This window comes from Bos javanicus, chromosome 6 (genome assembly GCF_032452875.1).
Source record: "Bos javanicus breed banteng chromosome 6, ARS-OSU_banteng_1.0, whole genome shotgun sequence".
Taxonomy (NCBI): domain Eukaryota; kingdom Metazoa; phylum Chordata; class Mammalia; order Artiodactyla; family Bovidae; genus Bos; species Bos javanicus.
The window spans coordinates 61,179,986-61,309,324 of record NC_083873.1 but is presented as its reverse complement, the minus strand read 5'-3'; the positions used below and the strand labels follow the sequence as shown (position 1 = coordinate 61,309,324).

The 129,339-nt window shown below is 38.9% G+C and overlaps 2 protein-coding genes and 1 pseudogene across 2 annotated transcripts; 1 reads left to right on the top strand and 2 right to left on the bottom strand.

The window, feature by feature from the left end:
* Positions 1–29,568: 29,568 nt before the first annotated feature.
* SLC30A9 (solute carrier family 30 member 9) lies at positions 29,569–117,877 on the bottom strand. The gene is made up of 18 exons (XM_061420026.1): positions 117,623–117,877; positions 105,214–105,366; positions 91,402–91,464; positions 88,865–88,964; positions 86,667–86,759; positions 85,845–85,927; positions 79,102–79,160; positions 75,193–75,260; positions 72,724–72,826; positions 61,633–61,688; positions 59,318–59,453; positions 55,865–55,904; positions 55,006–55,077; positions 54,348–54,455; positions 51,480–51,645; positions 43,501–43,630; positions 40,636–40,749; positions 29,569–32,718 (listed from the first exon to the last, which is right to left on the bottom strand). Exons 1-18 carry the CDS (start codon positions 117,732–117,734, stop codon positions 32,674–32,676), a joined length of 1,701 nt encoding a protein of 566 aa, XP_061276010.1. The 5' UTR covers positions 117,735–117,877; the 3' UTR covers positions 29,569–32,673.
* On the bottom strand, positions 82,629–84,136 carry LOC133249486 (E3 ubiquitin-protein ligase RNF126-like). The gene has a single exon (XM_061420027.1). It carries the CDS (start codon positions 83,875–83,877, stop codon positions 82,936–82,938), a length of 942 nt encoding a protein of 313 aa, XP_061276011.1. The 5' UTR covers positions 83,878–84,136; the 3' UTR covers positions 82,629–82,935.
* Positions 117,878–120,573: 2,696 nt separating the features above from the next.
* LOC133249488 (small ribosomal subunit protein eS12-like) lies at positions 120,574–122,178 on the top strand (annotated as a pseudogene).
* The last annotated feature ends 7,161 nt before the right edge of the window (positions 122,179–129,339 follow it).

Sequence of the window (129,339 nt, the reverse complement as noted above, 5' to 3'; positions counted from 1 at the left end):
TGAGACTGAATGTATCATTCATAAGTTAGACCAAGTAAAAACTAATACATTTTTTCATTTAGGGAAAAGGTTTTATTTTTGCATTGCAAGGTGAGTGTCCTAAACAGCAGTTTTGGATGGAAAAGCAATTTAGTCCAAATAATTTGAGTTTGAATTGGAATATAAATTAAAATGAAATTTAAATTATTTTGCTATTCTAAAGCATTGAAACAGGATTATTAAGTCACTTTGGTTTTTAATATTTTGTAGCAGGTCACACAGTAAAAGCTACAAATCAAACAAATGTTAGGAACAAATTCAGCAAGGTTGCAGGAAACAAGATCAGTATATGAAAATCAACTCTTCTATGCACTAGCAACACTCTGAAATTTAAAAAACAATTTTATTTTCAATCATATCAGAAACAAACCCTTAGGAATGAGTTTTTAAAAATAAGTGCCAGACTTGTACTCTGCAAACTACAGTACATTAGTGGAAGAAATTTTAGAAGTTCTGAATAACTGGGAAGATACTGCATGATAGTAAAGTGGAGGAATCAATATTGTTAAGATGGCAGTACTTCCCAGATTGATCTACGAGTCCATTGTAGTTCCTAACCAAATTTCAGGTGACCTCTGCAGAAATTGACCACTTTATCCTAAAGTTCTTATGGAAATGCAGACAATGTTTACATTTGTGGTCAGTTGATTTTTAACAAGGGTGCTAAGATAATAAGGAAAGAATAGCCTTTATGACAGATTATCCTGAGTCAATAGGATATCCACATCCAAAAGAATGAAGTTGGACCCCTACTTTTATACCATGTGCAAAAGGTAATTCAAAATAAATGGAAGAGCTAAAACTACAAAACTCTTGGGAGAAAACAGGAATAAATCTTGGGTTAAGCAATAGTTTTCCTCAATACGACACCAGAAAGTATAACTGATAAAGATAAATTGTACTTCATCAAAGTTAAAACTTTTACATTTCCAAAAGCAACATAAAGAACAAAAAGCCCATAGAATAGAGGAAATACTTAACAAATTATATATCTGATAAAAGACTTGTAGCCAAAATATATAGATCTTTTACAACACAATAATACAACCTTATTAATTAAAGCACAAATAACCTATTTAAAAGTGGGCAAGGGTTCTAAATATACATATCTCCAATGAAGATATATACAAATGGCCGATAAGCACGTGAAAAGGTGCTTAACACCACTTGTCATTAGGAAAATGCAAATTAAACCACAGTGAAATAGCAATGAAAAAGGTAATGTGATAACGTATCAGAATATGGAAAGATGAAATACTCATACACTGCTGGTAAGAATGTAAATGGTGAAAGTCACTTTGAAAAACAATTTGGCAGTTCCTTAAAAAGCTCAATGTCGTTTGACCCATCAATTCCACTAGTGGGTATATACCCAAGAGAACTGAAAAAATATGTCTAAACAAAAACTTGTACATAAATATTCATAAGAGCTTTACTTACAATACCAAAAAGTGAAATCAATTTACATTCATCAGGTGATGAATGGACAAATAAAATGTGATATATCTACAAAACAGAGTGGTGTTCAGTTACCAAAAAGGAGGAAACTACATACTACATCAGTTCAGTCACTCAGTCGTGTCCGACTCTTTGCAACCCCATGAACCGCAGCACGCCAGGCCTCCCTGTCCATTGCCAACTCCCGGAGTTCACTCAGACTCACGTCCATCGAGTCAGTGATGGCCATCCAGCCGTCTCATCCTCTGTCGTCTCCTTCTCCTGCCCTCAATCTTTCCCAGCATCAGATCAGGGTCTTTTCAAATGAGTCAGCTCTTGGCATCAGGGGGCCTAAGTATTGGGAGTTTCAGCTTCAGCATCAGTCCTTCCAATGAACACCCAGAACTGATCTTTAGGACGGACTGGTTGGATCTCCTTGCAGTCCAAGGGACTCTCAAGAGGCTTCTACCAACACCACAGTTCAAAAGCATCAACTCTTCAGCGCTCAGCTTTCTTCACAGTCCAACTCTCACATCCATACATGACCACTGGAAAAACCATAGCCTTGACTAGATGGACCTTTGTTGGCAAAGTAATGTCTCTGCTTTTGAATATGCTGTCTAGGTTGGTCATAACTTTCCTTCCAAGGAGTAAGCGTCTTTTAATTTCATGGCTGCAATCACCATCGGCAGTGATTTTGGAGCCCCAAAAATAAAGTCTGCCACTGTTTCCACTGTTTCCCCATCTATTTGCCATGAAGTGATGGGAACGGATGCCATGATCTTAGTTTTCTGAATGTTGAGCTTTAAGCCAACTTTTTCACTCTCCTCTTTCACTTTCATCAAGAAGCTCTTTAGTTCACTTTCTGACAAGGGTGGTGTCATCTGCATATCTGAGGTTATTGATATTTCTCCCGGCAATCTTGATTCCAGCTTGTGCTTCATCCAGCCCAGCCTTTCTCATGATGTACTCTGCATATAAGTTAAATAAGCAGGGTGACAATATACAGCCTTGACGTACTCCTTTTCCTATTTGGAACCAGTCTATTGTTCCATGTCCAGTTCTAACTGTTGCTTCCTGACCTGCATATAGGTTTCTCAAGAGGCAGATCAGGTGGTCTGGTACTCCCATCTCTTTCAGAATTTTTCAGTTTATTGTGATCCACACAGTCAAAGGCTTTGACATAGTCAATAAAGCAGAAATAGATGTTTTTCTGGAACTCTCTTGCTTTTTTGATGATTCAGCGGCTGTTGGCAATTTGATCTCTGGTTCCTCTCCCTTTTCTAAAACCAGCTTGAACATCTATCTGGAAAGTCACGGTTCACGTATTGCTGAAGCCTGGCTTGGAGAATTTTGAGCATTACTTTACTAGCATGTGAGATAAGTGCAATTATGCGGTAGTTTGAGCATTCTTTGGCATTGCCTTTCTTTGGGATTGGAATGAAAACTGACCTTTTCCAGTCCTGTGCTCACTGCTGAGTTTTCCAAATTTGCTAGCATATTGAGTGCAGCACTTTCACAGCATCATCTTTCAGGATTTGAAATAGCTCAACTGGAACTCCATCACCTCCACTAGCTTTGTTCGTAGTGATGCTTCTTAAGGCCCACTTGACTTCACATTCCAGGATGTCTGGCTCTAGGTCAGTGATCACACCATCATGATTATCTGGGTCATGAAGATCTGTTTTGTACAGTTCTGTGTATTCTTGCCACCTCTTCTTAATATCTTCTGCTTCTCTTAGGTCCATACCATTTTTGTCCTTTGTTGTGCCCATCTTTGCATGAAATGTTCCGTTGGTATCTCTCATTTTCTTGAAGAGATCTTTAGTCTCGCATTCTCTTGTTTTCCTCTATTTCTTTGCCTTGATCGCTGAGGAAGGCTTTCTTATCTCTCCTTGCTATTCTTTGGAACTCTGCATTCAAATGGGTATATCTTTCCTTTTCTCCTTTGCTTTTCACTTCCCTTCTTTTCACAGCTATTTGTAAGGCCTCCTCAGACAGCCATTTTGCTTTTTTGCATTTCTTTTTCTTGGGGATGGTCTTGATTCCTGTCTCCTGTACAATGTCACGAACCTCCATCCATAGTTCATCAGGCACTCTGTCTATCAGATCTAGTCCCTTAAATGTATTTCTCTCTTCCACTGTATAGTCATAAGGGATTTGATTTAGGTCATACCTGAATGGTCTAGTGGTTTTCTCCACTTTCTTCAATTTCAGTCTGAATTTGGCAGTCAGGAGTTCATGATCTGAGTCACAGTCAGCTCCTGGTCTTTTTGCTGACTGTATAGACCTTCTCCATCTTTGGCTGCAAAGAATATAATCAGTCTGATTTCGGTGTTGACCAGCTGGTGATGTCCATGTGTAGAGTCTTCTCTTATGTTGTTGGAAGAGGGTGTTTGCTATGACCAGTGCATTGTCTTGCCAGAACTCTATACCATGGATGAACCCTTTTTAAGTTGATTATACATTCATACAATATATTTACTGAGAGCCTGATTGCCTGGCACTATACAGGTACTGTGTCCCAGGAATGGAATAAATACAGCTGATGGCTAAGTAACTATTTGGAGAAAAACGACCAACACCTGTTATGAGAAAATTCTAAGTTCCACTGAGCAACTCATTTTTGAATATATTTTTTAAAAACCGCATCAGTCATACAAAGAGAAAATACATGTCTGTCTCTGTCACACTAAGATAATTCAATCTGAGCATCTCAGCCAAAGTACATGCCAGTTCAGGGAATTATTCACATATAATTTAATGTACTCCCAAACCCTGGTTGACTCTTTCTCATAATTCCTCCCTCCTCTTAAAGCTGTTTTTTAGGCCTCACATAAGACACCATCTTAGTGATACATACCTGGTGTTTGAACCAGCCTGTCAGGAAATAGATGGCACAGTCGATTTGAGAAGAATTTGATAAAGACACAGTCCAAAGGTTTGAGCAGGTTAGCCTGAAACTACAGTGGGGAGGGGCATCTAGCCCTTGCGTTGGCAGGGTGCTGTCGTCAGCCTGAAGAAGTGAGGTGAGCAGCGGTGGGGCTGGAATTGGGAGTGCCTGCTAGGAGATGTGGTCTCCGTGCGAGGAGACGTGGTCAGACTCCACAAAGCTTGCAGGGAAGGAGCCGGAAGAATCACCACCTGAGCCCCCTCTTTCTCTCTCCCGATGCTCCCCTCTGGCCGAAAGCACCTGGAAAGCAAAGAGCAGTGGAACAGGTGGGAGCCCATGCAGGTCAGCCCCCGGGCGCAGAGCCAAGGTGGAGACGGAGTCAGGGGAAGAAGTTGGTCACAACTGATACAGGAATGAGCTGGAGAATTCAAAGGATCTGTTTGGTTCCCCTTCCCTGAAATCCTGAGAGATGACTTCTTTACATAAATGACATTTTAGTTCTTAATAATTTGAATAGTTACCATATCAAGCCAGTAGTTTAATGCTTTCTCTCATTGTCGTGAATCTTCTTACGGCCTGTGAGGAAAACTTAATAGGATCCCTTGCTCAACAGATGAGTGAACTAATCTTAGAGGCATGGACCCAAGGTCACAGAGCTAGTGGTGGTGGCATGCTGAGGGCAAGGTGCTCATCCAGGCAGTCCAGCTCCAGGTGAGAAACCCAGCTTTCACCCATGCCAGTAAAACTGACCTCTGAAGACCTTCAAGGCTGAAAAAAGAATGGCAACAATAACGCTGATAAAATAGTGGACGTAGAAGTCATTCAGTCGTGTCCAACTCTGCGACCATGTGGACTATGCAGTCCATGGAATTCTCCAAGCCAGAATACTGGAATGGGTAGCCTTTCCCTTCTCCAGGGGATCTTCCCAACGCACGGGATCAAACCCAGGTCTCCCACATTGCAGGCAGATTCTTCACCAGCTGAGCCACAAGGGAAGCCCGTAACTACCTCTTAAGTCTACCCAGCTTTGACTGATCAAGTTATAATTCTTCTGTTCATATGGCCTGAGAAAACTGCTCAAAATCCTAAAAACAAAAAATGCCCCAGTGAATATTGGTGGAATTCCTGGGTCCCAGGTGAGTCTTGTTTCTGATTCAGTCCTAAAGATCCATAGAGATCTTAATGCCTCTGTTAGCAGTCCTCCGTGTTCAGTGATCCTGATGTTTAAAACATATGCTTGCTTCTATAAATGAATGAGTGAAGAGATGATTGATAGATAATAGATAAGGTAGAGTAAGATACATCAAAATAGACTATCTCGAACTTGTTCTGATCCATTGTCAAATTTTAATAAATTAGGTTAAAACATGGGATTGAAATACAACTTTCATTCTCACCTAACAAAAATGTTATGGGCCACAGTGGTTATGATTCCAGGCTTTCACTGTCAAGGGCCGGGATCAATCCTTGGTCAGGAAACCAAGATCCTACAAGTTGTGTGACACAGCCAAAAAAAAAAAAAAAAAAAGTCATGGACCAGATTAGTTTTTATTTTTCTTTTAACTTCTTTACTACTAAAAAATAAAAATTCATCAAGGCACAGTGTATATAAGAATATCACTAATGAAAATGAAATACAGTGAACAATAAACTGTGTGGTTGGATACACACACAGAGAGACCAGAAAATGTATAAATACAGGCTGCTTTTAAAGGCTAAGGTGCACTTCCCAGCAGTAAGTGAGATTTAAAACATTTTTCAGTGTCTGCCAGATTCTAGGAAGAAACGCAGGCCTGTCAAGATGTGAGGAACAGGGGTAGGGAAATGTCTTCTAGCCTGTCTCCTTCTTGGTCCGAATGACAATGATTGTTTTCTCCTTCCTGGCAACACAGAAGCATTTTCAATTCAATTTTTAAAACATAATAATTATGTTTGATTGTGACTTGTGTTATGTTTTCTATTAACACATTGTACTAAATAATTACCCTTTCATTTCTTATGTAATTTCGGGTACTTTTTTTCTGTGACTTCAGAAGAATGTCAAAGTAAAAACTAGTGACATGTGAAATATATGTTAGCTTTAAAATTAGTAAAGATTAGATAATTCTGTCACATTTCCCTTTAAGGATGCTTAATGAGGAAAATCTCATGAATCTACTATGAACCATAAACATATGTTTAATGAAGAAGTGAATAATCCTAATGAAATGTATAAAGGAAGACATTTCTTTGAAGGGTCATTAATAATTGAGAAGTTATGAATAAAACAAATTTAAATACTGTCTAATTCAGCAGGCAATTACTATCACATAGAAAAGTGAGGCCCAGAACATTCTACTAGTAACCTGTTACATTCATGCAGCTATTTGCTAGCAGTGCCTATATGAATATCAAAACTCTTAAGACCCTAGAGCCGTAAAATTTTTACAGCTACTTGTCCAAATTTCTTATCGGCTCTTCCCTTTTTCCCCACGGCTGCCAGGAAGCCCGATGTTAAGTTATATCTCAAGTGCAGCTTCCCTTAGCTCACCTTTTCCAGTCTGCTTATTCTCCACCACTACCGGCCATCAGTTTCTATTCTCGTCTTTGCATTTATCTTTGAAAGTTTATTGTAGCAGTGCTTTATTATTATGAGCTATTTTTACCTGGAAATGGAGGAAGTAGGGATGGTAAGTATGTTAGAATGCTTCCTAGAACATATATTGTCATGTTCAAAAGCTAACCCCAGAAATTAGAAATCTTCACCCCCTTTCTGCCAGCTGCCCCACCCACCCCCCCAGCACTAACAAAAACAATGCAGACTGCTTGTCCCAACTCACCTATCTGGAATCTATTGTCTCAGCCCTTGTGGTCACATCCCTGCCAGGGTTCTCTCCCCTCTTTGTCTGCAATGAGGTTAAGAACCTGGTGGATGACAGAGAAAGACAAATATCATATGATACCTTTTATATATGAAATCTAAAAAAAAAAGGTACAGATGAACTTATTTACAAAACAGAAATAGAGTCACAGGTGTAGAAAACAAACCTACAGTTATGGGGGAAGAAGGGAGGGAGGGGTGAATTGAGAGGCTGAGATTGACATATACACACTGCTGCTGCTGCTGCTGCTAAGTCACTTCAGTCGTGTCCGACTCTGTGTGACCCCAGAGACAGCAGCCACCAGGCTCCCCTGTCGGTAAATTGGGAGGTTGAGATTGACATATACACACTGCTGTCCAAAAAATAGATAACTCACAAAGACCTACTGTATACCACAGGGAACTCTACTCAATACTCTAATGCCCAATACGGGAAAAGAATCTAAAAAAGTGGATATATGTATATGCGCAACTGATTCACTTTGCTGTACAGTGTAAACTAATACAGCTTTTAAATTAACTAAACTTCAATAATTTAAATTGAATCTGGTGGATAAGGAAAAATGAGGAACTTGTCCAGAGGTAAAGACATGTGATGTCCAGGGGACCTGCCCCCTCCTCTCTGGGGCCCTAGTTAGTTAGGAGACTTTGAGCAGAAGCCCCTCTGAACAAGGATCTGTTGTCTGACACAAGTGGGAAGTGGAAGTACCTTAGGGAGTGAGGAGCAGTGGGGGTTTTAAGCTATCAAGGTCTCAAAATTGTCTTGTTACTGCAACATAACTTAGTCTATCTGGACTCACACACACACTACAAGAGTTTAACTGTTAGGGTAAAGACCACTCTGAAAATCATAAAAACTTGGGACTCTCTCCCTAGATACACTCAGAATTTCCAGGCAATTCCAAGGGATTCTTACGCTAAGTTTTATCCATGGTCCCCATGTTAAGAACTCCTCCTAATCTAGAGCCTTCTCCTCAGCTCTGAATCGCTTTTTCCCTGGCAGCTTATCCCACAGCTTTTTTGTTTCTTCCTAGTAGGTGCTGGCTACATTGAAAGGCTTTGCAGTAAAATATGTTGCTGTAAAATATTAAAAGTACTATGCCCAAATTATTAGGCTAGAAAGAGGACATCAGAAAGACAAATGGACGAACCTGTTCCAAACTTGAAGTCTCACTCTTAAGAAAGCACTGCCCTGGGACTTGCCGCACAGTGCTGTGACTACTGAAGCCCACGCACCCAGAGCCTGTGCTGTGTCTCAAGAGAAACCACCTCGACGAGAAGCCCACGCACCGCAACGAGGAGCAGCCCCCGCTCACCACAACTAGAGAGACGCCGACGTGCAGCCAAGAAGCCCTAGCACAGCCAAAAATATTAATATTAATTAATCAATAATAATAAACATCACCTGCACAAAATGAGCAAATGTTATTTTTTTCAAAAAAGCATTGTGCTACAATCCTTATTGAAACAAAGCAGCTTTGCTCCCCAAATACCCTAAAATGAATGCATATACCTTCTCAAAATGATGCCCAGCCTTAATCTGGTGGGTTCTTTAATATTAATACTAAAAACTTTATGGTATACTAATAAAAATATTTATTAGGAAACATTTTCTAAGGATGGTTATTCTGTGCTAGAAACAATCCTTCCCACTTTGTTAAGCAGACAAGCTGCCAATTTATATTGCAAGCAGGCAGGCACTGCAGACTCAGCCACCCACATTATTCCCCCATGTTCCTGCCTCCCCTCCCTCCCCTTCACTCTAATCAGAAAAGCAAATGCAGTTGTTTGAGTGCCTTTACTCTACACCATGATATCTGTTCAGCGAGCAGATGTTCCTTACTGCCTAGGTACTAAGTGTCTAACCAGGAAAATACTTGGGGAGAATGTTTAAAATCGGGTCACTTAAATTTGTTCCCAAAATAAAGCAATTTTTACATACAAGTCATCAGACAATGACCCAGTGTTTTTGTAAAATGTCTTTAAAATCAGTTTCCTTTTTTCCTTTTTTTATTGGAATATAATTGCTTTCCAATGCTGTGTTATTTTCTGCTGTACAATCAAGTGAATCGGCTGTATGTTTCCAAATGTCCCCTCACTCTTGAACCTCCCTCCCACCCCTCATAGCCCCCTCGTAGGTCATCAGAGAGCACCAAGCTGAGCTGCCTGGGCTATAGCGCTGAGCCCCACAGGCTAGCTGTTTCACGTGTGATAGTGGATATTCAGCAATGCTCCTCTCCCAATTTGTCCCTCCCTCCTCTTCCCCTACTGTGTCCACATGTCTGTTCGACACATCTGCGCCTCTGTTCCTGGCCTGCAAATATGTTATCTATATCATTTTTCCAGAGAAGGCAATGGCACCCCACTCCAGTACTCTTGCCTGGAAAATCCCACGGATGGAGGAGCCTGGTGGGCTGCAGTCCATGGGGTCTCGAAGAGTCGGACACGACTGAGCGACTTCACTTCCCTTTTCACTTTCATGCATTGGAGAAGGAAATGGCAACCCACTCCAGTGTTCTTGCCTGGAGAATCCCAGGGACGGGGGAGCCTGCTGGGCTGCCATCTATGGGGTCGCACAGAGTCGGACACGACTGAAGCGACTTAGCAGCAGCAGCAGCATACCATTTTTCTAGATTCCATATATATGCATTAATATACATTATTTTTCTCTTTCTGGCTTACTTCACTCTGTATGACAGACTCTAGGTTCATCCACCTCTCTATAAATGATCCAATTTCATGCCTTTTTATGGCTGAGTAATATTCCATTGTGTGTATGTACCACATCTTTATCCATTTATCTGTCGATGGATATCTAGGTTACTTCCATGTCCTGGCTACAGTAAATAGCACTACAGTGAACACTGAGGTACATGTGTCTTTTGAATTGTGGTTTTCTCCATATATATGCCCAGTAGTGCAATGGCACCCCACTCCAATACTCTTGCCTGGAAAATCCCATGGATGGAGGAACCTGGTGGGCTGCAGTCCATGGGGTCGCTAAGAGTTGGACACGACTGAGCGACTTCACTTTCACTTTTATGCATTGGAGAAGGAAATGGCAACCCAATCTAGTGTTCTTGCCTGGAGAATCCCAGGGACGGGGGAGCCTGGTGGGCTGCTGTCTCTGGAGTCACACAGAGTTGGACACGACTAAAGTGACTTAGCAGCAGCAGCAGTGGGATTGTTGGGTCATATTATTTTTTGTCTCTTCCTGCTCCAGTTCTTATCCAACAACTAACAAAAATTAGTTTTATTTCCATCTTCCTTTTGAGCTATCTGAACACAAACCCTCAATTTTGCTTTACTTTTTTCTTTTTTAAGCATTTATTGAGTCTTCAGTATGTGTAGGCACTGTGCAAGTGGTCGGTCCTGGGCCTGTCCTTGGGTCTCCAGTTCCCTATCACCAGGGAAAGATGGGATCTGAAGGAAAGAGTATTGTGGTCTTTTCAGAGTGATATGGTGCAGCTTTCACACCGACTGCAGCCGGTCACTGGGCTCCAACCGGTGGACTCTGGTTGGAGAGAATCAGAAATAGCCCCAGTGTGATCTGGTCTTGTTGAGACAAGGAAGCGGGCTACTCCCAAAATCACTCCTGCTCAGCTTCCCCCCAGAACACAGCTCAGAATGAACACGGCAGGGTCTAGGTGAGCCCCTTACACTCTATCAGCTACAGCTGATTTTACTGCTCTTTTAAACGCATCCACAGCCATTTTTTAAATGCACTGCTGGAAGTGAAGAGTTTTATTCTAAAGTCCTGTAGTTAAAGCCTGCGTTGTAATGAAAAATTCCTAGCTAATCTTCACTCTTAAAAAACCATCATTCTTTTAGCAGATTGGAAGGAAAATGCTGAATAACTTTGAAAATAATTGCAAGTGACAGCACTTCACATTCAAGAGAATAGAAATATATTCTGTTAGAAATACATCACGTGGCTCCAAGCATGCTGAGGTTGAAATAATTTTTTTGTTAATAAATTATCTTACTTCTAGCTTGGTAGCTAGGATAGTATTAGTATAGTAGTAGTATTACTAAAATATCAACTTTTAGCTTGGTGGCTAGAATAGTAATAGTATAGTAGTAGTATTACAAATAATAGTAGTATTTGTAATAGTTTCAAAGTCTTCAATATATTTGTAAAAGAAGAAAATGCCTATTCCATTGATGACCCTGCAAATAGGTCATCCTATTATCCAATCATGATAACCTGTTGCTCTCATATCATTTATGACATTATTGTGTATATTTGTGTGATTCTCTGTATAAAGTTTGCATGCCTCATCAGACTTCTAATTCTATAATATCAGGAGACATAGTTTGTTCATCTTTTAATATCTTTTACCTACCACAGAATCTTGCATATTTTATGAAGTGCCAAAACATGTTTAATGTGTTAGTGTACTATGCTCATATGTGTGTATTATACATAGATGATGAGCACAGCAAGAAGTTCGTAGAGATTTGAAGAGGTTTGTGAGAAGAGACTTCGGTCATCCTCACCATGGGCAGTGCAGCAGGGCCAGGCAACACTGACACCATCTCATCCCACTCCCTCAGTTGTAGAGAACCTAGGCATATCCCGACCTGCGCTGGAGAGTGAAGACAGACAGGAAACCCCCAAGAAATAATTCTATATAACGTCACTGTAATTTGAAAAGTGAGAATATATTTTAGTTATATAGGCATGCAGAAATGTAAATGTCAATTATATGCACAAATGTTGGAAGACATAGGTTTCGTTGTCCAAATTATTCTGTACACATAGTACCTAGAAGGGATTTCTGGGTGGCACAGTGGTAAAGAACCCTCCTGCCAATGCAAGAGATGCAAGAGACGGGGGGTTTGATCCCTGGGTCGAGAAGATCCCCTGGAGAAGGAAAAGGCAGCCCACTCCAGTATCCTTACCTGGAAAATTCCAGGGACAGGGGAGCGAGCATGAGGGGTTGCAAAGAGTTGGACATGACTGAGCATGCCACACAGTAGCAGCAGGAGCTAGAATGCACACACACACACACACACACCCTGCTACTACTACTACTACAGTACCTTGGCATTAAATAAAGGGCAGAGATCTTGGAAGACAGGGGACCTGAATTGAAATCCCAGCCCCAGGACATCCTGGCTATGTCACTTTGGGCAAGTTATTTAAAGCTAAACGTTAGGTTGCTTATCTGTAAAATACCTTTGCTTATTTGTAAAATATCTGTACAATACCACTTTGAATTAACACAAGAATTAACATCTTACTATTTGATTTTTGCCTCATCTTTTCTTTATTCCTTGTTTAGGATTTACTGAATATTTATTATGTTTCCATTTTATCTCCACTGTTGGCTTATTAGCTGTACCTCTTTGTATGAGGGTTAGCTAATAATGTGTTTTAGCATTGCTAAAACATACTGTCCTTTAGCCTTGCTCAGGCTGCCTGGAAATATAAGTGTAACACTTCATTAAGAGTGTAAGAGTCTTCTATGTCTCTATTCCTGTCCTTTTGTGCTACTGCTGTCATATATTTTAATTCTACATTTTATGGGTTTTGAAACTCAATTCCATTTTGGTCAAAGAATATACTTTGCATGATTCAAATCCCTTTAATTTCATCAACACATGTTTTATGGTGAAGCAGAAGGTCTTTATTGGTAAATAACCTGAGTGAACTTCAAAAGAATGTGCATTTCTGTTTCAGGATGAAAGGTACTACAAATGTCAAATAGGTCCAGGTAGCTGACAGTGTTGTTCACATCTTCTCTATACTTATATATAGAGGACTTTCATCTGTGTCTATTGATTATTGTGAGAGGAGCATTGTGTGCATTTATCTATTTCTCTTCCAGTTCTATCAGTTTTTGCCTCATATATTTTGAAACTCTGTTAGATAATGAGGCTGATTTCTTTAACAAAGAAACCGGAATTTATATCTTAAGGTAAACATTATTCTTCAAATCAGTAATTACCTTGAAAGAACTTGAACTCATTATATAATGACAATATTCATGTTGTTTGTGAGGCTTCTCCTACAAAATGAAATAATGAGCCACAAACGCAAAATAGATTTCATTATACTGCTCCTTATTTATCATCCCCAAACAATGATAACTAGCTTACCCATCCACATTCATAAGTCTTAGATCCAAGTGGTTTTGACAGCTTCACCCGAAATTCCATTTATCCTCAAAAGGTGAAGATATCTATCACTTCATCAGCCTAATTTTACAAACGAGTTACAAATACTAAACTCCCAAGCAGGTGTTCCAAACATATCCTAAAGATGGCAGCATTGTTAGAATAAGACAAGAGTCTCACAAGGGACTATTTTTAAAGGAACATTGACTTGCGCTTTCAGTTCAGTTCAGTTCAGTCGCTCAGTCGTGTCCGACTCTTTGCGACCCCATGAATCGCAGCACACCAGGCCTCCCTGTCCATCACCAACTCCCGGAGTTCACTCAGACCCATGTCCATCGAGTCAGTGATGCCATCCAGCCATCTCATCCTCTGTCATCCCCTTCTCCTCCTTCCCCCAATCCCTCCCAACATCAGAGTCTTTTCCAGTGAGTCAACTCTTCGCATGAGGTGGCCAAAGTACTGGAGTTTCAGCTTCAGCATCAGTCCTTCCAAAGAACACCCAGGGCTGATCTCCTTTAGAATGGACTGGATGGATCTCCTTGCAGTCCAAGGGACTGTCAAGAGTCTTCTCCAACACCACAGTTCAAAACCATCAATTCTTCGGGCCTCAGCTTTCTTCACAGTCCAACTCTCACATCCATACATGACCACAGGAAAAACCATAGCCTTAACTAGATGAACCTTTGTTGGCAAAGTAATGTCTCTGCTTTTTAATATGCTGTCTAGGTTGGTCATAACTTTCCTTCCAAGGAGTAAGCTTCTTTTCGTTTCATGGCTGCAATCACAATCTGCAGTGATTTTGGAGACCCCAAAAATAAAGTTTGACACTGTTTGCACTGTTTCCCCATCTATTTCCATGAAGTAACGTGACCAGATGCCATGATCTTAGTTTTCTGAATGGTGAGCTTTAAGCCAACTTTTTCACTCTCCTCTTTCACTTTCATCAAGAGGCTCTTTAGTTCCTCTTCACTTTCTGCCCTAAGGGTGGTGTCCTCTGCATATCTGAAGTTATTGATATTTCTCCCGGCAATCTTGATTCCGCCTTGTGCTTCTTCCAGCCCAGCATTTCTCATGATGTACTCTGCATAGAAGTCAAATAAGCAGGGTGACAATATACAGCCTTGAAGTACTCCTTTTCCTATTTGGAAACAGTCTGTTGTTCCATGTCCAATTCTAACTGTTGCTTCCTGACCTGCATATTGGTTTCTCTTGCGCTTTAATGTTTATTAAAAATATGTTGACATTGTTTTATGATCATACTTTGGATACAATTCCAGATTAACTCCCAACAATTAATTATGTAAGAAGGCATATGTATTAATTATGTAAGAATTATGTAAGAATATATATGTATTAATTATGTAAGAATGCATATGTAAGAGTTCCAAAGAATAGCAAGGAGAGATAAGAAAGCCTTCCTCAGCGATCAATGCAAAGAATTATTGGAAAACAATAGAATGGCAAAGAGTAGAGATCTCTTCAAGAAAATTAGAGATACCAAGGGAAAATTTCATGCAAAGATGGGCTCAGTAAAGGACAGAAATGGTATGGACCTAATAGAAGCAGAAGATATTAAGAAGAAGTGGCAAGAATACACAGACGAACTATATAGAAAAGATCTTATGACCCAGATAACCACGATGGTGTGATCACTCACCTAGAGCCAGACATCCTAGAATGTGAAGTCAAGTGGGCCTTAGAAAGCATCACTATGAACAAAGCTAGTGGAGGTGATGGAATTCTAGTTCAGCTAATTCAAATCCTGACAGATGACGCTGTGAAAGTGCTGCACTCAATATGCCAGCAAATTTGGAAAACTCAGCAGTGGCCACAGGACTGGAAAAAGTCAGTTTTCATTCCAATCCTAAAGAAAGGCAATGCCAAAGAATGCTCAAACTACCACACAATGGCACTCATCTCACGTGCTAGTAAAGTAATGCTCAAAATTCTCCAAGCCAGGCTTCAGCAATACGTGAACCGTGAACTTCCAGATGTTCAAGCTGGTTTTAGAAAAGGCAGAGGAACTGGAGATCAAATTGCCAACATCCGCTGGATCATTGAAAAAGCAAGAGAGTTCCAGAAAAACATCAATTTTTGCTTTATTGACTATGCCAAAGCCTTTGACTGTGTGGATCACAATAAACTATGGAAAATTCAGAAAGAGAGGGGAATTCCAGACCACCTGACCTGCCTCTTGACCTGTATACAGGTCAGAAAGCAACAGTTAGAACTGGACATGGAACAACAGACTGGTTCCAAATAGGAAAAGGAGTACGTCAAGGCTGTATATTGTCACCCTGCTTATTTGACTTCTATGCAGAGTACATCATGAGAAACGCTAGGCTGGATGAAGCACAAGCTGGAATCAAGATTGCTGGGATAAATATCAATAACCTCAGATATGCAGATGATACTACCCTTATGGCAGAAAGTGAAGAAGAACTAAAGAGCCTTTTGATGACAGTGAAAGAGGAGAGTGAAAAAGTTGGCTTAAAGCTCACCATTCAGAAAATGAAGATCATGGCATCTGGTCACATCACTTCATGGCAAATAGATGGGGAAGCAGTGGAAACAGTGGCTGACTTTATTTTTCTGGGCTCCAAAACCACTGCAGATGGTGATCACAGCCATAAAATTAAAAGAGACTTACTCCTTGTAAGGAAAGTTATGACTAACCTAGACAGCATATTCAAAAGCAGAGATATTACTTTGCCAACAAAGGTCCATCTAGTCAAGGCTGTGGTTTTTCCAAGAGTCATGTATGGATGTGAGAGTTGGATTATAAAGAAAGCTGAGTGCTGAAGAATTGATGTTTTTGAACTCTGGTGTTGGAGAAGACTCTTGAGAGTTCCTTGGTCTGCAAGGAGATCTAACCAGTCCATCCTGGAGGAGATCAGTCCTGGTTGTTCATTGGAGGAACTGATGTTGAAGCTGAAACTCCAATACTTGAGCCACCTGATACCAAGAGCTGACTCATTTGAAAAGATCAATGCAGGAAAGATTGAGGGCAGGAGGAGAAGGGACGACAGAGGATGAGATGGTTGGATGGCATCACCAACTCAATGGACATGGGTTTGGGTGGACTCTGGGAGTTGGTGATGGACAGGAAGGCCGGGAGTACTGCAGTTCATGGGGTCGCAAAGAGTCGGACACGACTGAGTGACTGAACTGAACTGATTCTGCCATTAGAAAAGAAATCCTGCCATTTGCAGCAACATGGATGAACCATGTTCAAGGGCATTATGCTAAGTGGAATAAGTCAGACAGAGAAACACAAATACTATATGCTATCACTTCTAAGTGGAGTCTTAAAAAAAAAAACAAAACCAGAGAGCAGATTGGTGTAGGGGCTGTGAAATGGATGAAATTGGTGAAGGGAGTCAAAAAGTACAATCCTTCCAGTTATAAAAAATGTCAGGAGGATGTAACATGCAGCACAGTGACTATAGTAGAAAGAAGTGTTAGTCGCTCAGTCATGTCCGACTCTTTGAGACCCCATGGACTATACCGGCCAGGCTCCTCTGTCCATGGGATTCTCCAGGCAAGAATACTGGAGTGGCTTGCCATTCCTTTCACCAGGGAATCTTCCCAACCCAGGCATTGAACCCAGGTCTCCCGCATTGTGGGCAGATTCTTTGCCATCTGAGCCACAAGTCGCTAGGGAAGCCCAAGAATACTGGAGTGGGTTGCAATACCCTTTTCCAGGGGATCTTCCTGACCAGGGATCGAACCCCAGTGTCTACATTGCAGGCAGATTCTTTAACATCTGAGCCACCAGGGAAGCCCCAGAGAGGACACTGTGGCTGCATGGCCCGGGAATCAAACCCGTGCCTCTTGCCTGGCAGGCAAGAATTCTACTACTGAACCACCCATGCACCGGTTAACAATTGCGTGTTTGAAAATTGCTAAGAGTAGTTCTTAAAAGTTCTCATTACAAGAAAAAAAGTTTGTAACTATGACTGGTGATGGATGTTAACTAAACTTGCGGTGATCATTTTCAGTGCATAAGCATAGTGACCCATAATCCTGTGCACCTGAAACTTATATGATGTAATATGTCAGTTATACCTCAATAAAATTAAGTAAGTAAATAACCTGTAAGAAAATTGAAGCGCCTTAGTCTGAAAACACTGCCAAGCTTGAGAGGTGCTCCTACTGCAGCACTAAGCCCATCTTCAGGACACAGCAAGGCCTTGGGCTTCAGAGATGTGAAGGTGGAGCTGAGAGGCCTGGGAGGAGCCTTGCAGGCTGGGGCAGGAAAGAAGTCCCAGGCGACAAAGGAAAGAGCTGTGACATCCATTTCATCCCTTCTGGAGGTCTGAACTGTTCCCCATTTGGAATAAACTGAGAATGTTTATACCAAATACAACTGCCTGTAAAATTTTAAACTGCTTCAATCTGAGTTTAACAGCCACCTCTCCCTTCACCTCTTACTAAATCATCTTAAAGCTACATCTAGAATTCAATAGGAAAAATTACAATAAAAATGGGTTTTAGGGTTTTCACAGATTTATTCAATATTTCTACTGAGAACAAATAAATCACAATTCAGAACTCCAGCAAGAAACAATACCTTGAAGCTACACTTATGAGGAAACAAGTTAAATCTACTGAACCACCAGAGACACTCTATCTACCATTGCAAAATAAGCATGAGAGTCTCATCCTTTATGCCTCTCCAGATCCAGCAGAGATGTAGCAGAGTGGAATTCACTCAGTACTGATGGCTAGAGACAGTCTGCGTGAACACTCGAGGAACAGGTTCTCAGGAATGAAAATGCACTCTGATATTCCTGTTAGCATGAGGTTGCATGAGCCCAATTAGAGCTATCAGTTGAAGATCAATACCATATTTTTGTACACATTCCTTTCCTCTTTCCTGAAACACACCACCCCGTGCTCTCTGTCTGACCTCCAAAGGCACAGCCTGGAGGAGGCTTTCCCATCCCTACTGCCCAGGTAGGAATGAGGTGGACAGTGCCTAGTGACACAGGGTGGTCACAAAACATCTGTTGAGTGAATGCAAAAGTTGAAGGCTCGGTTTTTTAAATTTCTCTTTCAGTTTTCCAATTTTATAAGACAATTTCTCTAGGCTTCTCTGACAGAGAAGTATCTGTTTTTACAATAACCCATAGTGAGCTCCAAGACCATGACAGATTATATAAATGAAGAATTAAGCACATGGCCTTCTTGAGTTTGAAATACAACTGTTTTTTAAAATTTATTTTTAAATTGGAGGATAATTGTGTTACAATGTGGTGTTGGTTTCTGCTGTACAACAATGCAAATCAGTCAGAACTATATTTATACCCCCTCCTTCTTGAACCTCCCACCCACCCATCTCACCCTCTAGGTCATCAGAAAGCACCAGGCTGGGCATCCTGTGTTATATAGCACAATATACCCCTATTTTTAGGGCTGGAAGTTCCTATGGGAAAGTTGAAATCTAATGGTATTAAACTCAAGTTTTAAAAATAATTGAAAGAAACCATCTTATCTTCAGCCTTTTCCCTTTAAAATTGTTGGTTCTTATTTCTTTTTGAAAGGGAGTATTAAAGTTAGAATTCTAATTCAGAAATTCTAACATCTTAGTTTTACGATACTCTATGATGTTTTCAATTATATCAGGACAGTTGAAGAATTGTCAGTCCTTTTCAATTATCTTTTTGTTATACTCTATAACATCTTATGGAAAACCTGAACAAGCTTTTTGATCAACCCAATGAAAGACACATTCATCACTGGAAACCTCTAAATGACAAAAAAAGAGAAAAGTCATATTGAACATTGTTACTGCTTAGTGTATGTATTAGGTTGGTGCAAGTTTTGCATTGTTGAAATTTGCCATTTGATATTGGAATACATTCTTAAATAAATATGGTTATGTTATACAACATTTTAATGCACATTTCTTGTTTTATGTTTTCTGCTAGTGAATTATTACTTGCTATTTATTTTACATGTGTTTTAGTTATGGAAATGATGCTAGACAGAAGCAAACTTGAGCAATATTCTTATTCCAGTTCAAAATGTGTCATAAAGCAGCCGAGACAACTTGCAACATCAAGAACTCATTTGGCCCAGGAACCGCTAATGAATGTATAGTGCAGTGGTGGTTCAAGATGTTTTGAAAACAAGATTAGAACCTTGAAGATGAGGAGCTCAATGGCCAGCCATTGGAAGTTGACAACGACCAATCGAGAGCCATCATTGAAGCTGATCCACTTACATGAGAAGTTACCCAAGAACTCAACATCAACCATTTTACGGTCGTTTGGTATTTGAAGCAAATTAGAAAGCTGAAAAAGCTCTTAAAATGGGTACCTCATGTTCAGTTCAGTTCAGTTCACTCACTCAGTCATCTCTGACTCCTTGCAACCCCATGAACCACAGCAGACCAGGCCTCCCTGTCCATCACCAACTCCCAGGGTCTACCCAAACTCATGTCCATTGAGTCGGTGATGCCATCCAACCAGCTCATCCTCTGTCGTCCCCTTCTCCTCCCACCCTCAAACTTTCCCAGAATCAGGGTCTTTTTAAAAGAGTCAGCTCTTCATAACAGGTGGCCAAAGTATTGGAGATTCAGCTTCAACATCAGTCCTTCCAATGAACACCCAGAACTGATCTCCTTTAGGATGGACTGGTTGGATCTCCTTGCTGTCCAAGGGACTCTCAAGAGTCTTCTCCAACACCACAGTTCAAAAGCATCAATTCTTCGGTGCTGTCTAGGTTGGTCATAACGTTCCTTCCAAGGAGTAAGTGTCTTTTAATTTCATGGCTGCGATCACTATCTGCAGTGATTTTGGAGCCCCCAAAAATAAAGTCTGTCATTGTTTCCACTCTTTCCCCATCTATTTGCCATAAAGTGATGGGACCAGATGCCATGATCTTAGTTTTCTGAATGTCGAGCCTTTAAGCCAAATTTTTCACTCTCCACTTTCACTTTCACCAAGAGGCTTTTGAGTTCCTCTTCACTTTCTGCCATAAGGGTGGTGTCATCTGCATATCTGAGGTTATTGATATTTCTCCCGGCAATCTTGATTCCAGCTTGTGCTTCATCCAGCCCAGCCTTTCTCATGATGTACTATGCATATAAGTTAAATAAGCAGTGGGTGACAATATACAGCCTTGACATACTCCTTTTCCTATTTGGAACCAGTCTGTTGTTCCATGTCCAGTTGTAACTGTTGTTTCCTGACCTGCATACAAGTTTCTCAAGAGGCAGGTCAGGTGGTCTGCTATTCCCATCTCTTTCAGAATTTTCCACAGTTTATTGTGATCCACACAGTCAAAGGCTTTGGCATAGTCTATAAAGCAGAAAGATGTTTTTCTGGAACTCTCTTGCTTTTTCCATGATCCAGCAGATGTTGGCAATTTGATCTCCAGTTCCTCTGCCTTTTCTAAAACCAGCTTGAACATCTGGAAGTTCATGGTTCGCGTATTGCTGAAGCCTGGCTTGGAGAATTTTGAGCATTACTTTACTAGCGTGTGAGATGAGTGCAATTGTGCAGTAGTTTGAGTATTCTTTGGAATTGCCTTTCTTTGGGATTGGAATGAAAACTGACCTTTTCCAGTCCTGTGACCACTGCTGAGTTTTCCAAATTTGCTGGCATAATGAGTGCAGCACTTTCACAGCGTCATCTCTCAGGATTTGAAATAGCTCAACTGGAATTCCATCACCTCCACTAGCTTTGTTTGTAGTGATGCTTTCTAAGGCCCACTTGACTTCACATTCCAGGATGTCTGGCTCTAGGTCAGTGATCACACCATCGTGATTATCTGGGCCGTGAAGATCTTTTTTGTACAGTTCTTCTGTGTATTCTTGCCACCTCTTCTTAATATCTTCTGCTTCTGGTAGATCCATACCATTTTTGTCCTTTATTGAGCCCATCTTTGCATGAAAAGTTCCCTTGGTATCTCTAATTTTCTTGAAGAGATCTCTAGTCTTTCCCATTCTCTTGTTTTCCTCTATTTCTTTGCATTGATCGCTGAGGAAGGCTTTCTTATCTCTCCTTGCTGTTCTTTGGAACTCTGCATTCAAATGGGTATATCTTTCCTCTCTCCTTAGCTTTTCGCATCTCTTCTTTCATAACTGTTTGTAAGACCTCTTCAGACAACCATTTTGCCTTTTTGCATTTCATTTTCTTGGGGATGATCTTGTTTCCTGTCTTCTGCGCAATGTCATGAACCTCTGTCCATAGTTCTTCAGGCACTCTGTCTATCAGATCTAATCTCTTTAATCTATTTGTCACTTCTGCTGTATAATCGTAAGGGATTTGATTTAGGTCATACCTGAATGTCTAGTGGTTTTCCCTACTTTCTTCAATTTACATCTGAATTTGGTAATAAGGAGTTCATCATCTGAGCCACAGTCAGCTACCAGTCTTGTTTTTGCTGACTGTATAGAGCTTCTCCATCTTTGGCTGCAAGAATATAATCAATCTGATTTCTATATTGACCATCTGGTGATGTCCATGTGTAGAATCTTTTCTTGTGTTGTTGGAAGAGGGTGTTTGCTATGACCAGCGTGTTCTTTTGGCAAAACTCTTAGTCTTTGCCCTGCTTCATTCTGTACTCCAAGGCCAAATTTGCCTGTTACTCCAGGTGTTTCTTGATTTCCTACTTTTCAGTCCCCTATAATGAAAAGGACATCTTTTGGGGGTGTTAGTTCTAGAAGTTCTTGTAGGTCTTTATAGAACTGTTCAACTTCAACTCTTCAGCATTACTGGTTGGGGCATAGGCTTGGATTACCATGATATTGAATGGTTTGCCTTGGAAATGAACAGAGATCATTCTGTCATTTTTGAGATTGCTTCCAAGTACTGAATTTTGGACTCTCTTGTTGACTATGATGGCTACTGCTTTTTTTCTAAGGGATTCTTGCCCATAGTAGTAGATATAATGGTAAATTCACCCATTCCAGTCCATTTTCATTCACTGATTCCTAAGTTGTCAATGTTCACTCCTGCCATCTTCTGTTGGGCCACTTCCAATTTTCCTTGATTCTTGGACATAACCTTCCAGGTTCCTATGCAATATTGCTCTTTACAGCATTGGACTTTACTTCCATCGCCAGTCGGAGTGTTGTTTTTGCTTTGGCTCCATCCCTTCGTTCTTTCTGGAGTTAGTTCTCCACTGATCTCCAATAGCATATTTGGCATCTACTGACCTGGGGAGTTCATCTTTCAGTGTCCTATCTTTTTGCCTTTTCATACTGTTCATGGGGTTCTCAAGGCAAGAATACTGAAGTGGTTTGCAATTCCCTTCTCCAGTTTTGTCAGAACTCTTCACCATGACCCGTCTGTCTTGGGTGGCCCTACACAGCATGGCTCATAGTTTCATTGAGTTAGACAAGGCTGTGGCCCATGTAATCAGACTGGTTAGTTTTGTGTGATTGTGGTTTTCATTCTGTCCACTCTCTGATGAAGAAGGATAAGAGGCTTATGGAAGCTTCCTGATGGGAGAGACTGACTGAGGGGGAAACTGGGTCTTGTTCTGATGGGCGGGGCCATGCTCTTTAATCCAATTTTCTGTTGAAGGGTGGGGCTGTGTTCTCTCCCTGTTAATTGATCTGAGGCCAAACTATGGTAGAGGTAATGAAGATAATGGTGACCTCCTTCAAAAGGTCCCATGCAGGCAACCCTACACTCAGTGCCCCCAACCCTGCAGCAAGCCACCACTGACCCATGCCTCCACCAGAGACTCCTGGACACTCACAGGCAAGTCTGGATCAGTGGCTTGCGGGGTCACTGCTGCTTTCTCCTGGGTCCTAGTGTGCACAAGGTTCTGTTTGTGCCCTCCAAGAGTCCATTTCCCAGTCCTGTGTAAGGTCTGGTGGCTCTGTGATGGGGTTAATGGTGACCTCCTCCAAGAGGACTTGTGCCACACCCAGGTCTTCTGCACCCACAGCCCCTTCCCCCGCAGCTGTCCACTGATGACCCGTACCTCCTCAGGAGATACCAAACACAGTTCTGTCTCAGCCTCTGTAGGGTCTTTGGGTCCTGATGCACATAGGTATATTTGAGTCCTCTGAAAATTTCTGGCGGGTATGGGGTTTGATTCTAAACACAATCTTTCCCCTTCTACTATCTTAGTGGAGCTTCTCCTTTGCCCCTGGACATGGGATATCTCCTCAAAGTCGCTCCAGTGCCGCCTAGCCACTGCTCCAGCACCTATCGTCTTGCTGGAGCTTCTCTGCCCTGGGGTGTAGGGATCTCCTCACAGTTGCTGCAGTGCCATGCAGCTGCGCTGCGTTGGTCATTTAACTAGACTGTGCGTCTATTTTTTTTTTAATTTTTATACCTCTAGAGATAGCACCATACATGAAATATTAACTTGTCAACATATATTTATTGAATGCCTACGATGCCAATCTAGGTGTCAATCTAGTTTCTGGAGATCCAGCTCTCATGGATGTTACATGTTAGTAGAGATAGACATTAAACAAAATAAAATTGTAGTATGCAGGTAATAAATGCTATTGTCAAAAATAAAACAAGGACAAATTAGAGGTGTGGGGAGAGAAATGGAGAGGGTTTGCTACTTTATAAAGGGTGGTGAGGAAAGGCCTCACCTTTAATCTATGCTTTTTTTATATATTTATTTGGCTGCACCAAGGCTTACTTGCCACTTGCGGAATCTTTGATCTTTGCTGCAGCATGGGCAAACTCGAAGCTGTGGCATGTGGGATCTAGTTCCCTGACCAGGGATTGAACCCCGGCCCCTACATTGGGAGCACAGAGTCTTAGCCAATGGACCACCAGGGAAGTCCCTGTTAAGGTGGCCTTTGAACAGATATCTGAAGAAGCAAAGCAACATACTGTGCAGGCATGTGGTGGAAAGAGTATTTCAGGCAGTACAAAGGCCCTAGGTGGAGAGCATACGTACAGCCGTAGGATGTATAAAAAGCAGAAAGGAGGCCAGTCTAGCTGGAACGGGGGGAAGAAAATAGAAAATGAGGTCTGAGAGATGGTGGAGAAACTCATCATGGAGGACTTGTAAGCTTCATCCGAACAGACTTTGTTAGTCTGTATGAGATGAGAAACTACAGGGAGGGCTTCAAGAAGTGACATGATCTAATATCTTTTCAAAAAAGCACAAGCTGCTGTGTTGAAGCAATGTGAGGGCTAGGATTAGGAGGAAATCACTGAAGAGTCTATTTTGAAAATTCAAGCAAGATATGATGATGGCTGACATGAAGATAATTGAGATGCTGAGAACTAGATTCTAAGTATATTTTGGAGCTAGAGCCCATAGATCTTGCTAAGGGGTTGAATGTTCATTGTATGAAAAATAAAGAGGAGCCAGGCATAAAGCCAAAGTTTAGGGCAACTGAAAGGATGAAGATGTCACTTAATGAGAAGGAAAAGACTGCAAGAGAATTGTTTTGAAGGTGAGACGAAGAAACTGGGAGTTTTCTTTTTTGATATGTTGAATTTGAGATATTAGTGATCTCCCAAATCTCAGTAATGCTCACATTGCAATGGTTATGGGTTGGTTGTCTTTCTGTTCCATGTGCCTTTTTTATTCAGGAAGCCAGATTAAAATAAAACAGCCCCTATCTGGAACATGCCATTCTCAAGAAAGAGGGAAAACAGCTATGGTAGAATCATGCAATAGCTCTTAAAACATCTGCTCAACTAACACAACACTTTAAATCAACTAATCTGCTCAGACATGGCATATACCACTCATGCTCACAATATATTAGCCAAAGCCTGTTGCATGACAAAGCCTGATGTTAATGGAAAGTACTGTAGGTCTTATGGCCATGGGATAATTATTCAACAGGGACGTGTGATGTTCTTTCATAAAGGCAGTGAATAATCAGGACCAATCACCTAATTTACCCAAGTGGAAAGTCAAGCTGGCAAGTGGGTGTATGAACCTAGGGTTCAAGATATAAAATTCAGATTTCAATAAACAGTGGTTTTTGAAGGCATAGAATTGAGTCACCAGTGAATGAGTGTGGCCGGAGAAGAGATGTAACCCTGGGACATGCCAATTGTTGGAGGTAAGGGAAGTGAGGAATAACTTGCAGAAGAGACTGGAAAAGAGGCCACTGAGGTAGGAGGAGAACTCAAGAGAGTGGGGTTCAGAAAGTCAAAGATTCAGCATCACATGTTGCTGGGTAGGTCAAGTCAAATGATCACTTAAGACTGACCATCGTATTTAGTAGTATGGAGGTTTAGGAAGGGGTTAGCAGGAAGAATGAAAATGGGAAAAAAGAAGAGCAGCAAATATAGATGACTCCTTTGAGCTTTTTTCCTGTAAAGGGAAACAGAAAATTGGGAAAGTAGTTGAAGGATTTTTTTGTTTTTAGGAATTCATGAGTATGTGTGTGATTGATGTTTGTTTTAGTTCATTTTCTATGATGGGAGACATAAGAGCATTTTGATAAAAATCCAGAAATTTTGTGAAGATTTCATACATTGTCAAACTTAGCAAGACTGGCCAAAAGTTTGCACCGACTAGCCGGGTTGTGAATGCAAAGGAAAAGTCCTTGAAGGAAATCTTAAGTGCTACTCCAATGAACAGATGAATGATAAGAAAACAAAAGTCTTATTGCTTATATGGAGAGAGTTTAGTAGTCTGGCTGGAAGACAAACAAGCCACAACATTCCTTAAGCCTATTCCAATGCAAGGCCCTACCTAACTCTCTCCAGCTCTGTGAAGGCTGGGAGAGATGAGGCAGCTGCAGAAGAAAAGTTTGAAGCTAGCAAAGGTTGGTTCATGAAGTTTAAGATAAGGAGCCATTTCCATAATATAAAAGTGCTAATATAGAACTTTATATTAGCAAGTGTAATGGAGAAGCTGCAAGTGCTAATGCAGAAGCTGCCACAAGTTATCTAGAAGATCTAGCTCAGATAATAAATGAAGGTGGCTACACTATGTAACAGATTTTCAGTGTTGACAAAGCCTTATATTGGAAGATGCCCTCTAGGACTTTCATAGCTAAAGAGAAGTCAATGCCTGGCTTCAAAGCTTAAAGGGGCAAACTGATTCTTTTGTTAGGAGCTAAGGCAGCTGATGACTTGAAGCCAATGCTCTTTTACCATTCCCCAAATCCTAGGGCCCTTAAAAGTTAGGCTCAATTTACTCTACCTGTGCTCTATGAGTGGAAGAGCAAAGCCTTCAGAAGACAACATATCTGTTGTTGTCACACACAGCTCAAAAAAAAAAAAAATTTCCTTTCAAAATATTGCTCTTGTTCTATGATCCAATGGATTTTGGCAATTTGATCTCTGGTTCTTCCGCCTTTTCTAAATCCAGCTTTTATATCTGAAAGTTCTCAGTTCATGTATTGCTGATGCCTAGTTTGAAGGATTTTGACCATTACTTTTCTAGCATATGAAATGAGCACAATTGTGCAGTAGTTTTGAGCATTCTTTGGCATTGCATTTCTTTGCGAATGGAATGAAAACTGACTTTTTCCAGTCCTATGGCCACTGCTGAGTTTTCCAAATTTGATGGCATGTTGAACACAGCATTTTAACAGCATTGTTTTTAGGATTTGAAATAGCTCAGTTGAATTCCATCACCTCCATTAGCTTTGTTCGAAGTAATACTTCCTGAGGCCCACCTGACTTCACACTCCAGAATGTCTGGATCTTGGTAAGTGATCACACCATTGTGGTTATCTGGGTCAGTAAGATCTTTTTTATACAGTTCTGTATATTTTTGCCACCTCATCTTAATTTCTTCTGCTTGTTAGGCTCTTACAGTTTCTGTCCTTTATCGAGCCCATCTTTACATGAAGTGTTTCCTTGGTGTCTCTAATTTTAAGACCTCTGGTCTTGCCTATTGTTTTCCTCTATTTCTTTGCACTGTTCACTTAAGAAGGCTTTCTTCTCTCTTTGGAACACTACATACCTTTCCCTTTCACTTCTCTTCTCTCAGCTATTTGTAAGGCCTCCTCAGACAACCATTTTGCCTTCTTGCATTTCTTTTTCTTTGGGATGATTTTGGTTACCTCCTCCTGTACAATGTTACGAACCTCCGTCCATAGTTCTTCAGGCACTCTATCAGATCTTATCTCTTAAATCTATTTGTAACGTCCACTGTATAATCGTTAAGGGATTTGATTTAGGTCATACCTAAATGGCCTAGTAGTTTTCCCTACTTTCTTCAATTTCAGTCTGAATATTGCAATGAGCTCATGATCTGAGCCACAGTCAGATACAGGACTTGTTTTTGCTGACTGTATGGAGCTTCTCCATTATTGACAATGTACCTGATCACCCCAGAGCTCTGATGGAGATGTACCACAAAACTACTATTTTCATGCTTGCTAACACAATATCCATTCTGCAGCCCATGGACCAAGACTTTCAAATCTAATTATTTAAGAAATATATTTCATAAAGCTGTAGTGATTCCTCTGATGGATCTGGGTAAAGTCGATTGAAAACCTGGAAAGGATTCACCATTGTAGATGTTATTAAGAACAGAAGTGGTTCACAAAAAGAGGACAAATTATCAACATTAACAGCAGGTTGGAAGATATTGCTTCCAACCCTCATAACTTTGAGGCGTTCAAGAACTTCAGTGGAGGGAGTAACTGCAGATGCAGTGTAAACAGCAAGGAAACTGGAATTTGAAGTGGTGCCTAAAGATGTGACTGAATTACTTCAATCTCATGATAAAACTGTTAATAGATGAGGAATTGCTTTTTATGAATGAGCAAAGAAAGTGGTTTCTTGGGGTGGACTGACTCCTGGTGAAGATGCTGTGAAGAATATTGAAATGACAACAAAGTGCTGAAAATATAATATAAATTTAATTGATAAAGCAGGGCAGGGTTTGGGAAGATTAACTTCAATTTTCTACTGTATAGAAAATTGGAGGAGAATCTACAAAGTTCTACTGTGGGTAAAATGCTATCAAATGACATAGAAACTGTTCAAGAAAGCAAGTCCAATGATGTAAGGAAACCATTATCTTAAGAAATTGCCACAGCAACTCCCAATCTTCAGCAACTGCCACTACCCTGGTCAGTCAGCAGCCATCAACATGAAGACAAGACTCTCCATCAGCGTGAGGCCTCTCAAATGGCCCAGAGGATGGTTAGCATTTTTTGGCAATAAAGTACTTTTAAATTAAGGTATTTACATCGTGCTGTTAGGCATAATTCTAGTGCACACTAAATAGACTACAGTGTAAACAGAACTTTCTAAACATTTCTTTGGCTGTGCTGGGTCTTCATTTTGGGCATGTGCAATCCTTTCTTAATTTAAAAAAAAAATTTTTTTTTAATTTTTAATTTTTTTTTAGCTGCGGCATTGGGGAACTTCAGTTGCAGCATGCAGACTCTTAAGCTGTGGCATGTGGGATCTAGCTCCCTGAACAGGAATCAAACCCAGGCCCCTGCACTGGGAGCACGGAGTCAGCCACTGAACCACCAGGGAAGTCCAACATAACTTTTATATGCAACGGGAAGCCAAAAAATGCGTATGACTTGCTTTAGTGTTTGCTTTATTGCAGTGGTCTGGGACAGAACCTGCAATCTCTCTGAGGGATGCATGTACGTAAAAAATGGCACTTGGCATAAACAGCTCAAATTATCCTGTTGATAGCCGTATTATACAACAGATTTTTTTTTTTAACTTTTGTCTATTTTAAAACTTCTACGAGCTCTTAAAGACACACACATACTTTGTATTTTGCTTCCAAATTCTAAACTGTATTGCTTTTATTTTCAATATGTTTTGATTTGGAGGGAGATATGCCCTCTCAAAATACCAAATTACTTTGAATAACTAATATGGCTCAGTTTCTTGTGAAAAAGGAAACACAGTTGGGCTTCCTGCAGGATTAGTACAGAATTCAACCTGGATCACACTGCAGGCTGGCTCTAGGCTCAATCTTTTGTTGTTTTAATTTTTGTACTTTTTTCCCCCTAAATATACTATATAGGTATATCTCAAAAGACATAAACCAACTAACATGTTCCAATAATCTTATTTTGTTAAAATGTAGTGATACAGTATGTGTCACTAAGAAATATATGTTTTAATTTTCACCTTACCACGTACATGATATTCTAACAGTATATTAATAATAGTTCTCTTTATACTGAAAATGGATTATAAAACAATTAAGGGTTTTTATATCTTAGTTTTGTAAAACTGAGGACACCCACAAATTAACAACCATGCTCAAGAAATAATAAATTGTTTGGAAACAAAGGTATGATATTTAAGGTTAGCACAAGAAGTATTTAACAAACATTTATTTATCAGGGGGGAAAAATCCCAAACTAAGAAGTAAAACATTCTTATTTACATACAACATTTATTAAGGAAGAATGCATCCTGAGGGACCAGGGAAATCTAACCTGCCACAGAGATCAGACAGATGAAATACAATGTAATAGAAACAAAAATTTTCTCTTTTCCATAAAACCAAGTCTAGAGATGCTAGTAAACTTAAATGCAAATATAAAGGCTGCCAGACCAATCTTCTATATAAATGCTTTCCAAAGTTCCATTTCAGAGACAAAGATGAGGGATTTAGGGGGGACAATCTTTGAATCAACATTTTACCTTCAATTCTTTGCTTCAGTGACTTCTGACAGTTTGGCAAATTGGGGGTCATCACATTTAAAAGAAATGCCAAAGTTTGACAAATGCAATCTAAGAAAAATAGTATAAATTCCAAATGCCTGTGCAATTTTCTGTAGTTTCCAGCATTCTCAAAAAGTTATCAGATTTAAAACTTAAGCCATTTCCTTTAGATGGTATAATTTTACCAAAAAGCATTACCCAAAGTACAGGATAATTAAGGTAACACACTGAAGTCATATACCCAAAATTCAAATCTAATGCCATTTTGTTGTTCTGGTTTATTTGGTGTGTAGGAGGATGTATGCAGTTTATTTTTTAAAAAACTTGAAGGTTTTCCAATCTATCTTACAGTTTCCTAAGTATATGTTCAGGAATCTCCCTCTTTGGAACTGAATATTACTAACATAATAAGTGGACACTAACATAGTCCACTTAAAAACAGATCTCTACTCCTCATCCTCTGCTGTGGTCTGAGAGACATGCCACCTTCCATAGTCTGGGGCCTGTTACTAACAAGTACATTTCACCTTTGCTACTTTCCAGATTTCAGCTTAATACAAAGAGAAGTAGTGGCCTTAACTGACCTCTTCTCTGTCCAACATTAGATATCATCTTATTTTTAAAGAAAGGGGATCAAATTCCCTGATTTCAAAATTCAAATTTGACTCTCATTTAAAAGAAAAAAAACAAAACAAAACAAAAAAAAGGACCAGTGTTGTTATACATTAAATTCCTAGACAGGCTGTACTTCTTTATGTCAGATTTCACTTAAAGTATCAGTGCAGGACAAGACCAGGAAGAAAGGACAGAAACATAACCTTCAATTAGGTATTACTTCAATCAAAATCAGATTAGAAAAGTCAAAGAAGTATCAGGAATTGGCTTCTTTCAGGGAGTCCTTTAAACAAAATCTACCACTTGGAATAACTATTGCACATCAACTTGAGATTTTTTTTAATAAGTTAATATTCTTGTCTAGCTATGTGATATTTTTCCGAGTAATTTTACTAGGAGGAAACTGGATATAATTTGGTACCTTTCCATATGGCATTGACATGGAATAACAAAACGGCAGGTGGGAAAGGGGAGGGAGGAAGACATAGAAAATATAGAGTGAATTATAATGGGTAAAAAAAGTTTCTTAAAAAGGGTGAAGAATTTGAAACTGTAAGAACAAATTGTGGGTGTATACAGGTATATGTATAAAAGAGTTTAATATTTTAAAAAATAAAATTGGAATGTTATTTTTCTTAAAATATACAGCATGCAAAATGCTACAATTGTAATGGTAAAAAATGTACAGAAAACTAGATTTTCACAATTTTCCAGTAAATGACAATTCTGGGTCAAAAAATTACCACTACAAACCCTTTAATCAAATGTTTATTTTTTGTTTCTGGCATTACAATTTGCTATAATTGGTAAACTTCAATCTAAATAAGTTTATAGACACTGACCTAGGTCCTTAAACACCCCCTTATCCAGCAAAGAGATTATTCACCAGCTATCCCTCTTGCGTGGCCAACGCTCACCGGTACCTGAACAACTTAAAGTGCGTGTGAACTGGTTTGATGAATGGAGAGACACAGCTGTAGTTTTGCACTCAGTTTTTAATTACTGAATTATGTTTTTTCACCTTGATACTTTATGATCATCAGAAAGCTACTTACATAATTTATAATCATACTTTATGCTAAATGCCCATTTGTAACTGCAAGAAACTCATGTTACACTATTGACTATGATATTAAACAAAGTCATGGTCACAAGTTTTTGTATAAGAGGTTTATGTCTCTATCTCTTAAAGCAAGAAATATCACACAGTTCAGATTTACATAAGTAGTGCCTCTTTTAAAATAAATTAAAAATAAAATGCTGTGGTGTCTGTAAAATTATAAATATTTCTAGTCCACTTTACAGAATGTTAAAATACTTATAAATGCATTATCTCCTAGTAAATACACATGGCAGCATTGGAGCCAGTTAAAAAAAACAAAACTAAAAACCAGTCATCACACTGGCCCATGGAAACATCTAGGGTTATTTTATATTTCCTACCATTAGAAAAATTAAACTAAATAAGGAAAAAAACAAAGGAGAGAAAAGAAATTTTACAAAATGGCAACTAGCATGACCTAAAAGAGTGTACTGAAGTTATCTTCCTTCAATTCAGTAACAGAGTCCTATTGGAATGAACATTTATGGATAACCAAGTTATTACGACAGTGTTCCTCTTAGTGCTCAGGTTTGACAACCTATGTCAAAATAATTTCTACATTCTGTAAGGAAAGACAGACTTTGAAAATGGAGTGACTGTTTCAAAAACCAGAATACAAGATTTAGCCAGAATGTTCAAGATTGACAGGTTTTGATGGAGTGAAATCTTCACTGGCCACAAAATAAAAAATCATAATCTTACGGATGCTGCTTATTTTTACCCATGTGAAGGAAGGAAACATGATTGCAGGTACAATACACACTGACAGGCTAAAGTAAGAAATTATGAACAATTTAAGTAACTAAAACGTTTCCATTGAAACATAAAAACATGATTTCCAAATTGATTCAACTTGTAATAGGTCTCTTAGAAGAAGCTGTTTTAGTTCTATGGACTGTTGAATTGCCCTTTTCATATAAATACTTCCTCCATCTTCAAATAAACGGCTTCTGAATGGCACTGACTCCCTCAGGGTGGGAAAGTAGTCTTGGCAAACTTGGTTCCAAGGCTCCCTCCAACGTGATTCATCCCATCAAGTTCATAATATCTCTAAATCTACATGTCGAACTTCAGGATTTCGTTTCTGGAAGGAAAAAAATCACCGTTACGTTATTAATAGCAAAAGACAATCTTCTATTTTCTTTATTCCTTTTTTAAAAATTTTATTTATTTTTAAATTTAAATTTATTTATTTTAATTGGAGGCTAATTACTTTACAATACTGTATCAGTTCTGCCACACACCAACATGAATCCGCCACGGGCGTACACGTGTTCCCCATCCTGAACCCCCTCCCACATCCCTCCCCGTTCCTTTTTATCAACTTTACTTTATTTATGTAGATGCACCATATGGCATGTGGGATCTTAGTTCCCCAACCAGGGATCATACCCATGTGCCTCCAGCATTGGAAGCTCAGAGTCTGAACCACTGGACTGCCAGGAGAGTCGCTCTTTTTATTTCTTTTGCTCCCTAAAGCCAATGAAAACTTTTGATCAAACTATTTCGCTGTAGCATAGTATCAAGAGAAATATTTACATATGGAAAAACACAAGATCAATAGATAATGACCAATTATACACTATAAACAGCAACAGTAAGTAGTCCAACCTCCCTGAGTTTTGTCCATATGTTCATTAACACAATAATGAATTAAGAATCTAGTACATGCAAAGTATTGCAAAGCAGTGCAAATACTCATTTGTGGTGAAAATCACTGCAGAACAATAATAATCAGAATTAAGCTGATATTAACTTATTTTACATATTCCAGTAACGGTCCATATAGTCTTGATCTAAGACTGTTCTAGAAAGTAGAGCTATGGTTATTAAATAAGACTCTGCTTCTAACCCTGAGGGACTTAGTTTACTCAGAGGCAAGTATATGAATAACCTTTATGAGTTAAAGCATTATAACTAATAATAATAATCAGTTAACCTTTAATGAGCAGTTACTCTTGTGTCAAACACTGTGTAAGAGGCTTCATGGAATAGTATGCACTTTAAAACTGCCATAATAACCAATTATTTCCATTTTACATATGGGAAAACAGAAGGTTAAAGAAATTAACTAACCATCCAAAGTCACACAGCTAGTAAGTGATGGAGGCAAGACAGATTCCAGGCCTGACTCCAGACCCCAAAGCTCCTAACTATTTTTATGTACTAAATAATGATTCTGGTTATAATAACATGAGATCTATTACTTTCGTTCACGAGATCCAGAAAGAATTCACTGAGGATATAATATCTAACCAAGGTTTGAATACAGTGAGTTTTCCAGACAGATGAGGAAAAGGGTCTAGACAGAAGAAACATGAGCAAAGTCAGATAGCCTGCGAACTCTGCACTGGCAACACGGTGTGATCAGCACAGAAACTGCAAAAGGGCGGGTTAGTGATAAGGCTGGAAAGATAAGCAGAAGTCAGACTGTAGAAAAATCTAAAGAAATTTCAACAACAAAAATTATTATAGGCCTAGACTGTAGCAAGCACTGAAGTATACAACAATGAACAAGAAACAAACAGCACTTGACCGGAAAGAACTTATCTTTAGTGAGGAAACACACGTTAAGTAAGCAGACATTATAACGTTATGCTACTACAGAGCAAGTTAAGATTTGGGAGGATTTTCCCACTATGGATATGATACGTAACGCAAGAACTTTTCCTTTGACTTGAGATTAATTGTACCTTATGACCACCTTCTCCTCCTCTCCTCCTACAGGAGGAGAAGGGGACAACAGAGGATGAGATGGTTGGATGGCACCACCAACTCAATAGACAAGAGTCTGAGTAAACTCCAAGAGTTGATGATGGACAGGGAGGCCGGGCATGTTGCTGTCCATGGTGTCACAAGCAGTCGGACACGACTGAGCGACTGAACTGAACTGATGACCACCTTAGTAGCTATGCTTCCCTCATAGCTCAGTCTGTAAAGAATCTGCCTGCACTGCAGGAGACCTGGGTTTGGTTTCTGGGTTGGGAAGATCCCCTGGAGAAGGAAATGGCAACCCACTCCAGTATTCTTGCCTGGAGAATCTCATGCACAAAGGAGCCTAGGAGGCTGCAGTCCATGGGTTGGCAAGAGTTGGACACAATTTAAGGGACTAAACCACCACAACCACATTAGTCAGGGATATCTGCACCTAAAAGTGTAGGCAAAATGTGGCATCTTGGTTTGAAAGACTTACATAACTCAAAAACATGAGATAATTCAGTCTACTAATGATTTCAGTTCGGTTCAGTCGCTCAGAGTGTCCAACTCTTTAAGACCCCACGGACCGCAGCATGCCAGGCTTCCTTGTTCATCACCAATTCCCAGAGCTTGCTCAAACTCATGTCCATCAAGCTGGTGATGCCATCCAACCATCTTATCCTCTGTTGTCCCCCTCTCCTCCTGCCTTCAATCTTTCCCAGCATCAGGGTCTTTTCAAATGAGTCAGTTCTTCGCATCAGGTGACCAAAGTATTAGAGTTTCAGCTTCAGCATCAGTCCTTCCAAAGAATAATCAGGACTGATTTCCTTCAGGATTGAATGGTTTGATCTCCTTGCAGTCCAAGGGACTCTCAAGAGTCTTCTCCAACACCACAGTTCAAAAGCATCAATTCTTCAGCACTCAGATTTCTCTACAGTCCAACTTTCACATCCATACATGACTACTGAAAAAACCATAGCTTTGACTACACAGACCTTTGTCAGCAAAGTAATGTCTCTGCTTTTTAATATGCTATCTAGGTTGGTCATAGTTTTTCCTCCAAGAAACAACGGTCTTTTAATTTCATGGCTGTAGTCACCATCTGCAGTGATTTGGAGGCCAAAAAAATAAAGTCTATCACTGTTTCCCCATCTATTTGCCACGAAGTGATGGGACCAGATGCTATGATCTTAGTTTTCTGATGTTGAGTTTCAAGCCAACTTTTTGACTCTCCTCTTTCACTTTCATCAAGAGGCTCTCTAGTTCTTCTTCACTTTCTGCCATAAGGGTGGTGTCATCTGCATATCGGAGAAGGCAATGGCACCCCACTCCAGTACTCTTGCCTGGAAAATCCCATGGACGGAGGAGGCTGGTGGACTGCAGTCCCTGGGGTCGAGAAGAGTCGGACACAACTGAGTGACTTCCCTTTCACTTTTCACTTTCATGCATTGGAGAAGGAAATGGCAACCCACTCCAATGTTCTTGCCTGGAGAATCCCAAGGACGGTGGAGCCTGGTGGGCTGCCATCTACAGGGTCGCACAGAGTCGGACACGACTGAAGCGACTTAGCAGCAGCAGCATCTGCATACCTGAGGTTATAGATATTTCTCCTGGCAATCTTAATACCAGCTTGTGCTTCATCCAGTCCTGCATTTTGCATGATGTACTCTGCATATAAGTTAAATAAGCAGGGTAATAATATACAGCCTTGACATACTCCTTTCCTGATTTGGAATTAGTCTGTTGTTCCATGTCCAGTTGTAACTGCTGGTTCCTGACCTGCATACAGATTTCTAAGGAGGCAGGTCAGGTGGTCTGGTATTCCCGTATCTTTCAGAATTTTCCACAATTTGTTGTGATCCACACAAAGGCTTTGGTGTAGTCAATAAAGCAAAAGTAGATGTTTTTCTGGAACTCTATTGCTTTTTCCATGATCCAACAGATGTTGGCAATTTGATCTCTGGTTTCTCTGCCTTTTCTAAATCCAGCTTGAACATCTGGAAGTTCATCATTCACGTACTGTTGAAGATTGGCTTGGAGAATTTTAAGCATTACTTTGCTGGCATGTGAGATGAGTGCAATCGTGCAGTACTTTGAGCATTCTTTGGCATTGCCTTTCTTTGGGATTGGAATGAAAACGGACCTTTTCCAGTCCTGTGGCCACTGCTGAGTTTTCCAAATTTGCTGACATATGGAGTGCAGCACTTTCACAGCATCATCTCTGACAGTTTGAAATAGCTCAACTGGAATTCATCACCTCCACTAGCTTTGTTCATAGTGATACTTCCTAAGGCCCACTTGACTTCACATTCCAGGATGTCTGGCTCTAGGTCAGTGATCACACCATCGTGATTATCTGGGCCGTGAAGATCTTTTTTGTATAGTTCTTCTGTGTATTCTTGCCACCTCTTCTTAATATCTTCTGCTTCTGTTAGGTCCATACCATTTCTGTCCTTTATTGAGCCCATCTTTGCATGAAATGTTCCCTTGGTATCTCTTAATTTTCTTGAAGAGATCTCTAGTCTTTCCCATTCTATTGTTTCCCTCTATTTTTTTGCATTGATCACTGAGGAAGGCTTTCTTATTGCTCCTTGCTATTCTTTGGAACTCTGCATTCAGATGGGTGTATCTTTCCTTTTCTGCTTTGCCTTTAGCTTCTCTTCTTTTCTCAGCTATTTGGAAAGCCTTCTCAGACAACCATTTTGCCTTCTTCCATTTCTTTTTCTTGGTGATGGTCTTGATCACTGCCTCCTGTACAATGTCATGAACCTCCATCCATAGTTCTTCAGGCACTCTATCTATCAGATCTAATCCCTTGAATCTATTTGTCACTTCCACTGTAAGGGATTTTATTTAGGTCATACCCAAATAGTCTAGTGGTTTTCCCTACTTTCGTCAATTTAAGTCTGAATTTGGCAATAAGGAGTTCATGATCTGAGCCACAGTCAGCTCCCGGTCTTGTTTCTGCTGACTGTATAGAGCTTCTCCATCTTTGGCTGCAAAGACTATAATTAATGATTTAATGGCTTCTAATTAAATCACGTGCACCGTCAGTTGCATCCAACTCTTTGTGACCCCATGGACTACAGCCCATCAGGGTCCTCCGTCCATGGAATTTTCCAGGCAAGAATACTGGAGCAGGTTGTCATTTCCTACTCCAGGGGATCTCCTGATACAGGGATTAAAACTGCATCTCCTGCACTGGCAGGTGGATTCTTTACCACTGAGCCACCTGGGATGTCCCAATTAAAGCAAAATAAACTTAAAAATAATAAGCTTATATGATTATGATAAAAATAAATACACTTAAGAATGGCCAACTTGTTAAGTATTCTCCAGTCCATACTGTGATGTGCTGTTTCCAATAAGAGTAAAGCCAAAATTAAAAATTAGTTTTAAAAATCCATTATTTTCCTTGCCAGGGACGTAAAAGCAGACAGAATGGAAATGTAACATATATTCATTCACCAATTACCCAGCATAAAAAGAATCATCTCACATTTTATTAAGAACAATGGTTTTCAAAGTTTGGTCCAAGGATTACTGGGTTACGGAGATATTTTCAGAGGTGACTCCGAGGTCAAACTCTTTTCCTAATTACATAAGATGCTTTTTGCCTTTTGTATTATGCTGTCATTTCCTCCAATGGCATAAAAGCAATGGTGGATAAAACTGCTGGGACCTTCATACAACCCAAGACAACTTACACCAAACTATACTGACATTCATTTCGCTTCTTTACTGCCACTCCATTGGTTTTTTTTAAGCCAGTTTCACTCTGAAATGTCCTTCATGAAGCAGTAAAAAGTACTAATTTATTAAACTGAAATTGTGAATACAATTTTTAAAAAATGTTTTGTGATAAAATGGGAAATATGTATAAAGCCCTCTAGTGCCACACAGAAGTCTGATGTCACAAGGAAAGGAACCCCCATGACTGCTTGAATTATGAGCTCAATCAGATACTTTTTATCTGAACACCATTTTTACTTGAAAAAATAACTAACAAACCATGGTTATTAAAATCTGGTTATTTGGTAGGCACCCTCTTGGGAAATAAACAAAATGAGTCTACTTCAAGAAAAACAACTAATAGTATTTTGTTGCTAATAATAAAATGCAAGCTTTCAGGTCAAAATTAGGATGCTGAAAAACTCATATCCACCATGATGAGTCTGACAGTTTCCCAATATTTAGAAATGTATCAACATTTGAATGATGTGCATAAATTCAATGAGCCAGTATTTTCCAAATGACCAATTCATAATGCTAAAGAATTATGCATGGGTTAAAAGATCCCATCAGACAGAGAACAAAGACAGGCTAACAGATTTTAATATAATAATGTATAGGACAGAACTTATTGTACCCAAAGAGAGGTCTGACAGTTGCTCTTGGCTACTGGGAGATAATCTTCAGGCCCTTGGAAATCCTGCCTGATAATTATGTTTTTATCTTTGGCCACATGGTGGCTGCTGTATCTCCAGAAAGGGGTGGAGACTAGAGGTGTCAGCTCTTCCTTAGAGGGGCTGGAGATGAGAGATAGGCTACTCAAGCAGTCAACTACAGAGCCCCGAGAAAACTCCTGGACACCAAAGCTCAGCTGAGCTTCTCTGGTTGGCAGCACTCCATGCAAATTGTCACACATCATTACCATGAATGTAACACTGTCCATGACTCCCCGGGGAGAGGACAGAGAAACTCCAGGTTCAGAACTCTGCTCTATACACCTCTTTCTTTGACTAGCTTTAATCTGTATCCTTTCACTGTAACAAACCATTCAGTGAGTTCTGTGAGTCCTCCTAGTGAATTATCAAACCTGAGGATAGTCTTAGAAACTCCTTGAACTTTGCAACTGGTATCACAAATGAAGATGGTCTCCTGGACTGTGCCCTCTAACTTCAAACACTGTATGAAAAGTTCATTGAATGGTTTCATATTTCGCATCACAACTAAGCTTTAAGAGGTTACCAATTGCCAGGTTTTGATATAATATTAAAAGAGAATATAACAATTTAGCTTTTTAAGTGAATGCTGCTGCTGCTAAGTCGCTTCAGTTGTGTCCGACTCTGCGACCCCATAGACGGCAGCCCACCAGGCTCCCCCGTCCCTGGGATTCTCCAGGCAAGAACACTGGAGTGGGTTGCCATTTCCTTCTCCAATGCATGAAAGTGAAAAGTGAAATGGAAGTCGCTCAGTCGTGTCCAACTCTTCGCAACCCCATGGACTGCAGCCTACCAGGCTCCTCCATCCATGGGATTTTCCAGGCAAGAGTACTGGAGTGGGGTGCCATTGCCTTTTCCGTTTTAAGTGAATAAATATTCTTAAATTTCTCAATTGTAATTTATAATTTGCTAAGTATCAATAAATATAACCTACAAAAAAAGCTCAAGTCCTCAATAATATTTAAGACAGTAGAATCCTAATATCAAAATATGTGACAATTACTCATCCAGAAGTTCTGAAAATCATGCCTGATAGAGCTCATGAACTATAATATTAACATTAACAAAATCACCAAAATTAAAACAAATACATTAACAAAATCATCTTTTTTTGAAGGGCTTTGATCACATACGTAGATTCTAAAAGATAGTAAAATAGTGATAAAAATGTTTCCCTTCAATTTGTCATTCCTCATCAACTTTTAACAATATTAAAGATTGATCAACATCAACTGAAGAAAATTCACTGCCTTCAACAAGCTATAGATGTTAACAATCATTTACAAGTTTTCTTCACTGCAAACGATTAGAACTCCAATGTCAACAAACGACAATTTCAGAACACAGAGGTATTTTTAAAGGCAGTCTGGTTACGTAATATTTTAGTTAAAAAAACGATAGGTTGTAATGCTATCCAACTGAACAGAAACAAACAGAAAATATAAATTAATGTCAGACAGATTAAAGAAAAATGTATATACTTAAAGTCACTTTCTTTAAACTTTTGAACAGAATCTAAGGTTTCCCCTTTACCTTTCTCTAAAAATATTAGAGACCACTTCTTAAAGACAAACCTCTGACTATTTTAGAAACTAAGCAATCAGTATAGAACAGGGGTTAAAAATACTGAATCTTAAACTAAACAATAAAGGTTCAAATCCCAAGTCCCCTGTTTCCTTGAGTATATTATCTAACTTCTCTAACCTGGTCATTTTGTTGACCATAACTACTGATACGTTATGAAGTTACTGAGAAGATAAAAGCACACAAGTAATGCAATTAGCAAAGTGCCTGACATAGATAAATATTCAAAAAATAGGTGACACTGTTAGCATATTATTATTATGAATATATCTTACTTTCAGTTCCTTCTCAAGTCTATCTACTTCAGCTCCTAAAGTATCAATAATATTTTCTCCATGTTTAAGCATAAAGGTCTCTAGTTCTTCAGGAGTCTTCACTTCTTGAATTTCCTATAAAAGAAAATGATAGGATAAAAACAAAATAAATTCTTTAAAAAAATCATAGTCATACATTGATAATTTCTTCTAAAAATTATAACAAATACCATTGAGTTTTATGAAATATGGAAAACTTTCAAGCCATAAGCAATGGACCATCTATTTCTAAAAAAAAAAAAATCAATCTCAGAAAAATTGAATACAATGACCCACAGAGGTAATACTGCAAAATCAGTGAGAAATGAATGGACAAATCAGTAAGTAGTGCTGAGAAAATTATTTTTTAATAGGAAAAAAAGCCTAAATCCCTTAGACTAATAAATAATTCCAAGTGGACTGAAAACCAAAGGTATAAAAGTAAACCATAAAATTTTTAGAAGAAAAGAATATTTTATGATAATGGGATACAGAAAGGTTTCTCAATCAAGATAATAAAAAGCATTTCAAATTTGACATAAAATTAAAAACTGCATTAAATCTTCTGTAAAACAACAAAGTGGAATGATAAGTTACAAACTAGGAAGTTATCCACATATACGTAACTGAGGAACGATTAGTACTCAGTGTATTAAAAATAAAACATTTACAAATCTGTCAAAATAAGAGAAAGTAAATTAACAATGAAGTAAGTAGAGGAAATTCCAATGGTCAATAAATTTCTATGCTTATTATCCTTACTACTATCACGGAAATATCAACTAAATCAACAGGATAGTATTTTATATCTATCATAATGACAAAATTTTTAAAACTCTGTCAATACAGTCTACTGAAGATGTAGCAATAGAAACTTTGCTACATTGATGATGGAAGTTAAACTGACATACTTTGGAGAACAATTTGCCAATATCTAAGGAAGCTGAAGATATGTTCAGCCCATTGCTCACATATTTTAAATCGAGCTATATAATAATGCCCTAAATTTCTTGCACATGTGCCCTAAAGTTTTGCACATGCAAACAAGGAAACATGTATAAAAATGCCATCGTAGTGTTGTTTCCAATAGTTTAACACTGGGGCCAATATAATTTCCCATCAAATGGGGACTGGATAAATAAACTGCAGTATGTTCATTTATACAATGAAATACTATATAGCAAGTAAAAGTAAATTAATAGGGTATATATTACCATAAAACACACTGCTAAACAAATTATATAGATAATCATATTATACCATTTATAACAATTTTCAAACATCTAAAATGTTATTCTATCTTGTGCTAAGAAAAATATCTTGAAAAATATAAAAATCTGAATGGAAATGACAAGTACTAAATTCAAGATAATTGTTAGTTCTTGGAATGGAAAAAAGAGAATGAGATCTAGAAGGAGAAACAAGGACTATAACTATTTTTGTAATGATTTCTTCTCGTTTTTTACAATCTTAAGCAAATACAGTATTGTAAATGTTAATATTAGACAAAGGCAAGTGGTAACCTCTGCTCTCAGAGAAGGCAATGCACCCCACTCCAGTACTCGTGCCTGGAAAATCCCATGGATGGAGGAGCCTGGTGGGCTGCAGTCCATGGGGTCACTATCAGAATGACATGACTGAGCGACTTTCCTTTCACTTTTCACTTTCATGCATTGGAGAAGGAAATGGCAACCCGCTCCAGTGTTCTTGCCTGGAGAATCCCAGGGATGGCGGAGCCTGGTGGGCTGCCGTCTATGGGGTCGCACAGAGTCGGACACGACTGAAGCGACTTAGCAGCACCAGCAACCTCTGCTCTATTCATTATACTATCGTCTATAAATTTTCTTTTAAAGTACTCCTAATAAAAAAGCATGGATTCTGGAGATACAGATATCTAAATGAATATCTGACTCCATATTACGGCTCTGAAATTTAGGCAAGTTATCTAATCTTTCTGTGTCTGAATTTGCCTATATATAAAAATTAAGGGGCTTCCTTTGTGGCTCAGTGGTAAAGAATCTGCCTGCCAAAGCAAGAGATATGGGTTTGATCCTTGGTTCAGGAGGATCCCACATGACATGGAACAACTAGGCCCTTGGGCCGCAACTATTAAGCCTGTGCTTTGGGCTTCCCTGATGGCTCAGAGGTTAAAGCGTCTGCCTGCAATGCGGAGACCCAGGTTCAATCCCTGGGTTGGGAAGATCACCTGGAGAAGGAAATGGCAACCCTCTCCAGTATTCTTGCCTGGAGAATCCCATGGACGGAGGAGCCTGGTAGGCTACAGTCCACAGGGTCGCAAAGAGTCGGACATGACTGAGCGACTTCACTTCACTTTGGAGCCCAGGAGCTGCAATTACTGAGCCACTTGCTCCAACAGCCAAAGACCACACACCTTAGAGTCCGTGCTCCGTAAGAGAAGCCACCACAATCAGAAGCCCACGCACCACAACTAGAGTAGACCCTGATGCTGCAACAGGAGGAAAACCCACATAGCAATGAAGACCCACTACACCTAAATTAAATAAATACGAATTATTAAAAATAAATAAAATAAAAATGAAAATATTAATTCTTCACCTCACAGGTTGTTGAGAGTAAATAAAATAACATATATAAAATGTGTGGCACCAACGAGCACTTTAATAATAAATTACCTTTTCTGCTGTCTCCTTTGAAACACTCTTACACTAAGTAAAAAGGTCTTTGTCAAATTTTAGAGCCCTAAGAAGCTGAAACTTGAAGTGACTTTAAGACTTACAAAGAAAAGCTTTTATTTTATTTACTCAGGAAGTAACTCTTCAACCCTTGGCTGTATTAGAAAAAAAATTTAAAAATACATAAACTTACTTGTAGCATTTGGTCAAAATCTTGTTTTTCCAAATACGATCTCGTAACAACTCGTCCATCGAAATCTACTTCTGCCTTAAATCTCACTTTCCCTAATCCCAGGTCTGTGGCTTTAACATCATGAATTGCCCTGTAATCAATAACAATGCATACAAATTTATACACACACACACACTTTTTAGTGGCAAAAGTCTAGAATTCTTTTTTTTCCACCAGTGATGAAAATGGACTAAGATGGCTTCCAGAGTGCTCACCATTAACCACCTACCATTTTCCAAAAAATTGCTCGTTAAGTTTTTTTGTTTTGGTATAATGCCATACAAAGGTGCAAACAATACTATTTTACGGTAATTTTAATATACATTCATTACATAGTTTATAGATTAAAAAATCAACTCTAAATTGCTTTTTACAATACTGTCATTTTATCTCATAATCTTTTTTTCAATAGCTCCTTTTTCACACAATGCTCAGAAGTACTGTATTAGAATGAGCTTAATAATAACTACCTAACAGGACGGATTATAGAGTTTTGCCAAGAAAATGCACTGGTCATAGCAAACACCCTCTTACAACAACACAAGAGAAGACTCTACACACGGACATCACCAAAATCAGATATATTATATTCTTTGCATGCAAAGATGGAGAAGCTCTATACAGTCAGCAAAAGCAAGACAGGGAGCTGACTCTGGATCAGATCATGAACTCCTTATTGCCAAATTCACTTAAATTGAAGAAAGTGGGGAAAACCACTACACCATTGAGGTATGACGTAAATCAAATCCCTTACGATTATACAGTGGAAGTGAGAAATAGATTCAAGGGACTAGATCTGATAGATAGAGTGCCTGATGAACTATGGATGTTATACATAGTTTGTGACGTTATACAGGAGACAGGGATCAAGACCATCACCAAGAAAAAGAAATGCAAAAAAGCAAAATGGCTGTCTGAGGAGTCCTTACAAATAGCTGTGGAAAGAAGAGAAGCGAAAAGGAAAGGAGGAAAGGAACGATATACCTGTTTGAATGAAGAGTTCCAAAGAATAGAAAGGAGAGATAAGAAAGCCTTCCTCAGCAATCAATGCAAACAAATAGAGGGAAACAATAGAATGGGAAAGATTAGAGATCTCTTCAAGAAAATTAGAGATACCAAGGGAACATTTCATGCAAACATGGGCTCAACAAAGGACAGAAATTGTAGGGACTTATCAGAAGCAGAAGATAGAGGTGTCAAGAATACATAGAAGAACTGTACAAAAAAGATCTTCATGACCCAGATAATCACGATGGTGTGATCACTGACCTAGAGCCAGACATCCCGGGATGTGAAGTCAAGTGGGCCTTAGAAAGCATCACTACGAACAAAGCTAGTGGAGGTGATGGAGTTCCAGTTGAGCTATTTCAAACTCTGAAAGATGATGCTGTGAAAGTGCCACACTCAACATGTCAGAAAATTTGGAAAACTCAGCAGTGGCCACAGGACTGGAAAAGGTCCGTTTTCATTCCAATCCCAAAGAAAGGCAGTGCCAAAGAATGCTCAAACTACCACACAATTGCACTCATCTCACATGCTAGTAAAGTAATGCTCAAAATTCTCCAAGCCGGGCTTCAGCAATACGTGAATGATGAACTTCCAGATGTTCAAGCTGGATTTAGAAAAGGCAGAGGAGCCAGAGATCCAATTGCCAACATCCACTGGATCATGGAAAAAGCAAAAGAGTTCCAAAAAACATCTATTTCTGCTTTATTGACTATGCCAAAGCCTTTGACTGTGTGGATCACAATAAACTGTGGAAAATTCTGAAAGAGATGGGAATACCAGACCGACCACCTGACCTGCCTCTTGAGAAACCTGTATGCAGGTCAGGAAGCAACAGTTAGAACTGGACATGGAACAACAGACTGGTTCCAAATAGGAAAAGGAGTAAGTACATCAAGGCTGTATATTGTCACCCTGCTTATTTAACTTATATGCAGAGTACATCATGAGAAAGGCTGGCCTGGAAGAAGCACAAGCTGGAATCAAGACTGCCGGGAGAAATATCAATAATTTCAGATATGCAGATGATACCACCCTTATGGCAGAAAGTGAAGAGGAACTAAAGAGCTTCTTGTTGAAAGTGAAAGAGGAGAGTGAAAAAGTTGGCTTAAAGCTCAACATTCAGAAAACTAAGATCATGGCATCTGGCCCCATTACTTTATGGCAAATAGATGGGCAAACAGTGGCTGACTTTATTTTTCTGGGCTCCAAAATCACCACAGATGGTGACTGCAGCCATGAAATTAAAAGATGCTTACTCCTTGGAAGGAAAGTTATGACCAACCTAGACAGCATATTAAAAAGCAGAGACATTACTTTGCCAACAAAGGTCCGTCTAGTCAAAGCCATGGTTTTTCCAGGAGTCATGTATGGATGTGAGACTTGGACTATAAAGAAAGCTGAGCATAATAGAATTGATGCTTTTGAACTGTGGTGTTGGAGAAGACTCTTGAGAGTTCCTTGGACTGCAAGGAGATCCAACCAGTCCATCCTAAAGGAGATCAGTCCTGGGTGTTCATTGGAGGGCCTGATGTTGAAGCTGAAACTCCAATACTTTGGCCACCTGATGTGAAGAGCTGACTCATTTGAAAAGACCCTGATTCTGGGGAAGACTGTGAACAGGAGGGGAAGGGGACAACAGAGGATGAGATGGTTGGATGACATCACCGACTCAATGGACATGAGTTTGTGTAAACTCCGGGAGTTGGTGATGGACAGGGAGGCCTAGCATGCTGTGGTTCACGGAGTTGCAGAGAGTCAGACCCGACTGAGAGACTGAACTGAACTGAACAGGATGGATGTGGGAAATAATGAACCAAGATACATAAAATGTTTAATATGGCACCACTTACACAGCAGGCTTTTAATCAATGACATTTGCAAAGTAGATTAAGATGGCATGTTTAATTTATAGATAAAAGAATCCCAGAGGGATATGAGAGACCTAAGGTAATTTATCTAGTCAACAGGAGAGCCAGGCCTCACCCCAGATCTTTCGATATCCAAACCTAGTGGCCTTCCCATTATACCATTCTGCCTCCCAGAAAAGGAAGCAGACGCTCAAGCATAACTGATTTTTATCCTTCCTGCCCTAATCCTAGGCATCAATCTTCCCTGGAACACTATTGATAAATTCCCTTCTTTTTATGGTAATCACTATAATATCTTTTGTTTACAGGATACATAAGAAAACTAAAACCCCTCTGAATTCTAAGGACATTGAGATTTTCTACTGGGAAAACAAGCCTAAATGAGGCACCAAGTACTCTTAAAACATCTGCCTGAGAGATCTTAAGCAAGTTACTATGGAGTCTAAAATTCTTTATCCATATAAATATAGATTTATAGATGAAAATAAGAATTAGTGGCTGAATATTTATAAAGTTATATATGTCCAAATTGAAACAGAACTTGTCCAGATTTGTAAGAGGCTATATAATTTATTCATTTTAGAAAAGTGTATCTAACTCAGTCTTAACAAATGATTTAAAATACTCATGACTTGACTAAAATTAAACAGCAGTTAAAAATATTGATATACTTTCCCCTTATACTCTTAGTTAATTTATATATCTTAACTGCAGATAGAAAACTGTGATAGGCAGTGTTTATCATGGTTCCAGCGATCCTCTCCTCTTGTGTTCAGGCCCTTGTATAACCCTGTCTCTTTCAATGCAGGCTACCCCTGGTGATTTGCTCCTAACCAAAGAATATGGCAAGATGATGAGGTGTCATTTCAAGATCAGGTGACTGATCTGTGACTTTTATCTTGTCCACACTCAATATCTATTGTCTTCTCTATTTGCATACTTTGATTAAGCAAACTGCCATGTTGGAGAGTTCCACATGGCAAGGGAACTAAATTCTGTTGATAATTGTGGGAGTAAGCTTAGAAGCTGATCCTTCCCCAGGAGATGACTGAAGTCTCAGTCAATACCTTAACTGCAATATGTGAGAAACCCTGGAGTGGAGACCCAGGTAAACTGTGCTCAGATTCCTGACCCATAGAAGCTGTGAGGCAATAAATGATGTATTAAATCACAAAGTTTTGGGGTAATTTGTCACAGACCAATAGAGGTAACTAATACACTGCTTTAAAAACTGTATAAACTTTCTGAAATAACTAACATTTATTTTTCCAACAATTTAATATATAGATCTTCACTATTTCAGTTCAGTTCAGTTCAGTCACTCAGTCGTCTCTGACTCTTTGCGACCCCATGAACCACAGCACGCCAGGCCTCCCTGTCCATCACGAACTCCAGGAGTCCACCCAAACCCATGTCCATTGTGTAGATGATGCCATCCAACCATCTCATCCTCTGTCGTCCCCTTCTCTTCCCGCCCTCAATCTTTCCCAGCATCAGGGTCTTTTCAAATGAATCAGCTCTCCACATCAGGTGGCCAAAGTATTGGAGTTTCAGCTTCAACATCAGGCCCTCCAATGAACACCCAGGACTGATCTCCTTTAGGATGGACTGGTTGGATCTCCTTGCAGTCCAAGGAACTCTCAAGAGTCTTCTCCAACACCACAGTTCAAAAGCATCAATTCTTCAGCGCTCAGCTTTCTTTTATAGTCCAACTCTCACATCCATACATGACTCCTGGAAAAACCAGGGCTGTGACTAGACAGACCTTTGCTGGCAAAGTAATGTCTCTGCTTTTTAATATGCTGTCTAGGTTGGTCATAACTTTCCTTCCAAGGAGTAAGCGCCTTTTAATTTCATGGCTGCAATCACTATCTGCAGTGATTTTGGAGACCCCCAAAAATAAAGTCTGCCACTGTTTCCCCATCTATTTGCCATGAAGTGATGGGACCAGATGCCATGATCTTAGTTTTCTGAATGTCGAGCTTTAAGCCAACTTTTTCACTCTCTTCTTTCACTTTGATCAAGAGGCTCTTTAGTTCTTCACTTTCTGCCATAAGGATGATATCATCTGCATATCTGAAGTTATTGATAGTTCTCCCGGCAATCTTGATTCCAGCTTGTGCTTCTTCCAGGCCAGCCTTTCTCATGATGTACTCTGCATATAAGTTAAATAAGCAGGGTGACAATATACAGCCTTGATGTACTTACTCCTTTTCCTATTTGGAACCAGTCTGTTGTTCCATGTCCAGTTCTAACTGTTGCTTCCTGACCTGCATACAGGTTTCTCAAGAGGCAGGTCAGGTGGTCGGTCTGGTATTCCCATCTCTTTCAGAATTTTCCACAGTTTATTGTGATCCACACAGTCAAAGGCTTTGGCATAGTCAATAAAGCAGAAATAGATGTTTTTTGGAACTCTTTTGCTTTTTCCATGATCCAGTGGATGTTGGCAATTGGATCTCTGGCTCCTCTGCCTTTTCTAAATCCAGCTTGAACATCTGGAAGTTCACGGTTCACGTATTGCTGAAGCCCGGCTTGGAGAATTTTGAGCATTACTTTACTAGCATGTGAGATGAGTGCAATTGTGTGGTAGTTTGAGCATTCTTTGGCACTGCCTTTCTTTGGGATTGGAATGAAACAGACCTTTTCCAGTCCTGTGGCCACTGCTGAGTTTTCCAAATTTGCTGACATATTGAGTGTAGCACTTTTCAGGAAATTTCAAATTTGTCACCATCTTTCCTTTTACAGTTCTTCCCTAGAGTTTAATTATAAACAACATATACAAATTATAAACACATTATTCCTAACAAATGGGTGCCAAAATACATGAAGTAAAAACTGACAGAAATGAAAGGAGAAATGGGCAATTCAACAACAATAACAGGCAACTTCAATATTCTACTTTCACTAATGGAGAAAACAATGAGGCAAGAGGATCAATAAGGAAACAGAAAACTTGAGCCGTATAAACCAACCAAATCTAATAGACATCTACGCAACACTCCTTACAATAGCAGAATAAACATCCTCAAGTACACATGGAACATTATCCAGGATAGATCATGTTAGGCTATAAAATAAAGCTCAGTAAATTCAAAAGGACAGAAATAATAAAAAGAGTGCTTGACAACCACAATGGAATGAAAAAAGAATTAATGAAGACAGTTGAGAAATTAAACCACACACTACTAACCAACCAATGGTCAAAGAAGAAATCTAAAGTGAAATTAGAAAATACTTTGAAGTAAATGAAAACGAAGACATAACATAATACAATTTATAGGATGAAGTGAAAGCAGTACTTAGAAGGAAATTTATAACTGTAAAAGCCTATATTAAGAAAAGAAGATGGGTATCAGATAAAAAACGTAACGTATCATCTTAAGACACTGAAACAAGAGCAAACCTAAATCAATACTAAACGTAAACCAAGCAGAAGGACAGAAATAATATAGATTAGACCAGGATTCAAGAAATAGAAAAAACTACAGAAAATCAATTAAACCAAAAGCTAGTCCTCTGAAAAGATCAACAAAATTGATAAATCTTTAGCTGGACTGACCAAGGAAAAAAAAAAAAAAACCAACACTTAAATTAGCAGAATCAGAAATGAAAGAGGAGACATTACTACCAATCCTAAAGAAATACAAAGGAAAACCACGAACAGCTGTACCAACAAATTAGATAACTTCGAAGTAATGGACAAATTTCTAGAAAGACACAAACTGCTGAAACTGACACAAGATGAAACAGACAATCCGAATAAATGTGTAAAAAGAGATAGAGCAAGTAATCAAAAACTAACCAAGCAGAAAGCCCATCCCCAGATGGCATCACTGCTGAATTGCACCAAACATTTAAAGAAGAAATTATAACAAGTTTTTTTACAAACTCATTAAAAAATTAGAAGAGGAGGAGAGGAAACACTTCCAAACTCATTTTATAAAGTCAATACTACCATGATACTAAAAGTAGAAAAAGAAATCACAAAAGAAATCACAAGAAAAGGATATTAACATGGAGAATCTCACATGAAGTCACTAAGCCTAGTATTGATTCTAAAAATGCTCAACTTCTAATCTTGATCTAGCAGGTAACTACTTTTTAAGAATAAACATGTAGGGCTTAGAATATAAATATAGTAATCACATACTCATTTGTTTTAGTGATGTAGATACAGAGGTCATTCTTAAAAGACTGAACTTTTAATTATAACTTTTTTATTATAACTTTTAATTAAAAAGATTTTAATTATAACACAAGAAAAACACATTCTTAGAGTTAAATATGTGTGTGTGTGTGTGTGTGTGTAGATTAGTAGAAAATTAGAATTTTAAAGGATTGTTCCTTTCCCTTCACTCTGAAACTATACTACTGCTTAAGTTCACTAAGTTCTATTAGAACACTTTCTCTCTTCTGATTATCTATTAAATCTTCAACTCTTTATCATTTAATGATAAAGATTATAAGGAAAAACATTTAAAATAAGCTAAAATAAGATGTTTATACTAAAAAAAGTATAAATTATATTCAATTTGGTAGTCATATCCCAATGAATAAAAATCTTTTAGGTTCAATATATTCAATTTGTGGGGACTTCCCTGGTGGTCCAGCGGCTAGGACTCCAAGCTCCCAATGCAGGGGTCCCAGGTTCAGTTCTGGTCTGGGAACTAGACCTGACATGCTGTAACTAAGACCCAGTGTAGTCAAATAAATTTTTAAAAATACATATTCAATTTGTAATTATAAATATAAGGCAAATATAAATACGAAGATTTCGTATAAGTGGTTCCACATTGAAGAGGCAAATACTTAGCAAACTTCTGTTCCCATTATATGATCTAACTGTTCCTTATTTTTAGAAAAATTAAAGATATAAAAAATTTAAAAGGAAATTCAGGGAGTTTGCTAAATGCTTTCACTTGCTTTCTTGTAAGGTTGCAATGCTGCAAAGTAATAGATTAAAAAGTTCTGAAGGCTAAGGATTCAAAACCTCTTTTGGAAGAACTTATAAAACAAGCATTTCTATTTCTCTAAACTTTAACAGCATCACTGGAATAAGCTGACCTTACTGACGGATCGTTCTCCAGGAGCTCAGTAAGCCGTTGTACTTGTTCTGGCTGGATGGATCGCCCTAAGAGTGCTTCCGTGTTAGTGTAGATGAGGAATGCTGAGACCACGCCTAATAGGGTGCCCACACCCAAAGAACCAAGGCTGTCATACAGTGGGTTGCCTAAATAAAAGCACATAAGAAGTCAGTAAATTAACATGTTCTATTTCAATGAGCTTTAGGGAGCAAAGAACCTGAATTAGTAAATCAAGGGACCTGAAATTCATTCCTAATTCCTTTAATGACTTTCTCCTAATAGTTTTACTATTCTACAAAATAAGAATGCTACAACTTGCTGCATGTTACATAAAGAGTATTATGCAGTTTAATTACTTATGATCCATTACTTGCACCTGGTTACATGGGTTAGGGTTCAGAGCATTTTCAAATTAGAGACATGATATATATACGAAAGTAATAGAGTCCATTTCTTTTTTGATATGTTGGTAGCACTTTTCCTAGTTGACAAAATAATTGTAGGATCAACAGCTAAAAAAAATTTTTGTGTTTTGTCTTATAAAGATTCTGTGAAAGATTTAAGCCATATAAAAAAATACGTTTGAGGCACTTTTATCTCTTTCAACCAAGAATGATAACATAGGTAGTAACATTCTTAGATACACAAAAAGAAAGCAGAAAGCAAATGGAAGTTCATTTGCATCTAACGGCTACCTTAAAGCAGTGGTTCTCAAAATGCAGTCCTATGACCGGCAGCAGCCGCAGCATCACTGGATAACGTGGCAGTGATGCAAATTCTCAGGTCTCGCTCAAGACCTTCCAAACCAGAAATCTGCAGCAGGGGCCTAGCATTCTATGCCTTCCCAATCCCTCCAGATGATTCTGATTGTAAAGTTTGCCTTAGGCTGTTAGGGCTTTATTCTCTTCCAGAACCTGTAAGAGTTGACTTATTACCTATGAATGTATCAATAAATATTATACTTTAAATCTTTATAATAAATTTTACACACAAGGTTTTTATAATTAAGCATTTATTCCATAGATCAAATGTCAGTATTAAATTTAACTACCTTAATGCTTGATAAAATATGCATGTTTTACTAAAAAAAAAAATCTCAATTTACATTAGTTTTATTAACATATGGTCAAAATATAACACTAAAAAGGGATGACTTATTTTGTACTACTAAAGTATACAAATATGATCCATTTGTAAAACATAATCCATTAGGAAGTTTGTAATTATAGAGTTTCAAATCAAATACTGTTCTTCTTTAGAAATCTAAACTTAATTATTTTTACTTTCAAATATACATTTTTAATAAGTGAATGACAATAAAAATGAACAGAATTATTAGCTGGAAAATATTTTATTTCCTGGCATGTCATTTAATGTAAATGACTTAAGTAATTAAATAAAAATTAAGGTGAAACTTTAATAATACATACTTGGTAGAACGAGATCTTTATCTTGATTTTTTTTCAACCTTGTTTTTTTTTTAATTTATTTTTAACTGGAGGAAAATTGCTTTACAATGTTGTATTGGTTTCTGCCATACAATAACAGGAATTAGCCATAAGTGTAAATATGTCCTCCCTCATGAACCTCCCTCCCACCTCTGATCCCATCCTACCCCTCTATTAAAAGTTGACCTATTCATCAAGTCATACTTTCCTTAAGCCTTACATTTTGCTAAGAAATTATTTATGTCTGCTGCTGCTGCTGCTGCTGCCGAGTCGCTTCAGTCGTGTCCGACTCTGTGCGACCCCAGAGACGGCAGCCCACCAGGCTCCCCCGTCCCTGGGATTCTCCAGGCAAGAACACTGGAGTGGGTTGCCATTTCCTTCTCCAGTGCATGAAAGTGAAAAGTGAAAGTGAAGTTGCTCAGTTGTGTCCGACTCAGCGACCCCATGGACTGCAGCCTACCAGGCTCCTCTGTCCATGGGATTTTCCAGGCAAGAGTACTGGAGTGGGTCACCATTGCCTTCTCCGTATTTATGTCTAAAAAGTGTCTAAAATGGTAAGGTCAACTAGAAAAACAATCAAAACATTTAGGAATATTTTGGATCACAGTGAAAATCAGAAAATGATGGTTTAGTCTCAATATGCACATTCAAAATGAGAAAAATCTATTCATACTTCAGACTATGTTAATACTGCAGAACGGTGGAAGCTCATTACCTAAAATTATTTTAAATATGCTAGGACAAACAGGAAAGAATGGAAATACCATTCCAAGAGAATTCCAACCTCAGAAATTTAGTTTCTTCATAATAATTGGTTCATTTATTTTAGAAAATAAAAATAAAATGGTTTATCTGTCTTATTCACCTGTGCTGCACTGGCCTTCAAAACATTTAACTAGCTGCCAGAATAAGGATGGAAGCAACTAAAGAATCAAGGAAACAGGAAAGCAAAAGCAGTTATTATTGGCACTAACAGTGGAGAAAGACAAATGAATGAGCCACAATGTATATTTATTTTAAACTTTAGAGTTTATTAAAGTTCTCTGTCGTATATTATCTCAAACCTGTAAGGTCACTAGGACAAGTATCACCAATATCTACACATAAAGAACTTAAAAGCTCTGAATAGTTGTGTAATTTACTAAGTCACAGCTAGAAAGGTTTAGAGCATTATAGAAATGCTCTATTAGCAGCTTTCTTTATTTCTAAGAGAAATTTCTAACTCAGAAATCTGAATACTTTTACTATCTTATTTGTCTTATACAAACAGTTAGTATGAAATTCACATTTAACAATCTATTGATTTAAACTTTTTCAATGATAAAGAAGGAAAATTCCCACATATTAAAGGATTATTTAAGTAGTACAAATAAATCACCCATAATCCGAGAAATATTTACCTGTTATGGAGGTAAGGCCCATACAAGTGGCTGCTATTGTCACTCCCAACACAGCTGCAGTATCCTCCAGTAATATAACATTTGTACTAGGATCACGACTTTCCATTACTTAGTCATTGGGGTAGAGACAAGAAAAGAAAATTTTGAAATCTTAATTTGATGTTTTCAGGTAACATAAAATGTCCATTAATTTAACTTAATTTAATTTGAATTAAAAGGGAGTTCCCTAGTGGCCCAGTGGTTAGGATTATAGGCTTTCACTGCTATGGCCCAGGTTAAATCCCTTGCTGGGGAACTTAAATCCCATAAGTTGTGCCCAACGGCCATTAAAAAAAATTTTTTTAATGTATAAGATCCTGACTTTTAAAACTGTTCAATATAAATATAGTTACTTGATTTAAATGTTAACAATAACTGATATGTAAAGTCAAATTACTTTCTCAAGTTACGTAAGCATACACAGAAATATCCAAATATAAAGCACTCCTATTCAAATTACACTACATTTTTCTTTTTAAAAGAGCTAATATATAAGAGCCATAGGGAAGACACTGAGATATATTTTGTACACATCTATGTGGAACAAAGCAACAGTACTCGGTGATTTTAGGCAAATAACGATGATGATATAATACACCTACATTTCTAAAGTACATACCATACTTGTAAAATGACATTCCTTTGGCCCGAGCACTCCTACGAAGCTCATTTACAGCAACAAGAAGTGTTGCTGAAAGAAAAGCACTCATATCAGATGGAAGAAACTTCATGCCTCCAAACTTTAAAGATGGCATCTCAAAAGATAAATAAATAGGCACAATGCTTTAATGCTAAGAGCTGTCAATAGGAAAAGTTCTATATTAAACTAGCCATTATCAAGAACCCCAGTTAATCATTATAATAAAATGAATCCCATATTTTTAGCCACCATAATTTAAATATCATTACCATCACAACAGCCTTAATTTATTAGAAAACGATTAGTTGTCAGGTACCACACTAAGCACAATCATTTTTGAGACTCCCAACCTTTTGAGGCAGGTGGTATTATCAACATTTTACAAGACTGTCAAAGATGAAGTGATAATGCATAGAAAACGACAATGTTTCAAAAGTAAACATACTATAAGTAGAGCAGCAGATAAGGCAGTTTCATGCATGGTACTAGCACTTCTCTGTCATATTACTTCTATAGCTGAAACTTTCAAAAACTTAAAAATACTTGTTCTGCAAAAAGGGACAGCCTTCCCAGGTTAACATTACTAAAGCCTGATTCTTAAAAACTCAAATGTTCTGATACTTAAGAACAAGAACAAAAAAAGCTTTTCCAAATTTGGCCTCATCCATTACAGGAATCAACATAGTACATTATACAAAGAATTTCCTCCCTCAAAGGAGACAAAACTTTATTCTTATTTCTACAGTTTTCTTTAACCAAGAGAACTTATTATTAATAGCAAACTACAAAAATGGAGTATAGATTATTAAGAATAACAAAATTCTGGGATAGTACGTACCTCCTTCAGATACTAATGATCCCGCTAAAATACAGTATGCCTAGGAAATAAATATTAAAATAAAGCATAAGTTAATATTTCACTAAAGAATTATAACAGTCCATGCATAAGCTTAATGGAAGGAAACATCAATTCAATCCTAATCAGATAAGAATTTTGATGGGAAATAGTTCAAGTGAGGACAATGAGACACATGGTGTCTTCATAAGAAGAAACAAGAGTTAAAATTTGATGACCATCTCATTTTTTAATACCTGGAAGAGTAATATATACACACACAGTAGAATGTTATACCATGACCTAAGTTAATTCATGATATAAAAGAATTATTACTTAACTGGTAAAAAAAGTTTTTGAACTTCAAAATGAACACAAACATTTGAAATCTAGGGTTGTGGATACAGTATGATCCACAACCATACCCAGTTATGTTTTAATTTTCTTTGGACGCCCAGTACCAAGAGAATTCTTTCTCGGTCCTGATTCAGATGGATCAGCAGTTATACACAGTAATCAATTTGGGGGAGGAAGACAATACCATTTTCCTTACAAGCCCAGACACTCTTGAATTAGATAAAGATATCAAGAGGTATCACTAAGAACAAAGCTAGTGGAGGTGATGGAATTCCCAGTTGAGCTATTTCAAATCCTAAAAGATGATGCTGTGAAAGTGCTGCACTCAATACGTCAACAAATTTGAACTCAGCAGTGGCCACAGGACTGGAAAAGGTCAGTTTTCATTCCAATCCCAAAGAAAGGCAATGCCAAAGAATGCTCAAACTACCACACAATTGCACTCATCTCATATGCTAGTAAAGTAATGCTCAAAATTCCCCAAGCCAGGCTTCAGCAATATGTGAACCGCGAACTTCCAAATATTCAAGCTGATTTTAGAAATGGCAGAGGAACCAGAGATCCAATTGCCAACATCTGCTGGATCATCAAAAAAGCAAGAGAGTTCCAGAAAAACATCTATTTCTGCTTTATTGACTATGCCAAAGCCTTTGATTGTGTGGATCACAATAAACTGTGGAAAATTCTGAAAGAGATGGGACTACCACTCTACCTGACCTGCTTCATTAGAAATCTGTATGCAGGTCAGGAAGCAACAGTTAGAACTGGACATGGAACAGCGGACTGGTTCCAAATTGGGAAAGGAGTACATCAAGGCTGTATATTATTATCCTGCTTATTTAACTTATGTGCAGAGTACATCATGCAAAATGCAGGACTGGATGAAGCACAAGCTGGTATCAAGATTGACAGGAGAAATATCTATAACCTCAGATACGCAGATGACACTACCCTTATGGCAGAAAGTGAAGAAGAACTAAAGAGCCTCTTGATCAAAGTGCAAGAGGAGAGTCAAAAAGTTGGCTTGAAACTCAACATTCAGAAAACTAAGATCATGACATCTGGTCCCATCACTTCATGGCAAATAGATGGGAGAACAATGGAAACAGTGACAGACTTTATTTTGGGGGCTCCAAAATCACTGCAGATGGTGACTGCAGCGATGAAATTAAAAGACGATTACTCCTTGGAAGGAAAGTTATGGCCAACCTAGATAATATATTAAAAAGAAGAGACATTACTTTTCTAACAAAGGTCTGTCTAGTCAAAGCCATGTTTTTTCCAGGAGGCATGTATGGATGTAAGAGTTGGGACTATAAAAGAAAGCTGAGCGCCGAACAATTGATGCTTTTGAACTGTGGTGTTGGAGAAGACTGTTGAGAATCCCTTGGACTGCAAGGAGATCCAACCAGTCCATCCTAAAGGAGATCAGTCCTGGGTGTTCATTGGAGGGCCTGATGTTGAAGCTGAAACTCCAATACTTTGGCCACCTGATGTGGAGAGCTGATTCATTTGAAAAGACCCTGATGCTGGGAAAGATTGAGGGCAGGAGGAGAAGGGGACAATAGATGATGAGATGGTTGGATGGCATCACCGACTCAATGGACATGAGTTTGGGTAAACTCTGGGAGTTGGTGATGGACAGGGAGGCCTGGCGTGCTGCAGTTCATGGGGTCACAGTCAGACATGACTGAGCGACTGAACTGAACTATCAAGAACACCTTTGTGCTTTAGTCCAAGACATACAGAAAGAAATAACAGATTTTTAAAAAGTTTTATATGAAATTCAAATGATAAATTTTATATGAAATTTAAAAATTCAAATATAGAATTTTTGGAACCCCAGCCTTCCCTGAAATAGAGGTTTAAAAAATTTGAACCCACTTCAACTTTCTCCTCATCCTGTTAAGGAAAGTTAACATTTCCCAAAGCTACGTGATTTGCTTGAGTATATGGAAAGGTTATTGAAATAAGAACTAGAATACAGGTTTTCCTATCTCAATTTTAGGCTCCTTCCACTGAATCTTACTGGCAACATCAGCAGAAATAGTCTGGAACTACACCATGAGATACAAAAGCTGACAGGGGTGCCACATAACCACTTTGCACTTCTCAAGGGAGCTATGGTCACAGCTGCCAAGCAGGGTAATCTCCAAGAAGTTCCCATGAGAAGAAAAAAGACAGCTTTAGGTACCTATGAAGGCCAGCGGATACCAGTGCAAGGTGATGCTGGTACCCGCTGCTGCTGCTAAGTCACTTCAGTCATGTACGACTCTGTGTGACCCCATAGATGGCAGCCCACCAGGCTCCCCCATACCTGGGATTCTCCAGGCAAGAACACTGGAGTGGGTTGCCATTTCCTTCTCCAATGCATGAAAGTGAAAAGTGAAAGTGAAGTCGCTCAGTTGTGTCTGACCTCAGCGACCCCATGGACTGCAGCCTTCCATGCTCCTCCGTCCATGGGATTTTCCAGGCAAGAGTATTGGAGTGGGGTGCCACTGCTTTCTCCCACTGGTACCCGCAGAGCAGTACTTTTCTGCTCCCTATCTCTACCTTCAGTGCCGCCAGAGGCAGCCTAGGGAGCAGGAGAGAAGAGTACAGGCCCTGAGGTGAAAAAACACAGAAGGGAACCACACTCCCATTCTCCCAATGTAGGCTTCCGACCAGAATGTGGGAAAAGAAGATGCTTTAAGAAAAATTCTAATATATGACTGTTACAAGGGAATGGATATTTTAACTACTGACAGATTATTCTTAGTACTAAAACTGAACAGAGGTCTTCTGGCCTTTCTGCTTTTAGTAACAGCAGAAATTAATAGAACTGTCTAAAATTTTAGCCAAGGATGCAGTGCTTAACAACTGTACCTAAAGAGATACTCTTGCTCAACATCATTGAATCACATGGATCTAGAGGTCAGGTTCAGTCACATCCTAAAAAACACATACAGGTGTTTTTATGTGTAATATAATCCTATATTACCGTCAAGAAGGTATATTTAGTCCCAATCATTAACATTAATATAACAAAGGTATTCTACTGTACTTAATTGTTATTTCATATTACTTTAAAACTGAGGAGGGAAGGAAGGAGAAAATTACCCATAGAAGAGATTCTATTGGTTGAGGATTGAGCAATCCCATGATTCCATGGTACCAAGATAATCCTGCACCCATCATGAAAATACCAACACCACTAATCAGTGAAGCAATATAGCGCATATTTGAAAATCCATACCTGAAAAATTAAAAAGTTTACAAGAAATACAAATTATTTCCTCCCAAAATATGTTTAATAGTTCAATGAAGAAAAACCTCTTACAATATCAAGATGTTATGATTTTATAGTTAAGTAAAAAGTAAGTGCCAAACTCAAATCTAATCAGAAAATAACATATAAAGTGGTAAAAACTGCAAGATCTTTGAAACTATATAAAAATAAAGTGAATATGATTTAATTCAGGTTTTTGCTAATCCCTCTTTCTTATAATTTGCTTTGATTTACTACAGCGACTTTACTCTTAAATACCACAAACACAGATAAAATTTATTTTTTTAATGTATTCAAATGTTTAATGAAGAGTGTAACATTTCAATTTCCTTGTAATGAAGTTTCTAATTAAATACTGTCTTACATAATTTATATTACCTATAATTTGATGCTAGATACTTTTTGTGGATTCTGTAGAATTTAACACACAGTAACTGACTACTATTATTAAAAGACTAAGAGCTTCAGTTTTCTGGGTGTTTTGATAATTTTTTTGTTAAATTGCAATTATATTTTAACAGTGTTTGGTCAACATGTGCATTACTTTGTATTACTGTATGTACCGATAAAATAATGAGTAATAAATTTAAAAATATGAGATAGTGTAAGAGGGAAAGAATCACGCATTGATACAAAAGTTTCTGGGAAATTTACCCCCAAATTCAAACATGGTACCCCTAGAGTAGATGCAACTTTAAATAAGAGTTCTTAATTTAAAAGGGCTTCCCAGGCGGTGCAGTGGTAAAGGATCTGCCTGTCAATACAGGAGATGCAAGAGACACAGATTCAATTCCTGGGTTGGGGAGATCCTCTAGAGTAGGATATGGTAACCCACTCCAGTACTCTTGCTTGGAATCTTAATTAAAATTGTTTTTTTAATTCCTTTTGCAAATATGTAAGCTTACCATAGGAAATTATCAGTTTATAGATGTGACAGTCTTCTATAAGCTTGATTTAGAAAAATTAACATTCTTCTCAAGTTTTTCCCACATAGATAGACTATATATATTTAAGATAATTTAAGATCTAAAGTAAATAGCATTACTTTCATTTTATGTGTTTTCAAGGAATGTGTATATTCTTACTGAAATTTTTAATTATGTAGATCTGCACTATCCAATATGTCACTAGCTACATAAGACTATTTAAATGTAAATTAAGTAAAACTAAATAAAATTTTAACATAATTCTTCAATTGCACCTGCCACATTTCCAGTGCTCAACAGCCACATGTAGCTAGTGACTAGCATATTGAATAGATATACATAAATAGTCCTGTTATTATAGAAAATTCTATCAGGCAGCACTAACGCAGACTGTTGAAAATATCTTATGAAAGCTACACACCTAAAAAATTTCAATTTCACCCTGTTTTAAAATTTTTGGTATATAAAGGCTTCCTGACAGTTACAGGATATTCAAAATATGCTATTATTTACAAGAAAACAGGAGTGCCTGGATTTCAAGATATATAAAGCACAGAGGCAGACTCCTAAACAGAAATAAAAGTGTACTTCTTTTGCCTTAAGGCAAATTTGATTGCTCAAATTCTACTACTGAAGCTTGTTGAAAAAAGAAAAAAATACATGTAGAATCCAAAAATTTTACCTGGTTATATTAGTAGAAGCAATAGCAAGTCTTTGTATCAAATAACTAATATAATTCAAAACAATATGTACTAAAGAGCACATTTCTTTTAAAAATAAGTCATTTTAAAACATTAACAATACTATCTCCAAATGACAAAAAGGGGATTAAAATACATTAAGCATGAATTTAATAGAAAATTATCACTAAAATTTAAGAGTGGCCTATTAGTCCAAATGTGAAATATATGTATTTCCTCTGACCAAATAAAACAACTCCAAGATCAAAATATGTGCTTTGTTATTAATTATCAAATACAAAGAGGACAAGATTTTTATGTTGTATTACAAAGAATAAAAATAATTTGAACTCCATTTTCAAATTAGATCTTGACTTTACTTTGACAAAGCAGTTGAATCCTGCATTTTAGATACTACAGCAGAAGAAAGGACCAACTCTTTAACACAAAGCTGCAGGTATATAAAACTTCAGGACATATCGGTAATTCAACGACTTCCTGCCAAAACAAATGAAAACATAATAAAGACAGAGTCCTTACGGATGAGTAGGATCTGGTGTCTGAACAGACTTACTGATGCCCAATGCTAGTAAGGCCTATGGAAGAAAAAAAGTAAATAACCATTAGCAAGATAGGGAGTATAATGAGGTAAAGCCAATCTAGAGGGCACAACCTGACAACAGCAAAGAAACACTTAACACATGTATGTCCAACAACCCAGCAATTCTGTTCTCTAGTACTTACCATCGAGACATAAAGATGACCAGGAAAGGGTTTAAAAAACACTGCTTATAAAGCTGAGAAATAAGAGAGCAACCTAAACCTTCTTCAGTAAGGAATGGCAAAATAAATCATGGTACAACCAAATAATAAACATCCTCTACCTCAGTGTAAAAGAATAGAGTTGGGATACAGCTCTCTGTGCTGACATGGTGAAAGCTCCAAGACATAACATTCAGTGAAAGGGAAAAAAGCAAGTTTAGAAACGGTATGTATAATACAAAAGAACTTGTGTTTTTTAGTTTTTGTAAACAACATATAATGTAAAGCATAGGAAAAAGCCTGAAAGAACTCACATTTAACCTCTGAGAAGAAAAGTAGGATTAGGGTAGCCTGTAATACCTAATTTTTTTACAGGAAGAATAGCTTGTATAAACTGAACAAATAAAAGATTTAAAGACTACAAACCGTGTATACACATGATACATTTGGGCTTTGCTGGTGGCTTGGAAGGTAAAGAATCTGCCTGCAATGTAGGAGACCTGGGTTTCATCTTTGGGTCAAGAAGATCTCCTGGAGAAGGGAATGGCTACTCACTTATTTTCTTGCCTGGAGATTTCACGGGCAGAGGAGCCTGGCAGGCTACAGATACGGGGTTGCAAAGAATTGGACACGACTGAGCAACTATTCTATTCTATGACACATTTACATTTTTAGTCAAGCTCCAAACCTATGTGCATGAAGTATACATATCAATGTACACACAGCAGTGACTATCTGGAGTGTGGAAGGAAGAAATAAAGATGGAAGACTAATTACAACAAAAATTTTATTTCTTTAGGGGAAAAAAGTCATGACAAAATGACAAAATTTTGCATGATAAAAATGCAAAAATGTCTTTTATATTGGTTACCATCTTTCTTTCCTTCCTCCTTTGCCTTTATCTTTTCTTCCTTTATTTCTGTTTATTTGATATTTTCGGTCATATCTTTTGTTAAAAAAGACTGATTCACTGGAACTGCTCAGTATTATGTTTGCACCAAGTAAATTTTCTATTAATTTCATGTAAATTTAGAAACCTGAAAAAGATTACCTTATTAAAATTATTTATCTAATAAAAACACAAAGCCTCTGAGTGAATATCCTATGTAATTTTATTCGACTAAGCTGGGGGTTTTCCATATTTTCAGTATGGTATCAAATAGGTAAACTTTCAAGATAACCAAATTCTTTACAGTTGAGGTTTCTCTGTAGGTTACCATGCATTTAATAGAAAACATTTTCTTTTGTAAAATATATGGACATTATACCACCCTGAAAATTACTAAAACACATAAATACCAGACTTAAGTTTTGATATTGGAAATTCCACCCTAAAAACAAAGAATATTTCAACTTTTTTTCCTACTTGATTACAAAGGAAAAGAGGGTCAAACTACCTAAAACAGATGATGGCTTTTCAATAAATTAAGAGAATGAGAGTAAATTAAGAACATACAATTTTAAAACTTGTATACTAAAATTAAAATTATTGATTCACACTATATATGTCTGTGTTTATAATGTTTACAAAATAGTCAATAAGTGTTCAATCATTTTTAAAATACTTAATGTTCAGGTTGGCTGTGCAATGAAGCGTGAGGTATCAGAAGTTCTATAAATTTAATATGGGCCATATTTATTCTTATAAAAATAAGATATCACTAATACTGTTCTCCAAAGATTAAAGTCAAAGTTCTAGAATTTAATGTAAATGGAATCATGCAATTACTACTCTTTTGTATTTGCCATCTCTTGTTTAACATACTGTTGGAGATACATATATGCTGTTACAGATAAGAATTTCATTTTTTCTTTTTATTGCTAGGTAATATTCCATTGTATGAATATACCACAATTTGTTTATTCCACTGTTGATGAACATTTGTGTTGACTCCAATTTTTTGTCCATTACAGCACCTTTACAGTGCTATAAACATTCTTATACAAGTCTTTGTGGACTTTTGTTCCCACTTCTCTTGGTTAACTATTTAAGAGGGGAATTGCTGAGTCTAACAATAGACACATGTTTACAAGAAACTGACTAATTTAAGAGTGGTTGTAACATTTTACACTCCATCAGCAATATCTAAAAGGTTTGGGTGCTCTACATCTTAACCCAACATTTGACTGTCAGGCTTTTAAATTTTAATCATTATAGGGGATGTGTAGAGAGGCCCTGTTTGGGTGTCAATATACATTTCCTGATGATGAATAGTGCTGAACACCTCCTTGTGTCCATCAACTACATTCATGTATCTTTGTGAAGTACCTTTTCAAATCTTCAGCCTTTTAAAAAAAACTTAGATTTTTCTTTTTTAATACTGAGTTATAGCTCAGTACTTTGGCCACCTGATGCGAAGAGCTGACTCACTGGAAGAGACCCTAACACCGGGAAAGATTAAAGGCAAAAGAAGAGGGCAGCAGCAGATGAGATGGTTGAATAGCATCACTGACTCAATGGACATGAATGTTAGCAACTCCGGGAGTTGGTGAAGGACAGGGAAGCCTGGTGTCCTACAGTCGGTGGGGTCACAAAGTCACATGTGACTTAGCAACTGAACAACAATAACAAAATAGAAGTTCCCTATTTACCCTGGATACCAGTCTTTTGTCAGATTATAAGCTTTACCAATATTTTTTCCCTATCTGCAACTTGCCTATTTACTGTCTTAAAAGTGTCCTTAGTAAGAATATTTAATTCTGATGCAGTTTTTCTTATTTTATGGTCCTATTTCTGTGTCCTATTTAAGAAATCTCTGCTTACCCAAAGGCCTAGAAGATATTCTCCTAGGTTTTCTTCCAGTATTTTCATAGTTAGCTGGTACTTCTGGGTCCACCTTAAATTTGTATGAGGCATGAAGGCATTTGTATAAGTCAAGGTCCTTTGTTTTTTATCCATGTGAATATCCAATTTTTCCCATACCATTTGTTGAAGAGTTTCTTTTATTCACTGAACTGCTTTGGTGCCTTTGTCTGTTGGACCCTCTACTCTGTTCTCCTGATTTGTCAGTCCTTGAGCCAACACCTTGAAAGTGTTAGTTCTTCAGTTATGTCCGACTCCGCGATTCCATGGACTATAGCCCACAAGGCTCCTCTGCCCATTGAAATCTCCAGGCAAGAATTCTGGAGGGGGTAGCCATTTCCTTCTCCAGGGAATCTTCTCCACCAAGGGATGGAACCTGTCTCTCCTGACTGCAGGCAGATTCTTATGGTCTGAGCCACCAGGGAATTCCCTACTGTCTTAATTATTGTGCTCTGAAATAAGTCTTAAAATCCTCCAAAAATTTTTTTAGATTGCTTTCAATATTCCAGGTTCTTTACATTTGCATATAAGTTATAGAATTTAATCAGTCTGTCAATTTCTAACAAAAAAAAAAGTCTGCTGGATTACATTAAATTTGTAAATTAATTTAGGGAAATCAGACATATTAATGCAGTAATCCAACCCATGATCATAGTATCTTTATCCATTTCCTTAGGTCTTACTTCCTCCAGTTATATTTTAAGTTTTCAGTGTTAAAGTCTTACACATCTTTTGTTAAATTTACTGAGTATTTAATATTACAAATGGAATTTATTAAATATTTCATTCTCCATTTGTTTGTTGATAGTAGAAATGCAATAGATTTTTGCATATTAATCTTCTACTGACTTTGAATATTTAAATTTGCATTCCTAGAATATTCACTGGATCATGATCTATTATAATGTTTCTATATTACTAGATTCAATTTGATTATATCTAAACGAACATGAACTTCCTGATGTTCAAGCTGGTTTTAGAAAAGGCAGAGGAACCAGAGATCAAACTGCCAAAAGCCACTGGATCATGGAAAAAGCAAGACAGTTCCAGAAAAACATCTATTTCTGCTTTATTGACTATGCCAAAGCCTTTGACTGTGTGGATCACAATAAACTGTGGGAAATTCTGAAAGAGATGGGAATACCAGACCACCTGATCTGCCTCTTGAGAAATTTGTATGCAGGTCAGGAAGCAACAGTTAGAACTGGACAAGGAACAACAGACTGGTTCCAAATAGGAAAAGGAGTATGTCAAGGCTGTATATTGTCACCCTGTTTATTTAACTTCTATGCAGAGTACATCATGAGAAACGCTGGGCTGGAAGAAGCACAAGCTGGAATCAAGATTGCCGGGAGAAATATTAATAACCTCAGATATGCAGATGACACTACCCTTATGGCAGAAAATGAAGAGGAACTCAAAAGCCTCTTGATGAAAGTGAAAGTGGAGAGTGAAAAAGTTGGCTTAAAGCTCAACATTCAGAAAACGAAGATCATGGCATCTGGTCCCATCACTTCATGGGAAATAGATGGGGAAACAGTGGAAACAGTGTCAGACTTTATTTTGGGGGGCTCCAAAATCACTGCAGATGGTGACTGCAGCCATGAAATTAAAAGACGCTTACTCCTTGGAAGGAAAGTTATGACCAACCTAGATAGCATATTCAAAAGCAGAGACATTACTTTGCCAACAAAGGTCCATCTAGTCAAGGCTATGGTTTTTCCTGTGGTCATGTATGGATGTGAGAGTTGGACTGTGAAGGCTGAGTGCCGAAGAATTGATGCTTTTGAACTGTAGTGTTGCAGAAGACTCTTGAGAGTCCCTTGGACTGCAAGGAGATCCAACCAGTCCATTCTGAAGATCAGACCTGGGATTTCTTTGGAGGGAATGATGCTAAAGCTGAAACTCCAGTACTTTGGCCACCTCATGCGAAGAGTTGACTCATTGGAAAAGACTGTGATGCTGGGAGGGATTGGGGGCAGGAGGAGAAGGGGACGAGAGAGGATGAGATGGCTGGATGGCATCACCGACTCGATGGACGTGAGTCTGGGTGAACTCCGGGAGTTGGTGATGGACAGGGAGGCCTGGTGTGCTGCGATTCATGGGGTCGCAAAGAGTCAGACACAACTGAGAGACTGAACTGAACTAAACTGAACTGAAAGGATATCTTGCTGTTTCGATGATCCAGTGGATGTTGGCAATTTGATCTCTGGTTCCTCTGCCTTTTCTAAAACCAGCTTGAACATCTGGAAGTTCACGGTTCACATATTGCTGAAGTCTGGCTTAGAGAATTTTGAGCATTACTTTACTAGCGTGTGAGATGAGTGCAATTGTGTGATAGTTTCAGCATTCTTTGGCCTTACTTTTTGGGATTGGAATGAAAACTGACCTTTTCCATCCTGTGGCCACTGCTGACTTCTCCAAATTTGGTGATATATTGAGTGCAGCACTTTCACAGCATCATCTTTTAGGATCTGAAACAGCTCAACTGGAATTCCATCACTTCCACTAGCTTTGTTCATAGTGACGCCTACTAAGGCCCACCTGACTTAACATTCCAGGATGTCCGGCTCTAGATGAGTGTGAATGATTACACCTTAGTGATTATCTGGGTCGTGAAGATCTTTCTTGTACAGTTCTGTGTATTCCTGCTACCTTTTCTTAATATCTTCTGCTTCTCTTAGGTCCATACCATTTCTGTCCTTTATCAAGCCCATCTTTGCATGAAGTGTTCCCTTAGTATCTCTAATTTTCTTGAAGAGATCTCTAGTCTTTCCCATTCTATTGTTTTCTTCCATTTCTTTGCATTGATTGCTGAGGAAGGCTTTCTTATCTCTCCTTGCTATTCTTTGGAACTCTGCATTCAAACGGCTATATCTTTCCTTTTCTCCTTTGCTTTTGCTTCTCTCCTTTCCACAGCTATTTGTAAGGCCTCCTCAGACAGCCATTTTGCTTTTTTTGCATTTCTTTTTCGTGGGGATGGTCTTGCTCCCTATCTCCTGTACAATGTCATGAACCTCCATCCATAGTTCATCAGGCACTCTGTTTATCAGATCTAGTCCCTAAAACCTATTTCTCACTTCCACTGTATAGTCATAAGGGATTTGATTTAGGTCATACCTGAATGGTCCAGTGGTTTTCCCCACTTTCTTCAATTTAAGTCTGAATTTGGCAATAAGGACTTCATGATCTGAACCATAGTCCACTCCCAGTCTTGTTTTTGCAGACTGTATAGAGCTTCTCCATCTTTGGCTGCAAAGGATATAATAAATCTGATTTCGGTGTTGACCATCTGGTGATGTCTATGTGTAGAGTCTTCTCTTGTGTTGTTGGAAGAGGGTGTTTGCTATGACCAGTGCGTTCTCTTGGCAGAACTCTGTTAGCCTTTGCCCTGCTTCATTCTGTACTCCAAGGCCAAATTTGCCTGTTACTCCAGGTGTTTCTTGACTTGCTACTTTTGCATTCCAGTCCCCTATAACGAAAAGGACATCTTTTTTGGGTGTTAGTTCTAGAAGGTCTTTTAGGTCCTCATAGAACCGTTCAGCTTCTTCAACATTACATCCGTTGGATCATTGGAAAAGCAAGAGAGTTCCAGAAAAACATCTATTTTTGCTTTATTGATTATGCCAAAGCCTTTGACTGTGTGGATCACAATAAACTGTGGAAAATTCTGAAAGAGATGGGATACCAGACCACCTGATCTGCCTCTTGAGAAACCTATATGCAGGTCAGGAAGCAACAGTTAGAACTGGACATGGAACAACAGATTGGGTCCAAATAGGAAAAGGAGTACATCAAGGCTTGTATATTGTCACGCTGTTTATTTAACTTCTATGCAGAGTGCATCATGAGAAATGCTGGGCTGGAGAAAGCACAAGCTGGTATCGAGATTGCCGAGAGAAATATCAATAACCTCAGATATGCAGATGACACTACCCTTATGGCAGAAAGTGAAGAAGAACTAAAGAGCCTCTTGATGAAAGTGAAAGTGGAGAGTGAAAAAGTTGGCTTAAAGCTCAACATTCAGAAAACTAAGATCATGGCATCTGGTCCCATCACTTGATCGCAAATAAATGGGAATTGTGGCTGACTTTATTTTTGGGGGCTCCAAAATCACTGCAGATGGTGACTGCAGCCATGAAATTAAAAAGCGCTTACTCCTTGGAAGGAAAGTTATGACCAACCTAGATAGCATTTTCAAAAGCAGAGACATTACTTTGCCAACAAAGGTCCATCTAGTCAAGGCTATAGTTTTTCCAGTGGTCATGTATGGATGTGAGAGTTGGACCATAAAGAAGGCTGAGCACCGAAGAAATGATGCTTTTGAACTGTGGTGTTGGAGAAGACTCTTGAGAGTCCCTTGGACTGCAAGGAGATCCAACCAGTCCATTCTGAAGGAGATCAGTCCTGGGTGTTCACTGGAGGGCCTGATGTTGAAGCTGAAACTCCAATACTTTGGCCATCTAATGCGGAGAGCTGACTTATTGGAAAAGACCCTGATGCTGGGAAAGATTGAGGGCAGGAGGAAAAGGGGACGACAGAGGATGAGATGGTTGGATGGCATCACTGACACAATGGACATGGGTTTGGGTGGACTCCGGAAGTTGTTGATGGACAGGGAGGCCTGGTGTGCTGTGGTTCATGGGGTTGCAAAGAGTCAGACACGACTGAGCGACTAAACTGAACTGAAAGGATATCTACATCTATGTTAATGAGAGATATAGGTCCATATTTTTTTCTTGCAGTATCTAAGATTTTAGATCAGGGTTAACGTGCTCTTCCATAGTGACTGAGTGGTAAAGAATTCACCTGCCAATGTAGGAGATTGGACCATGGGTCGGGAACATCTCCTTCAGAAGGTAATGGCAACCCATTCCAGTATTCTTGCCTGGAAAATCCCAGAGGATTTTGGCAGGCTACAGTCCTTGGGGTTGCAAAAGAGTCAGATACAATTTAGCAATTAAACAACAATCAGGGTTCAGTTCAGTTCAGTTGTTCAGTCGTGTCTGACTCTTTGCGACCCCATGAATCACAGCACGCCAGGCCTCCCTGTCCATCACCATCTCCCGGAGTTCACTCAAATTCATGTCCATCAAGTCGGTGATGCACTAGCCTGATTAGAGGAAATGAAAAGTGTTTCCTTCTCCTCTATATCTGAAAATCTTTGTACTACTGGTTATTGTTTCTTCCTTACATGTTTGATGTAATTCTCTTGATAACGTCCCATATGTCTAAGGCTCCCTTCATTTTCTTTTTTTAGTCTTTTTTCACTCTAGTGTTAGTATGAATGCTTTCTACAGTCGTATGTTTACTTGAGTTTAATGATCATGCTTTCCAAAGTCTAATCTGCTCTTAATTCTATACATTGGATTTTTCATATCAGATATTTTTCAGCTCTAAAATTTCCATTTGGTTCGTCTTTCTATCTTCCATTTCTCTTCTCATTATATTCATATTTTCTTTTGATACATAATATGAATGCATCTTTAATAGCCATTTATCCTTGTCTGCTAATTCTATCGTATGTCAATTGAGTCTGTTTCTATTGACTAATTTTTCTCCTCGTTGAATGTCAAATTTTCTGCTTCCTGGTTGTCTAATACAAATTTTTCAAATTAGGTATGGACACCATGAACGTTATACTGCATGTCTAGAATTTGTTGTCTTACTTTTAATAAGCGTAGGGCTTTGTTCTGGCAGGTAATTAAGTTACTTGCAAATCAGTATGATGCTCTAGAGTTTTGTCAGAAAGGTTCTAAAACTTAACAACTAAGATAATTTAGCCCTACTACCAAAGTCTAAGCCTGGGTAATCCGTCAGGACTTTCAACCTTAGAAAGTCAGAACTTAATCCAAGCCCTTTCTGAACTCTAGGGATTACTCAGGTTAATGTTCCCTGCTGGTTCTTTGCCTAGTCTCATGGTGCTTTACCCGACTCATGCGTAACAAAACCTCAGCAAAGATTCAACTCAAGGAAAACCCTAGTGTAGACTTCTGTAGCTTTTTGTCTGCATAGCTCCCTCCTCTGTGTAATCTGCCTTGTAATTTCTAGCCACCTCAGACTCACTGAACCCTAATTTCTACCTTCTCAACTCAATGATGGTAACCCACCCTGCTCCACTATCCCAAAAGTGCCTCCAAGCAAAAAAATCAGAGTGATCATAATTTAATTCACCTGGTCCCCTTCCTCAAGGATCACAGTCTTGGCACTATTAATGTCCAATGTTTGAAAATACTGTTAAATATACTTTGCATAGTTTTTCAGCTGTTTATAGCAAAAGACTGTGAGTCTAGTCCCCATGTATCCATCATGGCTAGAAACATTACATTATGTACATATGTTTTGCAACTTGATTTTTCAGTCATATGGTTATTATTCCAGATTAATACATAGCTATCTACCATATGCTTTTATTTATCTATTGGCTGTGGCACGTGGCATGCGGCATCTTGGTTCCCCAACCAGGGATCAAATCCACGCCCCCTGCAGCGAAAGCATGGAGTTTTAACCACTGGACTGCAGTGCAAGTCCCCCTACCACCTGCTTTTAAACCCTCAATAGTATATCAGAGTATGGACACTTTAAAATTGTCTTCAGTGTTTTAAGTAACAACTAAAATTAATAATATGCACTATTTTTACATTTTAATTTTCTCATGTTCACATCAACTTAAAACAAAATAGCTACTGTGTGTTATGTATTTCTCTCTCACCCACCTCTCCCCCACTCAACAGGCAAAATATTATATAAATAGTAGTTATTAAGTAATTACTGAGTATAAAAATTTAAGAAAATGATTGTTAGTACTAATAGCAAGTGTCTGTACTTTTTCCTTATCTTTAAAAAAAGTTGTTTAAATATTTATTTATTTGGCTGCACCAGGTCTTAGGTGCCACTCGTGGGATCTTTGATCTTCTCTGCAGCATGTGGGATCTTTAGCTGTGGTATGATAACTCTTAGTTGTGGCAAGCGGGATCTAGTTTCCTGACCAGGGATTGAACCTGAGCCCCATGCATTGGGAGCGTGGAGTCTTAGCCACTGGACCACCAGGGAAGTCCCTACCTTTTTCTTTACTTTTACAAAAGGTTTAATCTATCTGACAGTGAGTTACATGAGTTCTTAGATTTAATTTTTATTAAAATTGGTCTCCCTGCTCCTTACCATTATTATTTTTAACTTTGTCTTAAATATTCTTACTGTACGTACCTGTGTCTTTTGTTATAAGTTCTCCCAAATCATTCTTATATAATAGGAGGATAAACAAATAAAAACTAAAAAGGTTTTCTTTAATAGGCCACTTTTTTAAAATGTGAAATGATATACAAGTAGAAATGTTGTATTCTTAAAAAAAGGCTTAGATTTGTAGTATTCAAAATTTGAATTAAAGGGAGTCTGGACGGAGGAGCCTGGTAGGCTATAGTCCATGGGGTCTCAAAGACTCGGACACGACTGAGCGACTTCACTTTCACTTTTCACTTTCATGCATTGGAGAAGGAAATGGCAACCCACTCCAGTGTTCTTGCCTGGAGAATCCCAGAGACAGCGGAGTCTGGTGGGCTGCTGTCTATGGGGTCGCAGAGAGTCAGACACGACTGAAGCGACTTAGCAGCAGCAAGAAGGTATTTTAATTTTATAAAAATTATTCTCCATTTGTAAATTCAAGGAAAAAATCAAAATACTAGTTTATTGTGAAAATCACTTTAATTCATCAATCACATATGACTATTTTATATATTTATTCAAACAAATCCACTGGCTCTTATAAGAACTAATATTCTTAAATCAAATTTCTATTTAATGTAAGAATCACTTTTGAAAAAGCCTCTGCCCAAATACCTAGTATCTGATAATCTTATACTTCATTGTTAAAAGCTTTTAAAGCATAACAGTCAGCTTTCAAATACTATGATCATAATTCTTTGTATGTCATCATTCAAAAGTAAAACACCTTCCATTTTCTTTTACAACCCAACTGTAGGAATCATTCAGTTTTTAAAATGTCAACTTTTAGACTAAAATCTCAAAAAATATTACTTTAAATTAGTAAGAAAGCTTTTACCCCTCACCTGGTTACAAGTATCAGATAAAGAGTGTATCGCTTCTGAAAACATGCTTGCTGAACCCGTATAAATCCAAGCAAGAAATTTGAAGAAGCAGTTTAATCCATTGCTAGGAGAGAAAGAAAAGATAATTTAGCATAGGTTTAGATAAAAATTCCCACCAAAAGCTTATTTATACACATACACACACACACGATTTTGTTCAAAATAAAACAGATTTCTAGTTTATTACACTTTAGGCAAGAGAATACAAATTTGAAGAATATAGATTATCGTTTCACTAAATATTTAAATGAAAGAGGCATGATATGTGCAAACAAATTACTTAAGAACTGATGAGAAAAGAGGGTGTTCTACATTTGGACAAAACGGAATCAGAAAGGAAACTGTGTCTTAGGTAGGTGAAAGAAGATCAGCACGTGATGTTGTTCAGCAGGTCACTGTCAAAGACACGACACTGGTGAAGATCAGGTTGTTTAATTAGGCAGATGCTCGAGGTGAAAACAAAGCTAGACCAAGTAGTCTGGGTCATACTAGAAGATCATACGTGCTAAAATAAACATGATTATCTCCTGAGGAAGCTAGTTGTGCTCAGATTTGGACAGTAATAACTAGTATAATTTATCTCAGACACTGTACTTAGTCACTTATTATGTTTTACTATAACTATTATACAAATATTAATAAGTAATAACATCCTCATTTTATAAATGAGGAAACGGGGGCAGGGGGCTTCCTGGTGGTCCAGTGGCTGAGACTCTGCACTCCCAATGCAGGAGACCTGGGTTTGACCCCTGGTCAGAGACTCCTATATGCAGCAACTAAGAGTTTGCATGCTGCGCCTAAAAGATCCCACTGCTGCAACTAAGATCCAGTGCAGCCAAATAAATAATTTTTAAGTAAATAAATAAAAATAAATGAGGAGCCTTACTTCCCCTTCCAGCTACCCTTTTCTCCTCTCCTCTTCAGATAATTTCTTCAAAGAACTGTGTCTGCTCTTGCTGTCTCAGTTTTCCTCATTCTGTATTCAGTCTTCAATCCCTAAACAATGGCTTCACCACCAACACCTCATAAGATTGTTCTTAACAATATACTGTTTCTTGCTATTAAATTCCTGAAAACATTTTTAATAGTTTCTTTAATCTTATAGAGGTATTTGCCACTATCTTCTTAAAACACTGTCTTCTTTGACTTCTACCAGACTCCTGGTTTTTTCCCCACCTTTCTCTTTACTGTTTCTCAGTCTCTTCTGCAGGCTTTTTTTTTTTTTTTTCTTCTACCAATTTCTTAAATGTGAGCATTCTTCAAGGCTTATTCAGGAGTGCTTTTCCTTCCTCATACATTATAATGTATATACATATACCTTCTCCAGGTGATCTTAACTATTCCTATGACTTTAATTATTCCCTATATCCTAATAACTCTCTAGTCTTTATCTCTTAATTCAGGTCTCCTTCCTGAGCTTCAAACCAATATATATTAACAATAATAACCATCAAGTGTATTATATAACAGTATATATAATATAAACACTAAGTATATTATATAATAATATATATTATATATAATATATATTATATATTACATATAATATTATATAACAACCATATTATATAACAGAAACTATGCTAAGCAGTTTACATACCCTGCATCACATTCCTCCAATATAAAAAGCTTTAGCTGCTAATCCCACTTTATTGACAAAAACAATTATTTCTGTTGACCAGCTCTACTTGGGTGCCCTATAAATACCTCAGACTCAAAAAGGAACCCATTATTTTCTTTGCTCCCACCCTGACTCTTCCTTCCAGTGTTCCCTTTTTCTCAGCGATAGTACAGTATCTATCCAATTGTCCAAGTCAGAAACCTGGGCACCATCACTAGTCAGTCCTCCTAAATTCTTTTTGAACCTAACCATGTCTCTCCACCCCTATTGCCACTATCTGTGTTGTATTATTATAAATGACTCTTAGTCTAGTGCCCCTCCAGTCCTTGAAGATAAGAATTATGTATTTTACCTTCATGTTTCCAGACCACATCAAAATTCCTGACACGTGTAGTATATGTATTTGAGAAATAAAAGCACAAACTAATGAACTACGAATTAATGCTCTTAAATAAATATCCTAAAATAGATTACTCAGTACAATAGATTAAAAGGTAGGCAAAATAATAGAGACCAAGAAGACAGAGGAGAAAAGAAAGAGGCAAAAGCATCAGTTATGTTCTACCGGGTTAAATGGCAGAAAAATAAAGAGGGCAGATTCTCTTCAGTAGTCATAATGCAGGTTGGTTTACTCTAAATGTAACTTCGGCCAACTCAACTTTTTAAAAAAGATTTCTATAAACACCAATGAAAATAGAAGAAAAATTTTCATACAGCGCTTTTATCTTTATCTAGATACCAAGTAATAAATTTATATTCATATATATACATTAAAAACAATGTAATTTATTTTATTTTTCAGTACTTACATGCAAATGGCAACCATCACCACTTTCCCTGGCCCCTTTAAAAAAATTGATGCCGTTCTAGAGCGTGGCTATAAAAACAAAACAAAAACAAAAAAATCTCAAACACTTTTCCAAAAGGCACTATGACCATTATATGTGACTCTGACGCACCAGAAAATATCTCCCCTATCAATGCCTCTTCACAACTAGATTTACTTAATTCTTTTTCTCTAGACTTTCCTATTTAAATTGTGGGAAAATGGAAATTGAAAGTGCATGTCCAGAATGTTGTTTATTTCCTTGTAATTCATTTCCTATCTACTCCCAGAAAAATTCTGAGTTGTTTACATTAAAAAACAGAAATAAAGTGATAAAAATATACTGAACTGAAATAACCTAAAATTTTCCATTTCTTGAGCAACTTCTTAAATTTTAAAACAAGAACAGCCAAAGCCAGTAAGTCTGTTGCCCCTCATTTAACTCCTGACTATTCTCTAAAGACTGAAGCCCTCAAATAACACTGTGTTTAATTCCAAAACTGAACAAAACAAAAGGAAATCAAACAAGTAGAGAACATATTCAAGGAGAATATTTTTCTTCAGTTAAATATTCTTTGGCTACTCTTTGAATTTATACTTTCTGTGTTTCTTTTCCTGCTCTTTCCTCTCCCGGGAATGCTATCATATGTCACTATAATCTCTCTAAGCTTTACTCATCTTCTTCCATATCTGGCCAAGGGTTACCCTTCTATGTAAAGCCTTCCTTGATCCCCCAGAGAATACTCACACTGCTCCACATTTACGGTTGTACTTTACTTTTCTATTAAAGCAAGTCCTGTATTCTGCCTTATGTAATTTATTCAAGAAATATTTACTGGGCAAGTACTACATACCTGGCACAGTTCTAGATGCTGGAGCACAAGAGTAAACAAAAGAGAGTCCCTGCCTTCATAGATCTCACGGTCTAGCATAGGAAGGGGAGAATGAATCCGTCATATCTGAGTGATAAATAAAGAAACTAAGACAGAGACTGATAGAACAGAGTTGGGGGTATGACATGGAGGGCTATTTTGATTAGAATACTAAGGGAAAGGAGTTCAGTGATGAGAAGGAAGCAACCATGAAAAATCTGGAAGAATGTTTTAGGCAGAGTATACAGCACATTCAAAGATTCTGACAGAAGTAAGTTTTGTGTGAAGAAAGGATAAAAACAAGGCCGATGTGGCATGAGGGGAACAAAATGCTTTTCTTTTTATCTTACACTCTGATAATGCTTTGCAGTCAGGTCTGCAGGTTAGGGTTTAAAAAGCACCTACTAAGTTCCTGTGGACAACGGAACAAAAGAGGGAGCTGCAAGCTTTAAAGTGATTCATTTATAAAGTCCGACCATGGTTCCACATTTCTGAGTTATGCCATTTACTGATAAACAAAAACCAGTGTATGTGCATTTTACTACAATGAGAATATACCATATCGTTTGCTTAGTACAGGGGGAAAAAATGAAATTGTTATAGGAATAGTAGAAAATGAAAACATGCTACTCAAGGAAGAAGATGAAAAAGATTTCTTTAGAAGAAAGTTTTGAAAACTTATGGAGTAAACAAGACAGATAGGGAAGGAAAATGAGATTTTAAAACGATAACAGAATGTTATAGTAAGGAAAAAGAGATTCATTGAGCACAAATTGCTCTGAAAGAGAGAATTCCCTGGCAGTTCAGTGGTCAGGACTGGGCTCTTCCACTGCTGGAGTCCTGGAGAACTAAGATTATGTAAGCCTCATGGCACAGCCAAAAAGAGAGAGAGAGAGAGAAAGCTGTAGAAAATGCGAAAATATGTTGGTAATAATTAGGTCAGAAATTAGCGACAAGGTCCTGGAGAAGGAAATGGCAACCCACTCCAGTACTCTTGCCTGGAAAATCCCATGGATGGAGGAGCCTGGTAGGCTACACAGTCCACGGGATATCGAAAAGTCAGACATGACTGAGCGACTTCACTTTCACTTTTCATTTTCATGCATTGGAGAAGGAAATGGCAGCCCACTCCAGTGTTCTTGCCTGGAGAATCCCAGGGATGGAGGAGCCTGGTGGGCTGCTATCTATGGAGTCGCACAGAGTTGGACATGACTTAAGTGACTTAGCAGTAGCAGCAGCGACAAGGTCCAAGGAAATCTAGCAGCAAGGGAAGCAAAATCTCAAAAAGCAACAGATCCATAGTAGATGGATAGATTTCAGAGGACTAGGAGGAAAATCAGCATAAAATACTCAAAGAGCTACAAGTAATTTCAAAGTGACACTATCATTTCAATCCCAGGTGGCGCAAGTAGTAATGAATTCACTTGCCAATGCAGTAGATGCAAGAAACTTGGGCTCGATCCCTAGGTTGGGAAGATCCCCTGGAGTAGCAAGTGGCCACCCACTCCAGTATGCTGAAAGACTATCCCAAGAAGTTCGAGAATTAGGATTAGAAGGAAAGGCACAAAGAAGTAGAAATATTAAAGGGAAAATGTATTAAAGGGATAAGAAATAAGATATCAGTTAGAACACTGAACATTGAGAGAGTGCGTGTGCCAAACCTAAAATATAGTGAGTTCATATATTTCACTATTGGAGTTCCCATAAAATGAAGAAGAATATAAAAGAATATAATAAGAGAAGGAAGTGTCTGGATCAGAGAGAAAAAGGATACAAAGTAGGTGGGTGAGAAGGAGGTTTAAGAGGGAGGGGATATGTTTATACATATGGCTGATTCACTCTGTTGTACAGCAGGAGCTGACACATTGAGAAGCAATCATACTCCAATAAAAAATAAATAAATAATAAAAAGACAAAAAAAAAAAAGAAGATATTTTTATTCCAGGCAACATGAATAATCCTGTTATGTTTTAGAGAAGGAAACCAACCATCTTTAGTGAGAGTCTCAAGTGAGTGTTCCTAGAAGGAATATGGAAACAGTAGGAAATTCAATACTAAAGTCTTATTCTATTACTATTTTAAAAGAAAGTATAATAGAAATTTTATTCAAAATCTGTAACATTTCAAGGCTGATGAGTATTAATCTTCAAAAGGGCTCTAAGTGACACAGATTTCAGAAGTCAAACAGCTGCTATTCAAAAATCTGGTGCTGATGATCCTCCATGCAAAAAAGATATAAAGCTAGCAGTAAGTCTTCCCAGGAGGCAGATCTCACCAGCCTAAATTACTCCATAGCAAGAGGCAGGGGCGGAGTCTGTCAAGGCATAGAAGTGACTCACACAACATACAAAGGCCCTACCACCGAAGAGAATCCAGGTCTTCAGTGCAGCACTGGGGTGCCAGAAATGCAGGGCTCAAAAGGGAAATGGAAGTTAAGAGGCTTTGAATACGATGAATGGGAAAGAAAAGCATATCAAATAAGGTATGACTACAGTTGTCATCATTGCTAATTTCTAAATTTTCCAAGAAGGAAGCAATGACTCAAATTTAAGTCAGAAGAAAAGAGACAATTTGCAAAGCTAGCCCTTTCTCCAGGTATGGTGCTTACTTCTTGACAAGAGACACCTCCAGCTCAATTTAAAGGCAAGGCTGACTCTGAACATGACTACTTGGCATCGTGGAAGTGTCGGTGGCTTTGACAAGAGCTATTTCAGTGGAGTGGTGGGAATGCAAGTCCAATGAAGGACTCAGGAGAAAATAAGAAGTGGACAGTAAAAGTAAGCTTTCTATACTGGTCCCAATATTAATTTCCTTCTGGTAGGAACGAAAATAAGAGTATTCTGGCACATTTGTAGATAAGGCAGTAAATGTGGTGATGGAAAGATAACGTATTTTTTTTTAGCAGATTAGATCTACCTTGGAATAGGATCACAGACATGCTAGATTTTCATCATGGACAGATTCTAGGATTTTATGTGAAATACATACTCAACATAACATTAAAAGACAAATATTCTTACCTTGGTATTTCCCAGAAAGTCTCTATATTCCCTCAGTATTTTTTGGTTTCTAAATAGCCCTATAAAAAAAGAATTATGAAATACATTTAGCTCATACATATTCTTATCCTTTCACATTTTAGATGAACACAATTATTCTAAGACTATGTTAAATGGTCTTCTCCCAGATACAAACAAAAATATCAGGTGATGGTAAGAAATCTGAATTTGCAACTTGATTAAAAAATGGGTTAAGGACGTGGATAGACTTTTCTCCAAAGATGATACACAGCTGGCTAACAAGGATATGAAAAGATGCTCAGATCACTAATCATCAGAGAAATGCAAATCAAAACCACAATGAGGTATCACTTCACAGCCATTAGAATGGCTACTACCACAAAACAAAAAACAAAGAGAAAGAAAAAATAACAAGTGTAGGCAAGGAATGCAGAGAAATTGGAGATCTTGACTATACTGGTAGGATTATAAAATATTGCAACTGCTATCGAAAATAATATAGAGGCTCCTCAAAAAATTAAAAACTATCATATGATTTAGTAATACCACTTCTGGGTATACATCCAAAAAAAAATGAAAGCACTGTCTCAAAGAGGTTATTTTCACACCCTAATTTATCACAGCACCATTCACAATGGGCAAGAAGTGAAAGCAACCAAAACGTCCATGGACAAATAAATGCTGAACCATGTGGTACATACACACAATGGAAATCCTGTCACATGGACGAACCTTGAGGACATTACGCTAAGTGAGGTAACTTAGTCAAAAAGACAAACACTGAATGACTCCATTTATACGTGGTATCTATAGGAGTCAGAGTCATAGAAACAGAAAAAAAGAGTAGCTACCAGGAGCTAGAGGGACAGGAGAACTGTTGACAAGTACAGCTTGAGTGCAGCAAGATGAGTTATTTAAGCTTGATATAAGAAGCAATTCTCCATCTATAGCTCAAAGTTTAAAAATAAGGAAAAAATATTTTATTAGTGTGCTTTCTCAAATTCTGTACTTTAAGTATGTTCTCTAATATATGTAAAGGCTATTCACAGCATCATTATTTTAACAGTAAAAGACCGGAAACGACCTAGGTGAAAAGGACTGAATAAACTCTGGTGCACCCCCAAAATGGAGTGCTATAAAAGAAATGAAGAAACCTCTCTGTTTCCTGCTATGGAATGTTCTCTGGGACACATAATCAAGTTAAAAAAAAACAAGCACAGAAAGTACATAGACTATGCCTTATTTATGAAAAGGAGGGTCTAAATTACCAGTATGTATGCTATTTTAGTAAAAATAACACTCAAACTAATTTTTTAAACAATTACCTATGCTAGAGGGAGGGAAAAGGGTGGAAAAGACAGGGATGGAAGCTAAACTTCTCTAAAGTATTTTGTCTTTAAAGTATTTGAGGTGACTTTGGAACCATATAAATGTTTTACAAAATTATAAAATAAAAATAAATCAAATTTCTTAAAATCAGAAGCAGAACGAAACAAACGAACCTATTTTTATATCTAGTAGATGGTTTATCCATACAGTGAGAAATTACAAGTGACTTTAAAACACAGGCATTTGACTGTACATCCCCAGTGAGATATACAGTAAAGACAAAAAGAAAAATAGAAATCTTAAATCACCTTACTAGCAAGAATACTGATACTAATAGTTTGAAACAACACTGTATTCTGTCTATATGTGTGTGTACATACATAAAGAACAAATAAAAAATGTAATTAATGATGTTAATGAATTAAGAAATAAGATTTTCAGAGTAAGAGATACAAAGGAAAAAACGGAGGGAATAAGTTTATCAAAATAACCTACATATTTTCTCTTAAGAAACAAAAAGTATGTCCTAACTCTGTCCACTGAAATACCTTAAAAATATATCAACCTATTAAAAAAAACTGAGTACCCCTAATGCCCACAGAAAAAATGGAGTAGCCATCATGGTCAACAAAAGAATTCGAAATGCAGTATAGCCATCATGGTCAACAAAAGAATTCGAAATGCAGTACTTGGATGCAATCTCAAAAACGACAGAATGATCTCTGTTCGTTTCCAAGCCAAACCATTCAATATCACAGTAATCCAAGTCTATGCCCCAACCAGTAACACTGAAGAAGCTGAAGTTAAACGGTTGTATGAAGACCTACAAGACCTTTTAGAACTAACACCCAAAAAAGATGTCCTTTGCATTACAGGGGAGTGGAATGCAAAAGTAGGAAGTCAAGAAACACCTGGAGTTAACAGGCAAATTTGGCCTTGGAATATGGAATGAAGCAGGGCAAAGACTAATAGAGTTTTGCCAAGAAAATGCACTGGTCATAACAAACACCCTCTTCCAACAACACAATACTCTACACATGTACATCACCAGATGGTCAACAATGAAATCAGACTGATTATATTCTTTGCAGCCAAAGATGGAGAAGCTCTATACAGTCAACAAAAACAAGACCAGGAGCAGACTGTGGCTCAGATCATGAACTCCTTACTGCCAAATTCAGACTTAAATAGAAGAAAGTAGGGAAAACCACTAGACCATTCAGGTATGACCTAAATCAAATCCCTTATGATTATACAATGGAAGTGAGAAATTAGACTTAAGGGCCTAGATCTGATAGAGTGCCTGATGAACTATGGACTGAGGTTGGTGACATTGTACAGGAGAAAGGGATCAAGACCATCCCCATGGAAAAGAAATGCAAAAAAGCAAAATGGCTGTCTGGGGAGGCCTTACTGAGCTGTGGAAAGAAGAGAAGCAAAAAGCAAAGGAGAAAAGGAAAGATATAAGCATCTGAACGCAGAGTTCCAAAGAATAACAAGAAGAAATAAGAAAGGCTTCCTCAGCGATCAATGCAAAGAAACAGAGGAAAACAACAGAATGGGAAAGACTAGAGATCTCTTCAAGAAAATCAGAGATACCAAGGGAACATTTCATGCAAAGATGGGCTCGATAAAGGACAGAAATGGTATGGACCTAACAGAAGTAGAAGATATTAAGAGGTGGCAAGAATACACAGAAGAACTGTACAAAAAAGATCTTCACGGCCCAGATAATCACGATGGTGTGATCACTGACCTAGAGCCAGACATCCTGGAATGTGAAGTCAAGTGGGCCTTAGAAAGCATCACTACGAACAAAGCTAGTGGAAGTGATGGAATTCCAGTTGAGCCATTTCAAATCCTGAAAGATGATGCTGTGAAAGTGCTGCACTCAATATGCCAGCAAATTTTGGAAAACTCAGCAGTGGTCACAGGACTGGAAAAGTTCAGTTGTTATTCCAATCCCAAAGAAAGGCAATGCCAAAGAATGTTCAAACTACCACACAATTGCACTCATCTCACACGCTAGTAAAGTAATGCTCAAAATTCTCCAAGCCAGGCTTCAGCAATATGTGAACCGTGAACTTCCAATGTTCAAGCTGGTTTTAGAAAAGGCAGAGGAACCAGAGACCAAATTGCCAACATCCACTGGATCATCAAAAAAGCAAGAGAGTTCCAGAAAAACATCTATTTCTGCCTTTTTTTTTTTTTTTGAGCTCAAACATCCATTTATTTCAAAGCAGTAATAATTTAAAATTATAAAAACCTTTCCGCTGTTGAACATGTAGAGGGTGAGGTCAGAGACAAAGGGGAGGGAAGGTGGGACGCCCGGGCAGTGTGTGCGGGCGCCCGGCCCAGCCAGGTTGTCCCTGGGGAGGCCGAGTTCCCTCCGCAGCTTGGAAGGGTGGGTCCTCCGAGCCTCCTCCGCGGCGGGCCCGGTGGCGCTGCAGTCCGTGGGCGCGTGGGCTGTCTGCTGTTGCCCTGGGGGCTGGTTAGCCGGTTTGCTCAGGAGCTGCTGGCCGGGTTCTCATTGCCAGGTGAGCTGGAGGACGAGGAGGAGGAGGAGGAGAAGCTCACCACAGCCAGGCCCGGGGGGTCAGTGGCCGTGTTCTGTCCTGTGAGGCTTTTTCGGCAGACGGGGCAGCTGTCGTGCTGCTCCAGCCAGGGCACGATGCAGCCATTGTGGAAGAAGTGGTTGCAGGGCAGCTGCCGCACATGCTCACCCAGCCCATAGTCATCCTTGCACACGGGGCACTCCAGCCCCGAGCCAACGTGCTGCTCAGTCACGGGCACGGTGGGGAGGGCCTGGATTTTCTCTTTGTCTGCGGGTGGGGGACCCGAGTTTTCAAACTGATTAAGGAGCTGCGTGATGATGGCGTCCAGGCCGTTGGCCCCCCAGGCGTAGTCCATCGGGTTTGAATGCAGGACGCCCCAGGGACCCAGGCCCAGGTTGGGGATGGTGGCCGGGGTGATGATGCCGTTGACCAGCTGCTGGATGACCCCTTCCAGCGTGGGGTCGCCTTCGTGCCGGCCGGTGGCCCGCCGCGCGGTGAGGCAGGCGCGGGGCTGCCGGGGGCCGTACGGGTGCCAGGAGTCCTGCTCTCGCTCCCGCCGGCTCTCGGGGTCCCTGCTATCATCAGCCTGTGCCCCAGCGGGGAACGTGGGGATCTCAAAGCTGTCGTCAAAGATGCCGAAAGCAAAGTGCCCATAGCCCTGCGGCAGCGTGAACAGGGGCTGGTCCACATTCTCGAACGGTTGCTGCCGGCTCTGGTCCGCAGAGGCTGTGGAGGGGGCTGAACCATTCTCTGCACTCCTGTTCTCTTCCGGAAGCTCCTCGATAAACCCAGACTCGCATCTTGGGCAGATGTAATCCGGCAGGCGCGGCACGATCTCGACTGAGCAGCAGTGGCAGAAGTACCGTCCAGGCTGCGGCGACGCCTCGGCCATGGCCACCGCCGCCTCCTCCGCGGCGCCCGCCACCGGCTGTTTGCTGCTCCCTCGCCGGTTGTTTGATTATATCTAAACGATCATGAACTTCCTGATGTTCAAGCTGGTTTTAGAAAAGGCAGAGGAACCAGAGATCAAATTGCCAACAGCCACTGGATCATGGAAAAACCAAGAGAGTTCCAGAAAAACATCTATTTCTGCTTTATTGACTATGCCAAAGCCTTTGACTCTGTGGATCACAATAAATTGTGGAAAATTCTGAAAGAGATGGAAATACCAGACCACCTGACCTGCCTCTTGAGAAATCTGTATGGAGGTCAGGAAGCAACAGTTAGAACTGGACAAGGAACAACAGACTGGTTCCAGATAGGAAAAGGAGTACGTCAAGACTGTATATTGTCACCCTGTTTATTTAACTTATATGCAGAGTACATCATGAGAAATGCTGGGCTGGAAGAAGCACAAGCTGGAATCAAGATTGCTGGGAGAAATATCAATAAGCTCAGATATGTAGATGACACCACCCTTATGGCAGAAAGTGCAGAGGAACTCAAAAGCCTCTTGATGAAGATCAAAGAGGAGAGTGAAAAAGTTGGCTTAAAACTCAACATTCAGAAAATGAAGATCATAGCATCCGGCCCCATCACTTCATGGGAAATAGATGGGGAACAGTGGAAATAGTGTCAGACTTTATTTTGGGGGGCTCCAAAATCACTGTAGATGGTGACTGCAGCCATGAAATTAAAAGACACTTACTCCTTGAAAGAAAAGTTATGACCAACCTAGATAGCATATTGAAAAGCAGAGACATTACTTTGGCAACAAAGGTCCATCTAGTCAAGGCTATGGTTTTTCCAGTGGTCATGTATGAATGGGAGAGTTGGACTGTGAAGAAAGCTGAGCGCCGAAGAATTGATGCTTTTGAACTGTGGTATGGGAGAAGACTCTTGAGAGTCCCTTGGACTGCAAGGAGATCCAACCAGTCCATTCTGAAGGAGATCAGCCCTGGGATTTCTTTGGAAGGACTGATGCTAGAGCTGAAACTCCAGTTCTTTGGCCACCTCATGCAAAGAGCTGACTCATTGGAAAAGACTCTGATGCTGGGAGGGGTTGGGGGCAGGAGGAGAAGGGGATGACAGAGGATGAGATGGCTGGATGGCATCACTGACTCTATGGACGTGAGTCTGAGTGAACTCCGGGAGTTGATGATGGACAGGGAGGCCTGGGGTGCTGCAGTTCAGGGGGTCGCAAAGAGTCGGACACGACTGAGTGACTGAACTGAACTGAATGCCCAGAGGTCTCTAAATTTTATTTCCTATTAAGAGGAAAAGGGGCTCCTACTATAAATGCTGATTACCAGTCTGGGGCAGGGTAGTGGTTACTGGAGGGGAAGGGGCAAGGTTGAGGGAAAAACGGGTAAAATGAATCAACTGTGTGGTATCAGCTGGAAACTAAATTTTTGGTGGTAATCAAGTTGTAGGGTAAACAGAAATAGAACATAAATGTTATGTAAACCAATGTTACCTCAGGAAAAAGTAAATTAAGAAAGTAAACATTTCATTCCTGTAGATTTAAATGCAGGTCTGTTTAGCTTATCTGTGAATATAAAGATACTAAACAGCTGTTTGCTTCTTCTGAGAGGCCAAAACCCCTTAGAAACTAGGATTCACTTTTACAACAGGTACAATCTTCAAATCGGACCCTGAGTTTTAATATTCATATGTCTTATAGAAACGACAAATTAGCTTTCCTTGCTCTCATGATCTTTAAAAAGCTATAGAGAGAAAAACAAACATATTGTTTTTATAAAATAATTAAACCCCAAAATGAAAACTGGCATTTGCTAGAACCAACAAAGCCAAACACAAGAGGTAGGCAACCACTAGGGAGGACACAGTTATTATAGACACAGGTCTCATTTACAAGTTGCTTTTCAGTTAACTCAGCTTTAAACTGAATATACTTACTTTCTCTATATTCTATTTCTGCTTCCTTACGAAGTTTTTTCTCTCTGGCAAGAGCTTCAGGACTTCCCCAAACTTCCAAAGATCTATGTACATACACATGGCCACCATTCAGTAATATAATTTTAATGACTTCATGAAAATCATATTTAAATCTAGACAACTGAAAACTATATGAAAATTTAACAAATCATAGGTCCTTTAGGAAAAATATAAAGCACTTAAGAAAGTTTTCTAAATTAAATCTACACAATAAGAATAAATTCAACAGCAAATTTTCTTAAAAAAAATCTAATTTTTTTTGCTAATTAATATATACTAGTAACTCTCAAACAAATCTGCAAATGCAAAAATATTCTGCTTTTGGATTTTCCTGGTGGTCCAATGGCTACAACTCCGTGTGCTCCCAATGCAGGCGGCCTGGGTTTGATCCCTCGTTGGGGAACTAGATCCCTCGTGCTGCAACAAAGAGCTCATATGCCACAACTAAAGAGTTTGCATGTTGCAACTAAAGATTCTGCATGCTACAACTAAAGATCCTGCATGCCACAAAGAAGATCAAAGATCCTGCGTGTCACAATTAAGACCTGGTGCAGCCAAATAAATAAATAAAAGTAAATACTTTTATTTAAATACTTTTTAAAAAAAAAAGTATTTTTTAAAGTATTTTATTTAAAAAAAGTATTTTTTAAATACTTTTTTAAAAATATGTATATATTCTGCTTTTAAAACATATCATTTTAAAAATTCTGAGTCTATCTAAAATGGATTTTTATTAATCCCAAATTCAGCTTGTATTTTATCCTAAAAGAACTATGTTCTTACTTTGCCTCCACATCTGATCTCAAGTATACAGTAAAGGACTCAGTATCTTCATGAGGACTTCGTCGTCTGATTTTTCGAAGCTGTTCCAGATCACTGAAGAAAGAAATATGTTGAATTTACTCAGAGAGGGTTCATATAGTTCAGGATTATTAAGGGCAGATAAAAACCACTAAGCCTCATTTTCGGAGAAGGCAATGGCACCCCACTCCAGTACTCTTGCCTGGAAAATCCCATGGATGGAGGAACCTGGTGGGCTGTAGTCCATGGGGTCGCTAAGAGTCGGACACGACTCAGCGACTTCACTTTCACTTTTCACTTTCATACATTGGAGAAGGAAATGGCAACCCACTCCAGTGTTCTTGCCTGGAGAATCCCAGGGACAGGGGAGCCTGGTGGGCTGCCGTCTCTGGGGTCGCACAGAGTCGGACACAACTGAAGCGACTTAGCAGCAGCAGCAGCGCCTCATTTTAAAAGCTAAAGGTGGATAGCCTGTAAAAATCAGTTTAAAGATGATATTTTGTACATAAAACTGGTTTAGAAAGAGTTGAAAACCTAAGAATTACTCTTGACTCAATATAGATACCATAATATAATAGGTAGTGAGTCAAATCCTTAAACAGTGCTTGTCCTTTATCTGCTATGGATATACCACTGCAATATCTGAAGTATGAATTAAAAAAAAGTAGAAAGAACACAGATTAGAGTATTACTCCTCTATTTGAGAATGTAAACTTAATATTCACAGTCATTTGTTTACATCCAGATTAATTGTCATTGTTCAGTCGCTAAGTCGTATCCGACTCTTTGCAAGCCCATGAACTGCAGCATGCCAGGCTTCCCTGTCCTTCACTATCTCCCTGAGTTTGCTCAAATTCATGTCCAGACTAATACTAAGTGGTAATATCATTCATAGGTATCAATTTATAAACAGTATATGTCAATTTCATGCCATTTAATTATTTTCCTTTCTCTTAAATTCTGAAAGGTTGATACATGCATCAAGTCACTCTGCTAAACAGTCATTCTAAATTTGATCATTGGTCTTCCTAAGGAAATTTTGTAATAGCAATAAAAGACCTATAAACAAAAATCTGAGGAATTCCCTAGTGGCCTAGTGGTTAGGATCCCGGCTTTCTTGCTGTGGCCTAGGATCAATCCCTAGCCAGGGAACTAAAATGTTGTAAGCCGTGTGCTGCAGCCAAAAAATAAAAAAGTAAAGGTCTAGATCAGGTAGCAAAAGATACGTATTCTGATTCCCACTCTGTCACTGACTCACTAAATGAACCAGGTCATTGCTAACATCTTTATTATATTTCCTGGCCTATAATATGGAGATACCTATACCTAACCTACTTTACTCACAAAGTTTTTGTATGGGAAACAAAATATAGTTTTATAGCATTATTACAATTGGTTATTGTTTCAATATTTATAGAAGTTATAAAACTGATTATAGGAATCCTTATTTACTGATATTATACCATATGCTACCCACTCCAGTATTCTGGCCTGGAGAATTCCAGTCCATGGGATCACAAAGAGTCAGACGCGATTAAGGGACTTTCACTTTATACTCTAGAAGATGTACCATGGTGGGGGTGGTGGAGGGAGAGCCTAGATCATCTGATGTCTAAATTGCCAAGAAATCTTCCACTTAAATATATAGCTTTCCTAGACAAAAGAGGGGAAAACATTTAAATTTGTAAAAAAATATACCTCAATAAATCTCTTCAGTTAGAAGAAAATAATAAGATACCAGAAAGAAGTAAAATAATTTACACTCAACACAAACCACAGCTGGAATGTGAACATAATAAAATTGCTCTACCACAAAAAACCCAAATTTTAAAGCTATATTAATATACAAATACTCTTATTGATAATTCTGCTACATGTTAACAATAGAACTCCTAAGGTTCTTATGTAACACATAGATTTTTGAAGAACCTACTTTTTTGAGTTAAAGGAGCCAAGAAAGACTGGAATTGCTCAAGCTGGAGCAGTCTTCAGTTTAATAAGCTAACAATTTTAACATTTAAAAAAAAATATTTTTAACTGAATAAAAATATTTCTTCAATTTAGGAAGGAACCACAGTAAAGTTTCCAAATGGATGGTATCTGGTAACAAATTCTATGAAGTAACTGGTTATTTAGATTAGATAGAACAAACCACTACATTTAAAAAAAAATTACCATACCTGGATTTGAGGCAGAACTCATTCATCGCTCTGACTCCAGTGATGAAATTATTCTGAGTATACTTTGGTCCATATTCCCTCTTTTTAAGAACTGCTTTGACTAAAACCAAAGAAAAGGAAAACATACTAAATATGCACACTGGAAGTCACATTTGAAGATAAACATATACTAATTTTTAAGTGGGGTCACTAGTGAGTTCCATAGAAAACAGGTTTTTCCTGATGCACTGGATGGCATCTGGGGAAAATAAAGTCTACTTCAAGTACAGAATGCTGCTGCTGCTGCTGCTAAGTCGCTTCAGTCGTGTCCGACTCTGTGTGACCCCACAGACGGCAGCCCACCAGACTCCCCGTCCCTGGGATTCTCCAGGCAAGGACACTGGAGTGGGTTGCCATTTCCTTCTCCGATTCATGAAAGTGAAAAGTGAAAGTGAAGTCGCTAAGTCGTATCTGACTCTTTGAGACCCCATGGACTGCAGCCTACCAGGCTCCTCCGTCCATGGGATTTTCCATGCAAGAGTACTGGAGTGGGGTGCCATTGCCTTCTCCGCAAGTATAGAATAGGACAGAATTAAACTCGCAACCACCCAGCTTTTAACTCCATAGTTCATCAGTGCATGCTTGCATGCCAAGTCTCTTAGGTCATGTCCGACCCTTTGTGACCCACCAGATTCCTCTGTCCATGGGATTCTTCAGACAAGAATACTAGAGTGGGTCAGGGGATCTTCCCAACTGATGCCAAAAGATCAACCCTTTGTCTAAAGGACACCTTGCAAAGGTATCACTGGTCTGTTAAATCGTACTAGTACAATTTAAATTGCTTGGAAAATCTAAGTGAAAATGAACTGAAGTTTCAATTAAAAAATTACATGCTGGTTCAGTGTTTTATAAACACCGGTGAAACCAGCATTAAAAAAAAAAAACAAAAACAGAAAGTAATCAAGGAGTATTGCATATAATGAAGAATCAGCAGTTTTTGTGAAAACTTTTGTTTCAGTTACATATAATAATATATATATATATACTAAATCATTAGTACTTCCTATGTGGGTTGCAGTCAAAAAACTCTGAAATTCACTGAACGATTTCACATAAAGTAACAAAGGTGAAATAAATATATGTAACATTTTTATTAGTTAAAAATTATAGGAAGTTAATTATAGATTATAGGTAAAACACTGCCTTCTATTAAAATATTCCCCTACTATCAAGTATCAAACTGTTCATAAAAAATGACACATCAATAACAAAATACCAATTTGGCATCAGTTATACCCTGTGGATTAAAAATTACAGCCAACATTGGTCTGTTCATTTTTATAAAGTTAGACTTTTAGTCACATGATATAGATAAATAGCATAAGCATATCTTGGAAAAGCAGGAGAAATACAGCAGAAACTCTTGTGTTCTGTTTCAAATTGTCGCCAAGTTACTTCATATTCTATTCTCATATCTAGTAACTACTAAGTCTTCTGTTGTACTTGAAAACTGAAAGAATAAATTAAGACTAAATTATCCACCACTGAAGAAGGTAAAAAGACTCTTAAAACATAAACTATGAAAGTCAAAATTCACAAATCATAGTTAATAAGAACATTTCAAAAATAAAGTTCAATAAAAAAATCAAAACTTTATTTGAAAAAAGTATATAAGGAAGTTCAGGTTTCTTTTTGCATAAGTTTAAGTCTCTGAACTACCTTATTGTAATAATCCTAAAATATTAAATTCAAATAAGCTTCTCAGAGAGGAGAAATACATCTCTCTTCAAAAAGATTAATTTTTTCTAATTACTTTTTAATAATTTCTTCAAAGTATCTAGAAATCCCTGTTGGCCTGTCCTGGCCCAGATTATTGATGGTAACACAACATTAAGTATTCTTAATTGTGACCATACAGTATATATCATCTCCAAAGTTATCCTATAAAAAAGAAGTCCCATTCTCAGCACCACCATAGAGGAGAAAACTATGACTCAGAAAAATCAAGTGAACTGCTCAAAGCCATAAAGCTGGTACATGCTAAAGCTACAAACTGAATTTACTTTTGTCTGACGCCAAAGCCATGGTGATCCTACTCACAGAATTAGTACCTCCATGAAATATGCTACTTTGGACATGGGAGCCATAGCCCAATTATAAAGAAGAGAACTGCAAACAAGAATTCCTTCATTACTTAATCACTCCTAGAAATGGAAATCAAGAATGTCCAAACTATCTCGATTTCAACATGCCACAGGTATTGGCCTCTAGTTCCTTATTAATCACATTACTTTTCTAAAAATGATAAAACCTTTTTTATTTGCCTTTACTCCTTTCTTTGGGCTTTTGAAAATAACAATTACCATAAAATTTATGACCAGAATGCAAATTTCAGTAGAAAATTAGTTTATAAATAGAACAAATCCTTATGGTCAATGTATTTTTTTAAAAGTAAAAATGAATACACCTTTATAACCATAAAGATATCTATATAAACTAATTTTATATATTTAATTCAAAACACCTTTATAATAAAAAACGGAATAAAATATATTTACCTCTTACTTGGAGAGGTTCTTGCTTAATAATTGGAGCTTTCAGTTCTGCACCCATATTTTCTGCTGTAAAGATTAAAAGTTATTTTAAGTAGTTGTTTTCATATAAACCCTATAAACTTAATTAACATTTGCTAAAACAATCTGCTGCTGCTGCTGCTAAGTCGCTTCAGTCGTGTCCGACTCTGTGCGACCCCACAGACGGCAGCCCACCAGGCTCCCCGTCCCTGGGATTCTCCAGCCAAGAACACTGAAGTGGGTTGCCATTTCCTTCTCCAGTGCATGAAAGTGGAAAGTGAAAGTGAAGTCACTCAGTCATATCAGACTCTTAGCAACCCCATGGACTGCAGCCTACCAGGCTCCTCTGTCCATGGGATTTTCCAATCTGGCAATGTATAAAAAAGATAATATATCACAGACCAAGATAAAACCGAGGATTTATTTTAGGAATGAAAGAGTAGTTAAACATTGTTGTTTAGTTGCTGAGTCACGTCTGACTCTTCTGCAACTCCATGGACTATAGCCCGCCAGGCTCCTCCGTCCAGGGGATCTCCCAGGCAAGAATTCTGGAGCAGATTGCCATTTCCTTCGCCTGAGGGTCTTTCTGACCCAGGGATTGAACCTGCATCTCCTGCACTGGCAGGGAGGGTTCTTTACTACTGAGCTCCCAGGGAAGCCCAGTTAAACATTAGAAAATCTATTAATTCCTCTCATTAACAGATCGAAGGAAAAAAACTGTAGAATCATTTCAGGAGCTAACCAAAAAGCACTTAAAATACAGCACCCATGCAAGTTTCAAACCTTTTTAAGAAAAATTAGCACAAAAGGAATTTCCTTGGAGGGTAAAGCAAACCTGTAACAAACACCGTATTCAATGGTAAAAATTTAGACGCAACCCTTTAAAACAAGGAACAAAACAAGGGTACATGCTGTTGATTTTTCCACCCCCAAACTGTTCTAGAGATGCTCTTCAATGAAGAAAGGATGACTATTAAATGGTTATTGGAACAACGGTACAACCCTCCCCCACTTCAAAAAACATTTAATAAAATGAAACTGTAATCTACCTCATACCATAACCAATTCCAGGAAAATTAATGATTAAAGACTAAGGTATTTATATGATTAGGTGGCACTAGTGGTAAAAAATCCACCTGCCAGTGCTGGAGACGCAAGGGGTGAAGGTTCAATTTCTAGGTTGGGAAGATCCCCTGGAGGAGGAAATGGCAACCCACTCCAGTATTCTTGCCTGGGAAATCCCATGGACAGAAGAGCCTGGCCGGCTACAGTCCATCGGGTCGCAAAGAATAGGACATGACTGAGGCAACTTAGCATGCATGCATGCATGATTAACAGACAACAATATATAGAGAAAAGCAAGCTGCAAACCGGGCGACTGTATTTCCAACAAATACAATCAACAAAGGATAAGTATGAAGAATACTTAAGAATTCCTCCAAATGTGTTAAGAGAAAGACAGAAAGGGGCAGAATACAAGAACAAACTTGCACAGGAAATGCAAATAACTAATAAACATGTGAAGAGATGATAGCCTCGTTATTAACAGAATCCAAATGAAATCACAAGATGCCATTTAACAACCACTGGATTACGAAATATGAGAAATATGATAACCCTAACGTTGGCAAGGGTATGGAGCAATGGCAAGTCATACACTACTGGCTGAAAGACAAACAGGGATAACCAAACTGGCATTATCTAAAGTGGCTCAGACGGTAAAGCGTCTGCTACAATGCGGGAGACCTGGGTTCGATCCCTGGGTCAGGAAGTTCCCTGGAGAAGGAAATGGCAACCCACTCCAGTACTCTTGCCTAGAAAATCCCATGGATGGAGGAGCCTGGTGTCCATGGGGTCGCAAAGAGTCGGACACAACTGAGCGACTTCACTTTCACTTTCAATGTAGCTGAACACAAGCATAACCTACAACTTAGCAATTCTATTTCTAGGTCAACATACTCGGCACACAGAAACTTGTACAAGGGCATAAAAAGATGAGCATTCAAAGCAGTGCTGTGTTCTGCTGTTTCAAACTGGAAACAACCCAAACGTCCACAGGCATGAGAACAGATAAAGAAACCATGTTATATTCATTCAGCAGCATTTTGTACATCAATAAAGAAGAAAAAACATAATAATGGCTATCTTTCTTTGCACCTTTACTATTAAGGTAACTGCAAGCATTATTTAAGCACTTAATGTGCATCAACTCATTTAATTCACACAAGAGCCCCCAAAAGTATATGCTGTAATTATCTCAATGAAAATTAATGAACCAGACACATATACAATTAAGATAAATCATGGCAAAAAATTTTAATGAAAAAATAAATCACAGAAGCATACAATAAACTATCACAATAAACTAAGCTAAACAATTAAGGACATATACAATTGTCTAAATCTATTCCTTTTTTCTTACTCAAGAGACGGAAACACAAAATTCAGGACAGTCACATGGATACAAAGGGTGAAAGGAACTATGAAAAGAAGTATTAAGGATAACAAGAATGTGATCAAAAATGCAAGGTCAGGTTAGGTGGTAAATTACAAGGTTAGGTGGTAAATTATAGGTGTTGATTACATATATTCTTATACATGTATCAAGTAGTTTGTAATAAAAACCTCATCCTTAAAATATCTTCCCTTATTATATTTATACCCTCATTCAATAATAAAATAACATTTTTGAGCCTATTAATAGCTTACATTTACTAACTACTTACCATGTGCCATACACAGTACTATGTCCTTGACATGCATTATTTCACTTAATCCTCACAAAGCTGCTGTGAGGTAAGTACTATTATTATCTTCATCTTATTTATCTTATTTGGAACTTGCCTCAAAGTCACATAGCTAGTATTTTAAATATGGAAGCACAGTCAGGATTAAAACCCAAGTCATTTTATTAGTCTATTCTTTTAACCACTTTCCTACACTGCCTCTATATTTAAAATAATATTTGGTTTATAAGTTGATATTTGTATGTTTTCAGGAAAAGAGGACAGAAGTGAAAACTGGATCAGCAATGTGGAGATCACTGGTAACCTTTTGACAACAGCAGTTTCAGCAGAAAGAGTAGTGATGGAAGCAACAGGTAGAGGTGAGAAAGGGAGATGAGACAGTGAAAGCAGTATCTGGACTTTCAGTAAGAGCTGGAAAAGAGAACGGAATCAAGGAATCATTATTTATCAAAAATAAAATAATGATTTTATTTTTATAGAGGTAGAAGTAATGAAATAGGGAAAATAATCGTTTCTACATATTTAGAATATGCATCTATATAAATGATAGGCAACACCAGACTTCTGCCACCTTACTGTCTGTCTTGTTTACCATCCTTTTTTTTTTCTTGCCTTTATTTTTGCCTTTCTGGCCATCTGTTAGATTGATAAAATTGATAAAATTTTCTATATTCTCCTCTCACCCCACCTGCTGGTTTTTGAATTTACAAGATTAAAGTTCTACTGTTTTCATGATTCCATTTAGAAACTTAACATACATGCTTTCCTGTCAATCTCTCTAATCATCTGTAAGGTTATTCACCATCTCTACCTTCCTCTGAACAAGAAAAGTATCTGTAACCACTGAAATTTCTTTTATCTTACTACTCTAAAATTTCAGCATTTAATATAAAGTTTACTTTTACTATCAATAACTTTACTAACACATTTAAACTATTTCTTGCTCTTCATTGTCCCAACCCTTCTTTGCCTGAGTTTACTCTGCAATCTGTAAGAAACATGTATTTGAATAGTTGTGTTTTTTTTTAATATGGGTGGTTTAGTAGTAAATGACAAGTCATCTTTACATGTGAAATGTTATTTTGCCTTTCCCCTGGAATGATTATTTGCGCGCTCAGTTGCGTCCAACTCTTCGTGACCGCATGAACTGTAGTCTGCCAGGATTCTCTGTCTGTGGAATTCTCCAGGCAAGAATACTGGAGTGGGTAGCCATTTCCTTCCCCAGGGGATCTTCCCAACCCAGGGACTGAACCTTCATCTCCTGCATTGGCAGGTGGATTCTTTACCACTAGTGCTACCTGGGAAGCCCAAGAGCCCATAAGATTGAACTTATTAGATGATATAATCCTTCTAAAGCCCCAGTGATTATTTAGACCATGTAAAATTCTAGGGAACACTTATTTTTCCTCTGACCATTTCATGGACAGTACTTCAAATCATTCCTCCTTTATTTTCTGCATATTGTTGCAGATAAAAAGTCTACGTAGGAAACGAGTTGCCAGTCCAGGTTCGATGCACGATGCTGGATGCTTGGGGCTGGTGCACTGGGACGGCCCAGAGGGATGGTATGGGGAGGGAGGAGGGAGGAGGGTTCGGGATGGGGAACACATGTATACCTGTGGCGGATTCATTTTGATATTTGGCAAAACTAATACAATTATGTAAAGTTTAAATATAAAATAAAATTAGAAAAAAAAAAAGTCTACTTCAAAAGAGTAATAACAATTGTACTAACAACAGCCTGACTTTTTGAAAGCTAAGTTAGGTTGTTTCTTTTTCCGTTTTGAAATCTATGGATTTCTTTTCATTTATCCTGTTTAGTACTAAAAGTGTACTTTTGATCTGAAGATTGATTTTCTCAAATTCTGAAAAATTCTCATCCATTATCTCTTTATATATAATTTCTCCATCCTCTCTCTGAAATGCCTGTTGAATATAGGCTAAAGCTTCATGCCTTTCAAAAGCTTTTTCATTTTTTTGGAAAATCTTTTTACTTTCTTATGCACGTTCAGAATGAATTTCAATTTACTAATTCTCTACTTGACTATAGCCATTCAATATACTATATTCTTATTTTAATGACCACACTTTCATTTCTAGGCATTCTCATTGGCTCGTCCAGATCTACTTCTTATGCTTTTATTTCTGTCAGTTTGTATTTCAAAATATGAGTACTTCATTTATTCTTTTGAGGATATTAAACTTATTTGAAGCAATTTGTGCTGTTATTTTAAAATTATCTGGAGTTAATTCATATTTGATTGTTGATTTTGTTGGCTTTCTTGTGTTAGAATTCTTTGTGCATTTTTTACTGAGATATATTGACATAAAGTTAAGGTATATATAATACATTGATTTCATTAACTTATATATTACAATATGACCCTTCCTGTACTTCTAAATTTTGGAATTTGCAGTCTTATTCTGAATAGGATATATTGTTTCACTCTCCTCTTCATGATCTATTGTCCAAAACTCAATCCGACCCTTCTGTCCTGAACCAGACCTCACACTGCCACTGTGAAATAACTATGCTCCAGTTTAGTATGCCAGCCAGCAAAAAGGTTTAAGTTCCTGTTCTTTCTGCTGCCTCCACCTACCCTACAGCCTCCTATAACACAGAGCCCCAGATGACAAATAGAAGAGGCTAGCTTCAGCCTCCTATAGGAGGATGGATGGGTAAATTCACAGTCTGAGTCTGGCTATGCATGTAGCACTTACAGATCCATTATCACAAATGAGCCAAACTTCTGGCTGCCAGTGCCTGCTTACAAACCCAGAGGCCAGTATCTTCTGTTTCAATTCCTGGACATATCTTTTTTTGAGTCCACTTACTTCTTCAGTTTTCTCTTTGTATATTCAGTCTATCACACCAGTAAGTGAGAAGTTGAATGGTTACCTCAGAGTATTCTTTCAACAATGCTATTGCTATGTGATCCAAATTTCTGCCAATCCATTGATTTACCTTCTTTTAACGCTCTTATGTATAAATTAAATATCAACAGAATAGGCACTTATTCTATTGTGCCTATTTATTTATTTATCAAAAACAAAACTCTCTTCTAAATATAAGCAAAAAAATCTTACCTGTAATATTTAGTATATTTCTCAATTATTTTTCAGGGAAAGCCACTGGGGAAATGACTTACATGGTATATTATGTTTTCATAACTAAAACATATACAGAAAATCCAAAAAGGCTTTATTTTTACTGTTCATCAGATTCTAAGTAAGTTATAATGACACACTGGTTAAAAACAAACAAAAAAGAGGCCTAAAAACACTTCTATTTAATTAGTAACTATGGCTTCCAATATTTGACACTGATCAGTTAAATGACTGATATTTTATTTCTGTCTGGCTATACAGCAAACAAATTCTAAAGCATCTTTATCTACAGAATCTACGTTTATCAATTACTTAAAATTTTGTTTTGGGGAATAGAGCCCTGGGCAGATAAAAGTGAAGGGGTGGGGTAGTGGAATACTAAGCTTTCAACACTCATCTAGTGTATGAACAACTGAAATCTACTATTTAAAATTTCACAGACAGCCGTTCTTTCTACAATGATGAAAGTCATTCAAACAAATCACATAAAATGAGGTGCTCTAATACTGATATTTTTGGATATTCTTCTTAGCACAAACTGTCTAGATATTACTAAATATATAGTGTTAAGACTCACAAACAAGAAATGCTAGTAAAAAGCTCAAACACATGTAGGAATACTTTTTTTACATACCACATCTTAATAAATTTACACTGGATCCCTGGAGTAGAATCTTGATGATTTCAATAAGCAACGAGACATGCTATCCATGAATATCTCCAGACATTTTGTTTTAAGCTCAAGCCCTGGCTGTTTGCCACACATCTGCTGTCATTAGCAAAATTAAAACTGATTTTACTAAAATTTAAAACATCTGAATGCTCCTTAAAAACTTAACGATTCCTTAGCAAGTCTCTGCCTCTTAATGAGCTGTTTCTGACTTTATCATGTGATTTGAATTATTCAAAAGTCAATCTCAAACTCTTAAATATACAAATTATCTTTCAATCAAGCAATTACTTGCTGTCTATCTGATGGTTGGTAGTTTAGTCGCAAAGCTGTGTCCAACTCTTGCAACCCCATGGACTGCAGCCTGCCAGGCTTCTCTGTCCATGGGATTCTCCAGGTAAGAATACTGGACTGGGTTGCCATTTCCTTCTCCAATCTGATGCCTAACAAGGTCTAATCTGGCCTAAGAAGATTCTGAAAAATTAAGCCCAAAATAAAACCATCAGTAAACAATGTAGTCCTAATATAATAGAATAAACTAATATTTAAATTTCACAAGTCAGCAGAGAAAAAATAAACTGAGTCACAGATTTCAATTTCAAGCATTCTGTAAAGTAGAACCAACATTAAATATCTTTGCCTGAGTCAATGTTCACCTCACAATAGCATTATAACATGTTTTACCTTTAATTACATTATTCCACGACCCGTTTCTTCTCAATGTTCTAAATAAATATGCTTATTTCTGGAACTTAGGGACTCATGATCCTCTCCATTCCTTCATCCTCTAATACCAGACTCTCAATATTTACCCCAGCAGTTCTTCATCACAAGGAAAAGAGAAGAAACTCACTAAAACTGGATAATAAGCCCAAAAAGAGGATGCGGCTTGGGGAAAAGGATGAAGAACAGGCATGATAAACTGTCCTGCAGTATCTCACCATGCACACTGTTCACTGAACCCAGGGTAGGTAAGGTGCGAGCTAAGAGGCTGGAAGAAAACTAGAAGAGCCGTAGAAACTGCAGACGTGTTTATTCTCTCCGGGCTGGCACAGCAGCCGTAGCAGCAGCAAACACGCTGTGTTCTCTCCTCTCGTGATTGACCCAGCGTACACAGCTGTGGGTCTGTGAGGGTCCTCACAGCCTCACCACCATATTGCAACCATAACGTAGCCCCAAGGGCTTTTTCAGCTGGAGCTTATATATACATGCATACAAAACAAAAGCATGGTAGCCTGTGGCCAAGTGGTTACCTTGTCACGTGCATGCACAGTGCTATAAGTGATCTCAGCTGTTACATAATCATTATTTACAAAACGTGGGGCAAGAGGGAGAGGGTATGGGGGTGAGAGAGCCTGACCACCGCCCTCTTGGCTAATTTGCTCTTTCCCTGCTGCTGCTGCTGCTAAGTCGCTTCCGGCATGTCAGACTCTGTGCAACCCCACTGACGGCAGCCCACCAGGCTCTGCCGTCCCTGGGATTCTCCAGGCAAGAACACTGCAGTGGGTTGCCATTTCCTTCTCCAATGCATGAAAGTGAAAAGTGAAAGTGAAGCCACTCAGTCGTGTCCAACTCTTCGAGACCCCATGGACTGCAGCCTACCAGGCTCCTCCGTACATGGGATTCTCCAGACAAGAGTACTGGAGTTGGGTGCCACTGCCTTCTCTGGCTCTTTCCCTAGATAAACATAAACACAGATTTCTCAAGGAATCTGTAAAATCTTTCCTGTGAAAGACATCCAACTAAAGGAAAGATGGTCTTGAAATGTTTATTATTCTTCAAACACTCTTCTCCTAACACCATCCTCTCCTTGGCTTTTCTCCTACCTCTCCAGGCTGTTCCTCCTCAACTATTCTTTGCAAGCTTCTCCTCTTCCACCTGTCCCTTACTCACTGAGGATTTCAGACTAGCTCTTACCTCCCCAATCTAAACTATCCCCCTGTACTGTCTCAAACACACTTATGACTTCAGTTACCACCTGGATATAGCTAAAAACTCCTAAATCTTTATCCCCAGGTTAGAACTCTATGCATTTACTCATTTACAAAATTTATTAAACCCCTACTAAAAGCAGACATTACTTTGCCAACAAAGGTCCATCTAGTCAAGGCTATGGTTTTTCCAGTGGTCATGTATGGATGTGAGAGTTGGGACTATAAAGAAAGCTGAGCACAGAAGAATTGATGCTTTTGAACTGTGGTGTTGGAGAAGACTCTTGAGAGTCCCTTGGACTGCAAGAAGATCCAACCAGTCCTTTCTGAAAGAGATCAGTCCTGGGTGTTAATTGGAAGGACTGATGTTGAAGCTGAAACTCCAATACTTGGGCCACCTCATGTGGAGAGCTGACTCATTGGAAAAGACCCTGATGCTGGGAAAGATTGAGGGCAGGAGGAGAAGGGGACGACAGAGGATGAGATGGTTGGATGGCATCACCAACTCAATGGACATGGGTTTGGGTGGACTCTGGGAGTTGGTGATGGACAGGGAGGCCTGGCGTGCTGCGGTTCATGGGGTCGCAAAGAGTCAGACATGACTGAGCAACTGCAATGAACTGAACTATAAGCAAACTACTCTAAGCACTGACAGAGAAGGCAACCACACCCCACTCCAGTACTCTTGCCTGGAAAATCCCAAGGATGGAGGAGCCTGGTGGGCTGCAGTCAATGGGGTCGCTAAGAGTCGGACACAACTGACAGACTTCCCTTTCACTTTTCACTTTCATGCATTGGAGAAGGAAATGGCAACCCACTCCAGTGTTCTTGCCTGGAGAATCCCAGGGATGGGGGAGCCTCCTGGGCTGCCGTCTATGGGGTCGCACAGAGTCGGACACAACTGAAGCAACTTAGCAGCAGCTAAGCACTGAAGTTCCTGCTATGATGAGGTTTGGAAACAAGGGGAAAAAATAAATAATACAGATACTGAAAATATCAGTTAGTAATAAGTGATGTCCACACAGAGAATTAAAATTACTGTAATATCAAGGACTGACTGGGTGTGCAGAGTTGACATGTCATGTAAGATATAAATTACCAAAAGGGGTCAGCCAGATGAAGAAGGGCATCATGGAAAGTTAAAGCAACTAGAACAAACACCCTGTAACAAGAACAAGCTTGGTATTTTCTTATTTTCTAAGAACCAAAAGAAAAATGGTTTGACTAAAATATAGTGATAAAGTGAGAGTGGAACCAAGGAGCCCAGAGAGGCTACTGCAGCAATCCAGCCAAAGAGATGATGTCTCACAGTAGAAAAGTAGTACAACAACTGCCTACTAGTCATCATCTGTTAGAATGCCCCAGAGGCACCTACAGTTCAGATGTCCAAGACTGAGCCCTCAACTTCTCATTAATACACATTCCAGCCTTGGGATTTCTACTTTTAGAAGTCAATGAAATCACCAATACAAAAGCCCAGTCAAATCCAATAACCATGCACTGTCCTTTACTGACTCTCTCTTTTAGTCCACCAAATTCAGTCAAGTCAATTATTCAGCTCCTAAATTTCTTGCACTCGCCTACCCCCTTAAGAAACTCATTGCCATTAGCCTAGTCTAGAGCCTGATTCACATCCGTTTTCAGTTCCTTCCTCTGCAATCTGTTTTCCAGTCTGCATCTAGTTATCTTTCTAAAATCTTAAATATGATTAAGTGCTTCCTCTTCTCAAAATATTCCAACAGATTCCCACTGCCTCTGAAACAGTCCACACTCCTGAACAAAACCCTGATCTGATTACTGTTTACCTCTTGAGTTTCACCCCTTTCAAAACTACCAACCCCACCATGAGGTGCTCTACTCACTAGTCTGATCACAATGAACTACTTGCAGTGTTATCTTTTCTTCCCACCATTCATCACACCAATACCTACTCTCAGGTCACTAATCAGATAGCACTTCCCTATGGAAACCGTCCCCGGCCACTCAAGACCTAGGTGTCCCTCCAGCACACAGCACTTCTTCCACCACAGTACTTACTATACTTTTTTTGCTTAATTTTCTGTTTCAGTAATAAAAAATATAAACTCATTCTCATGTGCTGCTATATAAAAAGTGCTCAATAAATACTTCTTCAATAAATTAATGAATAAATACAGACTTCTTTTTAATGCCGCAAAGTGGACTAGATATCCTGAAAAAGTATCTTTTCAAATGCATTCCTAAGCTAGCAAAATGATCTGAAGGGGGCAAAAATGAAGGGAAAGCAGGATCTCTATAGAATAAGAGAGCACACCAAAGTTTCTTCCCTGATGATTTCTGTTGACCCTTACACTCTTTGAGGTTCTATTTCTACAGTTACGCCAAGTGTCTAGCTTTGTTTCTAGGTATCTCCTGTTAGAGTCTCCATCTCTAGCAGAATTCTCTAGAATTCTGGTAACAGGAGATATCCAGAAACAAAGGTAGACAAGGCATAACTGTGACCTATAAAACACATATGGGGCTTCCCTGATGGCTCAGTGGTAAAGAATCTGCCTGCCAATGTAGGAGATGCCTAGGGTTTGATACCTGGGTTGGGAAGATCCCCTGAAGAAGAAAATGGCAACCCACTCCAGTATTCTTGCCTGGAGAATCCCATGAACAGAGGAGGCTGGCAGGCTACATTCCATGGGGTTGCAAAGAGTCGGACACAACTGAGAGATTACACAACAACAAGAAAAAACACAGAAAAGGAGTCAGCAAGGAAGTAAGCCTGCCCTGACTTGCGTGTTAAGTAGTGGAGAAGAAAAAACTCCACTGGAAATCTTAGGGATAAGGCAGCTCACACAAATTTACAGTCTGAATTCATACTGCTAACACGGTCCAAAAATCTTAAGCTGACGATTTAATTTAATGTGGTCCCAAGTTGTATCCCCAGCAGCTAAGAGAGGCAAATGCAAACTCTCTATGCAGGAACACATTCTCAATCAGAGACATCAAATAGTTCAAAGATATTAAACTACATGGAAAATGAACAATTCTCAGTTTAAAAACAGATCATCATGAATGAAAGCTGGAAATGAAGGAAAAAGGTAATACAATAAAACCAAAATATTTCAGATAGCAGAATTTTCAGTCATAGAATATAAAAATAGCTATGTTTAATGTCTAATAAAAGACAAGTTTGAAAACACACAAGAGACCAACCAAGCAAGCTGAAAAATAAAAATACACTATTTCTAGAAATGAAAAATACAATCATTAGAAATAAAAAGCCCAACATGGTACCAGCCAGCAGATTAGAGGCAACTACTCAGAGAAAATTAGTATACTATGTAGACTTAAGAAAATAATCCAGGAGTCAGGCCAGAAAGATAAAGAAATACAAAGTATGTCAGAGAGGTTTAGAGACATGAAAAATTATGCAGTAAACATTTCAGATTTCTTAACAGAGTTCCAAAGGCCAAGAGAGAGTTGAGAAGCGGTAATAATACACACCTCAAGGGACGCATGCTAAGTCAGTTCATCTGTGTCAGACTGCTTGCAACCCTATGGACCGAGGCCCACCAGGCTCCTCTGTCCATAGTGTTCTCCAGGCAAGAATACTGGAGTGGGCTGCCATGCCCTCCTCCAGGGGATCTTCCTGACATAGGAATGGAACCCAGATCTCCTATGGCTCTTGCACTGTAGGCAGATTCTTTACCGCTGAGCCACTGGGGAAGCCCAGCAACAGTGACAGAGAACTGCAGAATTCCAGAATTGTAGAAAAACAATTCTCAGATCCAGGAAGCCCAACAAATCTCAGGCAAGGTAATACCTCACTCATTTCATAGTAAAACTAAACTTTACACCAAAGAAAAAGACTTTCAAAATAAAGTTAAATTTTAAAAGCAAACAGAAAAGACATGAAAACAAAGGCATGATATCTGACTTCTCAGCACTAACAGTGTCAGCCAAAAGACAATGGAATAAGCTATGTATTAAATGTGCCTTTACCATGAAAGAGTCTCACCTAAAGAAATTTCTATAGGATGTATCGACACATCAGATAGAAAAGCAGAGACATAAGAAAAGATGGTTAACAAAGATATTAGATTAAAAATTTAAACAAATAATGGTATAAATTTTAGAGAAGGAAAAGAGAGGAGAACAGATACAAGCTACCAGCCAGCAAATAACATGTAAGTTGAGAATGGGCGACCACAGTGAACATTCCAAACCCTTTGTATGTTTCAGAAGTTAAGTAAACTTTTCAATTACCCTTAGACTTAACACATACATAAAGCATATACCTCCCAAGCAAGCGTGTGTACGTTGCGTATATGAGGGTAAGAGGATAATGGAATAAGAAAACTAAGATTTTATTAGGAGGCAAAAAAAATTAAACACACACACACACACACAGGGAAGCACATGATATAATGGCAGAAATATGTCTAAATATATCAACGACTGTAGTAAATGTAATCAGACTAAACCTTCCATTAAAAGACAAAGATTATCAAACTAGGACAAAAAAGCTTGAAGTCAAAGGACAGGAAAACTGGGAGACTGGAATTGACATATATATATTACTATATAATATTACATATAATACTATATTAGATAACTAATGAGGATCTAAAACAATTTAAAAATTAAAGATTAATGAGCAAAACAGCTAACTGGTCATTAAAAATGATTAACAGGGGACTTCCCTGGTGGTCAGTGGCTAAGACTCCAAGCTCCAGTGCAGGGGCCCAGGTCTGATCCCAGGTCAAAAAACTAGATCACATGCTACAACTAAGAGTCTGCATGCAATACCTAAAAGACACATGCTGCAACCAGCAATCTCGCATGCCACAACTAAGACCCAGCCCAGCCAAATAAATACTTTTTCTTAAAAATGAATAACAGAATAAATACAAAGGAAGCAGAAAGGAGAATATAATTAAGTAAGAGTAGAAATTAATGAAATAGGAAACAAAAATACAATATAAAGATTGAAAGTAAAAAAATTATCACTTAGTAAAAATAATAAAATTGACAAAGCTCAGGCAAAATTAATCAAGTAAACAACCACCACCAGGAATGAAATTAAAAAGAATACATATGCTATTTTAAAATGTATATAGAGAATATAATGAACTTTATATCAATAAATTAAAAATTTAGTTGAAGTGGATAAATCACTGGAAAAAAAATGGAACTTACCGAGTCAAAAAGAAATAGAAAAATTAAAAGAAATTAAGTTAGCTCCTCATGAAAAACACACTAGTTCAGATGGTTTTACTTATAAGTTCTATCAAACATTCAAGGAACAATCTCATGCAAACTATTCCCATATACAGGGGGAAAAAAACTTTTTTAAAAGATTTATACATACCTGCTTCATCAAATGAAGGTACTTTTTCCATTTTCTGAGATTGTGATCCCTGTCCTTCTTTCTGAACATTTGTGGAATACAACTTTACTTGATTCAGTGTACAGCATGGAACACTGTTTGAAAAGCTTCCAAATGTCACTAAACTCTGCCATTCTAAAAGAAAAAAATTTAAATTTCAAACAAACTAGTAATAAGGATTTTTATACCCAATAAAGCCTACCTATGATTAGAAAGAGAACAAAATAACAGTAAAATCTGTACTCTGTTAAATACCCAAATGCACAACGTTAAGCCACCCTTTCCGTACAGGTGTTTCACCGGCCCTTAGGTATACAGCGTCCATATTCTGTAAAGGAAACATAAAGATAACATTGCTTCTTTTCTCACTTGCAAATTTATATAGAAATTTTTTAATTACATAAAGTCAAATAAACATTTATATTATTCAGCTATTCTGAAAGGTCTTTGGCATATAAAAGGTACTCTTTATTTTGTATGTTGGTTGCATGCTAAAAGAAAATGGCATAATATACCTTTCAAAATAAGAACTCTGAAAGGAGAAAGGTCATGAGGGCTTTCTACTCAAAATTACATTGCGTCTTCCCTCTGCTAGCTGAAACTCGGTCCTCTTCCATTTCACATTCACTATGTGAATTATATGAATCAGTCAGTCATACTGTCACTGATTTTTTAAAATCAGATAAATAAATCAACATTTGGAGAGATTCCTCAGTATATGAGGAATAATAATCATGAGTATATATTGAGGGAAGAATAGAAGTCTAATTACAAAGCACATTAGCTGCTACATCTGGGTTGATTGTGGGCTTTGGAGGGCTGAAATAGAAAAATGTAGTCCACATTTGCATCAAAGTGGTAGAAAAGTAAATCTGTCTCTACTCCTGGGTGACCCTGTCTCCCTGTTACTTTTTATGCTGAGGACTGAAACTTGAAAACCTTGTTTAGGTGCAATTTATACATTTTCTAAAATTTAGGTAAAATAGTGAAATTATATCATTAGAAACAGTCAAGTTAAACATTTAAGAGTTCAAACTTTTCTAACTGCTTAATAATGATCTTCCCAAAACGTTAATTCATGTACTTGCATGTGCAGATTGCCTTCTGAAATCAAAGAAAATAAATATTTTTTTAATGGCTCAGAGAATTCATCAGGAACATCAATTACTGTGAATATCAAAGGTAATCTGAAAAGCATGAGGGACATAAGGCAGCCTTAAGTATTCACTCAAATTTCAGGCTTAGAACTTGTTTTCTTGAAAAACTTCCTGATGCCAACTTAAATCTTTCATTTGGCAAATATTTGTTGAAGGCCCAGTATGGTTTTTTTTTTTTTTTTGTCATTTGATGCTACTTATTAAAGGCTGAGTAAAGCAAATATAACAATGTATCTTCTTTCATATTAAAATAAATATGTCACTAAAGGCTAAAGCAAACTCTCCCTGGAAAACCACCCTCCAGGAAAGCATCTTTACCACCACCACCACTGGTGTTCTGACTTGTCAGCCCTATTCAAAGTATCTTTTGTGATTATTACCAAACAAAAACAATATACCACTAACATTTTTTTAATCCACTGATGAAATACTTCTATAGACATTGTGCTAAGGTGTTTAAAGAGGGATTACTAATCTAAAAGTCTTGCCTCAGAAGATGACAATATATTCGTAACTTGATCCTCGATCTTGTTCAAAGTTCTCCTGAATTTTAAAAATATTTTATTATAAAAAATTTTAAATATATACAAAGGTAGAAAAAAACAGTACAATAAACATACATGTACTTCTTACCTAGCTTCAACAATTATCAATTCATGGACAACTTCATTGTATCTCTACCTCACCAATATCTCATCTACATATTAATTTGATGCAAATCTCAGACATAAAATAATTTCACTCATAAAACTTTCAGTATGCATTCTAAAAGATAAAACATAGCTATACCACCATTGCAAGTAAAAAAAAAAAATCTTAATATCATGAAAATAGCCTCAACTTCCAATAATCTCAATTTTCTCAATTTTCTCAATTTCCAGTGTTGTAATTTTTATATATCTGTGAACAGATCTTAATTCAGTCCACATACCATAAACTGAGTGCAATTGTGCGGTAGTTTGAGCATTCTTTGGCATTGCCTTTCTTTGGGATTAGAATGAAAACTGACCTTTTCCAGTCCTGTGGCCACTGCTGAGTTTTCCAAATTTGCTGGCATATTGAGTGCAGCACTTTCACAGCATCATCTTTCAGGATTTGAAATGGCTCAACTGGAACTCCATCACCTCCACTAGCTTTGTTCATAGTGATGCTTTCTAAGGCCCACTTGACTTCACATTCCAGGATGTCTGGCTCTAGGTCAGTGATCACACCATCGTGATTATCTGGGTCGTGAAGATCTTTTTTGTACAATTCCTCCGTGTATTCTTGCCACCTCTTCTTAATATCTTCTGCTTCTCTTAGGTCCATACCATTTCTGTCCTTTATCGAGCCCATCTTTCCATGAAATGTTCCCTTGGTATCTCTAATTTTCTTGAGATCTCTAATCTTTCCCATTCTCTTGTTTTCCTCTATTTCTCTGCATTGATCACTGAGGAAGGCTTTCTCATCTCTCCTTGCTATTCTTTGGAACTCTGCATTCAAATGGGTGTATCTTTCCTTTTCTCCTTCACTTTTTTGCTTCTCTTCTTTTCACAGCAGTTTGTAAGACCTCCTCAGACAACCATTTTGCCTTTTTGCATTTCTTTTTTGGGGATGGTCTTGATCCCTGTCTCCTGTACAATGTCACGAACCTCCGTCCATAGTTCATGAGGCACTCTGTTTATCAGATCTAGTCCCTTAAGTCTATTTCTCACTTCCACTGTTTAATCGTAAAAGATTTTATTTAGGTCATACCTGAATGATCTAGTGATTTTCCCTACTTTCTTCAATTTAAGTCTGAATTTGGCAATAAGAATGCTCAAACTACCACACAATTGCACTCATCTCACACACTAGTAAAGGAATGCTCAAAATTCTCCAAGCCAGGCTTCAGCAATACATGAACCATGAACTTCCAGATGTTCAAGCTGGTTTTAGAAAAGGCAGAGGAACCAGAGATCAAATTGCCAACATCTGCTGGATCATCGAAAAAGCAAAAGAGTTTCAGAAAAACATCTATTTCTGCTTTACTGACTATGCCAAAGCCTTTGACAGTGTGGATCACAATAAACTGTGGAAAATTCTGAAAGAGATGGGAATACCAGACCACTTGACCTCCCTCTTGAAAAATTTGTATGCAGGTCAAGAAGCAACAGTTAGAACAGGACATGGAACAGACTAGTTCCAAATAGGAAAAGGAGTACGTCAAAGCTGTATATTGTCACCCTGCTTATTTAACTTATATGCAGAGAACATTATGAGACATGCTGGGCTGGATGAAGCACAAGCTAGAATCAAGACTGTGGGGAGAAATATCAATAACCTCAGATATGCAGATGACATCAACCTTATGGCAGAAAATGAAGAAGAACTAAAGAGCCTTTTGATGAAAGTGAAAGAAGAGAGTGAAAAAGTTGGTTTAATGCTTAATATTCAGAAAACTTAAGATCATGGTATCTGGTCCCATCACTTACAGATGGGAAACAGTGGAAACAGTGTCAGACTTTATTTTGGGGGGCTCCAAAATCACTGCAGATGGTGACTGCAGCCATGAAATTAAAAGACAGACACTTCTTGGAAAGAAAGTTATGACCAACCTAGACAGCATATTAAAAAGCAGAGACACTACTTTGCCAACAAAGGTCCGTCTAGTCAAGGCTATGGTTTTTCCAGTAGTCATGTATGGGTGTGAGAGTTGGACTATAAAGAAAGCTGAGTGCCAAAGAACTGATATTTTTGAACTGTGGTGTTGGAGAAGACTCGAGAGTCCCTTAGACTGCAAGGAGATCCAACCAGTCCATCCTAAAGGAGATCAGTCCTGAATATTCATTGGAAGGACTGATGCTAAAGCTGAAACTACAATACTTTGGCCACCTGATGTGAAGAACTAACTCATATGAAAAGACCCTGATGCTGGGAAGACTGAAGGCAGGAGAAGGGGATGACAGAGGATGAGATGGTTGGATGGCATCACCAACTAAATGGACATGAGTTTGGGTAAACTCTGGGAGCTGGTGATGGACAGGGAGGCCTGTCATTGTGCGATCCATGGGGTCACAGAGTCGGACATGACTAAGCGACTGAACTGAACCATAACTGAGGGGTTTTTTAATATTTATTTATTTGGCTGTGTCGGGCTTTAGTTGCATCACACAGGATCTTTCACTGCCACATAGGCTCTCTAGTTGGGCACACGGGCTCCAGAGCTCACCAGCTTACTTGCTCAAGGCATGGGGATCTTAGTTTCATCAGGGATCAGACCCTCACTCTCGATAGTGAAAGTGAATAATCCTAGCCTCTGGACCACCAGGGAATTCCCAACTCCTGTGTCCTTGTGATACTACCCTAGTAATCTTGTTAGCTTCCTTGTTCACTGTTTCAAAAAATTATTAAATTTTAACTTTAGAAGAATTTCAGATATCAGCAACTTTCAACGTACATATTTGGCATAATACAAGACAAACTGCAAGGAAACTGCAGAATATATAGGACAACATTTGACTCAATAAAATACACAGAATACCTAAAATTCAGCAGTAGAAACTCAACTGTTGAATAAATTACTGAATTTGTTAATTAATTCTGGGAGGCAAAAAGATAGTAAAAAAAATATTACCCATCATTTATACACTCTCTTCAAGATGACTTCTAAAATAAGCTACGTTAAGCTACAGATCCGTCTTTAGTTCAGTGCTCACTACTCTATGGGCGTGGAAAAGGAACTTCTCATTGCTGTATATACAAGGGTTGTTTTTTCATCAAGACTGCAGAGCTAGGTATCTTATCTGTCTAACTGCAACAATCACTTTTCTCTGCTTTTATTTTACTGTTACTGTCTCTGCAGCTGCTAATGACATTGGTACTGATCACCCCTTGTCCTCTCCAATCTGCTTTGTCACCTACCACTTACTCTGGCTTTTGGAGGAAATTTGGCCTTCTTTTTCAGACTACAATACAAAAAGCTCTCTTTCTGCCAGGCAAACTGACAATTCTATCTACCATGTGTGTTGCTTCTGCAATAACAATAACTAAAAAACAAAAAGATTTCTTAATGGTTTGAAGTATTTTACTTTAGGCTAGTTTCAGGACAAGAGATAAACATGTACCTAAGTCTTTCAGAGATCAGTCTCTATACTTGAGACCACTGCAGATGGATGGACCTGGACATTATCATACTGCGTGAAGTAAGTCAAAGAGAGAAAGACAAATATCATATTGCTTATGTGTGGAATCTAAAAAGATGACGAAAATAAACTTATTTACAAAGCAGAAACAGACTAACAGATATAGAAAACAAACCTGTAGTTACCAAAGTGAAAGTGAAAGTCACTCAGTCGTGTCCAACTCTTTGTGACCCCATGGACTATACAGTGGATGGGATTCTCCAGGCCAGAATACTGGAGTGGGTAGCCTTTCCCTTCTCCAGGGTATCTTCCCAACCCAGGGGTCAAACCCAGGTCTCCTGCACTGCAGGTGGATTCTTTACCAGCTGAACCACAAGGGAAGCTCTAGTTACCAAAGGAGGTAATTAGGACCAAATTAGGACCTTGGGATTAACATACACACCTGGTGTGTCAGACAGTAAAGAATCTGCCTGCAAAGCAGGAAATCCACCCAGGTTCGATCCCTAGGTCAGGAAGATCCCCTGGAAATGACAACCCACTCCAGTATTCCTGCATGGAGATTCCCACGACAGAGGAGCCTGGTGGGCTACAGTCCATGGGGTCATAAACAGTCAGACCTGAGCGACTAACTTTTTATACATAAAATAAACAAGGACCTACCGTATAAGACAGGGAACTATATTCAATAACTTGTAATAACATACAATGGGAAAGAATCTGATAATATATGTGTGTGTGTATAACTGAACCATGATGCTGCATTTTTAAAAACAAGCAAAATACAGGTTGATTTCAACTATTAAATGGATTATGCATCTGGATTATGCATAATTTTTACTCTATATCTTAATTCTTTTCTGTATTTTCCCCAACGCCTAAAATTTTAAATTAAAAATATATGCACTGTTAAATCACTTCTAACATTATTTCTGCTAATAGGAGCACACTGATTGTCTCTAGGTTACTTTTATACTTTCAGCGAGCAAAATAAAATGCAGGAAAATCCCTTTCAGGTCTAATCATCAGGCAAGCAAAAGGACTGCCTGGTGACTTACACCAGTTAGCTCAACCTTCAGGACTAGTGCTGATGTGATTTTTCACCAGAACAGACTAAGCAACCAGGAATCCTTTTTTTTTTTTTTTTTTTGCGTATGTAAAGAATATGCAACTTTCTGCACTGCATCTTGGCATACAACTCTACTTCCTTGCTTAATTCTTAATATTTTCTTAGAAAAGGGGGGGGAAATATTTAATATATTAAGGATTCACCAAGTGCCACTGTCCTAAATGCTCTACCTGTATTATCACACTATAATTTATATCCCAAAGTATGCCTCAAAATCATCTGCATCTCTCCATCTCCATTGCCTTTTCATACTGTTCATGGGGTTCTCAGAATATTCATCGGAAAGACCGATGCTAAAGCCAAAACTCCAATACTTTGGCCACCTGATGTGAAGAACTGACTCACTGGAAAAGACCCTGATGCTGGGAAAGATTGAAGGCAGAAGGAGAAGGGGACGACAGAGGATGAGATGGTTGGATGGCATCACTGACTCAATGAACATGAGTTTAAGCAAGCTCCAGGAGCTGGTGATGTACAGAAAAGCCTGGCATGCTGCAGTCCATGGGGTTGCAAAGAGTCAGACATACTGAGCGACTGAACTGATCTCCATTACTAAGTACCATGGCCCAACTACAATCTTCTTTGTGTGGCTAACTCTAATAACCCTCTACTGATCTCCTTATTCCTTTCCCCTTTCCAATCCAACAGTAGTCAGAATGATATTTTTAAAACATTTCCTTTTCTGGCCCCTTAAACCTATGGCCCAAAAGGCTATGAAAGTGAAAGTTGCTCCGTCATATCCGACTCTTGCGACCCCATGGATTACAGTCCATTACCTTCTCCAAGCCAGAATACTGGAATGGGTAGCCTTTCCCTTCTCCAGGGGATCTTCCCAACCCAGGCATTGAACCCAGGTATCCAGCATTGCAGGCGGATTCTTTACCAACTGAGCCACCAGGGATGCCCAAGTATATTGGAGTAGGTAGCCAATCCCTTCTCCAGCAGATCTTCCTGACCCAGGAATCGAACCAGGGTCTCCCTGATACCTCTCAAATCTCACTTCACACATCCCTCCCTTTCCAACCACACTCCAGCCAAAGCATGTTTCTTTCTGCTCCTGAATACTACAAGTCTGGTCTTCTCTGCCTGGATTGCTCTTTGCCCCAGATCTTCACCTGGCTTGCTGATTTTCATTTGTCATGACTTGGTTCAGTCACCACCTCCTTAGAAAAGCTGGAGTCCCAGGCCAGCATAACTGATAAAATGGCCCCTGCAGGCTTCTAGACTGCCACTCGGCTTATTTCTTTTACAATGTTTAGGTATGTTTCTCATTCCTCATTTCCAAAAAAGGTGGAAAGTCTGTCTTGTTCAGCACAACACAATCAGCGGCTACAATGCCTGATACCTCTTCCTGAATGATCCTCACTCACAAAAACCCTACACATGAAACACATGCTGTGGCTAACCTCACTCCACAGGCAACCTTATCACTAACCTGAACTACATAGAATCCTGCTGCCACTCTGCCAAAACGGTCTTTTACAACTGTCAATGTTCCTGTTGCTTATTTAAGGGATTCAATCCCCACTCTACTTTTCATGTGGTAGTACCAGCACGTTACAGACAAAAATCTACAAATACAAAGGTTAATTTCTATCTTTTTATGTAAAAACTATACTTTTATTAATCTTGGATTTCAGCAAAAGCCTGCATCTATTGATTTGTAGTCGTTAAGGGAGTATCCCCCCACCTCAAATCCCTGTCAATGAGGCAAGGTACAAATACATGAAAAACAGGTGAGACATATACATCAAGAACATTTTCCCAAGTCACTAAATATTCTTCTAAATTATATTTTTTTAACAGCTGCATCTATCACCAGCCCTTAATAAATATACCATAATATGGTGTATTTATTATACCATATACTTTTCATAACTGTAATATACTCTTCATAACTGTGTTACCTATTTATTACTATTAATAATAAACTTGTGTGCACACTTTAGTATGTATCTGGTGATTTCTTGAAAGCAAATCCCTTTAAGTAGAACTGCTGGGTAAGAAGGCACAGAACTTTAAGGTTCTTTTTAGTACAAGGAATAACTGACCTCCAAAACACTGACCAACTAACTACGTGTCCCAGTTAGTAGTAAGAGTTTCTGCTTTCCTGCACACTCAATATGGAGTATCACTATGAAAAACTTAGCTAATGTGAAAGCACTTAGTAGTAAACCCTTTAGATTTGTATTTCTATACTTATTAGTAAATATGGAACATTTTTGCATTTTTATTGGTCACTCGAATGCCCTTATGAATGCATTCATCTCCTTTGCCCATTTTTCTACTGGGCTTGTAAAAATTCTTTATAAATTAGGAATACTAATTCTATAACTGCACTGCCCAGAAGTCACTGTTCACTGAGTACCTTAAATGTGGATAGTCTGAACATGTGCTGTAAGTGTAAAATACACACTGGACTCCAGAAACAGTTCAAAAAGATAAAGTAAAATACCTCCATAATTTTTATACTGATCATAATAGTGAAATACTTTGAATATACTGGATAAACTATATTAACAAAATTAATTTCATCTGTTTTTACTTTTTAAAATACGGCTATCAAAATTACATACATGATACACATTATATTTCGTTCAGACAGAACCGCCCTCGAATATTGTTCTCCTTGTTGCCTTTAAATGTTTACGATGCCGGGAGCCGGCATATTGCATACTGAGTGCATATTGCATATTGAGTGCAGCACTTTCCACAGCATCATCTTTCAGGATCTGGAATAGCTCAACTGGAATTCTATCACTGCCAGGAGCCAGCGTGAGGAGCTCCACCCATGACAAAGGTCATGAGGAAGGAGGCTCTGCGTAATCGAGCCTCAGGAGTCCCCCTGGAAATTCTCGAGCATCTACCCCCAAAACCAGAGTCTGCCTACTTTCTGCTTTGTGCTTTCACCTACACCTCTGACTTTACAGGGGGCTGTCCCCCACTACCTCTCTCTGAAAAAGAGTTAGCTTACAGCTCCAGTTAATAATTCCTGGGTGTGACAGTGTTTCAACCTACAAACTCCTTTGGAAGTCCTCTAGCCTGCCTGAATAGGTTTTTCCAGCCACATGTGATTGCTCAGAGCCTCCCAACTGTGAGAGGCATGAGATGTTCTAAACTGTCTAAATACAGATTCCTTTGAGCAGTTAAAAGATTGATTAGAAATTGTATTGGTGAAGGGATTTTCACTTGTCGGGCCAATGTTCGCTGCTAAGTTTCCATATCCCTTACCTGCTGTGTCCCTGGCAATGTATTGATTAATATAATTGGTGTAAGTAGTAGCTTTAATGTTTGTAACCTGGGACCCTTGAGTTAATTCTTTTTCTTGTTATAGCCCACCACACGTTTGCTCTGTAGGAATGCAACTTTATCTACTGCTTTTGGAGGGTGGCTCCTGACCAATCACCTTTAGAGAAAAATAAGTTTTCTGAAGAAAGGGTCTTAAAGTGTTAACAGGCCTCCGGGCCAGAAGATGATGCAAATCACCTAAGCTTTTGCATATGATAAGTTTGCAGGAAGAAAGCCTGGCTTGCTGCATGACTCTACCCCTTCCCCCATTATCCTCTATGCATAACTTAAGGTATAAAAACTACTTTGGAAAATAAAGTGCGGGCCTTGTTCACCGAAACTTGGTCTCCCCAGGTCGTTCTTTCTCTCACCTTCTGGCTGAATTATTCAGCCTCTTTTCTCCACTGAATTTCCTCACTGAGCTAGCCTTATTTCAGCCTCTTTTCTCCACTGAATTTCCTCACTGAGCTAGCCTTATTCTATTACTCTTTATATCCTTAATTAACGTTTAATTAAGCAGTTGTTTCCTGATCCTCGCTGATGCCGTCCCCGCTTCGAATTCCCTGGATCCACCGGGGCTGGACCCCGGCAGTTTACAGTGTTAATTTGACCCACCAGCATTTCTCATCTTTGAGCATGTATAAGAAGCAGTTTGGAGAAGGAAATGGCAACCCACTCCCATATTCTTGCCTAGAGAATCCCGTGGACAGAGAAGCCTGATGGGCTGCTGTCCATAGGGTTGCAAAGAGTCGGACACGACTGAAGCGCCTGAGCATGCATGGATGCATTGGAGAAGGAAATGGCAACCCACTCCAGTATTCTTGTCTGGAGAATCCCAGGGACAGAGGAGCCTGGTGGGCTGCCGTCTATGGGGTCGCACAGAGTTGGACACGACTGAAGCAACTTAGCAGCAGCAAGAAGCAGTTGTTTCCCTTAAGATTCTTCCTCTACTACTCTTTTTAAATTTACACAGGGCTTTCAGAAGCACAAACTAAACATTATTTCTTGACAAAGTAAAAACATTTATTTTTAGAAATTTCTCTCCAAAAGTTCTTCCAATATTTCTTTCTTAGGTGCAACCAACTTGATTAGTACTTTTTCTAAATAATCCTTTTGAAGTTTTATAACAATTATGGTCACCCCTTTAAAAACTGTTTAGGTATTATTGAAACTAAATTTTCACCAACAAGGTTATTTTTCAATCTACTATTTTTAAGTATGAGAACACATTTTAATTTTTTGGTAATAAATACTGTAAACAACTTTGCAGTCATTGTGACTGGTGAAGACAGGCGATTCTCATCACAGAGGGATGAGAGAAGAGCACGTAAATTTCAACAGAGAATAATGAATTACAAATTACACTATTTCACCTCCTTTTACCAACACTTAAAGGCAGTTTAGACTAAATTTAGCTACAGTCCACTGGGTTGCAGAGTGGGACATGACTTCGCGACCAAGCAACAACAAACAGCCACTCCACCTAATTTAAGTGTAAAATGCCAAAACTACTTGGTCAATAGAAGCAATCATGCTAGAAAGCTTAGATGAGGATTTTGGAGTATGGTAGAACTAGATGATTCATCTTGTTCACAAGAGAATCAGGTGTATTTCCCATTACAGGAAAACTCCACAGTTACACGTTTTTATCACTACCGAAGTCTCCAAAACAGCTCTTTTAAAATGAACCCTTCTGAAATTTTAAGAGCCAGTTTCTACATTTACTACAAATCAAAAATAGGACCATATGCCAAAATACCTGCACAGTAAAGAGCTTCTAAAGCTTATGTTACTTAGAAACTTGAATGACTACAACTTTCAACTTTTATTGCAAAGTCACAAACATGCTACAAGATTTTTCAAACATAAACTTTGGGGAAATGTTTCTTTAAATTCTCTTTTCACCCACAAGAATCTGGGGGATTAGGTTAGGAGTGGATTTGATTCTGTCTCTCCCTCATTGTTCCTCTCGGCCTGCTAGGGACTATTGGTATGGCAAAAACGGAGGTAAGCTTGACTCAGACTTGCAAGTTCAATGATATTTTGCAAACTGCCAAGTGAAATTTGAGTCAGAAAAGATTGTTGGATAAGAATTATAAAAACAGTAAACCAGTAAACATTTCTTCACCAAAAAGAGTCTTCAACCGAACTGAGTTCATTCAATTAATTGCGGGACTGTCAGTCTCATATTAAATAATTATTCGTAAATGTTAAGTAGTAACTCCCAACTTCCTCTCAGAAAATTTAATAAAACAAGCTGGGCATATGAGAAAAGCAATAGGGTAAGAAAATCCACTGAGTCACAAGTGCTCAATAAAGGTAAGGCGGTGAGCTTAAAACACCCTGGAACTTGGAGTCAGCAATTTCCTATTGACTGGGGGAGGAGGCGGGCCGTCACCGCCATGCACTAAGATGCTCACGTAACCTTTCATCTGAAACGAAGTAGTCGGTTTCATGGATGCCACCGGACCGCGAAATGCCCCAAATTCCCGCGGGAGCCGTGCTAGAACTGTACGCGAGACCAGATCAAGGAGGCCTGTCAGGGGCCACGGCAGGGTGTGTAGCCTGAACTGCGAAGACGGAGGGCCAAAAGGAAGGTTCTTTGGCTGGGGAAGGGCAAGGCGGCGTACTGCCCGAGGCGAGGCACCCGGCTCCGAGCCCGGCCTTGTCTTCAAGTCCGGCTTCCGCGAAGTCAGTGGTCGGCGCGGGACACTCACCCTGGCGGTCGCTGGAGCCCCGGGCCGCCGCCCTGCAGCGCAGACGGAGCCGGCACAGGGAAGACCAGCTACATCTGTGGGCCGCAGCGGCGGCGGCCAAGCCCGGTAACATCCTGGCGGGGCAAAGGCCCCCACTCGGACACCGCCTGCTGCCTCCGCGCCGCCGCCGCCACCAACTGACTCCATAGACCGGACACTACCGAACACCGACCCTTGCGCCGCCTGAGGCGGCTTCAGCGAACCCGGAAATGGTAACATCATTTAGAGACCTAGCTGCGGAGACAGCGGAAGTGGCGTGCGCGAGCAGGACCAATCGCGAGACCTTGCCAGACCCTGACCATTTGGGGAAGGCGTGGCTGCGCAGGAACTTTGGCGTTTTCCCTGTCTTCCGCGCTTTTACTGTGGCGCTTTGTTTGAATGTCTGGAATCAAGATTGCCGGGAGAAATATCGGTAACCTCAGATATGCAGATGACACCACACTTATGGCAGAAAGCGAAGAATAGCTAAAGAGCCTCTTGATGAAAGTGAAAGAGGAGAGTGAAAAAGTTGGATTGAAACTCAACATTCAGAAAACTAAGATCATGGCATCCGGTCCCATCACTTAATGGTAAATAGATGGGGAAACAACGGAAACAGTGATAGACTTTATTTTGGGGAGCTCCAAAGTCACTGCAGATGGTGACTGCAGCCATGAACTTAAAAGACGCTTACTCCTTGGAGGAAAAACTATGACCAACCTAGACAGCATATTAAAAAGCAGAGACATTACTTTGCCAACAAAGATCCATCTAGTCAAAGCTATAGTTTTTCCAATAGTTATGTATGGATGTGAGAGTTGGACTATAAAGAAAGCTGAGCGCTGAAGAATTGATGCTTTTGCACTGTGGTGTTGGAGAAGACTCTTGAGAGTCCCTTGGAATGCAAGGAGATCAAACCATTCAATCCTAAAGAAAATCAGTCCTGAATATTCTTAGGAAGGACTGATGCTGAAGCTGAAACTCTAATACTTTGGCCACCTGATGCGAAGAACTGACTCCTTTGAAAGGACCCTGATGCTGGGAAAGATTTAAGACAGGAGGAAAGGGGTCAACAGAGGATGAGATGGTTGGATGGCATCACCAGCTTGATGGACATGTTTCACCAAGCTCCAGGAGTTGGTGATGAACAGGGGAGTCTGGCATGCTGCAGTCCATGGGGTCTCAAAAGAGTTGGACACTTCTGAGCGACTGAACTGAACTGAAATCATTAATAGACTGAATTATCTCTTGTTTTTTAGTTATATAAGTCTTTTAAACCAAGAAGCCACATTTTGCCTACACTTTTAGGTGAAAACATCCCTGACTAACATGGTTGCGGTGGTTCAGTCACTTAAATTGTGTCCTGACTCGATGGACATGAGTTTGAGTAAGGTCCGAGAGTTGGTGATGGACAGGGAGACCTGGCATGCTGCAGTCCATGGGGTCACAAAGAGTCGGACATGACTGAGCAACTGAACTGAACTGTCTTCCTTGCTTCTACTGTGGCACTTTGCTTGGATGTCTACACGTGAATTATTTGCTTCTTAACAGCCCATGAAAACTTGGGCAGAAGTGACAGCTTTGGGGGGCTCTGCCTACTCTCCTTTTTTCTGGGCTCAGATCCTGGGCCATGCTGTTGGAACAGGATGGAAGATGGGAAGGAAGGACAATGGCCTTCTGAGCCTCTCCTTCTCCTGAGCCTTATTGGATAAGCCCAAGACTAGGCTAATTGGTCCTCAGTGCTCTCAGAACCTGTTCCACAGTATGTCACAACACTGCTGTGTAGCCATTACCATGAGGGCAAGTACCCACAGAATCAGAACTTGCCTTACTAACCTCTGAACCTGGGACTCCTGTCTGTAATATAAGACTTACATGCTCAGGATTTATGTGGGTAGAGCAGGTGTGCAGACAAGTAAATAGGAGTCAGTGTGGTCCCAGGGAGAAAGCAATCAACAATATTCACCAAGCATTAACTGTGATGTTTATCTGACATGCTCTCAGGTCTTAGCTCAAAAGAGCGACACCTGCCTTGACCGCCCTAGCTATAGTATGGGAGCAAGATTTTCCACCCCAAAGTGAGTTTCTTTGGCATGTGTATTAGTTTAGGCTGATTTTTTTTTAAGGTCAAAGACTCATTACCTTTGACCTTTCCCCGACCTGCTTAAAAGAATGTGGAGGAAGCAAGATTTTCCACCCCAAAGTGAGTTTCTTTGGCATGTGTATTAGTTTAGGCTGATTTTTTTTTAAGGTCAGAGACTCATTACCTTTGACCTTTCCCTGACCTGCTTAAAAGAATGTGGAAGATGTGTCTGCCAAGGGTGATACCACCATAGATAACCATAGTACAAACTAGATGTGTAGACTCAGAGGAACCTAGCAAAGTCTGCTAAAATTCCCCTCTGTGTCCCATTGTGTTTGCTGACCCATCAAACATTTGTTTACCAAACGTCTGCTGTTTTTGTCTCCTTTTCAGTTGCCTTCCTCCCCTTGGAAGTCCCAAACTACCACCCCTAACATCCTCTTTTTTCTTTAACTGAAGGTGGTATTCAAGTTGGCCATTTTGGAGAGTTACTCAGTTTTCCTGGGTCTCTCCTATGTATACATGTTGTTGAACTTTTGTTTGATTTTATCCTGTAATCCATCTGATGTAAGTTTAACTCTTAGACCAACTAGAACTTAGAAGGTGTAGACTTAAAAAATATTGAGAGTTATGTTTTATTCCGCAGGAATTTTTAGGACTTCAAGCCAGGGAAGCAGCATCTCAAGTAACCTGGAGAGAACTGCTCCGAGGAGGTGAGGGGAGAATCAGGTTATATAGTTTTGCTACAAAGGGCAGGTAGTTTGAACATCAAAAGGTTATTGTTGCTCTCTTTCCCTGCTGCTGCAGAGGCGGAGGCTCAGGTGCATTCAAGATTGGGCTCCACCCATAACCCACTGCCGTGGCCAAGGAAGGCATTGCTGCTGGAGGTGTAATAGACGTCAGTACTGCTCTGCAAGAGGTGCTGAAGACTGCGCTCATCCACGATGGCTTAGCACGTGGAACTGGCGAAGCTGTGAAAGCTTTAGACAAGCGCCAAGCCCATCTATGTGTGCTTGCATCCAACCGTGTATGTCAAGTGTATGTCAAGTTGGTGGAGGCCCTTTGTGCTGAGCATCAAATCAACCTGATTAAGGTTGATGACAACAAGAAACTAGGGGAACGGGTAGGCCTCTGAAAAATTGACAGAGAGGGAAAACCCCGTAAAGTGGTTTGGTTGCAGTTGTTTGGTGGTTAAGGACTATGGCAAAGAATCTCAGGCCAAGGATGTCATCGAGGAGTACTTCAAATGCAAGAAATGATGAAATTAAAAACTGAGTTCTTGGTTTAAAAAAAAAAAGATTATTGTTAATTAAAGGGATACAAGATACCTCATTTAGCACCTGTCTATGTATGGGAAGATGCAAGAGTCTGTGCTCACTGAAATCATACCCTTGATACATGACTCAGCTATCTGGGACCAGTGTCCTATAGGTTCATACAATGTCCTGTATGTCCTGAGGAATCCTGAGATTCCCCAGGGCTCACCAGCTCACCACTCATGGTGACTGCAATCAGTAGTGATTGCAATCGCTGATGACTGGGATATCCTTTATTTACTGGTATGGCAGGAAATAGTCTATTTCTCAAAAGGTAGAGGAAAATTTCTTCCTCCCTGATGCTATAATAGGCTTGTTTATTCTCTACCCCTTGCCCTGTATGCTTTTCTTCAAAATGCCTGTATATACTTGAAATTATCTATGCATTTATTATAATTTTCTGTCTCTCAGAATGAAAAATAAGCATCATGATGCTGGAGTCTTGTGTTTTGCCCATTGCTGGTTCCCAGGGGTAAAACAGTGCCTGACAAATAAATTAATTGAATGGAATACATGATTTTAAAATTAATGAGTCATCTGACTCTAGTGCTACTGAGGCAGGAATAGGTGAGCTCCAGTTTAGACATTTACAACCAGCCTCCTGTTTGCTCTCTGAAATGGAAATAACAACTGAAACAGGGTAAGTAGTCAGACTGTCTCCTATGGACACCTTCAGATAACAGTCATGACAGGAGCAGAGAGGGGCTAAGCATTGTTTGAGTAAAGGATCAAGAGGTCATGTATTTCCTCTCCATGGGGCAAGGGAGACATTTCACATGCTCAGAAAGACTCCTGGGGGATAAAAAGGAGGGGCAGACCCCAGCATATGTGATTCCATAGGCCTCTGGGCTGAAATCCATCTTGGAAAGTTGCACACGCATGTTGGGGAGGGTCCTAGGGCAGGTCAGGTGGGGAAAAAGAAACCAGACAATTAGCCAAAGGTAAGCAAAGAACTATCCTATATAAATGACTTAACTGCCTCTTTACTGCCCTTCTCCTCACTCAGGGGGATGCCCGCACCCTTTCTCTCCAAGTGTGTGCATCTCTGCCTTGCTCCTCTCTTAACTGAACAAACTGTTTCTTTGTGTGCTCTCCCTCATGTTGTAACGCTGTGTCTAATAATAAACTTTGTACCTGCATTTACAGTTTTTGCCTCTGTGAGAAATGAATTTTTCACTGGGAGTAAGAGCCAGTGAAAATTAGCTTCTAGTCTCTAGCCCTTGCTAGTCTGGTGGCTAGGATTCCTGTGTTTCCATCCAGGCTACCCAGGTTCAATTCCTGGGCAGGGAATTAAGATCTTGCTTTATGTCACTGGTCACCGCTGCCTCTCAGAGGTCACTACCATTGTTGAACCCAAGTTCATGTGCCTGATGCATTGTGAATCCTAACAAATCAAAACATCAGCATTTAGAGCAGATTTATTTGCAGGGCCAAACAAGGGCAACAGGTGGTTCATGATCAGTAAGCTCAAACTCTCGGAAGGGTTTCAAGGAAGAGTTTTTATGGGCAAAATTTGGAGAAAAGTCTACAGGGTTGTGACCTTTCTCTGACTGGTTGATGGTAAGCAAATGGAGTGATGTTCCATGAATCTCAATCATCAGCCTTTTGGTTCCAACCAGCCCAGGCTGCAGTTACCTTCTTTCACCTGGTGGGGGCCTTAGTTCCTGTAAAAGAACAAAGAGCTATATTGTTATGTATGTCTTATTGTATTTATCTGAAGAGATACATTGTTATGTATATCCTGGGGCTTCCAGGGTGGTGCCAGTGGTAAATACCCCACCTGTTAATGCAGGACAAGTAAGAGACACGGGTTCAATTCCTGGGTCAGGAAGATCCCCTGGAGAAGGGCATGACAACCACTCCATGACAATCCACTCTAGTAATCTTGCCTGGAGAATCCCATGCACAGGGAAGGTTTTAGAGGCTATAGCCTTTTTCCTGGGCTTCTCTGGTGGCTCAGAATGTAAAGAATCTGCCTGCAATGTGGGAGATTGGGTTCGATCCCTGAGTTGGGAAGATCCCCTGCAGAGGGAATGGCAACCCAATCCAGTATTCTTGCCTGGAGAATCCCCATGGACAGAGGAGCTTGGCGGGCTGCAGTCCATGGGGTGGCAGAGAGTCAGACACCACTGAGCCTTTTCCTACAAATGAGAAACGGGAATACTGAAAGGCCCCACAGGGTTCTCAGTTTCACTACAACATAACTAATTCAAGGGGAAATAAATTAGTATGTTACCAATTTTAAGAGAATCAACAGTCTTTTATGATAATTGAAAAAGTACAACCAGATTAGTGAGGTCATATTGATTAAATTATCACAAGAATGGTAAGCAAATTTAACTTTCTATGACAAACATAGATTAAAACATTAAGTGGTTAAACATTAAAAAATGCTGCTCCATAAATATTTATAACCTCAAGATTACTCAGAAATCTGAATATTACTGTAAAGTTTTTATCCTTTCCTTGTAAATAGATTTTAGCAGTAATCCAGTTTTTATGATCTAAAACACCTAAAGATTTAACTCTAATTTTTCTGGTTCAGTTCACTTCAGTTGCTCAGTCGTGTCCAACTCTTTGCAACCCCGTGAATCACAGCATGCCTGGCCTCCCTGTCCATCACCAACTCCCAAAGTTCACCCAAACTCACGTGCATCGAGTTGATGATGCCATCCAGCCATCTCATACTCTGTTGTCCCCTTCTCCTGCCCCCACTCTCTCCCAGCATCAGGGTCTTTTCCAATGAGTCAACTTTTTGCATGAGGTGGCCAAAGTATTGGAGTTTCAGCCTCAGCATCAGTCTTTCTAATGAACACCGAGGACTGGTCTCCTTTAGGATGAACTGGTTGAATCTCCTTGTAGTTCAAGGGACTCTCAAGAGTCTTCTCCAACACCACAGTTCAAAAGCATCAGTTCTTCAGCGTTCAGCTTTCTTCACAGTCCAACACTCACATCCATACATAACCAGTGGAAAAACCATAGCCTCGACTAGATGGACCTTTGTTGGCAAAGTAATGTCTCTGCTTTTTGTCACGCGAGTGTATGTTCCTCGGTTCTTTGTCTCGTCGAAACAAAGATTTGGAGCAACGGACATTAAAGCCCTCGGTGCATCACAGCTCTCGGGTCTTGGACAAACCGTGTTACAGCTCTTAGGCAAATCAGTGTTACAGCTCCATTTTATTTAGAAGATAGCAGGAGAGAGAGAGAGAGAAAGAGAGAGAAAGAAAGAAAAGAGCACGCACACGTGGGGGAGAGAGAGAGTCCGAGAGAAAGCGCTTTGGCTCCTCCTTTTGTATGTTTTTTCCTCCACCTGGGCCTGCTCTATGCAAATTGGGCTTAGCCAGGAGTGCTGTTTGTTCTGTTTGTTCTGCCTTAAGTCTTCACTCTGGTCCTTGGACCTTCCTTTGACCTTCCTTGTCTTTTAGCCACTGCCATTTTGGACTCCTTTTCCCTATTCTACCTACCTAACATTTTGAATATGCTATCTAGGTTGGTCATAACTTTCCTTCCAAGGAGTAAGTGTCTTTTAATTTCATGGCTGCAGTCACCATCTGTAGTGATTTTGGAGCCCCCAAAAATAAAGTCTGACACTGTTTCCACAGTTTCCCCATCTATTTCCTATGAAGTGGTGGGACCAGATTTTTCTGGTAACTATATGTAAATAATCATGAACTTTTATTATATTGCTAACTTAAATGCTTTGGATTCTTAAAGTTGACCCCTAGTTTCAACTATCATTTTAATCAAGACTGGTCAAAGTCCAGTGGTTAAGAACCTGCCTTCAAATGCAAGGGACATGGGTTAGATCCCTGGTCAGGTAACTAAGATCGATTTGCTCTGGAGCCCAAACACTGTAACAAAGATCCTATATGCCACAGCTTATATCCAATGCAGCCAAAAATAAATAAAAAATATTCTTAAAAAAAAAAAAGTTTCCATCATTAAATTAAAAAAAAAGTCAAAACTTCATAGCACTGTATAACTTGACTTAGACACTGTATTAATTTTAATAAGCCTACAAAAGCCTTGACTTGCCTAAAAGTTTGAATAAGATAAATCATGCTGTTTCGTCTTTTTTAACCCTCACAATGCTGTATCACATATGTTGTCCATGGACTTGGATTAAAATACTTCTGCAGTTGTCTTGGTGTTTATACCTATATTGTCATCATATATTTGTCCTGGTGGATGCACTCCAAAATTTCCCCAAGTGCTGAAAATTGAAGCAATGCTGTAAGCACATAGGGTAGACCCCCCACCTCAGAGAAAGAGAGCCAGGCGTGGCTTTCTTGATATAAGATAAGCTATTTTGGGCCCGAAGCCATCTTGTGCTCTAAGTCTGGCCACAGTGCGTGCCCTTCAACAGGTCTCTGTAGTTAGTGATCTTGAGGAAATGCAGAAACAAAACAAAAGTAGTCAAAAAACAGTAGTTCAGTGATAAAACAGAATCCTAGTTCCTCCTTAAGGGAGATACATAGCAACCTGACACCTATCTGAGTTCTGCACGCACAAAGGCCCCCACCCAGATGGAGGATGGAATGGTGATGTTGAACTTTCCTGACCCTCATAACTTCAATCAACTAAAGTCTGGACTCTGTGGATCTCTGCCCCAATTCAATGCTGAATTCTCCTCTGCTCAAGCCCCTTCACCAATACGCATGTGCCCTTAGCTAAAAAATTCCCCAATTTTGCTGTTCAGGGAGACACTGCTTTGGAAATGATCCCTGGTGTTCTTATTTGCTGCAAGTAAAAAATCCTTCTCTCTCTTCCTCTTTGGCTTGGTTGTATCTCTTGGGTGGACACTCACCAAGAAGCAAACACAGTTTTGGGGTAACAGTGTCAGCTTTAGAGTTTCTTAGGGGAAAATTCCATTGACCTTAAATTCTTTGAGAAATCTCATCCTTCCTTTACTTATTGCTGAAATTGAGACACATTCAGCAGATGCCTGTGTGTACTACACAGGTAAGATTCCAGCATCATGGAGCTTATTTTTTATTGGGAGAGACAGAAAATTCAAAAATAAACACATATAATTTCAAATGATGATAGTCGTCGTAGTAATACTGATTATTTACACTAATTGTCATGCCCTCTATGTGCATTATCTCATTCATACCTTACCAAGTTATAGCCCTGGTGGCTCAGAGGTTAAAGCGTCTGCCTGGAATGCAGGAGACCAGGGTTTGATCCCTGAGTTGGGAAGATCCCCTGGGGAAGGAAATGGCAACCCACTCTAGTATTCTTGCCTGGAGAATCCCATGGATGGAGGAGCCTGGAAGGCTACAGTCCATGGGGTCGCAAAGAGTAGGACACGACTGAGCAACTTCACTTCACCAAGTTATAGATGAAGAAACTGAGGCACAAAGATCTCTCAACCACTAGAGTACTTTCTAAGCCAGTGGGTTTTGTCCTTTGGAAGAAAATATAATGTCTTTCACTGTTTTCTTTTTTAAAAAATCATTATCTCATTTTTTTCTTTTCTTCCCACTGTTGTCTAAAATGTAGGTCAAGAGATCATTTCCCCAGATTTTGTATCTATTTTGTGTGAGCAACATTATATTAATTTGTCTGTTTCATGAGTTTTTTTTTTTTTTTGGCTGCACTGCTCAGTATGTGGGATTTTAGTTCCTGGCCCAGGGATTGAACCCACTCCCCTTGCATTGAAAGCATGGAGTCTTAACCACTGGACCACCAGGAAATTCTCAAGAATTTTTTATATAAACAAATACCCTAATAAAAGGAATATCAGGGCTTCCCTGGTGGCTCAGATGGTAAAGAATCCACCCGCAATGTGGGAGACCTGGGTTCAATCCCTGTGTTGGAAAGATCCCCTGGAGGAGGGCATGGCAACCCACTCCAGTATTTTTGCCTGGAGAATTCCCATGGACAGATGATCCTGGCAGGCTACAGTCCATGGGGTCCCAAAGAGTCTGACACGACTGAGTGACTAAGCACACACAGGGAATATTAAGTCAGACAGATAGAAATAGAAGTAGGTAATGGGTGAAGTGTCATGAATATTACCATTAACCTTAACTCTGAAGAAGTTCCACATCTTGCAGAAATTTGCCTCTGTAGTTGAGCAGACTGTTCCTCAGTTTCATCCTGTCTTTAGCTTTGGGAAAATAGTAATTCTGATCATGAGACAAACTTGGCTGCTTATTTGGAAAACTAACTTAGATAATCTTTTATGAGATAGTCAGTGGCTTTATCCTGAGTCTTAACAAGAACACAAATTTAATTTTGATCACAGATATATTTGTTGGCATCATGTTGTTTTTCCTCTGTGGAATTAGAAAAGGAGAGAGCTTGCCCACCTGAACGCTTCAAAAAGAAAAGGACCACACCAAGGATGTCGCTACCTGGTGTACAAGCAAGGGCAGAAGCAGTGTGGGTGTGCACAGACTCATTGTGTGTACAGGCAAAGCCATCCTGCCGAAGCAAAGGAAATGAAATGTGAAATTGGCATGTATACATTCCACCCCACCACCTCCTTTCCTGAGAGGTCAGGGAACAAGATTGGGATTACAGTTGTTACAGTAGGGAAAGTCAAGTTACTAAATACTCCAGAGGGCAAAAGAGAATGAAACATGTGGTTAACTTTTATCCTTGAGAGAAATAATCTGTGGACCGAAAGCATGTGGGCTGTAGATTTGATGTTCTGGGGGAAAGCAGCATTTGTGAAGAGTTCATTTCTTCCCCAAAGCCACAAGTGGTGATGCCAAAGGAAACTCTCCTTAAGTTTTTCAAAACTTAGCTTTTTATGGAAGTATAATACACAGAAAACAGCACAAGTCTTGAGGGCAGAGCTCTAAAAATTCTAAGCAGTGAGCAAAGCTGTAACCAGCACCCAGCATGACCGGCTTTCCAGAAGACCTCTCTTCTCATCAGGATCTTCCCAACCATCAAGTGTGCCACTAATCCTGTCTTATAACAACATAGGTTAGTTTTGACTGTTTGGGGACTCTGTATGCGTGGATTATATATGATGGACTCTCATGATACGTATGCAAGAGTCTGGTTTCTTTATCTCAACATTATATTTGTAGGATTCATCCATGTTGCTGTGTTCATTCCTGTCACTATATAGCATCCCACTGTTGTGAGTATCCATAGTTTATCCATTCCATTGCTGAATAATATTTGGGTTCCAGTTAGGGACCATTGGAGAAGGCAATGGCAACCCACTCCAGTACTCTTGCCTGGAAAATCCCATGGACAGAGAAGCCTGGTAGGCTGCAGTCCATGGGGTTGCTAAGAGTCGGGCATGACTGAGCGACTTCACTTTCACTTTTCACTTTCAAGCATTGGAGAAGGAAATAGCAACCCACTCCAGTATTCTTGCCTGGAGAATCCCAGGGATGGGGGAGCCTAGTGGGCTGCCATCTATGGGGTCGCACAGAGTCGGACATGACTGAAGTGACTTAGCAGTAGCAGCAGCACACAGAATAGGTGAGAAGCTCCGAGGTGGCCTACTATTTCACACCCATGCTGTTTTTTCAATAATGGGCTCACACTTATTCCTTATTCTTATACCTTTTCCATAAGTGAAACATCATTGTTCACTCACTCCACCTCCCAGCCAAGGGAATACAAGCCCCTGACATACTCCAGCCAGTAGATTTTGGCTATTATTCACCAGGATGTAAAAATATGATGCAACTGCAAAGGTTAGAAGCAAGGTCAGGTATTCAGGTATAAAGAAAAGTAAATTTGAAAGCAGACAATTTAACAGTTGCTTTTGAAACAAATTCTGACAAACTAAGTTGTTGTTTTTGAGTTAAATTTATGTCTCCTGAACTGGATTTTTTTTTCAAGCAATAATAGAACTCAGTGCCAGTGAAGGACATTTATATTTTCTGGCTGCCCAGCATATTTTGAATACTTTCAGTGTCTGGAGAATCTCCCACCTTGTGGATTTATCTCCCCAAGGTAGAAGACTGACCCTTGATTTCTCAGGCTCTTTCCCAGTGAGGGCCCACAGATGCGACAGAAGCTCCAATCAACCATCAGAAATCTGTAAAAGGCCTCAATTTGCAAGAAAATGGGAAAAGCAAGGCATCTCATGCAACATATTTTGATGAGGGAAGAGATATGAGGCCTAAATACACAAATTCAGAGGCAATAGGGACAAGAGTCCAGGAGAGTGTCCCAGCAAGAGTGACAACAATAGGAAGCTCCTTCATTCTCTGTTTCAGAGCTCCCAAGCCTGAACCTTCCCACCTTTTAAAAAAATGTTAGCCAGGCTAATGGTTGTTAGCCAAGTCCTTGTCTGCTTAATTAACTAGGCTGGATTGTGT

Excerpts from the sequence above, each read along its gene's own strand:
- LOC133249486 (XM_061420027.1), bottom strand. The coding sequence starts at position 83,877 with ATGGCCGAGGCGTCGCCGCAGCCTGGACGGTACTTCTGCCACTGCTGC.
- SLC30A9 (XM_061420026.1), bottom strand. The coding sequence starts at position 117,734 with ATGTTACCGGGCTTGGCCGCCGCCGCTGCGGCCCACAGATGTAGCTGG. Across the intron at positions 88,965-91,401 it reads AGAACCTCTCCAAGTAAGAG|TCAAAGCAGTTCTTAAAAAG; the intron begins GTAAATATATTT and ends CTTTGGTTTTAG. Across the intron at positions 54,456-55,005 it reads AATGTCATTTTACAAGTATG|TAATGGAAAGTCGTGATCCT; the intron begins GTATGTACTTTA and ends CCAATGACTAAG.